Source organism: Electrophorus electricus, chromosome 8 (genome assembly GCF_041902795.1).
Source record: "Electrophorus electricus isolate QZ-2024a chromosome 8, ASM4190279v1, whole genome shotgun sequence".
Classification (NCBI taxonomy): domain Eukaryota; kingdom Metazoa; phylum Chordata; class Actinopteri; order Gymnotiformes; family Gymnotidae; genus Electrophorus; species Electrophorus electricus.
In genome coordinates, this window is record NC_137504.1 from 25223894 (window position 1) to 25368072 (window position 144179).

Below are 144179 nucleotides of genomic sequence, written 5' to 3' on the forward strand. Positions count from 1 at the left end.
TCCCTTTAACGGCTGTACCCCTGGCTGTGAAGCAACCTGTCTCTGCATGGAGTATTTCCCAAGCACGTGATTTCAGATTACCCCCAAGAGAATCATGAGTAGGTTAAAAAAATTAACAAATAAAAAAAACCTCTAAGTCCATGTGAAACGAATGACAGAGTGATCCGCTGCGCTTTCATCCAGCATGTTAATGACGCCCCGCTGTCTGTTCCTCCGTAATGAAAGCAGTGCAGGACCCTGACTGCAACTTGCCACCTGATTGATTTGTTGTCAGCCTAAGCACAACACAGCCACAAATTAATGCGCTGGCTGCGCAAAGGAGAGCCGTAACACAAGGCAGAGCGCAAATCAAAACGAGAGAGAACGCGACAACAGGTCTCTTACTGGCAACTTGTAGACAGAATATAGGGTCGTGACTGTGAAAATGTGCAGTAGTACACATTAGATACGACGTTTTTTTAAAAATAAATATTATGTAGTTCTAAATTAAAGAAAAGAAAGGAAACAAACATACATTTCAACCTAATTTTAACATATCGTTGCTCAATTTACCATATCATGGTAAAACAACATTAAATTTGAGAAAGTTGGACTTTATAGGAGGAGAAAAAACGGTCTTAACTGCCAGTGGACCCACGATATTTTATTCCGAATAACAGTGGACCAATTGGTCCGTGCGTCAGGTAATGTTCTTCGCAGAAATGTTTCAAGTGATAAAAAAAGTAAACATAAAAAGAGACGCTTTCATATGAAAACTCTGAAAGAAATTTCAGGCATATAGCACAACACCTTCCAGTCATTGCATAATGCAGACAGATGCAGTAGGACCGAAAAAAAGATACCATGTCCAGGAATTGTTCTTCATTTGTGCTGGTTCCGGCTCCCTCGCGACCCCGAATTAGATTAAGTGGGTTAAAAGATGAATGAATGAATGAATGAATGAATGAATAAATGAATGAATAATAATAATAATAATAATAATCATCATCATCATCATCATCATCATCACCATCATCATCACCATCATCACTGTTGTCTTAAAACGGAGTTTATTTTAAAAGATGTAGAATTATGTATATTTACATATTTAATATTCCCTGAACGCATTCTTTTTAACACTTAAAGAAGACAAAATAATAGACAAAATTTAGGAATATTCAGGAACATATTTATTATATTTTTATATTATATTTATATAAACTTATTTTAGGGTATTTATTTACAACATTTCTGTAGCATTTTATAGCAATGTAGTTTCGATTTCAGAACTGATTCTTTTCTTGCTGTATCACGGTATTTCTGGATATTTGTAACCTATTTTTATTTTCGCACTTTGTTCAGACTAGCTAAGTATACTTTTCTTAGCAGACAACTACGTACAAATCTAAGTCTCTCTGGATAAGACTTTCTGCTAAGTGCCGTCAATCTAGGCTAAATGCAAATTTACGAATTACACGTATTATGTTTCTAGTTACCTTAAAATCGGTGGGTCAGAGAGAAAGGAGAAACAGTTAGACTACATTGACCCTCTCGTCACACCCAGCTAAGATTACGCCATATTCAAATGGAACGCTAACGAGCGCGCGCCAGGCAGTCGCCTTCACGAGTGCCCCCAGACCTTTCGCGCGCGCAGCCTCTCTCCTTCATTCTCAAACAGACGTGCGTGGGCTGCTGCATCCGGGCCTGAGCCTCATAACATACTCGGTGATTTATTACCAGTCTCGGCCGCACAGCAGGTCAAAAAACCCAATCAGCAGCAGAAACCCCATAGAGACTTGCTTGAGGTTTAGTTTTATGAAACAATATAGCTGTTTACTTGTAAAAGGAAGCAATGCTACAAAATGAACGAAGAAGTACTAATATTCAGGAGGCATGTGAACGGGCGCGGTACTACGCACTTATTGAGGGTATTTCCTTTATGCTGAATCCCCTTTTCACAGACACACACACACACACACACACACACACACACACACACACACACACACACAACCTTGGTATGTGGCAGTGATGAGAAATAGCCTCTCTCTACTGGGCAATAATTGAAAAGTGTGGCGGCTGGTGGGACCATCTGCGACCGGGTGCAGTGCGGGTCTATATAGGCCAGACAGGCGGCCCGAGGGAGCTGTTAACCTCATATACACAAGAGGCCCGGAGGGACCACTGCTCAGCGATAGGAAGCCTAATGAGATAGTTGGTGATTATTTCACCTTCGGAGAATAAACCAGCGCGATTATGACTCTTAATGACGCAATGTTTTTTGGAACGGTTCAGTTGTTCCTGCAGCATTAGCAGCAAGGAGGTAATTACAGACATTCAGAGCAAAGCCCGCTGTCACACTCGAGATACGATGGCAGATAAATTCATAGATAGCTACGTGATAAGCTATTACCAAAATACGAAAATAAGACTAAAATCAACAACAACACCTTGTAGAGGCCTTTATAGTTAACTAAAGGCTACATTAAACGATTAAGGAGTTTACGTCAAATAGTCTCCCAATGTAAAGACGTGTGCACAGAGGGACATACGAGGTAAAGTGCATCCTCCAATGAAAAAAACTCCAGCTGCACCATATATAAAAACGGCATAGTGAGCTTGGGCAGTATTGCATTTCACATTGGCTATTATCCCTGGATTAAAGGAAGACACGTTTAAGCACACGTTTGGAGATCTACCATGATATGATTGAGATATGTTTTTCCCGCATTATTTAGTGTCACTGTAATTCGTACCTAATTTATTTGGTGTTCGCCGGTCGTAATATAACTAAACCGTACAGTGACGACTGTCAGAGCATTTATTTATTTACTCTTAGGCCTAACTGAAATGTACATCTTAACTTTCTTCTTGACGCCTTCCTTTCAGTGACAAGGCAGCCCAATTTTGACTTTACCGGTATATAGTTCATCTGCTTTCCTCTCCACACAGAAAACGCCACAGCGCGCCAGAGGATCTGATTCATTAACGGCTCATGTTAATTGATTGTTTATTCATCGCAGCGTCCGGGTAATCCTCTGCATCCCCCCTGAACCAGTCGTTAAGTGCCCACAAGTCGGCCTGTCTTCTCCAGCCCACCCAGATCCCCTTCAGCCTCCTTTAGGGCTGCTCCATTAGGTTTGAATTGTGGCCGTGACGTGTAGGACCCGTGGGACGTGTTATCGTCAGGCCTGATTTACTCCAGCCATCTGACACCAAGCATGCACAGGCAACCGGTGGAAAGAGTTGTTGCGTCCTTCCGAAAAAAGACGCCGCATTTAGCCTGTGTCTTTAATATGCGATAGTAAAAAATAAAAAAAAAATTTAATATGAGATAGTAAAAAAAAAAAGGTATGCAGGATGATCGTCGTTGTTGAGACAAGTACATTTAGTTGAATATGATTTAACTGAGAGCTTCCACAAGGAACTAATTTTCGTAATAGCACTTAACAATTACTTAGCATTTGAAATTGTTAGATTATGATGATGATGATGATAATAATAATAATATCCTAGTATTACAATATTAGTATTATTAGAATAAAATATGGTCAGAAAATTAGAATTATTCATGTTTGTCCATGTTCATTTTTTAAACCGATATCATGGGTATGCGAATATTTCTCAAGGAACGGAAACAAACATTCTCTGTAATGCACTGCGTGTTTGCAATAAAAATAAAAAACCAGTGCTGCCTTACTTTTCAAATGCTACACACAGTCTTAGTTAAAGCCTACCGGAGTTATTGAAGGATCAGCCCACTGTTAATTATAAAGCGCCTGTCCATCAGCAGTGATGTCAAACACTGCATACGCTCCGAGTTCTTTATTAGCGGAACAACAAAGCCTTGTTTTCCTGATGAGAAACCAGGCCAGTTGAAACACACCACAAGCCCCAGACAGATTGATCAGAAAGCACTGTCTGATTGTACACACCCATAAAAAACTAAAACGAATGAATTAATATTGCATAAAGAAAGAAGAACATTTGCTCTAAGGGAAAGGGCCACCTACATCATGTGAGGCCCAGGAGTGTCCAGGTTAATCTGAAAGAGTGGGTAGGATAATCTTTCCTGTTTACCATCAGACAGTTCACTCAGCGGGCAAGTGGAGTTGAACTCTGTGCTTTGTCTACATGGCTTATTCACAGCACTCAATGTGGAGAAAGATGAGGAGGAAGACCAGATTAGAGATTCCTGTTTGTGGGCCTTACAAGGGTGAACTGGACTCGCTGTGATAAATCCGCCACAGCCACACATTGAAAAAGGCCGGTAAGGTGACCACACTTGGGATCTACACAGATTAGACTTTTTTTTGTCAGTGCTCTCTTGCTGACTTTCCCATGTGCCAAATTACACAAATACCTGGATGTTATTTCTAGATGTTGCTGCATGCTAAGCCTGGCCCTGTTGTTTAGGTTATTAGCAGTATTTGGGAAGGTGGAAAAGTGTCCTAGTCCAGCACCTGGGAAGGAAGCTGCTTCTCACTGAACAAACAGTGACTATCCATGAGGAATAATTCCATTTGATAGTAACTAATGTTCACACATCAGTGGTAAATACACCTGAAATAGGACCCTCTCAGAGTCTCTCCTAGTTGTTCCAGACCCTATATTTCTATACAAAACCTACCTTTGATTTTTCCCCATAAGCACAGTGACATATTGAAAATCTTGGTCATTGCAGTGTGTCAAGCAAAAGAGATTCATTACTATTGCTATGATATTTTTAGGTCCATACATTTATAGAAAACGTATCTAGCTTTCTATCTGCCTATTTAAATCAAATTTATAAAATGCCTATTTAAATTGATTTAAATTTAAATAAAATTAAAATAATAAAAAAACAAAAACTTTATATATTTATTAATTTCAAATCTACACTTTTTACTAATTTATAACATAAAAAATATCTTGTTTTGTTCTTTCTATATATTAGAAATTGGCTGATATTGGTTAGAATAAATCAGTGCTTTTAAACTTGTGTATAAGAAACTTAAGAGACATTAGATGTAAACTGATTACCATGACAACTGCAAATATTCACTGCTACCTAGATGAAACCTTTACACACACACACACACACACACACACACACACACACACACACACACACACACACACACACACACACACACACACAGAAACTATTTAATCTCTTTAATTGAACTTGAGTTTGAATAAGTAAACAAATGAGGAAATTCACAAGAGGCATCTCATCCAGGCCATGCTAATGGATTGAACATTTCTCCCCCACTGTGGCATCTGAGCAAACATAGCGCGCTTATCTCTGAATCGACATGTTGCATTGCCATCTGCATCAAATTTCTGCACTAAACAGGCACTGAACTCTTGATGATATGGCCTTGGTGACGTGCCAGACCAGAGAATTGTTGATTCAGCCAAACCTTTTAATTGCTCCCGTTCCATTATCAGTGCCATTATATAACATCAATCTGATTAATCTTAGAAAATAAGAAATAAACAAAAATAAAAAGACCAGCCAAACCCACCCTTCACCAACACGGAATAAGAGAAACCTGGCAGGATATCACATTCTGTCTGCCACTCTGTCTTTAGGCCATTCATAACAAATCGAAAGAAAATGAAGATAACAGAATTCTGCAGCTTTTTAGCAAACAGAAAATGTGAAAAGCAAATGACGATAATATCAAGATCCAAACCAAAAAAGCAGCAGAGCTGAGTTTCACTGACAAATTTATTAAAGACCTGTATCACTTATTCATCATCATCAGAGAGAATAAATAAGACATAAAACATCTTTCACATAAACAAACACTTATGGGACCCTAGGGCCAGATCACCTAGGCACCTAAGTGAAACGACCAAGATACATCTGAAAACACACAAATGCATAGAAGTATAGTCCTATTGAGTAACAAGAGTCAACAACTACAACTTGTCTATCCCTGTTTTGAAATGTACAAAGTCCTTGTTCATGATGTCCAAGGAGGTGTATAAAAATAAATACTCCACAACGCTGAGCTGCGATATGCTGGATTGAAACATTTGGCAACGACCAGATACTTTGACCAAAATGGGTGATGGTACGTACAATTAGACACCAAGAAGAGACATGAAAGGTGAAGATTTGTGAAAGTCCAGTTTCAAAAGAGTCTGCTTTACGTGAGTCAGACAGCTACGTCATGGTAATTGGGCTATGCCTCGATATGAATGTATACAGTATTCTCTTCTATGCACCAAACAAGTTCTAAAGATGCCATCTAATGAAAATGACGCGATACACGTTTTATTTCAGGCATCTTGGCAACTTGGAAATAGTGTTCATTGTTTTTGTTTGTTTATCTTGTCTTTTTAGGCTCTGGGTAATCCACAATGAGTGATCTCTACATCATTGCTTTAGTTATGACAGACCTATCATATTATCTGAAAAGACAGACATAAACCCAGTCCAGTCTTTAGGATGTAAAAATCATTCTTGACATTATCGCATTTTTGTTAAACCACACCAAATGGAGAGGATTGCTCAGTCTGAGCCTTAGGTGCATCCACAAGTCTAAAACTCCTTTGCTTCATTCCATGCAGACGACAATAAAAATGAGTTTGACTTTACATTGAAGCGACGATTCCCCCAGCAGTCATGCTTGGAAGCTGACTGCTTTCCTCGTGTGCCTCAGCAGCCAAATCAGCACTCCGTTGTTCCTGGGCAGTCCTGTTCCACAGTCATCAAAACTGGTTATGGTCAACTTCTTCCAGCCAGGACGCTGGACTGGCAGGGAAGTCTGGGTAGCCACCGCTGCTTCCTGTCGACAGGTCTGAACTGGGGCCATTTCCTCCACCCACCATCCGCACACCGGGACCCATTCCAGGGGCTCCGCCCTGACTCACCACCGACAGACCAGAATCAGGGTAGACTAGGCCAGAGATGAGGGGTTGCTGCCTGGGCACGGCCTGAAGCGAGCCAGGGGACTGGGGAAGGCCGTAGGGGCTGCTGGCCCGGAGGTCGTGGTACTGCTCTTGTGAAGGCAACATGGCGCTGTGCTCCAGTGGAAAGGGAGGGTGAGCTCCTCCCTGCCTGCCCAGTGCTGGGGAGCTCTCACTCAGGCTGCTGTAGAGGCCATTAGAGTGGCCTAGATCAGACATGGGTGGCTCATCTGCTCAGACAAGATTAGAGAGAAGGACAATTAGTTGTATAATTAACAGACTCCTCTGTTGGCTTGTACATGCTTTGTACATGTGTACAAAGCCAAATAAACAATTAATGAAGCAAAGCTTTTGTTTTTAGTTAATGAGTCCTTGCAAGACTTCTGCGTACTCATGTTTTTGAATGTTTGCATAAACATAATTATTAATTACTTAATATTCTCACATATTCTGTTCAAAACTTAATAGTATAATTTCAAATTTGGTCAGTTAATAATGTGAACATAATCTGAAATGTAATGTGTGCCATAGACTGAAAGGACACAGACCAGTCTATATTCAAGCCTGACATCAGTATAAAGACGTAGAGGGGCTCAAGCACGCTGTGCCATTTTCAGCCTTTGGTGATTCATTAGCGATCCCATACCAGTAAAAGACACCTCAGCGTCGCTGTCCACGCCCTCCTCTTGGATGCTGTCCTTGTCAGATTTGGAGCTCCCCCTTGATCTCTTCATGTTACGAAAGTACTGTCCCCACCTCTGTCTTCCCGCGTCCTTTTTTAGTCTTTTCTCCTTTGCTCTTCTGTTTTGGAACCAAACCTGTCATAAAAGCGCATTGTTATGCATTGTTCGTACAGGGGCAGATAAAATGTACACGTGCATTGCTACCACGTACTTTAAGTGTAGCTACCAACCCCAAAACTACAATTGTGTAATTATATTTGAATAATTTAAGTTGGCCAATTTAAAATAGGCCAATAAAATTAAATGAATTAAAAATAGATGAAGTCGGCTTTTGAAATGTTTTCATTGACCTCTTAGACCCTAAACAAAATTATAGTGCTAAAATCATGTAGCCTAATTCTACCCCCGCCTCGTACATCTCTGAATAACTATTTTCAAGTGCTAAATAGACGTCATTAACGTCAAGAATAAATTAATTTTCAAGGTCTGTCAGCGGTCTTTTAAAGCCAAGCGGTAGACTGAGGCAGTGTTAAGAATATAACGCGGAAGCTCCTGTGCCCCTGTAAAGATTTATCGAGGTTGTAATTAACTTCCAGACAGCTACAAGTTGTCCTTAACCCTAGGAGCAGACGGGTTAAACACAACAGTTCCGTTTGCACTACGCTTAATGATTAGTAGAATTCCAGTGATCGGACATTACATAGACAGACAATTCATACAAGCAGTCGTCCGCTTTAAAAATCTGTAATATGAAGGCGATCTTTAAAAAGGGTCTTATCAACGTTTAATTAACGTTTACATTAAACCTGCTTCTTACTGCCTAAGGCAAGTTAAGGCTTGTTGCTTACGCAAAGGTTTCGCAATTACATGCAGGGCGATATAACAACTTTTCACCTCAAGTCTCTTAAGTGAGTAATGGACAGTAGAAGCACTTCCACTTCAGGCCTAAGTGTCCTTGCAAAATACATAAAATAATATATATGACCGCGGTCTGCTTTGCTCTTGGACAATATGCAAGATTCCCTTTTAGAATTCTTAACGAGCTTATTCTCAGATCTTCGCGCTGCACTGAGCTCCATTTACTCGTAAATTAGAGTAATCTACCTGTAGTCATGTCCCCAACCCTTCCCTCGGGTTTTCACCCTAGCGCTCTTACTTTTGCTACTTTCTTGTTCGGTAGGCCTGCCTTCTTACGGTCAGTTCAAAACGATAAAGAATACAGTGAAGATAAGACAGTTCACGAACCTGTACCACTCTCATGTCAAGGCCGGTTTCTGAAGATAGCTGCTCCCGTACGTGACGAGCTGGTTTGGGTGAATTATTGTAGGCGTTTTTCAAGGTCTCCAGCTGTTTGGCGGTAATGGTTGTGCGTGGTCTTTTAGCCGTGGAATCAGCCTCTGCATTAAAAGTACGCATAATGTTTATTCAAACTCGGCCTTTTCATATTGATTCATTTTGTTCGACCATTTAAAATCAGGAAAATATTTTTGCTTTCGTACATCTGCCATACAATCCAGTATTAAGAAACAACCAGATATAGGCATATACGAAGGAGTTACCCTACCATCGCTTTTCTTTTCAAATGCAGTTTTAACAAGAAATGCATTCTATGTGGAATACAAGCTTCGCTGTAGGTTATGGACTAAAGCTCTTAAAATGCAAAACATTTCCTCTGGGTGTTTTGTTTCTGTAGACTACTTTCAGATAGATTATCCCCGTGCCGAATTTGTTGGAGTTTGGCGCAGACTGCTCCAAGAATTGCAGCACGCATAGAATCAGCTAAATGCTGATTCATTAATCTGGTCCTGCAGTCACTATATATCAAGTAAGTTCTGGTCTACAAGCCTCATCGTTTTCCGAAACACCATTTGTACTGGTCTTAGAAGTGCGTATTTATTGCGTTGGCGGTTATCGATTCGGAGGCTGGCAGTGTGCAATTAGCTCAGGTGGGTCAAATGTTTATAGATGACCTCATGACCGGGAAGATGAAGTTCACAGTTAAAAGCGGCCAATCTATACGGGGTCATTGAATTAAAGAAGTAAAACAATTAAACGCCTTGGTTGGAACTCGTCTTGATGTCAAACAAAATAGACTTCAAGCGGATGACGTTATCATGACTTTTGAACGTAGGCTAATCGATGAATCTATCATTCTTTCGTTTAAGATTATAACTTTAAATGTTTTAAACTCACCTCTCTGCTTGGCAGTCTCATAGTCGACTTTACAAACAAGTCGACTGTCCTCCATCAAATAATATTCGTCGCCCGTGGCCAGCTGTCTTTTGCACACAATGCATGCGAAACAATGCAGGTGATAGACGAAATCCTGCGCCCTCCGCACCACCTGGGTCGGCGGAATACCTTGCTGGCAGGCTGCGCACTTTGTCCCGAACCTCCTTTTTGCAGAAACAAGGCCAGACTCGCGTCAGATATTCGTGCTTATACGCAAACACTACCAGAAGTGTAAGTACGACAAAAGGACTGAAAAATATGCAGATCGAATGGTAGACGGGCTTACTTGAAAAAGTCCTCTTTACAGTAGACGCTGTCGCCTCGGGTGAAGCACTTGTCCGCGAGCTGGGACTGACAGTCACTACATTTTAGACACTTGCTGTGCCAGTGACGGTCCAACACCTTCAGTATGAAGCGGTCCACTATGTGTTGACTGCAGCCCGCACAAACGGGAATATCTGAAAACGAGATAGAGAGAATTTCAAATTAGCCTGATATTAGAACAGCAACGCAACATTATCTCTTTCCCACAATTTAAACGTTGTTAAAATGAGAATTTGGGATTTATGCTCGTGATATTAGTAGCCTAAATCAAGAAACGTTCTATATTTTGTTTTTTTTTCTGGGAACGTGTAAACATTTGTGGCCTATGAACGCAAAAATGCAATCTTAGATTAAAAAGATTATATCAGAATTTATGTTTTAGTTCTTTAAATATGGCTAATTCTGTTTGGAACCTAAATCCAAGGTCCGATATAGGGCTATTTTGACATATGGGCTTTTAAACATTTAAATAGCAAAACAAAATTTACTCTTCGCATGAGCTAATCCTGGTAAATCTACAGTCTAATTGGGATACATTTGCGTAGGCTGAGATCATTTTCAAATGTTCATCTTGAGTTTAATAGCGCTGACTACCCCGATAAAACAAAACATTCCTTATCGTGACAAAAAAACATTAAATGGCAATGAAAAGAATAAAAGATCGAAAGTGTGATAATACAAAAGATGGCTTTGGAATTACTGAAATGAATCCATTAGCATGAAGAAATGTACTAACTTAAAACAGGTAGCGAATTATGTCACTGCTTATTTCTGCACATCTTGTAGTACATACGTAGCAGTAGCAGTAGTAGTAGTAGTAGATGTAGTAGTAGCAGCAGCATAAATAAACAAACAGTAACATCACATAGGCTATCGTTTGGTCTATCTTTCAATGGCTTGAGTGCATAAATGCAGCTCTTTTATCTGATGATATTTTATGTCACACTGTCTGACTTTTAGAAACGCTATTCCAAACGCGAGAGATTGAATCGGAGAGAAAGTTAGTACCACGCTTGAGTGACTTCTGATCAATTGGTGATATACACGAAAATCAACAAAACCTACTCAGTGGACGCGTACAACTCTTTCCTTTCTGATGTTGGACACGACACAATCCAAATACAAAACATCAAAATGCGTTAAAAATGACACATTTGCACAAACACATAACAAAACAACAACAAAGGATAAACACAACAAAACGAGCAACGCAGAAACGTATATGCCCTGCTACAAGCACAGTGTAGGCTTTTAATTGGATAAAAGAATAGGCTCACTGGTGACAGTCAAATGTGACAATGAAGCGCATCTATTTACTCCGTACCCATTACAATACAGTGTGCCTGTTGTTAACACGTGTATCTTGTTGTTGTGGTCCCAGTTTCTAATTGAGTGGTGTCAGCTGGGCTCACGTTTAGGAAATAACGGAGCAAGCTCGTCTTTCTTTAGCCCTATCACTCATACGACAGTGCAAGCAAACAAACAAACAAAAAACAACCAACCAACCAACCAACCAAACAAATCTTGCAGAATTTTAATGATGCCTCATAATATTGAACATAGTCTTACATGAGGCCCAAAAACAAACAAATCGGATCTTGCTTATGCTGCCATGCACAAGTCAGTTGTACCTGTATGTAATCACGCGATTGTGGGAGAATCATGCGCGACTACTGACATTGCTTATCTGTTGCTGTCATTATTTAAAAAGTGGGGACACGTCACATTTCCTCTAACGAAAGACTCGCATTTCTTCTGTTCATTTGTAGGATTTCAATGCAAAATTAATGCGTCGGTCCTTTCTGGCACCCAAATCAGCAAGCAAGACGCGTCATGAACAGGTGCACAAATAGTTATTAATTATTCAGTGGCCCAAGAAGGCTTCTGAGCAACAGCCGACCATAATACAGATGACAGAACTCGGCATTGCTCATGTAAATCGCTGGATATAAAGGCAGGACACTAGAATAACACATAGCAACCATGTCAAGTAAATCAAGTACATTCAAAGCCTGTTATGTTCGCAGAAGAACTTGCGTATTGTTTTATAATAATAATAAAGAAAATAAGACTCCACGAATTTAAATTCGGGGATAGCAATTGCAATTGCATTCGGCTAAGCAATTGCAACCATATAACTTCACTCCACAGGCCCAGCTATTTTCCATCTCAGAAGAGAAACGGGTTCCAAAAAGACAAAAGTTGATTTTTACGTTGCCAAAGAAAAGACATATGTTTTCCGTAGATCTACTGCCTTTAGCCTTAAATCCTTCCAAGTACAGATTCAGTCGTAATCCAAAACAGCGGCACGGAAAGCATCACAGAGATGAAATCTGAGAGGGTAAACCAGCAGAGAAAGCAACCCTGCGAAGACGCGATTACATATGCTGGGCTATTCATTTAATAACCTCACAGATATATTTTACAATTGGCCTATGGGGGAGAGCACATTAATCAGCTGAAATAAACATATTCCAATAGACATATTCAAATAGCCTAATTCTTATATACCTTTTTCTAAAAATGTGAAATGTTAAAAAATGATCTTGTTTATGCTCTGCAAAGCATTAAAGTAGACATGCCAACAATATTTAAAGACATAATGCTGAAACTTACAAATTCATCTTTGAGTTATAGTAGCCAAAATTAAACTAATATATAAAAAATAAAACGAAATACAATAGGAAAAGTAAATTCCATTCATTCCAAGGCGCTTCACTGTATACCTCTGCGTAATTCCTCGCTCTGAGTCAGCAAAGCAAATAGCATCTCTGTGTTGTTTGGTGGGTCTTTTGGCGAATTCCGTTCGTTATTCTGATCCATTTTTCATTATTCTCTGGAATGGATGGTGAAAACACCTTAATGTATTACTGCCCTGGTGCTATAGGATGCGCACATGTTGAAAGTGTGACCGTCAAGACCGAGGGAGTAGAATTCCGCTCTCACTCTGTTCAGTCACTACACCTTGTGGAGAGTGCTGCGCAATAGATTACGCCGCCCAGTTACCCTGGCGACTACATGGTTAAAACAGAACGGGACAGATTAACATCACCTAGATACAACCAGGAAAGGATCACTGCAGCAGGAAGTTCATTTATTTATTTAAAGGCGATCAGGACGATTTTCTTTGGAGCATACGTAGACATATTATGACCGAAACATTATAAATACTGTTTTCTTTTTCCTTCTTACTGATAACAAGAAAGCAAGGTATTTTGTTGTTGTTTTAGGCTGTAGCCTGTTGAATAAAATGTTTCTTTGCGAAAAAGAAGAAATATAGTTAGATAGATTATATAGTGAATTATCAACATTTATTGGTTAATACACACAATATGCTGTTTTAATGCAGCTATTCTACTATATAACCACGATTCACTTATACTTATTAAATCTTAAAAACTGAAGTAACCTTAATGCCAAACCGTGCCTACTTCAGTAAACGCGCGAGTATGTCTAAATGACTACTGGAATTTAATGTAGGCATAATAACAACAAAAGTATCATATTATTATTTAAAAAACGTGATCTCACCTGATTTCTTTAAACGGCATGGGGTTTTGTCTTTTGCTTTTTACATTTTTATTTTGATAGAAAATAATTAGAAAATGTAGAAACTTTATTTTGAGTTTACACAATAAGAAATGTTAAGGTAACAGTAACAATTCATAATATTAACTCGGTTTTAATGGTTTCAAATGGTATGCATATTTTAGAACACATTATTTTGTACACCCTCATGTTTTATATTCTAAGTTATTGTATATATAGTTTATCTTAAACAGATGTCTTTTCCCCGCTTTAAAAATTCTTCACTTATCTTCCAGTGTCTCTCTGTTTTATAGAGTTGATTTGGTGCTGCCAAAATGCAAATAAAGAATATTATAAATTAGACTTATATTTGCAAACAAAAACCAAAATATAAACAATATTTAAATTGTCGAATTCATACTAATGCCTCATAGCAATGCCTCAGCGATCTGAGAGTAGAATAAATTGCGTACATAGAGGCTATAGTCTCCCCCGCTCTCTCTCTCTCTCTCTCTCTCTCTCTCTCTCTCTCTCGCTCTCTCTCTCACACACACACAAACACACACACTGTACATAAACACTCATGCACAGATAATTTCATGTCTCGACGAAGACTTGACTGAGACGACTGTTTGCTTTGGAGAAGAATGAGCAGTGTTATAAAATGCTGATCGAGTCAACACCGGGATGAATTTTATTGACACTGATCTGTCGTGCAAAAGAGCGCCCGGGGGAAATCAGACTTAGTGCCATTGCTGGCCGTGTGCATGATGAATTCAAAATCAATGCCCTATTTGCCTGTATTTCCAGAGTTTATGAAACGTATTTTGGCGGTAGGTGTGGAATGCCTCAGTGTTTGCCTCTTACTTTCAACTTTATAATTTTTATGTTCTATTGACCGCTCACTTTGGAAGGGCGACAGTAATGGTGCGCTCATGCGTGATACTTATGACCCTGGTGAGGACAGCCATGGGAACAATGCGATACAGGATGTAAGACTTTCTGTATACATAAAATAGAATTTTATGTTTTTTGAGTTTATAGTAATGAAATATTAATTTTCTTCTGTATGTCCACCGTGTCACCTCTGACGTAGGCCCAACATCGTATGTTTTCATCTTATTGTCGTGTTTAATTCCTCAAGAGCTCACGTAGCGTGTAGGGCCATAGGCCTATACCTTAAGACATAGTATTATTACTTCGCAATCAGCCTTCATGGACAATTTTGTAAAACAAACAAGGCATTCTATATTTGATAGTGGTTGGCCAAAGTGCTGGCTTCGTGCTGGCTTCGTGCGCCCTCTCTGCCGGTTAGCGACAGGTGCTGCACCTGTCCACGGCAACTCGATACCCGAGGAGCGGTCTCAGTCACCAAAAAAGCGGGGCTACGTGGAACCGACTCTGGTGCGGACATACGGCCCCCTCTGCTTCTGCTGGTGCGACAACCAAAAACGCCCTTGCGCTCTCATGACAACCATGAGCGATGGTGTGAAATGACAGCACGCGCTTAACATCTGTTCCACGCGCTAACAATGTCGCTCATTACATATTCATAACGTATTCCACGAGCACACTGAGAGGAAATAATGTAGAATAGAATCTCCGTGTAGCTAAATTGAAAAAACAAAAAAACATTTTTATCTTGTTGTGCTTTAACATTTCGTTTTTTCCTTCTTGTTGTTACCTACCGCCAGCAAAGTGGTTTAGAATAACTGCACGTCATTCGTTTTAAAATAACTGCAGCTGATAAACGATTACTCAAATGTAGTTATTCGTACAGTATTTGAATTTTCTGTAGCAGGAACTGACAAAATAAACCTGCAAAATAAAAGCAGGAATTCCAACTTATGAGTAACTTGTATATTACACCGCCGGGCACAGCGTGTTATACGGTATGACAGCCTAACCGTTTTTACGAATTCTTCCGATGCACTCACGCGATGCTTTTAATGTTATCCTACCGCATTTGAGTTATAATTTGTTGTCATTTCTACTAATTAACCTATTGGATACTGTGTAATACAATATCTGTTTACTAATATATTTAACACTGAAAACCATTTTACGAAAGAAAGAAAGAAAACTGCACCCTTACCTTGACCCGAGCTGTATCTGGAGTAATTTCCTGAATTTTGACAACTCGATCCTGGATGTTCAAGCAACATTCTGGCCGAATCGCACGTCACCTCAAATCATGCACTACTCAGAGCTGTTTAGGGCTATACGTATAACAAAATACACGCCAATTTATAGCGCGCACACCATATACCTTTTCGATGTACAAGTACAAAAATCCAATTCCGGGAACAGGCTAAAGCAATTTGAGGGAGCTCCAAGCAACCTGCCCTCGGCGCTTGCGGTATGCTGAAAGTTTTCAAATGCGATGACTTGTTTGTTTGCTTGTGCCAGTGGCAAGGTGCTGAGGGAGGAGAAATTTCAGGCTATTAGTCAGCTGATCTCCAACCGCGACTCTTTTGCATAACAAATGTAAAATAGTGGAACTTGCGCGTTGCGCACGTTAGAAGGCTGTGCTCTGTCCACGGTCCTGAAAGGCAGTTTGTAGACACGGGGGGTCGGAGGCGTGTGCACACGCCCCTTCCCACCACCCGCCTCGCGTCATGAGCCCACACGTGTCCTTCATTCCTCGTGTAGGCTGTTGATAGTGTAACATTTGCTCTGTCCTGCGTTTGCTCTATTCAGTGTTGGTTGGTTTAGGCAATAAGAGTAAAACTGACCAACCGGGATGAAACGTTTCAGTCTGTCAACAGAATAAAACCAACCAAGTGTTGAATAGTAGTAGCGTTGTTGATTAGAATAAGTAGGCCTAAACGGGGAAAAAATATATATAATTTATGATTCACTTGTAATATCTATCTATCTATCTATCTATCTATCTATCTATCTATCTATCTATCTATCTATCTATCTATCTATCTATCTATCTATCTATCTATCTATCTATCTATCTATCTATCTATCCGTCCTTCCGTATATCTATTTTTTGTTTTCATTTCTGCTAATTACTGTTTCGCGTAATCTCACGTCGTCAAGTCACTCTGATGTCTGTATTTAGATAACAGGGAGATCTGCGGTAGTCATGTATTATAACCAGCAGTGCAAGCGCCCAAGACTCTTAAGGGATCTTAGTCGAGGGTAGTAGTTGGCTTCTAGACGACTATACGGGAGTTTTTTTATTCGCTCTCTCTCTATCATCTTCCTGCTACCTGGGTTCACAGTATTTTGATACTGTTATATAATTTATAATAAAAACATGATTTGTGCATTAAAACAATTATTAATAGTTTTCTAAGTCTAGCATATTATTACTATTCACACAGTATTACCATTTTTATTTACTCTACTACTCATTCTTAGAAATACATGCAACAACATCCTCTTCCTCATCACTGATAAACTTTTATCATGCAAAGCAAAAGCACACCTACTTATTCACAATCTTTACAGTCCTTAACATCTACCCAGCAATTTAAATGATTTCTCTCCCTTTCTCTCTCTTCTTTTTGTGCTCTCAAATACATGTTCTCACTCCTTCTCTCACTTTTCTCCCACTCCCTCTTTCTCTCTCCAAACTCTCTTTCTCTTGTTTCCATTTTCTCTACCTCTTTCTGCATCTCCCTCTCTTTCTCCATCATCCTCTCTCCCCCTTCTTCCCATCTCTCTCTCTCTCTCTCTCTCTCTCTCTCTCTCTCTCTCTCTCTCTGATCCTGTGGCTCTCTCCGTTCTGTGTCCCTCATTTTAGAAGATTGCTGAAGTGTTAATGCACCTGGGCCCCACTCCACCAAGCCATCTCAATCAGGCCTTAATGGCCCTCCACAAAGCCAGAGGCATTTAGACCTTGCATCCAAAGCCCCTGTGTGCCAGAGACCAGCTCTACAGCCATGCAGCCCTACAGCCAAGTGCATGCACAGAGCACACAGCACAACAGCACACATCTTCACACAGCCAAGAGACCCTTCATACTTACTTCTTTTGTTCAGAGGGCCCAGCAGATCAAACCACGGCATTATCCTGAGATAGAGTTTCCACCTTTTTTAAATGATTGTGCATTTACGGCCTATGAATATTAATGCCTGAGAATACAATTTTTCCTTTTTCTCTATCTTTTTTTTTTTGGCCAAGGGGTAGGGGTGGGGTTGGTGGGGGGAGCCGGAGGGGGGATTGGAAGAAATGGAGATGCTTCGAAGGATGCCTTGATGCTTTTAGTCGCTGCTTTCCTAAAGGCATGTGATCATAGTTTTATGTTCATGTATTCCAGAGCAAGAGCATGTTTATGTGAATCATAAACAATAAAAACTGTAATGATTTGCATAAAGCTGGCAGTACACTTTTAGAGACACTAAGTAAGCAAGACCCTAACACTGCACTTCTCTCTCCTTCTCTCTCTCTCTCTCTCTCTCTCTCTCTCTCTATCTCTCTCTCTATCTCTCTCGCTCTGCTTTACCACTGCTATCACCACTGATTCTCTGTCCTAAAAAAGCCAAGAACCAAAAATGGAAAGTGATGCATTCTGCATTTTATATCACTGAAGCAGAGCATCACTAAATACATCATAACCCTATCAAATATATGACTCCTTCAGATTATGCTTTGCCAGGTTTGGTATTACCATTTTGCAGGTGCCCACTAGACATTTTCCACAAATCAGTTTAACAATCTGTAATGATGACCTGTAACCACTGAAAAGCCAGTATGAAATATGGTTTTTATTTTCTCACCCCACTGATGTGCAACATATCTTTGCACAGTTAAAACATTAGGCCCGTCAGTACACCCAAATGTCACATCATTGCACTGGGGATCAGATTTACAGGCCAGTGGAGCCTGATGCACAACTCCATGAACAAGCTGGAGTGATACCGGCAGTGTCACAGGGAAGCATCACGAGTGGTTTCTGTGTGTGCAGTAGTCAAAACATGTAAAACATATGAGATGGCTGTCATTAAATGATTTTGGAACACACATATAAGTGAACACTACGCTGTTACTCACCTCCAAGTAACTGCATGAATTTCGATCCATTGGTTACACGTTATTGCTCTGTAATCAAAAAGATGGGTCACAATATAAGAGCACTAGCCTACCATCCTTGAGTCATAGTTTCCCAATAGGGATAGAAAAAATATTCAGTAAGACCATCACCTTCTAATAGTGTCCATTTTGGCAGTGGAAGATGCTCCCATGTGCTGATCTGAGAGAGTTTTACAACTGCCTTATAATGGTTAGGATTTGCATATCAGGGAAGGGGAATAATTCCAAGTGTAAAAGACCAAAATCCTGTACAGCCAAGATGAACATCCGTAAAAGGAGGCTCTGCCACTGTCATATCCTGTGGGGAATGCTGGATGACCTTACGGGTTATTTTCTCACTCTGGTGGCGCACCGGGTTTGATGGCAGATCCATCCCTGTCTGTTTGCCCACTCTGCCCCCTTGGTGCTGGTGGGCAGAGCCCAGAACTGCCAGATCAGCAGTTTCGCCCTGCAGTGGGAGCACTTTAGAATCACTTCTCACATCGCTGTCTTTATAAAGTATTAAATTAATTTTGAACAGCTCCATTAGGTTTATCAACACTCTGGAGGCTTACGCCCTTAACACGAATGAGCACTCAAAGGTGACCAAGTGCAGAGAGTTAGTAAAGTTAATTGTGAAAAAGCACAGCGGGATGACGATAGGGATCAGTGGACCGTCCCGATAGCCCTCACACACGGCGGTCTGCTAACACATCCTGCCAGAACAGCAACGGTATTCAATGTGCAGTTAGAAACCTGCCACTTTAGACATGCTAAAACACAATGTTATTGAAATGGTTTGCATTTGCATGGCATAGTAAAATTTTATATACTGTATATCAACTCACATTCATGGTACTGAAATGTAGTTTGAATGTGCTCTGCCCATCAAGCTGGAACATGCAGTCAGTTTCAGCTGTAAATGAGAAGCGGAGAGTGCAGGAGTTTCACCCAGCTGGCCCAGTACTAACAAGCTCTCCTAAATGACAATAATCAGATGCTGTGGAGAACGGTTATGAAAGAAACCACATCAGAACAAAACAGGACTAACAATTTTTATAAATCGAACATGGTCATCGACCCAGCCCTATTTATAATATGTCTGATCCGAGTGCACTTTTAGAGGATACTGTGCTGAACATGGGAAAGGGGTCATTCACATGCATATGAAAACCATCTACCCAGGAATCATGCTGAAGCCCACCGTAGTCAGCAGTATCCTCGCCGGAGCCTTGTGTTCATCCCAGAGAATACAGGACTCTTCAGAGAAGTGGGGAAGTCTGATGGAGCGCCCCCCCCCAACCACAGACACAAACACACACACTAGGCCTTCATTGTGTGACTGTCACAATCAATCACGGTGCTGAATGGGCTGCCCTGTGCTGGGAAGGAGGGCAGCAATCACACGCCTCATCAGGCACGCGTGTTTGCCCCACGCAGGAGGGGCAGTGTTCCTGCTGCTGCCACCAGCCACCGTCCCACTGTTGCACTGCTGCACGCGAGCCGGAGTCCAGTCTTACCGGATTTAACTGAGCCAGAAAGGGCAGTACAAACTGACAAGCACCATATGATTGCGGTAGGATAGAGTTATGTTTTGTTTTTTTCTGATCACAAATACAGCGAATAATGGCTAGGCTATGGAGAGATAATGAAATGACATGGTGCCATGACCACTGGACAATAACAACAGTAACAGCAAGAGCAACAACACCAACATCCGTGCCTTTTTACGTCACCTTCATAGTCCGGGTTTTCAAACCTGCCCAGTTTGTGAAGCCCAGCCTGCTTGCGGTCAAGGCTAGCCTTTTAGCGCTAGCTGATCATTAGCCCGCACCGACTCAGAGCGTGAGCCCGGCTGCCCAGCCAAGGCTTTCATTGTTCTAGCCCAGAGGCTCCATCTGGCAGTTTTTACTGGCCAGCGATGGCTTCCTCAGCAGGTGGCAAAACTGTCCAAAACTGCCCCCTATAACCCTAACCCTGCAAACCCCCCTTCACCACAACAGGCAAACTTACTCTCAGCATCCAACTGCCTCCACAAGCCCACCGCGCCTGCTGGGGGTCAGCGTGCCAGATCCGCCCTGGACGGGTGACACCATTGCGCCCCTTTGTGTTGCACTGTTGAAGTCTCACGGTGAGCTGGTGCCCAAGTGTATCTGCCCAAATAAACGCTGTTGAGGGGCAAGCATGACTGTGGAAGCAAACAGTGATTACAGCCTGTCTGTACTTACAGGCGACTACTGTAACAGCACTGCCGGCTTCTCCATCCTGAATCCAAACTAACATCATGTTAAACATTTAAATATGATGTTGAACAATTCATTCAGAGAGAGAGAGTGAGAGAGAGAGAGAGAGAGAGAGAGAGAGAGAGAGATTGAAGCATTAAGACAATGGGATGTTATAGTATTCATTTAACACATGTCCTCTGCAGATAGTTGCTAATGTTCCTCTAAAACATGCCTGTGTGCAGCAGTGGGATCCCCAGCTGTGGCCTCGTGCCTGGAGTAAGTGTGCTTTGGTTCAGAGGGTGACGCTGCGTCTCAAAGAGCATCAGCCTCGGAATATTGACATGCTAATGATGTGCAGCTATTGTGACAAAAGGACAAACGCCTCCACTGGACAGGGCCACAATGGCCCTTAGCCGGGGCCTTGACACTTTTACAGCCCAACATGTGTCGCTTGTTTCAGCTTCAGACAATGGGCACCGACAACTGTTCCTCCCTTGTGGAATCTCAACACTCACTGGGCCTGTTTGGTTTTTTTTGTTGTTCTTATTTTTTTTTTTTTTTGGCAGGGCCTCTGTGTGTCACAGCACTTCTGGTGACCTCAAGGGCCCCTACTTTAGTATGGCTGCTTTGTTATGCTTTGTTTTTCAAAAGTGGCATGCTGGACCTTAAACACAACAAACAACTTGCCCCAAGACAGACGCAGAGAGAGGGGTCAAAGTTCAAACCACTTAAGTGAGGATAACCCTCAGCCAGCCGTGGTTTCAGGGAAGCCGACATGTCCGAGACACCGTCTGACTCCTAGGTGGTCCCTGCTCTCCCTGCAGACAAAGAGCAAAGCACTTGAGGCCTGAACCTTTTGGATCATATCTAAGCTGCTACATGCTGCTAAATATTGGCATGCTGGTTTGTAATATTCTGAAAATCAAAATGGATGAAAGTTTCTTTAAAAAACAAAGGCATGAAAAATGTATGAATGAATTATTATAAACTGTAATGAATTAAGGCCACACAAAATAACTCAGAGCTGGAGAGAAATGCTGACAGTTCAAGAATGAAAGTCAAACTTCATTATACCACACTGCTGTTTCCTATTTGATGTTTTATGTGGAAACACATCATATATTTGATTATTTGTATTCTAGAATCTGCTCAGAAAAATTTAAATTAAACAAGTCACTGATAACAAAATGGTTAAAGAAGCATATCCACACAGAACTTTATATTATATGTTATTTATAGTATATGGATTGTGAACTTTTAGTAGGATTTGCCCATTTTTAAACATCTCTATTAGAAATTTTGCTAAGGATGATATTCACATTTTCATGAGAGCCCATTATCTTTGATGTCTATGTTGTGTCCTTTCCAGAGAATCATTTGAATCAGTACATAGCACAGCAAACTCCTCTAATGATGGATGTAATGACTCGGCTGTGAAATTAATGTATTTATTATTTGTAATTTATCCACATATTAATCACACTTGGTGTCAGTGTGCCTCGGACAAATGGGCTGTCATGAAGACCAAAGAGGTCAGGTGTTTAAAAGCTTGCATTTATCATGGTGTCATTATTACATGTCATTACTGCTGAGGTAGTCTTGATTAGAAAACAATTCATTGAGCTTTCTGCAAATCATACAGGTGTAAGCGCAACTTGCCATCACGGAGATGACATTTGTCATCCCCCCCTGCCCTCGTGACCACCACTCCCTCAGATTGTTTTCATCATGGAGTTATAACCATTATCCTTTCAGCGCCTTTGGAAGACCTTAGAATTAGGAGGGGAAGAAGCTGAGTAAGTCAAGACAGTCGAAGAAAAATGAGTAGTCCTGTGTTTTGAGGGGTGGGATTGTTGGAAGGGTCGGTCTGTGTCAGGTGGGGGTATGTGGTGGTGTTATTGTTCTCTCTCTTTCTTTCCCTCCAGTGCTGGCAGGATTTAGAAATTATGGATAACGGAGAGCTCGCATGACTCCTGGCCCATAATCCTCCAGGCTAAGACTTATGACCTACTTTCTTGGAGGAGCTGAACCCAGCAGCTGAACCAAGCAGCCCCTCACTGGGGTATATCAGCTCCTGCGTAGCCTGCAGAAGGGGGTTAGGGATCGAGGGGTGGTGAGGAGGCAGAGGGGCCAGACAAAAAGAGGACAGACTCCTATTCACCAGGGGCCTCTTCCAGCCAAAATGGAAGAGGACAAAGCCATGACTCAGCTCTCTGCATGTGCATTCTAGCATAAGAGTCTTTGAGGTGCCAAGACCATGTGGCTTTCCTTATATATTTATATGATGGCAGTGTGTCTGGATTGCCCATCTGGATGTACCAGTAACGACATTACAAGAATGGCAGTATATAAGCTTCGATTTTGTCTTTGCTGTATGGATTCAGCAAAATTTCTGTTCTTGTTCTTGTGACTTGAGCTCTCTAGTTGTTTATTAAACCAGTACAGAAACGAAGCTTAAGATGGCTGAACTGTAGGAGGCGGTTTCACCCGCTAGCTCTGCTCCACACAGAGGGAGGATCCCCAATTTATTTTTTATTACCAAACTGCATTAAGCGCAGATCATCCACTCCTACCAGTAGAGAAACTCTTGCCACTCCCCCTTCACTATCTTGGCCTTCCTCCTCAGCATTAGCTCATCTTACTGGGATGTGTTTTTCCCCTTTCCATCGTGGCAGAGATGACCTCCTTGAGCGAGGTGCACTCCTGCATCACTCTTTTTCCTAGTCCAAGGCAGACTTTAAGTGTTGGGGGCTAAAATCCCAAACTGGTGAGGAGCGACTGGGTTCCCTTAATCCTTTTAGCCCTTGACTCCAGACTGTGCTCAATTCACCTCGAACCAAAGTAGGCCAAGGACCAAGAGGGAAGTGGGGGGTGTTAACACGTAGTGAAGCTTCTTGATCTCATGACACAATGACGCAGCATTCTCACAAAACAAAACAAACATAGAACAAAGATCTAACCATGTATCATAACTATGTGTCATCAGTCATATGTGTCTCTAGAAGTCCCCACTTGTGCTGGTTTGTTTTCCTTTTTTTCTGACAATCTTTGAAAGGTTAGTGTTTGGTGCACTGGTGAAGGTCCTTGGAGAGCAGCACTGCTTCAACATTCTGAGGGCCAAGTTGTCATTGGTCTCAATCTAGATGCACTCTAGACCCAATATGAAACCAACACTGTCACCAGCTATGACACCAACTGTGTTACATATCATGACACCAAATATAACACCAGCTATGACACCAACTGTGTTACATATCATGACACCAAATATAACACCAGCTATGACACCAACTGTGTTACATATCATGACACCAAATATAACACCAGCTATGACACCAACTGTGTTACATATCATGACACCAAATATAACACCAGCTATGACACCAACTGTGTTACATATCATGACACCAAATATAACACCAACTGTGACACCAACTGTGTTACATATCATGACACCAAATATAACACCAGCTATGACACCAACTGTGTTACATATCATGACACCAAATATAACACCAGCTATGACACCAACTGTGTTACATATCATGACACCAAATATAACACCAGCTGTGACACCAACTGTATTACATATCATGACACCAAATATAACACCAACTGTGACACCAACTGTGTTACATATCATGACACCAAATATAACACCAACTGTGACACCAACTGTGTTACATATCATGACACCAAATATAACACCAGCTATGACACCAACTGTGTTACATATCATGACACCAAATATAACACCAACTGTGACACCAACTGTGTTACATATCATGACACCAAATATAACACCAACTGTGACACCAACTGTGTTACATATCATGACACCAAATATAACACCAGCTATGACACCAACTGTGTTACATATCATGACACCAAATATAACACCAGCTGTGACACCAACTGTGTTACATATCATGACACCAAATATAACACCAACTGTGACACCAACTGTGTTACATATCATGACACCAAATATAACACCAACTGTGACACCAACTGTGTTACATATCATGACACCAAATATAACACCAGCTATGACACCAACTGTGTTACATATCATGACACCAAATATAACACCAGCTGTGACACCAACTGTGTTACATATCATGACACCAAATATAACACCAACTGTGACACCAACTGTGTTACATATCATGACACCAAATATAACACCAACTGTGACACCAACTGTGTTACATATCATGACACCAAATATAACACCAACTGTGACACCAACCAAACTCCAGCATGTGTCTTCAGTGTGAGGACCTCTTCACATCCACAGCCTTTTGCCCTCTCAGTGCTTCTGAGAGAAAGGCGGTTTGCTGTTTGGGTCGGGTAGACAGGCAATGGGTTCGACATGGCCAGTGTCGTTAGAGCTCCATCTGCTGAAACCTGAGTGTGTGGGGAGGGCTACTTCGGCAACTGTGGATGGCTACCCTGGCAACGTGGGTAACCCAATCCAGCAGAGCTCCCTCAAGCATCTGCTCTCTGCTAACTTTGCAGCACTCACAAAGTAACGCAAGAGCACCTGCACGTACAGCGCAACATGTGCAACTGTAACTTAAAGTTCAGATAAGCGTTCATTCCATAAGCATTCTAGACTTTTAGTATAGATAAATGACTTTTTCCATTAGAGTGATTTTCACAGTTGTGCGGTTAGAGTGACGTGAATAACAAATGCAGTTTCATTAAGCACATTAATAATACTGGTCATGTTCTGTTATTTGCGCTTAACCCCCCCCCCCCCCCCCCCCCAAAAAAAAAGAAGAAAAAAAAGAACAGGGCATTAGATTAGATTTTTAATTAAGTATCAGTTAGATAACTCAGCATACTCTGGGGAAAGACAATTGATCTTTCATTGTGAGGGAAATGACCTTGCCTACATGAACAAGCACCTGTGCAGTCCAACAGAACACTGCCCCCTGCTGGCAGCTACAGTACATTGTACAGTGATATTGAAGTTTCCAAAGCTGGTAAAATAATGGTATTTTCCCACTTCTGCCAATCCCTTACTTTAAGGCAGCATTCAATTCTTTATTCTAAAACAATCAACCATCAAAATACTTTAGAGCTTGGGATCAAATGATTGTGACCCTGAGTTTGCTATTACCTTGATTTGTCCCTCAGGAACATAAAGAATCACCCTCAAGTTATGATTTTCACAAGAAATGTCCCTAATGTCCTAATGTTTTCTTCTGATGCTCAATTGCTCTCCAGTAATCAGAAACAACAAAAACGACAGGGATGACAAACAATGACACTAGGCTTTAGTAAACTGAAAACATGCTGTTATCTTAAGATGCAAATCAAAATGCCATTCTACAGGGATAGCGCATCAGGTGGGCCCTCATCTCTGGGCTTGTTCTAAACTAAGAGCTGCTCTTGCCATCTTAATGGAGAAAGGAAAAGAGAACAACAGGAATTATATCACAACCAAAACACGCAGAAAAAAGGCAGAGCATCCACGAGACTATGCAGCTTGGCAGGTTAAGGAGTGTGGTCTTGGCATTGTGAATCTGAGTGATGAGATTTAAGAAGTTTTAGGAGAGAACTGGAAAACTTCAACCCCTACTAGACAGCTGTATAGATACAGCTGAGAACCTTAAGTAGATACTTTAACATCAGGCCTGTGGTTGGTCATAATGGCACCACATTTTTTTGTCCCAGAGTATTTAGTGTTCATTTTAGTTTTTATCTAATGTATAACTTCTCCACTATATTTGCCCTTATTGCTTATATGTTTCACAGTGCAATTACACATGGCTGTATGATGTATTCTAAACACACTGGTGTGTGAGCTAAGTGCTTAACAAAGGGTTAACACTAAATATTGATTTATATAATTTAATTTTTTTTGTTTAAGCGACACCAGGGTTCTCTGATACCAACAATGGGTGAGAACTAAATCCACAGCCTGCATTATAAATGAGCGCTCAAACACCTTAAAAGACTTCTGTCTGCTTCCCAAGAAGGGTGTAGCATTATCTTCATCTGGTTTTGGTAACAGATGATCTAGTGCTCTGTGCTCTGTTACAGTTACCTCCAGTTGACCTTCCTCTTCTGTAACCAGAGATTAACATCTGCAGATTTTGATCCGTGTCATGTTAGGACTGCTATCGCCTAGGCCTGCACCAGCCATATTAAAACCAGACTCTGCACTGGGTAATAAATGCCCAAGGGAACTGTTGGTATCTCTGTGACTTCTCTTGCATAGTCAATTTTTTTGCGGGTGAATTTAATTTTTTTTTTTACGACTGCAAAATTTGACAGTCTAATTGGATTCTGTCTCAATTACATTGATAGAAAGTCATGATAAGTCTAAAGCTCAGTGCTATGACATAACAAAAAACCCCAGCGAGAGACACTGAAGTGCACTGCACATATGGCTGCTGATGAGGTGGCTTTTCTGTGACAGTCAACAGTCAAGAAAAAAAAGATAAATGATTACAATGATGCAATGCTAAATTCGCTCAAACAAATTACTCTATAGTAGTTATATCTCTATAGAAGCTATAAACTGTATGCTACAATATATGACCATATAAAAACATAGTGTTTTCAGTAGTTCAATAATATTGTATTAAAATAGATTTTAAAAAGAAAATGACCATCCTCAAATGTGTATTAAGTTTTTGCTTAAAAAAAAAAAACCTTTTAGAAAAGAGCACAGTTAAAAACAAGCAGCTTCTGCTTTGACTGACACCGGAGTGCTTTCAGAAATCGAGTTCTGTGTTTTTAAAGTCTAAAGCAGTGAAGTGCGAACCATTCACGCCAATCCTCAGATTCAGCCAGAGCGTTTTATGATGTCACATCAGAACATGACAGCTTATTATTGGGTCTAAGACTAAATTAAATTAAATAAGTTGCTTGGACATTTACCGATTGGCAAATTAATTTTTGACTTTTTTAAAAACTGTATCCTCTGAAACAACAACCATCTGTCTATGTTACCCTACTCCTATTGCATAGTGATCAAGGTGATTGATTTTACTGTTGTAAGACTGGCTGTCACCTTATTGGGATGCAGTTCCTTATACCCTACTGAAATCAGCATAAGAACTACAATTATTGAAAACATTATGAACAGGAATTTAAAACATTTATGAGCACAAATTTAAAACAACGAGTATGATGTTTTTGTGCTTGATATAAATGTTTAATAATGTGCTCAATTCCAAGAGCATTTCTTAGCATGTGCAATACACAGAGCATTATGTTCGGGTTACACAGTTATGTAGTATGGAATATTTTGAATAATTCTGTAAGGAGCTATGCTTTTTTGTTTTTTCTTTGCTATCTTTGAGCAATAGTATTTAAATGTGTAATAAATAACAATTACTATTGTTAAGTAATAATTACTACTTGCTATTATATAATTATTACATTGCTATGACAGTTTTATTACACTCTTATTACATAGTTATTAGACATTGTTATTACACATCATTATTACCGCTTGTTATTACACATTATTCCATGTTATTACATAATTACTGCACGTTGATATTACATTATAATACATGATTAGACATGTTATATTTAAAACATTATTACACTTTCTTATTACATTGTTGTTACAAATTGTTTAGTTATTATCTAAAACACACACACACACACACACACACATATATATACATATATATATATGTACGTATATATATATATATATATATATATATATAACAAATATACATATAAAGAAATATATCTTGACTTAGTCAAACTGATTCCTCAGATATTTAAAGATCCTTACACTCCTATAAAGGTCAGTATTGGAACTTTCTCTGAAGAGAAAAAGGACAAACCAAAGAACAATTAATTAATGATCATGGATCATTTAAAAATAATAATACCAAAAAACCCCCCCCAAAAAACCCCTCGGTAATTTGACCGTTATATTTACATGCACTTCAGTAACACAACATGTGGTAAACCACATTACTGCGACGCAGGGGAAAGCCCTCTGCTGCCTTTGCCACTGGAGCAAAATGATGACCTATCTGCGTTGGCCACAGATTTCCTACGAGGTTCTGGGCAGATATCAGTCAGGTGGGTGTTGATGGAGAGACAGAGCCTACAGGGAGGGTGTATAAATGTGTTGGTGGTGGAACTGATCGTGAAGGCTCGGCAGGCATACCCAACGTTTGAGAAGGCTGTGCAGAAGGAGTTAGCATCAGAACACCTCCTGAAGGCTTTGCTGCAGGGACTGCATGTGCAACTCCCAGCTCCAGCCAGCCTACAAGCGACTTCTGCTGAGGAAGAGAGGGATGAGGGGTGGGCAGCAGACAACCCTCAGACAACCCTCAGACAACCGTCAGACAACCCTCAGACAACCGTCAGACAACCCTCAGACAACCCTCAGACAACCCTCAGACAACCATACTACAGCCAGGAAGCCAGGCCGTCGCTGCGGACAGTAGCGTAGGCCGGTAACAGGTCGGTGCCCTCATTGACACAGGCTCGTCGGTGTTACTGCTGCAACCAGGCGTGCTCCTTCACACTACGAACAGCACATTGGATGGCAGGGAAGTGATGACCATACAACCCGAGCTCATCACCAGCAGCCGAGTCGATATGAGAGGGTAGGAAGAGGTTTCTGGTCGTGGGATGTCTAAGCGGAGGGCCCGAGTTCTGCCTCTCGGTTCAGGCAGACCACATGAGCAGCTCCCTCGTCCACATCACCGACAGGGCCAACGGAAAGCATGGGGGCACCAGCAGCAAGTCAAGAGGAGCTTTGAGTGACACAATGCATGAACTGCAGAAGCAAAGCAGGTCAGACTTTACAGAGGACCAGGAACATGGCCATGACAGCGGCAGCTTCTGTGTCATTATAGCATACACAAATCGATCCAGTGCAGCACGGCATCGACCCTGGTGATGCAACACCGATTCAGTTCTGTCCCCACAGGCCAAGAACGAGGCTGTGGAACTGGAAGTGAAAAAGACAAAAGTCTTTTGGCAGCACTAGTGTTCTTGGTGAATAAAAATGTTAATAGCTGGCTCTTCTGTGTGGACTATCAAAGGACTGTTTTGGTCCATAGGGACCGGCTACTAGCCCCATGAAAGTGCAACCTTGCAAAGCCAGAAATGCCATCGCACCAGTGGACACTGGGGGTGTCAATTTTGGACCTGCTGAGGTCTGGCACATATGACACTTGAGCTGGCCAAGTGAACAAGCCAGGGTTTCGTCTGCGGTGAAGACAGTGAGCAAACAAGGGTTTCGTCTGCAGTGAAGTCATGGTGTGAGCAGCTTGCACCTGTGCGCTTGGAGGAAGTTGTATAGGCTGTCTGGGTTTCTGGGCTGGGAGGTGTCTGACACAGACGTGGGCTGTGGCCCTATGGGTGGGAGGAGAGGAGCACGGCAAGGATTTGCAGCATGCTGCGTGCCTCTCTGCTCACCTTTATTAGTTCAGAAATGTATTGTTCTAAATGTTGTTATTATAGTGTAGTTGTGTTATAACTTGCTTTTGTTAAATCATGCCCTTTAGTTAGTGTAGTGTTAAAAAGAATGTTATACAGTCTCTGTGTTGTGGATGTCTTTTCTTTACCTCTGCATTGCCCGCATCAAGAGTCGTTTATCTCCCCTGCTTAAATTAACAGCCTGTCTTCTTGTACACTGATGCTACAATACAGTATTAAATATATCACTTTTACTACTTTTACCTAGTCTTGGATTACATAACACATTACACACAATGCCATTTTATATATATATAAAACATTTCCTACATATTTATTTAAAAAACACTCACAACCTTAATGCCTATTTGGTTTCAGTGAAATTAGAACATCTGACTAAACAACAAAAACAGAGAGAAGAAAACAAAATAAAGACAAAAAGAATAAAGAAATAAAAACACTATTAGGAATGGACTGTTTTGTTTTGGGAAAGATATGCTTTGCAGGGCTTGCATCCAAACATTTATTTGTTTTCTTTTTGATGTCCTTCTTGCTGTTTCTTAACCCCAGAGACCCTACACTCCACAGACAGCTAAGGGCTCTTGGGCTAGTAAAACAGAAAGGAACCTCACACACTAGCACAATCGCAAAAGATCTCATAGTGCCCTCGAGTGGTCAATATATTTACTGCAAATACTTACATGTCAAATGACGTTATTACTTTTTAAAAATGCCTTTTTCTGAATTAAGAAAAAATAGGTTATTTAGATTCTTATGAAAGTAAGGCTTCTTATAACAGAAGCAGCTAATAATAATAATAATAATAATAATAATAATAATAATAATAATAAAGCTAGAAAACGTGGTAAACGAGATATAAGTAATTTTATACACAGTGTTATATGAAAAATGATGAAGCACCCTAAGGCAGATTACAAAAGCTATTACAAAAGCTATTTACTTTCAATCAGGTAGGGATCGTGGTGAGGTGAAGCAGGCGCATGTTAGAACCTTCTCAAACAGCAAGGGGAGAGAAATCACTGGCACCCCATATACACACGCCAGAAAACGACGGTATGACCCCAGCTCTCACGTAAAATCATCGTGATTTCGCCAGTGAGAACCACACCTTCCAGCACCTTCATTCCACACACAAGTGCTGCGGGGAGCCTGCGGAGAAGATGAGAACCACTTGTTCTGGCACGTACAACAACTCGTGGGTTTGCTGGAGAATTCGTGTAACCAAAACACATACACAGCTAAACGGTCTACGACAAAAGAGGGCAACATGGACGTACACCTGTTTTCAGACTAAGATAAAAATTTCGCTGAATTTGATTACACACTAAATTTAAAAAGCACTTGATTGCTAACTGAAAATGTAACCATATTTAATGCCTCCCGTTAAGTTACTTAAATATATAAAATAGCTATTAAAATATAGATAAAATATATAACAAGCTAAATAATAGCTAAAATAGCTATAAAATAGATCAGATCCAAAATGGACGTTTCATTGTACTGTTCGTAAAACGGGCAAGAAAGAATTACCTACACAGCGCCCAGAAACGCCCAGAAGATTGGCTCTGTGTTCACCAACAAGGGTAACAAATCACAAGCTCATGAACATGAATGTTTTTATTATCGCCTAATTTACCATTCCGCTTTCGGTCAGTGGGCTGGACGGAATCAGAGCACCCCCTAGCGATTATATAAAAATGAAAAATAAGAGCGCGCCAAGCCTTCTCAGCCTTGTTGAGTCTGGTCGTAAAGAAATAAAGACGATACCTTCCTTCTTTACGGTTAATTTAATACAAGAAATCTGATCAAATGAACGTCTTCTAGGTCGAACACACACACACACACACACACACACACACACACACACACACACACACACACACACACACACACACACACAGACGTTTTCTTCGTGTCATGGAGAGATGGAAACATTTGTCCCTAGAAAAAGCAAAACACAAAACAAAGCAAAACACACACACAAAAAGTCAGTTTACTTTTTTCATGGGCTGCTGTAGAATTTCTTGTTATTTTACAAACGTGGGAGTGTATGTATGTCCACCAGAGGGAAGCAGAGTGTGGAAACCTTTACATATATACCGGTCATTCAGCTAAGACAGCAATAAAGCGCACGCGCGCGCGCGCGCGCGCACACACACACACACACACACACACACACACACACACACACACACACACCTCACTGTAATGATTTTAACAAATAAACAGCTAGACAGATAGACAGGTTGATTACACAGGAGAATCCCTAAGTATAATAAAAAAGTAATTTAGACAGGTAAAAAGGTATTTATGATTTGTAATGTAGGCCACAGAACATTGTTACTGACAGTTTTTTTTAAATCACTACATTTTATTAGTCATTAGTGTTGTTGAAATTAATTTCAGTATTCAGCCACCAGTATTCAGTAACATTCGAACTGTCATAACCATTTTTCTTCCACAAGAAGCAAATGTTCTATTCTGCAAATCTCAGACAAAAGCTTGTGTTGTTCCTCAGCTTTCCCAGTGGACACTGGTACGCCACAGGCTCCAACCTAACAGAACACAAATAGCAAATTCCATGAAGCGGGAAGCATACCACGCAGTATGAGATAACCACTTCAGGGCCAAACTCCACTACAGCACACATCTCTGACCAAAGAAATGCTCTGAACAGCAACACAGCAACCAGCCATGACTACTACGGCCAACTACGAGACCCGAGTGCCTTTGAGCGGTGGTGGGGGGTGATTAGCACAGTGCAACCGGCTTTACTGGGTTGCAGGACAGGGGCTGGAATAGTAACAGTTAGGACAACAGCACGTACTATGAACCTGTCCTGCGGTCCATACAGAGGAGTGGCTCTGAGAGACATTGACAGTGGGTGCAGGACACTGCACCGTGCAGGGATGATCCATAGAAGCTGCAAACTGGGACTCCAACACTGAAAACAATGAAGTTGAACCATAAGTAGAGTTAAAGTGCGGCCAAGTCAGTTACTTGAAATGATAATTATACAATTCCAGTTTAATCTTTATACAGTTCATAGTTCACAGAGTGATAGGTAGTAGCACTACATACTGTGTGCTGTCACTTTATGCTTGAGATTAAACTTTGCTCACTTTAATCTTTACCCATAACCTGCTCCTCTGGCAATGTTTAAGATAATAATATGTTTCATCAATGTTTACTGTATAATATGTAGAATATATAAAATAACAATCCATCCATCTCATTATGCACTGTCAGCCATCTATTGTCCTGCCCTCTCCAGTCCATTGTGATTGTTTAAACTGCTGTATAATGTTTTGGATAGTTTACTTCATATATGTATTGCATTTACGGTCTGTTTGCACTGTCAGCTGTTCATGTCAATGTAGTATCATATCCTGGAGAAGCTATATTTTGTTCCTCAGCAGGTCTAGTGAGAAGAAATGACAATAACGTGGACTTTGACGTGGCTTGAACAGTTTACGCTGCCGACTGCAGTGATGTCCAGCCTGTTCAGATTTCACTGTGCTCTTTCCTTCTATAATTTCCTACACAAAGAAAATGTGTTTAATGTTTAATCATCTTAAATGAATCGTGTCACTACCCACAAATACTGACACTGTCGAAAGTATTGAAACAGATTTTTAGAAATGTTTTAGCTACAAAAAAAACAAGGTATTATTTTTTTCATAATACTTTCATTAATGTTTTTTAGGAATTTCCTCTTACTGAAAACTCTGCATGTGGTTTCAAAATACATTCAAGAAGAGTACACCACAGTCATTGACCATAAGCCTCTTGATAAAAGACAGAGAAAAAGAGAAAAGAGGAACTCAGTATTGGTTGATGGAATTATCTGTCATCAAATTTCAGCCAGGGCTTCCCTAACTATCAGCAAAAAATCAGTTTTGGAAACAGAGGCAATGTGGGTAATACAAAGTCCTATATTTATAAGCAATGGTTGCATCAAACTACACTCAAAGATCAGATAATCATTTACACAGCATCTCAGAATACAAACTGTGGTCTAGAATAAAAGATTTTTGTAAACACTATAAATGAGAGGAATCCGAGTTCTCGAGTCTGTCATGAGATGACTGAGAATCATTACACTTTTTTTTTTGGCCAGAATTCAGGCTACTGGCACTGGAACAATATGAAGTCACTGGGGGTCTGGTGATAATCCTGCATGTGGCACTAGTCATGGGTTCTGTTACTCTTATCAGGCGGCTGATAATCATGTCGTTTCACACTTTCAAATGAACTCCTCACACTCGCCTCTCCCTTCTTATCTCAGGCGTGCCTCTCTACTGCTCTTATAAGTCAGTGAGACTAATTTGGTTGGCACATTTAAATGAGTGTGTAAATGGGCGACTTTGCTGGCTGATGAGGTGGGGGGTTACATAGGGCCCAGGGCAGATGGCGAGAGGGAGGGGGAGGGGCTAGTCGTGAAAGAATGGTAACATTGAGGGTGAGACACGAGGGGAGGAGAAATGAAAGGGACTCAAATGTGAAAGAGTGACTACGCACGTGGACACAGACGTATCAGACATCGTGTTCGGACTGGTGCGAAAGATTCACTGGGGAGCTTTGTGCGTGAAGTAAAAGTGTGTTCGTGTCTGTACATCTAAGAATGTAAGTGCACACAAATATTTTTGAAAATCAATGTGGACACATATTTGCCAATCCTACAGGCAGAGCAGTGCACACATATTGTACTTCCTGCTTTCTGATGTCACTCAGCAGGGAGGGGCTTTGCTTTTTATGGTCTATTTGCCAAATACCTCACTTCCTCAGTAGCTGCCATTGCAGAGAGGAGGGAGGTACTGTGTCTGAGAGTGTGTGTGCGTGTGTGTGTGTGCGTGTGTGTGTGTGAGTGTGTGTGAGAGAGAGAGTCAGAGAGAGAGAGAGAGAGAAAGAGGGATACAGATATTGGAACACACACACACTCAGAGCCCCAGTGGAAAGGGTGAAAACGTGAGCAGCTGGAAATCTCGGTGAGGGCTAGTGGAGCCCGCAGCTCTGTTGGCTTCTGACATGGAGCAGGACCTGGCGAGCAAGAGGCTCCACTCAAGGTAGGAGGAGCGCACGCTCGGGGGATGGGTGGCCCAGCGGCCGCGTGAGTGCACGCTTGGAGGCTCATGCTCTTGGGTGGGGAGGGAGGAAGCTCCAGGGCAGCGGGGTCTGCCGGCTGGAGGAAGCGCTTGAGCGGGGAGGGGAGCCCCACTCGGCTGTCTCTCCACTGCAGAGAGGCTCTGTGCCTGGCTCTCACTCCCAGACCGCTCTCGCTTCAACCGGGCTCCTGACACAGGCTGGGAGCAGCTCTTGCAGAAACTCCCACGTCTACAGCGCACAGGCGTGCTCACGGACCCGAGGGATGGGGGGTTGGGGGTGGCTGAGGTGGCACACAGCATGGAGGCTATGGCCTTGCGGTGCTGGAGTTTGTGTAAGTAACCGTTCAGCAGCTGCGTTTTCTGCCTCTGGCCGCCTCTGCCTCTCACCCTCATCGTTTCATGCTGCTGTCTGCGAGCCATTTCCTCATCAGCCTTTTGGTCTTTCCTTCCTCCTGGCAGCGGCAGATCACCAAGCTCTGAAAATAATTTGAATAAGAATTTGAATACGGAAAAATTCAGCTTTAGATACTTTATGTTTATCACATCAGTAGTGTGAGGTTTCTGAAATCACTGAGTCAGTGTTAGTGAGTGAACGCATACTACTAATTCATGCACTTCAAGACAGGACAGCTGCCTGGTTATGTCTCTTGAGTATCTGAGTCCTACGAGCAGAATGGTGCTTTCTGAGCACTGCGTGTGCATCATATAATGTAACAAACAATGTAATGCTCCATCTAAAAAAGATGTGTTCCTTCAGCCTGAGCCTTGCCTTGACTGTTTCTACTTGCTTGTTGACTGACAAGTAGGCGAATGGGGCTAACAGTGGGTTGTTTTTTTTTGGTTTGTTTGTTTTTTTTTTTGTACTGCTGTTTGTTGTCATGACACCAGGGGGCATAGTGACAACATGATTGGCACCGGCTTTGGCTGTCACTGTGATTCTGCGATGGCAGAAGGAATGCTAATGGCATGAAAGGCGCAAACCGACGCTCAGAGGGGCCTTCGAAGCCAGTCAGCACGTCGCGCACATGGGTGCAATGAACTAGCTGCTTAGCCAGGCGAAAAATGTGCCTCACATTCTCCATGTTTTCAGGGAATAGGGGCCAGTTTTGATCTAGGATTACCTGAGTCAATTTCAATCCAATAGATTTCTAACAAGCTCCAGTAGCACACTCCAGTTCCATAACTGACTGGACATGCTGAGTAAAATATTACCAAATTGGAATCTTTGACCTTTTACACCATGTCAATTAAGTTCCAGATCTGAAGAACTGAAAAACTGCTGTATGAACCTTCTAAGAGTAAATGTGCACTTTTAAAATTAAAACGGAACCAGAACTGTTAGTGATATTGTTCGTTGTGTTCAATGTACATTTGAACAAATTGCAGCTAGATAACTTATGCAGTAGCTCCAAGAGATGTGTTGGGCAGAGCTGACACCTCCTTTTATTAGGTGATTTGACAGAGTGGACTTTCACTGCGCCATGCTGCTGTGTATGTGCATGTGTGCGTGTATACATGTGTGTGATGTCAAGCCAGCATAGCACTCACCAGTGGGGTCTTTTGTCTCAACTGTGTGTGTTTGGCTTTCATCTGGAGCCTCTCTTATGCTGATATCAGAGGCGACACGCTATCCATACACATGAGCCGATGCCTTTAGCTGGTGAAAACAATGGCAGGACCAGGAGACAGCTTGTGAAAGGCCCCCCTCGAAATCTACACCATTCACGATACAATGGGTGACTTATGAAATCGACCAAACTCCGACGTATTTCGGAAAGGGAATGAAACGGTGCTGTGTGGACGATAACATGGGGGAAGCTGAGGTGAAAAAAAGTGTTTAATGTAGGGTAGAAGAAGGACTTCGGTTTGAATGACCAGAGGGGAAAAATGGTTTTCATATTTCTGTGCTGGCACATGCTGATATTGTTTTCGTTGGCCAGACAATCAGTCCATGATTCCATAATAATAATGATCATAATGAAGGCCTGAAGGGGCATTAAAAATCTCAGGACTGAAATTCTCCAATGAAAGATATCTTAGGTACTGCCGGATTTTCTGTGGTCGCTGACAGAGGGGAAAAAAGAAGAAAAAAAGAAAAAGAATTCCTAGAGTTACCCTTTGGTTTCCTTGGCAACTGGACTTGGTTGCCTCCAATTAGGTTGGGATTAATACTCTCTGACCTGAAGCCCACATTTCTGCTGCAGGATAAGTCAGCATCTTAACACACCTTGATAGATGTGAAAGGTCAGTAAAAAAGAATCACATATGCATTATACATTATACAATGCTTAAAAAGATACATATATACAATAAAACTAGCATGCACATTTCATGCTAAAATAATACATGTTCCTTAACACAACTGGTTCATAAAATATATTTATACTGAAAAATGTCTGTATGTGTCAAAGTGACAAGTGTTTGAAACAGCAGATATCTCAGATTTGTTACAGAATATAAAGGGGCAGAAATGTGTTTTATAATAATAGTAATAATCCATGTATGTAAACTTGTGATAATTGATCATTTTTACAGACCCTATGCATATGGGTTCACACAATCAATGGTTCAATATTCAAAGGTCTGTTTAAAAACCTTTCCTGTTACAACTGTATCACAAATAACCAATCGTCTGAACCTTGAAAGGATTTCTTATCTACACTTTCATGTTGACGGCTTAGCTGCCAAACAGGATGTCCTTCCTTCAGTCATTTCTGATTTGCTGTAGCTTAGCTCGCTACAGGAAATACAATAATTTCCAGTAGGCTGGTATTCTCTAGAAATCAACACTGAGGCTATATCAAGTCCACATATTTCTATAAGTTTTATTTTATAAACAGTGTTCCTACATGTTTAATACAGTATGAAGCACAGCATAGTAAAACAGTTTGACCGCAGTTTGAATTAACGTCCAGATTCAGGGAAAACGGACTCGGAGAATAGCCACTCAGTCTACAGTCACCAATATGAAATTGCCATCATGCAAAACTGTCAAAAAGGCTACAGTTTTCGCAGCTGCTATGACGATGCATTTGAGCCAGTGAAACCACAGACGTATAATTATGCTGCAATTGTCTGTGAGCTTGCCAGTTAACAGCGTGCTCTTCTCATTCGCCCATGGCAAGCCCAACCACAGGCACATCTCTGCTCTACTCGTGGGGCCAGCCAAGGAGTCAAAGCCCACAGGTTTTCTACCATTGGTTACTATATTCTTTTTGTCCCACCCCTTACTAAAATCATAGTAAAACAGCACTGTGGTCTGAACTGCCACTATTTTAAATGGATTTCTATGGAAAGAAAGGGCTTTTCAAACGTTTTGCCTTTTTAAACAAGTGAAATTGATGATAAAGTTTGAATAATGCAACCAGATATGGGATTAGCTGTGAGATTGATCTTCACAGCACGTGTGCTTAAGGCCTTTTCTCAAAGGAAATGGTGCTTTTCATATTTCAAGTGTCTGCAGTGATTAGGTACAGTGGAAGCTCTGAAATATCAGTATCTAGACCTCTATCTCCTACAAGAATGTTGGCACACTGCTTTGGAATTGAACCAGTAGGCCTGTAGTTATTGAAATGAAGTTAAAAACCAAGAACACCTGTTAGGAATCTTTTCTTGCAACATTATTCATATTTGCTGCATTTGGATCACATCTCCCCGCAGTTTCTTTCTCGCATACCATTCTAGGTTGAAACTGGGCTGATTTACAACTTGAATAGGTAATTTCTGCAACCTGCTTCTGTTTATTGTTTCATTAATTGTTGTTTGTGTTGTAGTCTCATTAAACTCATTAGAAAGTTGTATACTTGTCTCTCAAGAGGTCAGGGAACTTAAGCCTTAAGCATCTCTTCAGTTCAGTGAACCCGGTCTTGAAGTGGTCACAGAACCCTGACAGGGACAAGTTCCATTTAAATGCACTTTTATCTTACAGTCACTGTGTGGAAACCTGAATGCTTGATGCAGAGTTATCAGGTAGAAGTTCCTAGACCTTGAGAGTTGAAGTCTTCTTTTATGGGTCATGCTTTCAACCTTTGTTCACTTTTGCTACAGTGTGCTGTTTCTGCTATTTGCACAGTATTGGATTGTTTTATTTGGCTAGCACGCATCTGCTGGGGAATTCATATCCTTGGCTTTGATCTAGTCTAGACCAAGCTGCTTTACACTCAGCCAGTTCATAGTGCTCCAACCAGATGGGGTTTTATCTTCACCTGGGAGTTTACATACTGTACTGCTGTGTGATTATGTGCTGTAAATGGTAACACTGAAAGTGAAAAGTGTTGCCTTACAGCTGACCTAAAAACTTCAACAGCAACTTAAAAATCGTAGCAACATAAACACTTCACATATCTATGTATATCTACACATGTACAATGTAAGTACACACTATATACTGCCAGAGAAATTGGACGTGTGTGTGTGTGTGTGTGTGTGTGTGTGTGAAACATTTCTGGGAGTAACTGCAGTGTACTGTAGTTAAAGATGTAGAGGTAGTCAAAATAACAGTGAAAAATACATTTCTAGAGAAACGGCATTTTTAACAAAGGTCCTTCATCAACTATGCAATCAAAGTGCTCCCTGGAATCATCTTCTCTCTCTCTCTCTCTCTCTCTCTCTCTCTCTCTCTCTCTCTCTCTCTCTCTCACGCACGCACAAATGTTTGTTTTAATAAATTGTATAACATAGCATATCACGTGTGTGTATATAATGCAGTAAGCACAGTGAGACTGCTACTATGCTCTGTGTCTCTTACTGGTTGCACTTGCATTCTTGCACCATCTGTACTTACACTAAAGTAGCCATCTTGTCTGGGGTGTTTGCAGCACTCTCAGCTGATTGGCTGTCTATTCTGTAATCTTGTAGGCTACTAAATCTCTTTAACGTTAATTCTGGATTTCCCAGGTAATCTTGCTCCACACAACAAATAGCATTTGAAATTGTTCTTAAGTAAATACACAGAACATGATGCCATAAAGGTTCCATAAAGCTCGTAATGGCGGCAGCCACTGTATCACCAGCATACATGCTGTTACACACGTCACCACTTGCATGTGTTTAATGGCTAACCCACCTCAACTTGTCTCTCTGAAATGCCTACTGGACCTTGGCACTCCTAACCTAGATCACAGGCCTGAAGTGCTTCCCATGATCTCTGAAACATTAATCAGGGTCTCACCATGGACTGAATTAAGAGACAAAGGCTCAGACACAGCAGGAGGGTGGCCATCATCTCAGCAACTCACCAGGCCGCCTCACAGGTCTGTCTTGTTCAGAGATCAAACGCTATGAATGTCAGAGTTAGCGTAGCTGGTCTGTAATCTGCAGAGAAGGGGATGAAGAGGCTACTTGGGTTGAAAGAGTCAAACGCAGTGTTAACATGGGCTGAATGAAATGGTAATTGTGTTAGAAGTCAAAATGCTGCATCTGCCCGCGAGGAAGTGAACGTAAGGGACCCTGACACTGCTCTAGGAATCTGCTGTGCTGTGTCTAAGCCAACGTGGTTAAATTCAAGTGGTGATGGCCCAAAGCACTGTTGAGTGCAACATTCCCAGCGCTGATAAACCTGATTTTATTCTTGATAAACAGGATTATAATTATTTGAGGTGAATTAAGTGCGCCATAGCAGAATGAACAGCAAACTTGACAGTTCTCGGTCTCTGCAGGACTGGAGACTGACATCCCTGATCACTCCTGACGCTGGCAGTGCTGAGGAGACAATGACCATTTTTTCTTGACTTAAAAAAAGGAATAAAAGTGACTTTTTCCTGTTTTCTAATATTACCAAACACAGATGTGGTTTTCTAAGCCACAAGAGTGCTCCAGTGAGGTTCTGAGCGATTTCCTTTCTTCTATTTTCAGCCCATGTCCCCAGAGTTCCCTGCTGCACACACACTATGAAGCATGAAACACTTCCTGTAGTTTCTCATCACACCTTTAGGAAAATGCCCCCTGCCAAGCACAAATGATATGGCTTCTCTTTAAAATCGTTTATAAACCTGGCTATATGGGAATGAAAGTGATCCGTAATAGATATCTTATCATCTACAAGATTTAGACTGGAAATCAATGTATCAAAGATCAAGGGCAAAAGAAGCATCTTTTATTCAAATGTTTTGTATAGTAAAGTGAGCTGTGTCTGAAACAGGTGGGCTTTTTTAGGGCTTTTTTATGCAGTGTCTCCATGGGAGACTCAAATGCCTTTTTCCCAAATCTAAACGGGTCTCTGTCCTCCTGAACGTCTTGATTGCAGCTCCACTGCTGCTCCTGTACTGCAGGACTGTGGCTGATGCCTTCTCCAATGTCTGAGCTCTGATTGAATGAATATCTGTGAGGATTAACAGGTGCTGGATTATCCATGCATCCAGGGCTCTGCATGTCCTTCAAAGAAGAACACATGGGGGAATTAGGGCAGCTTGTGCCTCTCGCTGCCCAAGCCTTCCTGCTGGGAGAAGCTGGTGTGACACTCGTCATCTGTCCTCATGCAGAAACATGCCTCCACTGCCTCATGCATCGATTGAGACAGCAACACACGGATCTGCAGACAGAGGACAGGCTACGACACCAGCTGTTGTAATGTGGCTCGAAAGCAGTCTGTCCGAGACTCAGTAAGATGGACTGTTGGATGAACGACTGATGCAACAGATTAGATTTTTTGACTGATGTGGTCTTGCTGTTCGGTAGGTTTGCTCTGTGGTAGGTGGTCAGACAGTGTTAAATTATTATTTTTTTGCCTGACCCAGAGGAATCCCTGTTTAATAGTTTCATTAGGACTTGACCCATCATTGTGCATCCTCAATAGATGCAGGTTCTTTAGGCAACCCATCGAGCAAGGAGCAACTGTGATGTCTGCCTTGCCGATCTTAAACCCACCACAAGATATGAACCTGGATGACTCGATGTCAACTGCAGCCTGCCCCCTGAGTCGGGCTCAGATTGCTTTATGCAGGCTGGCCCATCATGGTCCTAGACCCCGGGCCACTCTGAAACCCTTGCAGATGGAGTTGGGCATTTATGTGGAAAAGACCCAGGGCAAACAGAAGAACAGGTACATGTGTGACACCTACATATGCCCGCGGTACAAAGGCTAATCAGCTGTTAAAGCTCCACAAAGCTGCAGGAACTGAACCGTGTTTATCTGAGCACTTAAGCGAGATGTGGCTTGACAGCTATTAACTACAGAATGTTGAACGTCAGGAGTTGAGTTAGGAGATCTGTTTTTTTCTTTCTTTTTTTAAATGTAAGGAACTTTTTTTAGTCTAAGTGCAGAAGTGAGTGGGGCTGTTGCGATGTCCGGGCAGAATTTTCTTGCGTGATCTCTACTGTCAATTCCTTGAAGACAACAGGAAATCCCCTGTTTTAAACTTCTTATAACTGGCAAGCGTTCAGGCTATATTAAGGCTTTACAGTCATTATGTTTTGTATTTAAAAAATGAAAGAAAAACAGTGAATGCGGTTAAGAATTGCTGTCTATGTACTCTCAATGAATGCTGTTTGACTTATGGTGTTTGTCCTCCCTAAATGCTATATTTTTCTCTGTGATTTTATTTTTCCATGAAAATAAAAAATCAAAACTGACCTCAGATATTTATGAGCTTCCTGATGGAATGGACTAAACTGACTTAAGGCATAAGACTTCAGCATAACACTTCAGAAGCTTTACCACCAAAACCATAGCACAGCTGCATGTTTTGTCTTCATGTCTGAGTTTTGCCATAGCGGTCTAGTTTTTTAAACACTGTAAATTGCTGATGTGGATATAAATGTCTGGTTAAGATTATTAGACAACCCCCCACCTCAAGTGGTTTCACTCTTGATAACAGTGTTATCAAGCCAGCATGATATATTTCTTCAGAGAACAGATATTTTTGTCTGTTCACTAGTAGCCATTCCTAACAGCACAGGTTAAAAATAATGATGGTTAGGGTGGTTGCCTATGTCCAAATCTTACTTCTGAATGCCAACAGTTGTTGGATAGCGTCTACTTCTGGAGTAGTTCCCAAAATCCTTGAGCCTTTCCACATATTGATGTTAAAGTGAATTTCTGTCCCTCTCTTGGTCTCCTCAGAATGGAGGCATCTTGCCTGGAACTGGCTCTAGAAGGCGAGAGGTTGTGCAAAGCAGGAGACTTCAAGGGAGGGACAGCATTCTTCGAGGCTGCAGTCCAGGTTGGGACAGAAGACCTGAAGACTCTTAGTGCCATCTACAGCCAGTTGGGGAATTCATACTTCTACCTTAAGGAGTACGGCAAAGCTCTGGAGTACCATAGACACGATCTCACGCTGGCCAGGTACGTGGGGCCAATATGACATTATACACTGGAAATGATATACTTGGTACTAACGAACAGCTTCAAGGCTAGAGAAATTAATTATTATTCAACGTATCAGCAGCTGCAGAAAGTGTCATGGTCACCACAAGGACCTGCATTTAGAGTCCGTGTTAGAAGAAACATGGATAAATTTCTTCATCGGATGTTTACTAATAGCGTGTGTGGCTATATGTTGGAGATCAGCCATGGACTGATCCCATTTGAAATCCACTGTGTTTTTGGACAAATATCTAGTGGGCTAGTAAACTAATTCAATGCAGCTTACCAATGTACTACAGTAGGATATGGATCTACTGCATGCACATGGTGATCCAGAGAAAAACAGATGACCGTGTCTTTGTTGTCTGGCTGCAGGACAATAGGGGACAGGATAGGGGAGGGAAAAGCGAGTGGGAACCTGGGCAACACTCTCAAAGTGCTGGGACGCTATGATGAGGCAATTGTTTGCTGCCAGAGGCATCTGGACATCTCCCAGGAGCAAGGAGACAAGGTAGGAAGACCTCAGGGTTGGTTCACCCTCACTCTAAACCGGGGATGCACAAATATGTTGGCCAGCAATCGGTATCAGCCAATCAAATGAAGCATCTGCACATATCAGTCAACAATTTCGGTGAATCACTTCTCTAAACATCGGTCCTGTGATGGGACCTGGCCCAGCCAATAAGGATGCTAAAGTCCCAGATTGCATTCCTCTTCCTGCCATCTACCTCCCCAAGGTGACCCCACAGACGACCTGCTGAGAACTGGTGGGGTTCTTCCCTTCACTCAGGGGTGTTATCACACAATCAACATGAGAATGTCAGCACATTAGCAGGTGGCAAAGCCCTCTGTAAATTCAATCACCATACTCAATAAAATTCTCAGAAGACAGCAAAATGGCCATGGAAGAAAACTTACCATAGTAGTCTGTCACTGTGTATTATGACATAGCAAGCTAATATGCTACACAGTGCCTACAGCCCTGTTCTAAAACTGTTATTACAGCATTCCAGTTTTTGGCTGAACTGAAACTAGAGCAACACACAAGTTCCACCAGCAATTCATAATAATCTCAAATAGACCCAAATGTACACAGGTGCTATAATCACGTGTATATATATCCACTTCCTCTGTGTTAGGTCGGAGAGGCGAGGGCGCTGTACAACATTGGCAACGTTTTCCATGCCAAGGGTAAGCAACAGCTCTGGGGCTGCCCACAGGAGCCGGGAGACCTGCCAGCTGATGTCCGAGACACTCTGCAGAGAGCTACAGCTTTCTATGAGTGAGTGGCCAAATACAACTCCAGATCCACAGTGATGGTCTTATTGTTTACTCCTGTGCTATGTTAGTCACTAAATGCTAAGGGTACATTGTGTACATTGTTTACGCACTGTAGCCTCACTGGGTTGTACATGTTGAAACACATTTGTCAGAGGTTTCAAGGCTTCCACACAGGTAGCAGTGTGTATTATGGAAGAAAAACTGACCACAAACAATTGGCAATGCAGGAGTTTCCACCAAGGTGGTGTTTGATGTGAAAGCACTACCAAGAGAAAACAGGGCCTCAAACAATATGGGCTCTGTGGGAACGCTGACCTGTGTTATCAGAAGTAAACATGTCAATGACAAATGCTGAAGCCCCACAAAAACACAGACAAGATGTATTCGGGTTATAGGTTAAAATAAGGTTATAGGTTATTTTAATTTTTAAAAAATTATATATTCCTATGTGCTAATGTCTCAAAGTTCTACATACGACATCGAAGATTTAATATAGGATATATTCACTGCATTGAAATTCTGTATTCACTGCAGTAAATTGTTTAGCTCCATTCCTGTGGACTTCAGTGCCTGGCACAGTTTGAAGTTTTCCTCACCTGAACACACCCGAACCAGCTCCAAATAAGGGGCTTGACTCTTAGCCATGTGTGCTGGAGGAAAGGAGAACCTGAAACTGTGCAGGGCGGAGGTACCCATATACATATAGCATACATTGCCATATACTGTAAGTGGCCTTGGACTCAGTAAACTATGAGTGATTATCTCCCCTACTCTGTATTTTAGAATGAACCTCTCACTGGTTAAGGAATTAGGGGACCGGGCAGCCCAGGGCCGGGCTTTTGGTAACCTTGGCAATACCCACTACCTGCTGGGTAATTTCATTGAGGCCATCACGTTCCACAGGGAGGTAAGACCCTGACTACCTCACATCACATCACCCACCCAGATCATTTTATTTACATTTACAGCATTTAGCTGACGCTTTTGTCCAAAGCAACTTACAATTATGACTGAGTACAACTTGAGGAATTGAGGGTTAAGGGTCTTGCTCAGCAGCCAAACAGGCAACTTGGCAGTGGTGGGGCTTGAACGAGCAAATTACAAGTCAAGTACCTTAACCACTGAGCTACCACTACCAATTTGATGTTGTTGCCATGGTAATAAACACCACAAATGTATCTTAAAATCTCATATAATACATCATATTTGTAAACTATTCTTATATTAATAAATGCACAAAGAATAATAACTATAATCCTATTATTTAATAGTTCTATTACATAAAGAAAAATAATTTTTCTGTTAAATACACAATACTAGGATACATACGAACATTTAAACGCAGCCTTCAAACATCTATAAACGTTTGTTACATTTAAAATAATTAAGGCCCCTGTTTGACTATCACTAATGCAGGCAGTTCCTAAACAATCAGTAGAAAGAAAAGCCACCGATATTTTTTTCTTTTGCAGAGACTTTCCATTGCTAAAGAATTCGGCGACAAAGCCGCTGAGCGAAGAGCGTACAGTAACCTTGGCAACGCTCTCATTTTCCTGGGCCAGTTCCACTCGGCAACAGACTATTACAGGTAAGCCTTGACTTCACTGACATCTACAGGACTACCAAGGTATAACATGCACCGCAATTTTTCAGGTGCTTTCGGGTGCAGAATATTCGCAATTGTCCACCGGATTAAAACATGAATTGTACTAGCCAATGTGCATTTTGCTGACAACGTTGTGGGAAGAGAAATATGTTCCTAACATTTTGTTCCAACATATATGTGTTAGATATGTTCAAACGATATGTTCTAACATTTCATGAAAAACAGTAGCAATAGGTCGTTTTTTGAAGGATACTAAAATATGCTTCTGATCTTCACTGGCATCTCTTTACACTTCATGTCTCGTTAGGAAGACGCTGCAGTTGTCTCGGCAGTTGAAGGACCAGGCAATGGAAGCCCAGGCGTGTTACAGTTTGGGAAACACGTACACACTACTGCAGCAGTATGACCGCGCCATCGACTACCACCTCAAACACCTGCTCATCGCCCAGGAGCTCAACGACAGGTCAGCTGCGCTTTAGCTGCTTCTCTTTCGGACGTTGAACTTTCCTTAACTTTATCGTGAGTGCAGCTCCACCAGCAACAACTCTTTAAAACGACAACGGCACCGAATTCGTTTTGGCAACAGCTGGAATTTCATTGTGTTCAGACTGACTTGCCCAGTATCCAAGGCCGTATGTTCGCGGGCTGAATATGGGCTGTTTCGCCATAGGGTTGGAGAAGGCCGTGCTTGCTGGAGTCTGGGCAACGCCTACGTCTCCTTAGGGAACCACCGCCAAGCCCTGCACTACGTCCGCAAACACCTCGATATCTCAAGAGAGGTCAGAATGGAGATTTGGGAAGTGCTTGTTTATATCAGAACTATGTAATAAGCTGATAACACAACAGTTTAGACACAACAGTTTCGCCATGTAATGATGTGTGAGTGATTGTAAAAGCTGATACCTTCGTAAAGCGTCCTTGCGTTTCAGAAAGGCGCTAAATAAATGTAAATAATAAAAAATAGTAATAATAATAATAATGCAGCAACACAAATGAATAAAAAATGAAGAGACTAAAAAAATAAATAAATAGCTGTCCTGGTAAGTATATGATGGGAGGTTAAAATAGTGATGTCAGAACATGATAGCAGTCTTCTGCGTTCTCTCTCTCTCTCTCTCTCTCTCTCTCTCTCTCTCTGTGTTTCAGATTGGGGACAGGAATGGGGAGTTAACGGCTAGAATGAATGTGGAGCAGTTGATGGAGGCTCTAGGGATGAAGGAGGGAGATCTCTCTCCATGTAGTTCAGAATTCGAGATGCAGGGTAAGAGCGAAAGAGAGGAAGAAAAAAACCACCACCCCAGCATCCCTTACTCACTTAGATACTGCCTGATGGATTGCACTGCAACTGTGCATGTGTCCACTTTAACTGTCCCACCGCTTTTCACAACTCTTCCACTCTGTTGTCACATAATCACACACACACACACACACACACACACACACACACACACACACACACACACACACACACACACACGCACCATTTCACACCCCAGCTTGCGCTGTGAGGGAGAGTCAGAGTTGGGCTGCTTGCATGCTAGCTGTTGGAGTGGTGTGCGTGCTGGGCTGCTGTGCCCGATGGCTCCCTCTCCCGCCCATACTCCTGCACTGGCCGCCTCTAAAAGGGTGGTGCTGTCCTCCCGGCCTGCTGTTCTCAGCTCCCCAGGGATAATTCCCTCGTGTGGAGCACGCGTGCTGGAGGACAGCACAGGGTCGAGTCTGTTTAAGAGAGGCAACATCAAAGCGGGCTCGTTATGGACGCTAATGGCTGGCTCTCTTTTCGCATTTAATGCATTTTTTGTACTTTGACCAGTAATTGTTAATAATTGCCACTGATTATAAAGCAGGAAGAATTATACAGGCGTTAGATAATGACCCTGTGCTGTTGATCTTGTCGATGACTGGAAGAGAATTGATGTTGTCAGCAGAGGTCAGTTCTGTACTGTCGATGCATAACAGGTTCATTCTCATCAGGAGAGTGATTAGATATTAAACAATTTTAGCATAATTACCTTTTATGTATAATTAGATATAAAACGTGGTAGGTGAAAAGGGGAAAAAAAGTGAATCCATTAGTAAGAGCATGCTATATTCGGTCTTGTAGAAAAAACACACAGCAGATCATGTTGTTAAAGCTCATGGATCTGGTTTTCCAACTGAAGGGACGAAGTGGGGTGTGTGTTTTTTGTTTTTTTTGTTTTGTTTTTGTTTGTTTTTGTTTTTTTAAAAAAACAGGCTCGTGAGAAGGTGGAAAATTCCATGTCACTGCAGCCTGCTAAAATTCCTCCTGGCTGCCTGGTTTGTTTAGACAGAAGTGCTTTGGTTGGTCTGAGTTGAGCATAGGCTGGCTTCGTGCTGCCCTGTTTTAGCCCTGTGCTCCAGGTGGGTGACCTCAGAACAGTCTTCCTTTTGCCCAGGAGGAAACAGTGAGTCAGAAAACACACACACACACACACACACACACACACACACACACACACACACACACACACACACACACACACACACACACACACACACACACACACACACACACATACATACATACACACACACACAGAGACAGAGCGAGCATGTCTGAAAGGCTGTTTCTTTGAAACTGGAAGGGTGTGTGAGGAAGCAGTACTGCTGGGTATTTTACATACTCCCTGTCAGAGTTATCAGGAGCCTTGGAGAGATGGGATTAATTCAAATCTGTGTTTAATAGGCTATGTGATGGCACCTTGAAAGCGATTGTGCTATCTGCAGTCTAAAGGTCCAGTTGCAACCTTAGCTCTCCCCTTCAATGCAAACCGCAGCACAAAAATGACATTTTTATGTTTTTAAGTTTTTCGTTTGGGTCAGAGGTGACTGCATGGTGGCTGGCTCCTTCAGCTGGCATCTGACCATGTGAAAGCCTCTTTTACTTGCATTCTACTTCAGGACCTGCTGCTTGGCTACTCTGAAAGAAAAATGATTTTCTTGAGGTCAGCAGGTCAGTTTAAGGACCAGGTACACGTGAAAGGTGCTTACTGAAGGCATATAATAATTTGGAATATGACCTGTTTTGTGTTTTGCAGTAGAGGGCTATTTCTTATATTTTTGAGAAACCTGTGTGGATTTCAGAGTGTTGTACACATGAAGTGACTAATTCAATAATACAACACACATCGTTGATATGGTCACATAGGGTGTTGACAGCTCTAAAAGATTTAAACATGAGATCTGCAATCCCTTGAATAATATTCTACACTTCTTTCTCCTCCCCACACTGTAAAATTACAGCTGTCTGAAAGCTCCATTGTAGTTGCCTTCCAAAATTTGGATTAGAAAATGTTTTTTAGATTTGTCATTCAGTAAGGCAGTAGAAGAGTGTACCGCAGTTATAGATTCTAAAAACCCAGTGTGTTCTAGTTGGATCGGCCACTAGGCCACTAGCTACTCCTTTTAGGCCTGTGCTGTTTCTCTGCCGATGGATGAAAATCGGACAAAACCAAAACTGACTGGATGTGAAGTGCTAAGGGTCTTTTGTTCCCCCCCAGGTGCCAGGCCAAAGTTCACAAAGAGGAACAGCATGGACAGCGTTGACCTTTGGAAGTACAGTTCTGAAAAGGTATTAGCTTTTGAAGCGTTTGTTTTTAGCCACTGCCACATTGGTGGTTTTATGTGTGAACTGTGAACTACGCATCACGAAGCTACAAGGCTTTCAAAAGGAGCACATCAACAGGAGGTGTAGCAAGCTTCTCTTCAGTACTCTAAAATCTCAGGAAGGCATATAATTATTTGGAATATGACCTGTTTTGTGTTTTGCAGTAGAGGGCTATTTCTTATATTTTTGAGAAACCTGTGTGGATTTCAGAGTGTTGTACACATGAAGTGACTAATTCAATAATACAAAACACATCGCTGATATGGTCACATAGGCTGTTGACACGTTACTGCTTTTCGTCCAGTTAAACGTAAACATTCCAGTAAAGATTAGTACTTACTGATGCAGCTTTTTAACGTCATCAACATAAGCAAGAGTTTCAAGTGTTCACTATGTATTTAAGTGCGGAATGAACATTAACCTGCTGTTTTGTAACTTAGAATGGAAACGGACATGACGTGAACAGCATGTCCAGGGGGTCTAAGAACCAGCTGTCTCAGTCAAGCAGGAGAAAGACCTATGCAGAAAGCCAGTCATCAGATGACAGGCAGTGGTTGGACTCACCTGTGGACACAGATGACATCACAGTGCAAGTCCCGCCCCCGGTAAGCACCTCAGTGACCCTGTTAATACATGAAGCTATATGATTTTGCTCAGTAAAACTACCTCTGCTAAGTACTTTGAATTTGATCATTCGGCTGGGAATCTACAGCACAGTATTTGATGATGCTGGTGCTATAAGTGGACTAAAACAACTTTTGAACCACTTCCATTCCAGAATATATTTAGCTTGGTAAGGTTTGCTGTCAAAGTTTTACTGTTTTTTCTGAGGAAACACTAGCTTGGTTCTCAGACTGTGCTGTATGAAATTCATAATTCAGCATTACACAGGACATACCATTTATGTACTATAGTTCATCCAGACATGTAGGCTACTAATGGCTTCAGCAGACTTAGACATGGCATTAAAAACACTCTTTTTTTTTTGCTGAGGAGGATAATATAGTCTGAAAGGTTTGTCTCTCTTTAAGCTGTTAATTGAATCTTGCAGCTTTGTGCGAGTATAAAAGCACTCCTCTGAAAGACTGAGCTGGAGGCAATATGCTCGCTCCATGTGTGGCCAGGGAATGCAATCAATACCCTGAAGCTGCGGGAGTTGCCTAATGGATCTGGCAGGATCACATATGATCGGGAAGCCGTCTCCCCATCATCTGACACGGCCTCGCGGGCCCGTACGTTTATCCTTGGCCTTTGGGCAGGTGCTGATGCCCACACTTGCTGGCTACGTTTGAAATGTGGATGACTTCATTAGCACCGGCACAAGAGGACGCCAAACTGGCCGTGTCCTCTTCGACACCATAGATTAGTAATGTGAACAGAGGCTACAGAAAATAGGTTCTTCTCTCCTCTGTGGTTCTTATCTTGGGAGTCTCACAGGAAGGTACCACTGGCCTCATTCTGGTGCATAAAAGCAGGTATTGACAGAGAGGTCATGTGAGCGGCATAGATATTTTTAGAACGTCATTTGACATGGCCAGGAAAATGGAGCCACCTAAGTCTCTCTTTGTATCCTTTGACCTGCCTTTATGCATGCAAACACACACACTCTCTCTCTCACACACACACACACACACACACACACACACACACACACACACACACACACACACACACATACATACACACACACACAAACACTCACACACACACACACACACACACACACACACACACTCACACTCACACACACACTCACACACTCACACACACACACACACTGATCATCAAGGGAGAGCTACAAACTATGTGTCTATTGTTTTTGTCCAGTTCGTTGTTTAGGTGTGTGTGCATGTCTGTATATACGTGTATGCACAGACTGAAGGCTCTAAGATTGGGGTCGAGGTTTCTATAGCAACTGTGATGTAATGTAGACAAGGACCGCCCATTCTCTCTCTCTCTCTCTCTCTCTCTCTCTCTCTCTCTCTCTCTCTCTCTCTCTCTCTCTCTCTCTTCCACCCTCGTTCTCACCCATCACATAATTGAATAATGAAACCAAATGCATTGGCAGTTGTAAGAGCTAGGCAGAGTAAGTGATGTAAGAAAGAGTGGGGGGAGAGAGAGAGAGGTAATACATAGTAAAGGTGGGGGAAAAGCCAATCACACGGATATCGGCGGACACAGATTAAGAGCTCAGGACAACTGGCTGGCATAGAGTGGTGGGTAAATATAATTTAAAAAGAAAACTTTATCTCTTAGATTTAAATTTATATGGACATTGGGTGAGTTTTTACAGCCACTATGATTTATCTGTAGTTGAATTATTTTCATTTTCAAATGCAGGAAGCTTATGTGCAGATAGTGTGGTTTGTAATGGATGGTTGTGAAGGTGGTGATTAGTGATGGAATCCTCTACTTCCCCTGCCCCCTTCTCCTGCCCCCTTCTCCTGCCCCCTTCTCCTGCCCCCTTCCCCTGCCCCCTTCCCCTGCTTCCATCCCCATCTCTCTTATTCCCTCCGTCTCTATCTCTGTCGCCATTTACAGTGTGACCTTGGACAGTGAGACCCCCCTTTTTATAATGAGCTGTTTTCCCACAGTAGCACAAAGATGGCCTGCAGGAGCGAGGGAAACAGGGAGAGAAAAAGAGGGAGAAAAGAGAGCAAGAGAGGAAGAAGGAAACAAAGGAAGAGACCTTAGGTGTGAAGGGCAGAAGTTGGCTTTGGTCAGTAGTTTAGCTGGATGCGCTTTGGTCAGTAGTTTAGCTGGATGTGCTTTGGTCAGTAGCTTGGTTGTGCTGTTATCAGCTTTATACAGACAAAGTATTGCTGTATGTTTCCTATAAAAAGGCAGTTCTGTTTTCAGAGGGGCTTTTGATGAATAGCCACTGTACCAAAATGCAGTTGACAATACTGACTACTTCAGAATATCTATGGTTAAGAGCCTCTGTCTACCACAGGGAGCTTGCTGATCGACTTGTATGTGCTCGAAAGTCATCAGAAGCAAGAAGCGGTTTATTTAAAAAATCTCTCATGAGATGCTGATAACAGGGAGCATACAATGTGCTTATCGGGGCAGTGAGAACAGTCCGTGATGGGTTGTGTCAGTGCCATGTGCAAGGGGAAAAGGTCGAGGCTATGTGTGAGAAGAACAGCTCGGGCCGGGCTCTGTCGATACTGCATGTGAGGAGAACAGCTCCGTCTGGGCTCTGCCAATGGCGCAAGTGAGGGGAACAGCTCGGGCCGGCCTCTATCAGTGCCGAGTTTTAGGGGAACAGCACAGGTGGGGCTTTATTGGAGCCGTGTGTGAGGGGAACAACTCAGGCGGGGCTCCGTCGGTGCCGTGTGTTACACAGGGCTCTGTTGGTGCTGGGTGTTACGGGAACAGCTCCACAGGGCTCTGTTGGTGCTGGGTGTTACGGGAACAGCTCTACAGGGCTCTGTTGGTGCTGGGTGTTACGGGAACAGTTCCACGGGGCTCCGTCAGTGCCGTGTGTTATGGGAACAGCTCCACAGGGCTCTGTTGGTGCTGGGTGTTACGGGAACAGCTCCACAGGGCTCTGTTGGTGCAGGGTGTTACGGGAACAGTTCCACAGGGCTCCGTCAGTGCCGTGTGTTATGGGAACAGCTCCGCAGGGCTCCATCGGTGCCGTGTGTTACGGGAACAGCTCCACGGGGCTCCGTTGGTGCCGTGTGTTGTGGGAACAGCTCAGGTGGGGCGTTATTGGAGGCATGTGTGAGGGGAACAGCTCAGGTGGGGCTGTCGATGCCGCATGAGGGCAGCAGCTTGTCTGCTAATTTCAGCGCAGTGGGTTCTATTGATTTTTTTTTTTTTTTTTTTTTTTTTTTTTTTTGGTGCCACTCTGACTTTGATATCCTCGGTTTCCTATCAGCCCACCCTCTGGCACCCTGATTGAAAAGATTGTGTTGCTCTCACAGAATGGAAGGTCTATCAGCAAAGCAGCTCCATGACCCAACACAATGGCCCCCGCAGAGACACAGAGAACTCGGGGTGTTTAGGCAACCCGCCGTACACTTCGAGAAGCCTTTGTGTTACTGTTTGTCTTCCGTTTGCTGAAAGAGTGTCAGCTGTGTTTCAAAGTGTCTTGCCTTTCTTTTGATGTGATTGCAAATGGAATGGCGTTGATGGTACTGGGTACACACAGATTAATAATCCCACTGAATGATGGACCGGAGGATCAATCGCTATCATTACAGATAAATACAGCTATTCATTCCACCTCCCTTATGATAGAGGGAAACCCGTGCTAGTGACACCTCACCACTGATATGGTAGCCTCTGCCTTTCAGCTCTGTTTGCTCGTGTGTGTGTGTGTGTGTGTGTGTCTACATACTCACATGAGCTACAGCAGCTGACCACACAAAGGTCACAGTGATACATTGGTGGAACACAGGTGTGTCTGGGGTCTTGGCAGCAGCTCACCTGCAGTCAGGGGCAATGAAGAGGTGCAGCAGGACCTGCTCTCAGGCTCGGCGAGATGACATGAGCTGCACACAGGCTTTGTTAGATGTTTAGAAGAACTTATTTTTGTGCCTGCCATTACTACTTCTAGGATGGGAACGCAAGCGGTATCCGTGTTTTACTTTACACTGCAAATAGTAATCTATAATTAGCCTCACAGACTTCAAGGATTTAAAGGATTTGGGCACATCTGTGCGCTCATGGGCCCGTGTAAGAATGTTTGCGTTGCAGGCTCTTTTGGAAACTAAACCTGCGCGTTTGTTTGTCGACTTCGCCCCCCTCCCCACCCGCTGTGTGCAGAAGCTGGGTCGTGACCCCTCAGATGAGGACTGCTTCTTTGACCTACTCAGCAAGTTTCAGAGCAGTCGCATGGATGACCAGCGGTGCCACCTGGATGAAGGTGCCAGTGGGCAGGAAGGGCATGGAGCCGCCGGAGACCCCGCCCTCAGCGACATGCTCAGCGGTCAGTCTGCCACACACAAGGCTGTCAATTAAAATCATTATCAAATCAATGTAAATAATTAATGACTATAAAATTGCTGGGGTGAATTTGAATTCATTCAAATATAATGTAAATCTTTTCTTGAGATATTCTGACAGATTAGCACTGGTAAAAAGATATCACTACCATTGCTAAAGCTGCTAGTTCATTAGCCACACCAGCTCTACAGATGAACCTTTCGGGTTGCTCTCCTGTTTCGCTCAGTTGTGTACTCAGGAGTTCACTCACCGAAGGAAGCTTGTACTGTATATTCCACTATAGTTCCATGTTTTATGTGGCCTCATTTATGAATGACCTGATTCATAAATGATCTCAGTTTATTCCAGTATTCATAAGTATTTGCATGAACACTATTTAAACTGAACAGTATTTACAAGCGCATTTATAGTATAAATATGCATCAAAAACACCTATCTGACCCAGGGCCTTTGGTCAAAACCAGGCCATTCATGAAACAAGCCAGTGAAGGTTGACACGGCACACACACGGTACAGAACTCTTGTACAGTCCGTCAACTGGTGAACTGCAGTAATGGTGCCAGCAGTGGTGAACTACAATCCACAATTTTATATCTTCCAGTTAACTGTAACATATGTATGTAAACATACGGCGGCCTTCCTAATGAAGTCTTTGCTCAGCCGTGAACGCTGCACTAAGGCTCCGCGTGTGTGGTGTGTGCAGATGCCAGCCTCCTCACATCTCCCCAAACAGAGGAGTTGTTTGATCTGATCGCGAGCTCTCAGAGCAGACGACTGGATGACCAGCGGGTCAGCGTCAGCAACCTGCCGGGCCTCAGGATCACCCAGAATAATCTGGGCCACCTCTGCGCCGAACCCGACCTGCAGGAGCCCGGCGACGACTTCTTCAACATGCTGATCAGGTGCCAGGTGAGGGCTCTGATGAGCTGAACACGCTGCTTCTGGGCTTTTAGTTGCACTTCAGGGACCCAGGGTTTCACAGTTGAGTGGGCTGGGCCTGGGACACTATTTAAAATGCATCTCCCAAAACTGAGGGACAGTGATTACGCTCCAAGTTATGTCATTTTGTTAATTTTAAGGAATTCTTTTGACTGTCTATTATCTTACATTACTTTGCGATAAATAACATCTCCAGTACCTCCAGCGTGCTGAAAACGTCTGTTTGTGTCCCCGATCTGGGTGCAGTCCTCCCGGATAGACGACCAGCGTTGCTCTCCGCCTGAGGGGAGTCCGCGGGCCCCCACCGTGCCGGACGAGGACTTCTTCAGCCTGATCCAGAGGGTGCAGGCCAAGCGCATGGACGAGCAGAGAGTGCAGCTGCCCTCAGACAGCCAGGACCAAGCCGAGCAGCAGGCCGAGGTGGAGCCCGCCGCCAGAGACAGCAGCTAGACGCACAGCCCCAGAAGGACGAGAGAGAGAGAGAGAGAGAGAGAGAGAGAGAGAGAGAGAGAGAGAGAGAGAGAGAGAGAGAGAGAGAGAGAGAGAGAGAGAGAGAGAGAGAGAGAGAGAGAGAGAGAGAGAGAGAGAAGGGTAATGCTGCCAGTGCTGGGGCAGAGATGTTCACAGCTATGAAAGGATTTCTGGATCAGCCGGCCCTACCCCCTTAAGTTGAGAAGAACTGTGTAAGCTGTAAAGCATGCTTCATCAAGGGAAGCACATAGCCAACTATGAGCGTGCGATCGTGCTAAAAATGACAATGAAAACATCTCTGCTTTCAGAGTGTCACTACGCAACTGGGTACAGTATTTTTAAAATTTATCTGCCACAAATGACCAGCAGTGACTGCTCGTACGTTACGACTGCTCATGCTATGCGAGTTTATAGGCGGGCAGTTCATCGTGCACTCAAGCGAGTCAGCGTTGTAGTGAGGACTAGCTAACTCCACATTTGTGAAGGGTCACAAGCCTCTCCGAGACACATCAAAGGTGAGGTTCCACATGTCTGATTAGGGGGAGCCACCGGACTCTTGCACTCGTCTTGAACACTGTCTTAATCCACGTCATGGAGTTTGATTGTAGTGTTCAGCATTAGGCTTTTGAGACCTCCGCGAGTGTATGTGAACGACGCTGGCGAAGGTGCGGTGGGATCTGGATAACAGTGTTATTATGGATCCGGTGGCGTGTTCAGTTTCTGTTACGTAGCTACCTACCAATTCTGTTAGCTTTTACTGAAAACGGCAGTTCCAGCGCTGCGTTGTTTATTGTACAGGGCATTGTTTGCCTGATGTCAGGACAGTTTTCTTCTCCCCACATTCTTCCTTTGTCTTTTCTTTAAACATCATATTCGTGTCAAGTTTAAGATATATATTTATTGCAGTGGCTGAGAAAAGAGTAACATAGTAATTACTGTGAAGAATCAATTGACAGTTTCAAGAAAGACATTAATTATGAGACATAAGAGCACATAAATATCATAAGCATGCTAATTTTATAGAAGCCGCCGAAAGACGGCCTCCACTTTAAATGCATCAGTGTTGTTTCTAAAGTGATTACTTTCATAGAAATGTTAAATACACTGGCGCAGGTGAGCAGTATTGATGTGTGTACCTATAGAAAGAAAATCTGCACATATGAATCTGTACAAAAGTGGAAAAAGTAAGAGCAAGTAGTGTATGTGCTATCTGATCCATGATCAGTATTGTGCTTTAGCCTATTGTAAGTTTATATCAAGGGGCACTGTGATAGTGCAGTGCCACCTGGTGGTTATGAGTGTCAACGTAAGCTGCCGTTTTTTATGGCGTCAATTGTGGAGCCAGGAAGAGATATTTCAGTGCTCCAAAACTGACTTATAAGCGCTTTACAATTCTATAAATGTAGACAGCCGCTGTATTAATGTAGTGATTCTTTTGGGTTGTTTTTGTAGGCCTATTCTGATTTTCTTTTCATGAAATGCTGTTAGTGCCTAGTGTCAGTATGGACAGTCATCTCTTAGCTGCCCTAACGGCCCGTAACAGGAAAATGACGAGACATCATACGTTAGTTTTGCATAATTGCATAACTTTAAAGAATCAGTAACCAAAGTATAACGGTATGGCAGTACAAATATGAGGCACATTGGGATGAGATGGGTACAGAATACAAAATAAGAGTCTCCTTATTGTGCTTTTCGACTGGCTCAAATACAAAATGTAATTATTTCTAACTCAAACCTTTCAGGTATGAATGATTTCACTAACCAATTTTACTAATTGATGCTGTAACTTGATCTGGTATGCTTTTAAGGAACACTGCCATAAATGTTCCCTTTTTGTATTTATTTTCATGTTTGTTGACCTGCAGGTCCACATGCTTTTAATAAAATGCTGATGAAAACACCATCAGCCATGTGTCCAGTTCTTACGCCAGGTGAAATCACAAAAGCTGTTTAGTATAAAATTATTCTGGAGTATAATACCTTAATACAATCTTCAGTCCAGCATGATACATTGAAATAATTATGATAATTAGACTTTAGACCCTCCCCTTCCCCTGAATGGGAACTTAGACCATGCACTCCTGGCCTGTTGGTATGGCTCAGAGCCGTGCTGTGCTGATGTGTTGAAGTCACACTGAACGTGAGATCTGGGCAAGAGTTCAGGGGATTAGTGCAACGTGTCTCGGTGTATATCTGAATTTACCCCGCTGTAGAGGGAAGGAGTTCCAGCCCCATGTCCAGCACACATGCAGACGCTCCTGGATCAATGCTCACTTTATCATCAGACTTAAATTGGAGTATTTATTTTTTGTTGTTTGTTGTGTTTTAAAAATCCCTGTTATCTGCTACTTGAATAGTCTGCAATTTTATGTTAAAACAAAGCTTAAGCCTTTTTTTTTTTTGTTTCATTTGACATATTTCTGAGAAAGTCCTGATAGTAGAATAATGTATAGTGGGACAAAATTACACATTGTAACCCCACCTGTGCACGATTAATTGTGTTATAATTTAACCGTGTTTGGAAGGCTCTGGTTCAACCTATGATTCCTTTTCTTTATTTTTGCCATAATGAGACAGATTCACAAATACATTTAAAATAAACCAGAAATGAAAATAAAAAAGGCCAAAAGAGAAACTGGTGGAACGCTGGAACTTTGACCCTCTTACAAGTGAAGGATTGCATGTTTATATCACCTGGAACAGACACTCGTCTCTGTTGCAGTACCTGCTGCTACTTTACATGTACAGCATTTGGCAGTTGCGCTTGACCAGAGCATCTTACAGAAGTACTTACATATCCTCACGTCACGATAGGTCAGTGTTAAGAATACCACCAAGGCAAAGTCCTGGCCAGAGTGGAAAGAAGGCAGTAAACAAGTAGAGGAAAAATATAAATAAATAAACTGCATGTTTAAGTCCTTGGTGACTCCATGAAGATGTGAGACTTCAGTCTTTATTTGAAGACAGACAGTGGAAGTTCATTCCACAATGAGTGCCTGGACAGAGAATTTCAACACTTGTGTCTTGAGGGATGGTGGTTCGAGGTCGAGCAGTACTAGAGACTTGAAGGCAGTGTGGTGTAGAATGGAGCTTGATTAGTGCCTTTAGGTATGTGGGAGCAGGCCCAGTTATGGTGTTGTAGGTGAGAATCAATGTTTTAAATCTGATACGAGTAGCTACATAGAGCCAGTGGAGGAAACGCAGCAGAGGGAGACATGGGAGAACTTTGGGAGGTTGAAAACAAGCCGTGCAGCTGCATTCTGCATGAGTTGCAGGGGTCTGATCGCACAAGAGGAAGGCTTGCCTGGACCAAATTGCAGAAGTCCAGTCTGACTGAACAAGCAACTGAATGGCTTCCTCTTTTAGCTGCCTTGTAGACTGTAGAAAGGCTAGCGGCTGCTCTGAACTGCGTTGCAGGCTGTAAAGAGGCAAGCGGGTGGACTGGTCTACCTTGCAGGCTTGAAAGAGGAAAATGGCTGCTCTGGTCTGCCTTGCAGGGTTTAGAGAGGCTAGTGGCTGATCTGGTCTGGTCTGCCTTGCAGGGTTTAGAGAGGCTACCAGCTGGTCTGCAATAACTGATAATCCTCCATGAAACAAATGTGCTCTATACGGCTGGAATCTAATATATCTCGCATCTGTCCACTTCCTTTCCACAACTTCCTCTGCTTCCTCCTCCTGTCAGCTCAGCCTGTGTCTCGGATGCACACATTACAGTGCCATGTTCACACTCTCTTATTTACATGTTTTTCTCTCTCTCTCTCTCGCTCTCCCTCCCTCCCTCCCTCCCTTCGGCCGCTGAGCTCCTCTGCCTTTACTAATCGTAACGGATTCCTTCACCCCCTCCCATTCTCCTCCTCTTCCTCCTCCTCCTGCTTCCCAGCATGCATCGCGAGAGGCTGAGCCATCAGAGCTCTATATAAAGGCATGTGGGGGAGAGGGAGGGGTGCCGTGCAGCAGGGTCACTCAGACCGAGAGGATCCGGGACAGGGAGACAGGACAGCCATTCACTGGACAGCCATTCCCAGCCAGACGCTACAGTTCCAGCTACTCTGAGAGACACAGAGAGGTCAGTACTGGGGACGCCAGGACAGATGACATTAGCTCTGGCTGGAAATTTGACTGGGCTCATCTAGTGTAGCATGAAAGAGTTGGGGGGGCTGGCTCAAAGCCATAGGTCTATTTTAGGATGTGAGTTCTTGCAGGGCAGTTGGTTTGGTTGGTCAATAACTGGGCAGAAAGTGAATGGGAGACACACAGAAGCAGGCTGAGAGAAGCTCCTGCATCCTGTAGAGTGCGTGAGAACAGGGGACACAGAGACAGACGCACCATGCTCTGTTGTGACAGCTTTGGTTTGCAGTGTCACGTGGACATGCGTGCTGAATGAAAGACTAGTGTGCACGAGAAGGGATGAATAGGAAAGGGAGCAGGAACCCATTCGATGCAGCTAACATTTTTATCACCCATTCTGTGTGGACAGCGCGGGGGCACTGTGGCCATGGAAACATCTTGTGTAATTCCTCGCGTTTCACACACCCGTGCTTTGGGGGTTAGGGGTGTGTTACTGGTCCTCCAGAGACCCCTCCGGTTGAGCTGTGAGCACATGAACGCAGTCCATGAGCTGCTCGGAGCTGAGCTCTGAAAACACACGGCTCCGTGTTGCCCACTCTCCTCTGCTGACGTCAGACGGAGCTCTCCCGCTTCCTTAAAGAGCACACCGCCTCTTTGGAAGGGGGAGAGGACACCATTGCCATGGCAACAGATTACCACCACATGCACAGCTGTTCACGTGGCATCCTGCACGCTCGGCTGCTACCACCGGTGCAGGATGAAGAGGTGGGAAGCAGGTGCTCCCCTCCACTCCCCTGGTGACGATGGTATCTGAGAATAGTTGCAGGAGAAGGGAAGCTTTTTTTAGCCAGACTACATGACTGATGGTGCAGCAGAGGCCAGGGGGGTGGGGGGAGGGATATCGCCTTTTCCACAGTCCTCTGACATTTGCGGACTAGGCTTTGGATGCGTTCACATGCACACTGACCACTGCCAGGTTTATTCTCCATTGATGTTCTGGTGGCCAAATGCTATCGGTCGTTTATGAGCGCAGAGCCGTTCAGCTTCCGCAGCGGAAGAGCAGTGTCTGAACTGAACTGGTATCAGCTCGGCAGCAGCCATGCCGTGCCACGGCTGCCGCCAAATGCCATCTGACCATGACTCACAAGAGGCACGGCCTACGATACGCAGTCTTAAGACAATATTTACCCCTGTTGTGTAATACTACTGGGCGCAGTGGGAAACTGAATCTGTAAGAGGCAGGGTCAGAGACCTCATTAAGTGCTGACAGAGTTGAAGTCAGATTTAGAAGCTCTTTTAATAGAAAACATTAGAGATTCTGCTGTGGCTGTGCTCATGTTGCAGGGTCCTGAAGATCAACAGGCTGAAGAGCATGCATGCAAGACCGGCATGTTTCAGCAAAAAAAATGCTGTGACATCTGACCAGAGACTTTCAAATAAAATACAAACACTATATGGATTACCTCTGTGCATCTGTACTGATAAGACACATAAACTCACAGAAATGCTGATCAATGATTACACATCATACAGCTGAAACATTCCTGGCACATCGATAAGCAAAATGTGTTTGGAGCAAAGAATAAAGACCATGAAATCTTCCGTAATTTGGCCAACTTTCTCCTGTCCGGGTATGTAAGTGCTTAGCAACCCTGGACACTTCACGCTGGGTGGTGGCTCCAGGCCCCATAGCAGGACTGCCTGTTGTGCCAAAGAGGCCGACAGGGGAGCCACCATACTTGGCCAGACGGGATGTCCCAAAGCAGGTGTTGCTGATTCAGGCATTTGGGTGACATTTATGAAGCACAGAGAATGACCCCACAGGCGCATTAACCTGCCATGGCGATGAGAAGAGGGAGAAGTGAGAATTGCAAATGCATATTTCCCCCGATCGAGATATTTACAGTGATCGGAGTGCAGGTTGTCAGTAGGAATCCTAACTTTACCCTTTGCAGAATGGGTAGCTATTCATGTGAGGGTGTCTTTTTTGTCACAGAAACAATCCAAGAATTCCCCATGAACCCTTTCAGGCCCATTGGTGCGGTTAGAATAGAGGGTAAAAAAACCTGGCTTATTCTAAATCCAATACACACTCTTCTATACACACCCACCCTTTAACTTAAGACAAGTGGCCTTGGTTGTATGGACAATGGAAAAGTGCAGATACAGTCTAGAAGAATGGCTGCCACTGTACAAACACAATTGCAGCCAGGGAACCTGGTAAGGTTCCAGTGAGAGGATTTGCCAGTGGCCAAGCTTTTACAAACACATGCATACATGTGCATGCACACGACTTCTTAATACTGAGTTAAACTGTGCCTAAGATAGAGAAAGAGCATTTCCAGAAAGTTACTTCACATGAGTTTCTCTCTCTCTCTCTCACACTCACACAAAACCACACTATATGTGAACCCTGGCAGCAACACCAGAACCCTCGACTTTAACAGCTATTCCAAATTCTCGAAAGCTTTATTATAGAAGTGTTATAGGAAATTCATTGCGCTGTGAAAAGACCAGGAGCTTACGTCTTTTCTACTTGATAACCAGTGCTGATATGCTATAGCTTGCTAGCTCATTGTTCATAACTGGTTTAACCTCTTGGGTCAGCAGTCACGCCTCTCGACCTCAACGTTTGCATAAACTCTAAGATATGAACAGTGCACCTTCGTGCCTGTCACATGACGAAGCTTTCATGTAAGACAGAAGCGACGGGATCTGTTTACGCTTGCCATCTTGACGCACCCATCAACTTTGCCAAGAACAGGAGCAGGGGTAAAAAAATACAGGAAGCCATAACATTTTACATTCTGAAGACTGGAGCGGATTTCATTTATGCGGTAAATGTTAACAAACTGGCTAACTAATTATTTATTTTGTGCGAATTTGCTGGTCTCGCCTAACGCCAGGGGTTCTGTGAGAGAGAATAACTAATTTATTTATTTATTTATTGGGGGGGGTTCTTTAGTTCTTGGTATGAACTGGTTTCGTTGTTTCATTAAGTGCTCAAACCAGAATACATATAACCAGACCAGAGTCAGCGTCTGCGATACAAAAATAAATAAAACAATATTGTAATATTTTTCATCGAACCTTCAAATGTCGCGATGATCAAATACAGGTATTTCTGCTCCAAACTTGAAGCATTAGCTCTGAGGCGAAACAATGGGGCTGCGTTTGGAAGCTTTTAAAGGCTTCGCTTCTTTCTCAGACTGCAGACAGCGCTTCTAAGCATTGCGTGTGAATGTGTGAGGTTCCTGCACCGCGGCTAGTGCTCGCTGAGCGGAAAGCGCGTGGGGAGGCGTGGCGCGGCGTGGAACTAGGCTGCCTCGTATTTGGCAGAACTGTCAACTGCAAAGGGCCGGTTTGGTACAATGCATAAGAAAACACAAGTAAAATGTAAAAAAACCCCAAATACAAACAAACGAAAACATGGAAGACGTCAGAATTATAGATTTTTTAAAGCTGTGTCAGAGGTAAAATCTATTTTCAACGGTACAGTCTGTCACGGATCCACGATCGCATTCATTGCCTAATGTTTTGACTCCAACTATTGTTTTCTCAGGAAAATCCGTAACGTAACAGATCATCATGGCAGGTAACAACACATTTTCTATTCGAATGGCATAATAAATTACCACTGGATTACTGCATGTCACTTAATTACAACTTGCATGAAAATTGATCATTTACTTGGCATTATTGATTTACTGAGATGTGTGTGAGAAATCGCTCAACGTATTGTGAGAAATCGCTCTTTTAAAAAATTTTCTCGCTTAGTTTTTACATCAATGAACAACATGAATTCAGAATTATACCCAGCAGATTTCTATTTTATGTTCTCTGGTGACCTCATGTGGTCAAACAGCATATTACAACAATAAAAACCTGAAATAACGTTACCACGCTAAGAAATATTTTTAAATCATTTTTACAGGTAGCTAAAGTAATTAGATAACTTGATTAGTTAGTTAATTCGACAACTTCGTCTAAATTATATTTCGACTATTTATTTATATGCATAATCAAACCTTTACAAACACACTAAATAATTATTCTTTTAAAATGCAATGGTATGTATTATTAAAATTTGTGACCTGAAATTTAAATATAAAAATAAATATGAGAAGGCTAACAGCGGGAGAGAACGGCTCGCCTGCTCCAGACGCCTTGCTTTTGTTCCGAGCTCTTATAAATTGGTATGCTAAGTTTGAGCCATCCGGAGGTGGTTAGCAACTGTTCCCATAACAACGTCTCACGCGCGTAGAAATTTAATAAAAGTTCCAAAGTGAAGGTGCGCTAGCCAGCTACTGATTTCTTCAAGGATATGGGTGTGTGTTTAACAAGGGTCCACTCAAGAAATCCTAACGGTAAACTCAGAATTCACATATAGACAGAAAATGTCACAATAAAACAGCACCAGAGTTCTAAAGTGTGAAAGGTTTTGCTACATTGATAGATAGGTATAACAAGTCTAAAACGTAGCTAGCTAACAATACATTTTATGAAGAAGGCAGGTTTTTTTTTTTTTTTTGTCAACCATAACTCCGCCCACCAAAAATGTAACAAAAACTGCTGATCTCTTTCAGATAAGATTAAAGACGCCAAGATCATCTTTGTTGTGGGTGAGTTTTAAAGAAGCTAACGTGCTATATTTGCAGTAACTTTTTCACTGGCTATTTTGGTAGAACTGATGGAAATTTGGTGGAAAGTTAGTGATCTTATCTAACCCAACTTTGCATTATTCATGGTCTAGTCAGATCTACAAGCTATTTGTCCCACTCCAGTAATTGTTTGAAATTGAACTCTGTAGGAAAAGCAATACTGTTAGCCAAAAACCTCAATGAACAAATACTACAGGTATCCTATGGTAACAATTAACGTTACCATAATGTCCATAATGTCCCCCTTCAGGTGGTCCCGGCTCTGGTAAAGGTACCCAGTGTGAGAAGTTGGTAGCCAAGTATGGCTTCACACACCTGTCTTCAGGAGACCTGCTCCGTGCCGAAGTGGCCTCTGGCTCAAAGAGAGGGAAGCAGCTCCAGGCCATCATGCAGAAGGGCGAGCTGGTGCCTTTGGTGAGAGATGTCCTCTGTGCTCTGGTTTCGTGCCTCCAAGGCCTTCAAGATGATTGAAAGAATTTCCTGCATTGTCCCCTTACACGGATCACCAAGAATAATACCCTTGAATACTCTGATGATATAGCTATCTTAACAGTGGTTTTCCTGTTTTAACACAACTGTCAGCTGATATCTTGGGTGTTGGCGATATCTCCTTCCAGGACACTGTTCTGGACATGATCAAGGATGCAATGATTGCCAAGGTCAACGTCTCGAAGGGCTTCCTCATTGATGGTTACCCCCGTGAGGTCAAGCAGGGCGAGGAGTTTGAGAAGAAGGTGTGTGTGTGTGTGTGTGTGTTGGACCTGAGGGGGATTACCTCATATGTTCCATCTTTTAGTTTGACACAGTCTTATCTTTGCTGGTCCCATCTTCAATATACATATATATGATGCATACCCATTTATTATACTCAACTTATATGATGAAACATTCTTTGAGATGAACCCCTCTTTATGATGTACCCCTTTATGATGAACCCATCTTAGAGATTAATCCCTTTATGATGCATCCCATTTAAAACACCCCCCTCTTAACGTGACGTCTCCCTTTATGATGTACCCCTCTTTATGGTAAAGCCTTCTTTAAGGTAACCGCCCCGACTTTTATGACTTTTTGTTAGGCTCTCAGTGAACTTGTTTATACCATATATTCCTATATTAGTATGCTTATACCTACTGTGGACAAAGAAATGCCCCGTACAAACAATGTTCAGTTCTACATGGGTGTGAATTGATACAGCCAATATTCCATTAGAAAAGCAACAGCTGTTGCCCTGACGCCTGCTGTGTTGTTTAGATCGGAGCCCCCGCCCTGCTTCTCTACATTGACGCCAAGGCTGAGACCATGGTGAAGAGACTGCTCAAGCGCGGTGAGACCAGCGGCCGCACCGACGACAACGAGGAGACCATCAAGAAGCGCCTGGACCTGTACTACAAGGCCACGGAGCCAGTCATCGCCTTCTACGAAGGCCGTGGCATCGTCAGGAAGGTGAGCTAGCAGTCTGGATGCCCAGACTCCAGCTGTAGTAGTTAGGTGTTCATTTCAAGGCAGGTTTACCCTGCTGGTCCTGCTGAACCACACTGCAGAGATTAGTTCTAACCTTACACACATGAATCAGTTTAACCAAGGCTATAAGTGGCATCTAAATATGAGAGCCATATGTGTTGGAACTAAACTCTGCAGAGCTGTACATTTGTAGGACTAAAATTGGGTGTTAAGGTGTGCTATTTGGTAACTACTGTAAACTATTTTGGTAACTACTGTAAATTTATTCCGAAAATACGTTGAAACTAATATGACAGCTATGTACAAGACTGTAAGGGGTTGTAATAACTAGCTGGCCACATTGACCTCAATGACTCTGATGTAAATACCTGTTTTATATAACATTAATTAACTACTAAGAGATTAGAAAGTCTTGGGCCATTGTGTGGATTGACTGTCTGGACATGAATACCCCTGCCTGGAGTGATTTGGTGGTTTTTTGTTTTGTTTTTTTTTCTCCTTCAGATTGACTCTGAACCTCCTGCAGATGATGTATTCGTGCAAGTCTCTCAGGCTATTGACAGCCTCAAGTAAAGAGAACATGACTGGACTGATTTTTGTTTGGCTCTTCATTTCCATCTTAAACACCTGAAGGCAACGGCCAAAAACAGCAGCAACAATAACAAATCCTTCACAAAACAAAAACAACAACGAAAAAAAAACCCCAACCCTGCAGCCACATGCACTGCCTGACAAGGTTTAACTTATTTAATATTTAATGCTCTTGCCACTGGAAGCAGCATGGCCAGACTCACCTCCAAGTGCGATTTATATTCCCTGCACTTTGCTGTGGTTTCTACCTCATGTAGAGTCGTCAGGAGCCTCTGTTATGTTTCGCCTTCTGCTGTGTGGTTTGTTCCTGACAGGTGAGACCGTATGTTCACACCGTGTCCATAGTCATTTATTGTCAATCCACCCTTTTACTTAAACATATCTCTGCTCTAAATCTGCTAGTCTCAGAACCACATACCCTAAAACCATTTTTTTTTTTTACATTCCTATAAATACAGTATTCACATCAAACATGTATTACATCTGTGGTGGCATGGTCTGTGAAAGGTGATGTTGCACTATGCGGCCATTACAGTGTAGGTGTTGATCCGCGAAACCTTTTGTGTGGAAGCGAGGAAATTTGGATATCCGCATTTTGCATTGTGTGGAATAAAACACGGACATCGTACAGTTTTAGCTGGCCTCTGGAAGAAGTAGATTAATCTTTATTGGGGAAATGCATGAATGATGAGCCCCAGGAGCTTACACTGTAAGTACCTGAAATAGTGATGTCATAATGAGAAAATGGTTTCACAATTCCTGGGTTATTGGATGTAATACATCTACATAAAATGCATGTGCAAGCTATATGATGATGACCTAATTGTGTAGTTGGTTAATGTTTAAGAGGAGATAAATGTGTTCTGCTTCTTCCATGAAGCTGTGGCATGTATGAAAGAGTCACTGAAAAATTTATAGCTTTGAAAATGGACAATAAACTTATTTGTAGATTCTTAGTAAAGTAGAGAGTAGAGAATGAACTGTGGAATAAAACTCTTTACTGCACTCTAGTGGAGGGAAGGGTTCAAGACATGATGTTTGACACCAGGGAGGTAAAAAACAAAACAAAAAGGACTCCCTCCCCATTCCTAACAGAATCCAGAACATCAGTGACATTCCAGGTTGTTGGACTAAACAATGTAGTCAGGCTTTCTTTTCCTTTTTGATACCTCCTAGTGCTGTTTACCAGATAGATGAAACAGATAGAAAGGAACAACAACCTCAAAACCCCCCATAACATCAAAGTCACATAGGCGTTGAATTTACAAGGTTCCGTCATCGTGCAGTCAAACAGCAGATGCTACTCAGAAGCATCCAAAGACCAGGATGCAAGTGTTTACTACCGAACTTCAAAATGCTGTCTCGGAGGATGTGAAGCCAGACACGAGCAACAGCAGAGCTCGCGTGTTATTGGAAAGGCCCTCTTGAACTCATCACAGGTCTGCAGCCTTCCTGTGCCCTGCACTCCATTCCGGCGCTTCCTCCTGGGATGAAAAACACTTTCCAACAGGTATCCGGATTATCCTCCAAGGAGCCGTGACCTGTCTGAAGCCAACCTGCTCTGGGGAAAGGGAAGACGGAGTCGTTCTGCAAAGCAGATCAGATTGAGTCCTTCTGACTTGATTTGAAAAAGTTAGACGTAAGTACTCCGAAGGTCTTGCAGCAGCACGCTAGAGCACGCTAGAGTTATGTGTGGAATGTGACAACACCAGTAATATCCTACCTGGCAGAAGGGTTTCAAGCAAAGAGCAGAGTGGGGAGTTAGGGGCATAACAATAAACTAGGTCTTAAAACAGGGAAAAAATCTTTACATAAGGGAACAGTATGTAGACAGTGCAAAATGTGTAATTGAGAAGATGGGCTTCTTGGAACTCACTCAGTCCATTATGTTCAAGAGGAATGTAATATTGCGCATCATGATTTAACTGAGAGCAGATTCAAAAGACAACACATGGCAATACATTGTCATCATTTGGACAAATGCAGTGGCATGCGTGAGTCAAGCCACATTTCTGAACACTACAGAATTTTCTGCTCATGCACATAAGTAGTCAGAATTGCACTTAAGTTTTGGTCAGAGGTCCTTCATCAGCTGTGCAAGCAAAGTGCTTCTGAAGTCCTACAAAGCAATTTTGATTCCTCTTATGTAAGCTGAAATTTATATAAAAAAAAATCACTTTCGGAAATAGTTTGCTCTGCTAAAAATAACTTATTTTTCCTTTAATTCTGAAGGTGTTCCACAAAATTACCAGCAAGCCTTCTCTATGTTTTTTTCCAGTGTAAAGCTGAAATACAATAGACAACTCCTGTAGTAATACACGAGGATGTATCCTTTCATGCCAGGTATTTTAGAGGCTGTATTAATAAATTTACATGTAGCACATCTATAGTGGTGGCAGGCTACAGTACCACAGTTACTATTCAACTGATAATTTATCTCACTCTTGACAAGCATGTCCTTGATGTTTTTGTCTTGTCTATAGGACATTAGTGGACGAACAGTCTCTGCATCATCCTGGAGAATTCTGAAGTGTTTAAATATTAACATTACCCACTGATTTACTTGTAAAGGAAATGTTGTTGTCTTAACTGTAAATTGTTTATGGGTCAGTGCATCTGTTCTCTGAACAGGTAAAACACAAAAGGAAATCTACAGTTATGAAAATATCCACACATTTCCACACTTTTCTGGAGGAAGGCTTAATTCTCATTGCAAATGCACTTAAATCTTAACAGTTGTGAGGAGATTGAGTTTTGCAGGCCTGAGAATGTGACGAGTTTGTATTTCAAATGATTTAAACCAAAATTTTAACTGAAATTTTCGAAGCAGTCATCCTCCTACAAACTCATCTACATCTTATATTCCTGGATCCTTTCTGACAGTTAAAGCCTCTGCAGGAAAAATGTGCAGCACAGAGGCAGTGGGTCCACGTCTAACACCAAGCCAAATACCTCCTCCATACAAGCGCGTCTCTTTTGCTCGCGCTCTTGAGAGGCCCCGTGGAGAGCCATAAGGAAATACAGTGAGCAGGCGCGCGGGCACTTTGCCTTTGTTTGATGTGCTGATGGCATGGAACCAAACGGAGCCATGCAAGAGACCGCGTCAGCACACGAAGATAGACCGCGACCACCAACACCGTCAGTGGATCGCTTCCTGTTATTGAACCTTACTGACTTTACACTTTACCGCGCGCCAACGGGAAACTTCACGCTATCGTTTGTCTCTGTGCGTGTGTGTGTGTGTGTAAAACCAATAAAACATGCAGTACACGAGCATTTTGAAAAAAAATTCGGAAAATAATCATTTCAGGCTACTTAGTCGAATTTAATTGCTTTACACCATGATTAACATAGAGCTGACAGAGAGCCAGACACACTCGTGACCACCGTGTAGTTTAGTGTCATGCAAAAGACAGACCACATGCCTACGGGACAGACACCATTAGAGACGTAATAAATTATAACAATTAGCGTACGGAATAAACCAGTATACGTTTGCCATTTGACAGATATCGCGAAAAGCATGAATATAACCCACATTATTTATATGTCACAGAAAAGACGAAGACAGTGAATTTCAATGGTATGTAGTCTATTTTTATTTCCAATGTCTCATACAGGGAACAAGTCTGCGCCCGGCTTTGAACTCGGCCTGCCGTCGTTCCGCGCCTCCCAAACAGGCAGGAGTGACGTGAAACGGCGACGCGAACGTCGGCTCCAGGTGGGAGGACCGCGAGCGCTGGGCCACAGTCATCCGCGCGGAGGTGCGGCCAGTTCAGTACGTGAGGAAGTTTTCTCAACTGACCACTGAAGTACGGTGAACGGAACTCTGTCCTACAAAGTGAGTTTTCGTTTAATGGTTTTTGGTAAAGTTACCCTGAGCTTTTAACTGCCGTGTGCGTTGCAAATTAGCTAGCCGTTGTCATTATCTGATACAATGTTAATTTATCTTAACCGGTATTTTAATAAGGTTACATATTTAAACTCATGAAGTATAAATGGTACTTAATTTACTGGATATTAACGTATGTTTTTAGCATGTTGGTGCGGACTGGGTATCTTTATTTTTTAATGTATTTATTTTTCCCTAAATAGTCGCTTTTCATTTCAGTTTTGTTTGTGGAAATGTAATGTGCAGCAAGAAATGTGATATTATGTCTCAGTTTGCAAAGTTGGCTATGTTATTCCTTATTACTTGAACATATATTAAATTGAACATATTAGAAGCGCATTCCGGTCGCACAATTGTGGAAAATGTAGTCAGGGCATCGCAATATCGCAAGTGTGCTGGGAAAGACTCAGCCTCCCTTTCTGACTGTGACAGACAGTTTACAATAGGTTTTTTTGCCCTGCATGAATCAATGGCTAATATCAGTCAAAGTTCTTATCTGACTTTCGCTTTGAGATATTATTTAAAGAGAGCGACGCCGTGCCGCTTCCGCATGAGCAGCCAGAAGTTATTGTCCAGGAAATAAGCCCTGACGTTTCAATACCGGCGAACCAAACGCTCTTAAAACCTGGACAAATCGAGCTTTTTAGCACAAAGATTAAAATAACCGAAAGCAGCATAACAAAGATTGAATTTCGCTCCATTACCGCTTGACGTCAGGTTTAACTGCGTCTACAAAAGGGGGAAAATATGAATATAAGATTTACAATGATTTAAATATATGCTAAAACCTGTACGTTATACCCAACGTACAAGATTTGTCTTAACCTACAAACCCCCCACCGACATTCTGCGCATCCTGTCTAAACTCTTTCCTAAACCAGCTTTGTTGGTAAACATTCGCCATGGACTTGGGTCCAGACTTTTGGCATGTAGCGTTAGTAGCCCACTCCACATAGACGTCTAGCAAACAACTTTCAGAGTTCAATACTCTCAACTAGTCTTTTGTAAGAAGAGGCAACTGCCATCGTCATCCGTTCAAACGAGACCCTGGAGATTTTCCCGCTAACGCCCGCCTCCTTTTCAACACTGCCAGGAAGTGTCAAGGCTCGATTGCCGTGATTAACCCCTGAAATAGACCACAGCCACACACATTGAGGACTGTCCATCTGCTGCGCGGGGAACCCACTCTGCACGGAGAGAACAGACATCTTCATCTTCACTGCAGACAGATAGGCTTGAGAGATGGAGAGCGTCGGTGCGCTTTTGGCTTTACTGATGTGCCTCAGCACTGCAGCCTCAGGTAACGCCACAACCGCTTGTCATTTGTGTTTCAAGTGCTCTCGGCAATGTTTCACCTGGAGAATAATAATATAACATGCTGGGAGTTTAATAATCAACGTTTTGTTGTTATTTTTGGTAAACATCTTTTTTTTTTTCTTGGCATATGATAAGAATTTGCGGTATGGCAAGATTAAAACTTTTAAATATTACAGCTAATATTTCATTATCTTACTGTAGGGTACTTTGTGTCTGAATGACTTTTGACTTACTGTTGCTGTTTTCGTTTATTGCAGACTGAAAAGTATATACATAAATAAGATTTGTGCATGAGGGTGAACAACTACTTAATCGCGTTTCCTTGACATATTTCATAACAAGAATGGTGGTGGGTGGTTGTGGGTTTATAACAGCTGTTTGGATTTTTCAAACTGTGTTAGTAACAGTTCTTGCACTAGGAGACTTTGTTGAGCCATGCAGGAGCAGGATTTGGTTTATTCTGTCGCAGTTTGGTGATTTGCCCTGTTACATCTGGTAAATAACTGAGCTGAATGAGTTGATCTGGTGGGTTTGAGAAGGGACGACACCAAACCGTGCTGAGGTGCAACCCTCCAGGACTGGTGCTGGTCACCTCAGCAGGGAGTCCAGTGAAGCTCTGAGTGGGATCAGAGGCGAGCTGCATGTGTAACGGTGATGCTTTTGTTTGCAGGCAGCATTGTTCAGCATTATCAGCTGTAAAGTTCTTAGAGACTCTGCATGTCAAAAGTTTGGGGACAACTTTTATAAAGGATGCTGTTTTCTTGGGTTCTTTGAGGTCAGTTTGCATAACATTAACCTGTTAAAGACAAATGTTTATTATGAAACCATGTACGTATTTGGGACAAAAAGATAAAAACAGCCATTTCCCACATGCATTCCTAAGAGATGCGCAATGATGTATGAGTGCTTTTGGAAAAAATAAAAATGTCAAATTATTATTCAGCTCCTCACAGAAAGACACTTAATGAACAAGAACCCAAGTGTTGCCAAATATACCCAAAAGTCCTAGTAAATAGCTGTTTTATGTTAACAAAACACTTACAGACATTTTTTGTTCTTGAAAATCAAACATAACACAGAACATTAACAAAAGGTAGGATGTCCCCAAATATTTGAAGGGCAGGGTATACAAAGAGCATGAGGAGGAAAGAGTTTTGGTGAGAAATGTGAACATTTGTTCAAAAATGTCACCCTGCAGGCATTTCTCTGATAGTCTAGAAGTTTCCTTGCAGCAGTTTTCACTGTTGAGAGGAGAGATTCTCCCCTACTGCCCCAGTGAGTTTTCTTAAAGAAATAAATGACTGACACATTTTACACACACACACACACACACACACACACACACACACACACACACACACACACATATACATATATATATATTAGAGAGTGGGACATTCTGGTTTGTTATGATCACTTATCCTGTAGTTACTCCCACATCTGTTATTTGTTAAGCAATCTTTTGTTATCTAAAAAGGGTTCAAGGAGTGTAAAACATGCAGGTTGTGCATGGTGTGACCGATTTTGACTTGCAGTACATTCAATTCCTATAAATTTGGTTGACAATTAACTGGCTTAGGTGTACTGGGAGAAAACAAGATGTTGCCAGTGGATCAAAGCCTTGAACAAGAGTATCAGATATTCAGTGTCATTAAAGAATATTAGATATTCAGTGTCATTACAGAATATTAGATATTGGGTGACATTAAAGAATCAGCCGTCTTTTGTAAACTCCATTATTATTCCTTGGGACACTATTAATTTTGAGCATTTGATGTATGGTTAATTAGATTTTTGTGTGAGATTTGTTCTTATTGCAAATGTAACATAAGGAAATTCAGTTCAATATGAGGAAACCAATGTTGTTATTAATACCTCTCCATATCTGAAAGAACCCTCTGTTCTTTCAGCAGTGGGCGTGCACTGGGTGTATTTATGTCAAATTCTTGACTATGGGCCAAATTATAAATTGTTTTTCGTATAGGTAAAAAGTGATTTAGAAACAGCTGTACAACCTATAGTGAAGCACATATAGTATTTGCATGCTGCCTGAGGAAAGGGCTGTGGGGATGAATGGGGCTTGATAGGAGTTGAATATGCAGGGCTGTGGAGGGATGATCTCAGTGGTTGAGGAGGAGTCATTCACAGAGGTTAATGGTAAAAGCTGGCTTCCAAAACATAACCCTTACATTCACAGAGCCGATGTTTAAAAGAGTAAAAAGTGCATTATTTGTTTCTCTGGTCAGTTGGGTAAAAGATGATACTTTTACAGCTTGGACATGGAGTCATAGTGGACAACAGAGTTGGCTTTTAAAAAATACTGATGCAGATATTCAGCATGAGACCTCATGATGAAAATGATCAAGCCTTTATACAGACAGTCTGAAAGGGTTATGAATGTATTCCTGTTTAGTTACGCGGTTACGCGGTGTGGGGGTGAGAGGGAGACTCCTGGGGCGGAAGGGTTGGTTTGCATTAGCAACCCCCTTCAGTTCCCTGAGTGAAGCCCATGCCCACACACTCATGGCCCAACACACAGCTGCCAACTCCAGAACTCTGGCTACGCAATCATTTAGATGAAAAATATGATTGGGAACACGGCACAGAAGAGTCACGCAATGTTCACACGTGTTTAACTCACCTAGAGGGGGGTGCAAGAATGCGTGCACATAACAAAGAGTGTCTAGGAGACAAAGTGGGAGAGATGGAGAGAAAATGTGCGTAGGTGAGAGCACAGTGACAGACAAAGTGTGCGCATGTGAGAGAGATGTAGGAATCTGTGGTGGTGAAGCTATAGCCTTTGGAGGCCTACAGCTCACCCTGCAGGTGACATACATGGATGGGCATGTCCAGGGAGAGAAAGGAGAAAGAGCCGTTGTGTAACGGCTCTACGGAACAGTATAGCCACTGCACAGAGACAGAAAACAAAGTGCCAGGGAGACGGGAGAACGGGAGCACGAGAGGCGGAGAAACGACGGCCATCTCCTCAGATGTGCAAAAAAAAAAGAAAAGCAAAGAAACAAGTCAGTCAGTGGGAGAGCGGAAAATTCCCTGTGTGTTAAATATGGCGTGTTCAGGATAAATAAAGCACTTCCGTGCACTGGAATGAGGCCGGCCAGCCGTGGCCCCGGCCCCGCGCCCCGGCAGACAGAGTGGCAGGGAGACCCAGTGACGCGACCGCGTGTCGCTCCTGGAGACCGATTTCTATCTCGCAATTGCAACTAACAACCCCCCCCCCCGCTCCTCACACACCCCCTCCTCCTCCTCACTCACACACACACTTTACACCCTCCTCCCTCTGACTTGACTGCCGTTCTTTGTTTTCCCCTCATCCTTTCTGGTTTTGGTGCAGACCATCTGAATCTGTTAGTGCTTGAGCTTTTTTTCATTCGTCACTGGCAGACAGAAGTGGTAGAGGTTGGTATTTGTCTTTATATAAATAAGAAAGGTGGTGGAGAATGCACTTCTTTTTGTTCATGTGGTGCACAGTGGAAATTTCCCACGAGTGTAATTTCCCCTGACATAACATGTTAACAAGACAATCATTTTAATTAGGCCTGTTGTTGTAGGCACCGTGCCTTAAACTGGTTCAGCTCTAAAATTTTCCCATTGAACTCACATTAGCATAGAACATCTGGCAGGTTTTTATTCTGGGTGTTGGGAGAAAGCTATTTTCGCAATAATCTCACCTCGTGACCCGATGCAGTACCAGCCCCTTATAACTCTTCATTAAACCCAGTGAGCCAAGAGGACGAAACAGACACTGAAGTGGCGTCAGCCGCTACAGCATCATAGGCCGAATTAGACGGGACCATTTCATTTGTCTCTTGGAAAAATTACAGCCAATTCCCTCCTCATTAAAAAGATGATCATCTCATCGTCCCATCATCTCAAACCAAACGCACAACTTTTCAAGTTAAAGCAACAAATAAACTACAAAGGGCAACACCCGGCTACGGTGGCACAGGCTGGGCTCTGTGCTGTGGGAGGCAAACATGCTCTCACTCACGCCTTTACCTCTACCCCTTCCCCCTGGAACGGGGGCACTGTCCCTGGGGTGGGAGCTCCAGACCCCCTTCCCGCTTGCCTCCCAGGCTAGCCAGTGGTGGCGCGAGCCCTGAATGCCTCATTAGAGGCTGGCCAAGATAACTCTGCGCTGCTGTCACCAGCCTGCCAGTACCAGCCATGCCAGTGGCGGCCGTCTGCCCTGATAAGTGTTGGCGTGAGGTTGCTCTTATCAGAGACAGACTGAGCTCACTCACTACCCTGTGCCCCTTATCTACAGCCACATCAGTGGATGTGTACTGTAGCTTTAAGAACAAAGGCAGTTGATTCACTTTATGTATTTATTTATTTTTGCCTTCTGAGAGGAGACATTGACGTAGCTCTGTTAAATTGAATTCCAGGCTTGACATGCAAGGGGACAAGCTTCTGTAGTCGTTCCAATGGCCGTGTTCAGCTACTTGTAAATTTTTTGTGCCATTCTAAACCACTTTGTTTTCTAAAAATCAGATTCTTGAGGATTCTTGAAATTTAATTTAATAATGTCCAGTTCTGTTTAAAACATGTCTTACTGAAGAACTGAGAAATGTTAACTTGATTAAATTTGATTGAAGGCCCTAATTTTCACTGTGGTTTCTACTGAAACTTGCCTGAAAGCCTTCAAGTGCTGGCCAGCAGACCCTTATCCACCGGAGAAAAAATTATGTTAAAAAGCACGTAGACTTATTAACCTTTCTGTAGAAAGACCACAGCTTTACCATGCCAAACAGTCGAAAGAATTTATACATTCGCCACTAGTCTTTTGCATTATTTTCTACTAAAATCATTATGGTACGCACGCACATAAATCTTCCTTTAAGTCAGAGAGATCAGCAATCGCTTTAGGAGCACTGGGCTAAGGCAGTCGTAATCCATGTTGATTCCATGGGAAACATGTAGTGTAAAGGTACATCAAATGTGAATGATTGGGATTACCCACTGGGACTGGGTCGCCTCCACCTGCCTGGCAGGACAGGCTAACAGCCTCTGCTAAATGAATCTTTCCTCTGTGAGCCGTGTGCTAATTAACGCAGGGAGGATAGATGGGTTCCCCAAGCCACACTCTAGCACTGGCTCATCATTTGCTAATTCATTTGTAAATACTTCGTGTTTCACTCATGCTGCTATCTCACGGGTTTTGGCTCATCTGTAGTTATTTTAAAAGGTGCACAGAATGCTGGAAGAACATGTGCAGGAATAGGAACGAGGGAGAGTGTGTTTTTGGAATTGTGATTGTTTGCATTACTGTTACAGATTTGGACACCTTTATGATTAGTGCAGAATTACAGTTAATTGTAGCCTGATGCTGAAACAGAAGGAAGGAGAGTGAGAGAGCAAGAGAGAGAGAGAGAATAAAAAGGATGAGGAAAAGGTTGCTTTGTGTATTTGTATAGGATAAGACACTTTATAATGGGTTTCAGATCCCACTGGAAAAATAAATAAAAACCATCTAAAAAAAAAAAACCCCAGCTGGCTCTGCTTTTCCTAGTGTACATGCAGATGGTGAACATATTAGACTGGATAAAAAGCCAAAGTCAGTTTAGCAAGGCCTTGATGGCCACATGTATACAGGTAGCTACAGCCAAAATAAAAAACATCTGCCCATTTGAGAGGTGTGTGTGTGTGTGTGTGTGTGTGTGTGTGCATGTGTGCTGCTGAACGGCAGTTTCTTGCCTATACATTTAGTTCACTGTTAATTTATGATGTGATGAGATGGCCAGCACTCAGCTGTCAGAAGCTTAAACAGATCCCCACAAACCCGGGCCATCTTTACCTGCCCTGCTCCAGCTGCCTGGACACACCATCCTTCACAGGGGTGTTGTGACGAATGCTGACGTGATCAGTTTTTAATCTCAGATGTTATGCAGATTTTGGCACAACACAGACGGTCCAGTGGGGATTTCTGATCAGGCAGGAGCAGGGGCAGCCGCTGGGGTTAGAGGCCAGGGGACAGCATGGGCCTCTGCACGACACTGATAAGAACTTGTTTGTCTTCCTGTGGATGGTTAGGCCTGGGTCGGCGGCCACGGAAGCACTGGGACAATAGGTGTGTGTAGCTGAGGCCGGCCTCGTATTGTTGACTCCCTCTTTCCCTGACCCCTCCTCCCTCCTTTCACCCTCCCATCTCCCCCACCCTCAGCCTACAAACACTTTCATCACCCCCCCCCCCCCACCCACCCCCCTGTTACCCTGACCCCTTCCTAAATTTATGACAGAGTCCTTGATGATTATCAAAAGATAAAGAATAATGTGTTAGGTGGTGCTTTTGTGTAGCACTTCTGAATAACGTTCTTGAGTTGCAGTTGATATCAGTAGGGTCATGGCTCAGTGTCTGGTGTGTGGAACGCCTTGCTTGTGATTAGGTGCTTGAAAATGTGAGCAATGTACTTTCTGAAATTCAAGGGATATGCTTTCAGTCGTTTAATGATGGTGTGCATAACTAATAAGACTTATCATAAATAAAGCCGAGCACTGCATGTAGTACATAACCTAGTACATAAGCTACAAAAGATAATTAATGTACTTAAAACTAATTAGGCAACTTTGCCATATGCATCAGTAGTCTCTGCTGAGAGAAACTGATCATGAGAAGGGAAGCGTATGTGCTTCCTAAAATTCATTTTTGCAAAAGATTTGCATGTGAAAGTTCAATATGAATATGAGCAAAACAATTGCTCAAAATCTGCCATTGTCAGCACATTGACATTAGATTGCTCTTTCCATACATTGGACACATCCATTTGGCCCAAAAACTGCCCAAATTCTGAACGATCTGAATGGAATGCTGTGAATCTGTGCGATTCCAGTGACAAGTGTGGTTTTATCAGTGACTTGGATAAAGCGTTATTCATGAAGAGGAAACAATAGCTTGTGGTCACTCCATTTAAGGAGAGACCTGCAGCCTCTGAATTTCTGGAGACTCAATAAAGGAAGTCACTGTTTCCAGGAAGGGGTCTTTTGTTGCCAGCTCAGGACACTTTCTTGAAAACATTACCTTGTATCTGGAAGTTCTTTGAGCTTCATTCAGAGGTTATTGGTCCCTTCATATGCTAACTTGTAGCCCCTGCGATAAACTTTCAAAACAAAAAGTTGACACTTCTGCTTTAGTCTGCTGAGTATGTGATTGCACAGCAGTTTTTTAATCTGCAGCGCAATAACAAACATGTTAAGCATTCCACTCTGTCCAGTGAGTGCGGTACTACTAATACTGTATCGTTCTTAAAGTCTAATCAGGAAGTGCAAGTGCATAATGGCATTCTTAGGAACTCTGAGCACACTAACAGAGGGAGCATGACTATCTGTATGACCTACAGGGTGTCTGGGATCTAGCGATGTTTTTCAAAAGCCTAAATGAAATCTGTTCCTAACAGGTGATTTTTATCCTGCTTTGGTTAATGACAAAGAGAGTAGCTTTAAAATTTTGCAGAAACCAGACCTGAGCCATGTATGCATAATGTCATTTCTCAAGTTCAATGCGATGCACAATGGGATGGTATTTACTATACTGTATCCCAGTGCTCAGTGTAAGTGTAAGTGTACTTATTCAGCATTTAGCAATACCATGACTCACTGACTTTGTACACCCATTTGGCAGCAGTAGAGACTCCCTTATGAGTGTGTATTTTGGCTCAGATGAAGGTCTGGGGGTCAAACAGGAAAATGAGACACACTCACGCACACGCACCTACAGTCTTAAGAAAAAAGAAAAAAAAAAGACAGAGAAAATGCCACATGAAGCCTCCATGGATTGTGCGTGATGTGTAATTTAGGTATGAGATGTGTTTGTGTGTGTGTGATGGCGACAGCTATCATATTATTTCACTCCAGAGAAATAGGAAGCGCTTCCACCACCCCCCACGGCCTACAAGACCAAACGGAATCTCTCCTTGTCAAGCAGCTCTTTGCATGGGAAAGAATCGTTGGAGCTGCTGATAAACTAGATAGAGTGAGGCTAGTGGGTCTTAATACCTCATTTAACATGGAACCATTTAACAAGACTGTTTAGTGACATCGGCATTTCCGGGTCAGGTTCACCAGTCAGTGTGAGTGCTGTGTAGCTCTTCAGTGACTGATCCATGTGACAGAGCACAGCTCATCTTGAAATCCCCAAGCGATGGAGATTAAGACTCATGGGCCAGTGCAGTCACAGGCTGTTGCCCCATACGGGGAGGTAGGGTGGTGAATCAGAGGGCTGCTTCAGCCACTGCTGTTTAGGCTGCAGTTTAGCATAGTTTGCATAAGGAACATGGAAAGTGGGCTCCGTAAGGGACAGAGAATGGTGTGCTACCTTCAGAGTGCATGAGTGTGTAATGACAGGGCTGGTGCCAGGGCCACCGCCATCAGCAGCAGTCTTCTAAACATAGTGTTTCCTGTTGTCTGCACAAACATGGCTACTTCCTGTTGGCTCATCCTTCTCTCGCTGGTCTTGGGAACCTGGGGAAAAAAGATTTAATGCTTAGTTCACCCAAGACTGGTGAAAAGACAGCGTCACATTGAGACAAGGAACTGGAAACGGCAAGCTTCATTTTCTTACCTACTTCTTTCTTTTTAATAAGGAAATCTTTTAGAGAAAATGAAGTATTACAGCCACAGAGAGAGGTATAGAGAAATTACCACAGAGCGTCACAGCCACAGAGCCATGGAGAAATTACCATAGAGCATCACAGTGAGGAGAATTATGCCTATTTATAGGCATAACAAAACACAAATAGGCAAATCAAGTCCCAGGAGACAGGCTGTCTAAGGCATCAGGCTGGAGCCAGTCAACAGTACATCCAGGCCAAGTCATTAGAACAATGATGCCGCCTGCCTGCTGGTGCCACGGGTTACGGATAACTAGCCAATCATGTCCTCGATCTTTCAACCAGCCAGCGTCCCGCCAGGGCAGGAACCAAGCCTGCTGCTGATTGGCTAGGAAGTGACACCTGACCCGTCTCTTCCTGAGGAAGGACGTGGTTTACTTCTTGGGGAATATTTAATGGCCACTGGCAGGATAGTTTGCTTGATCAACAAAATAAATTCACAATATACAGAAAATACGTTTGTTTGATGACTAATGGTTTTAAAACAATGTGAGGCACATAGCTCTCAACATTCTATATTTATTGGACTGACATTTTCTTGAATTCACTAAATGAGCACACATCATAATTGTCAAAGAAAAGAAAGAGAGAGGGTATGTTTTTAGAAGCGTTTATGATATACTGCTCTCAGTGTGTCACCCTTGACCTGTTTACTTCAGAGGAGGTCTTCAATACTGCTTTATAAGACAGTACCCCCACCCCTGACCATTGTGAAAGTGCTGAATGCTATGCTGTTTAACCTTTTTAAAGGCTTCTATATTCACTGTATATATCCAGTAGCTGGTGAGATGTGATTAATGTGAAATCCATCATGTCTCTTCAGATCCCCAGTTGGTCTGTGACATGAAAGGCATTTATCAGGAAGAGAAGGAGAGGATCCAAGTACACGACATATCAGAAGGCTGCTGGACCAGCTTCCTCACAGAGGATGGGCAGGAGGTGCACATCCTGAACCTGCAGTTCAGCTTATACGTAAGTCGACTTGTCTGTGCACCAGGCTGCAGCTACTGCTACCTTTGCTGTTTTTTTTCCCCTCCACATCTGGCTCCATTCACCAGCTTCATGGAGCCCCTCGTCAGCTGACCTGCGTGCATCCATAAAAGAGAGAAAACGCAGCACAGCGACAGCTCCAGGGCTCCTGCCGTAGTGCATGCCCCAGTGCATTCTACAGCTGCTAGCCCTTTAAACGGAAGCATGGTCTACTGCATTGCCTAGGCCTCCACCACAGCTGTAGAGCAGAACAGATTTTCAGCACATGTGAAGTCGATACACATTTCTTACCATATTTAATATGTTTATTGACCTCTATATGAATCTTATGTAGTGTTAATTATTAGAGATGCTGTCTACATGATTTCATAAGGGAAATTCTAGCTTTTTTTGCAAGATTATTTGTTTTTCTCAGTACATCTGGCAAATATTAGCAACAGTATATCAAGGTTTGTTCTTTTGACCTCCATCACTATAGGATAACTTACAGGAAAAGGTTTCTGGGCAGAAACCTTGTTTTGCATATCTGCAATGCTTAATCACGATTTGCCATGAAATCTTCAAACCCATACCCCCATTCCAAGTTTCTAAACAAACCCTGTGAGCTCTAGAGGGGACAACTTTGTTTTCTCAGAGCATGCAGGACATGATACCAGATTGATACCAGATGACTGGTAGTGTGGCCTCTCTTGGTTAGCCTAATGCAAACGGCGCCTGCCCCAGACGTAACGGAGAGCAAAATGGCTCACTGAAGTAACCCAGCTTACTATGGGAGTGTGGGAAAGAAACCAGACCTTTCTGGTTGGGGGATCCGTAGCACACTCTTAAGTTGAACAGATAATGTGGAGCATGCGTTCATAACTTAAGGCCTGAGGACCCACCCTCTCTGTACTACTTTGTATCAGGAGTTCTACCAGGATTTCCCTGTCCAACACATCTGATCCAGCTCAGCAGGAAGTATTTTTGCAACCCCCTCATGAAACGAAGATGTGATAGACCTGGGGAAACCTGAAGAACTGCCAATGGCCAGACAAACTTTCTACTGGACAAGTCAGTTCAGGTGTAAAAAAAAAACAAAACAGGGGTGAGAACAGGCATGAAAAAAAAAAATCTTGTGACTAACTTGCACTCCATGTGAGTTATGCATGGAGTGACAATCACAGCGACTGCCTGCACTACCAGAGTTTACTGCTTCTCTCCCTCTCTACCTGCAAAGTGGTGTGAGACACTGGCATAGACTGAACTTGAGCAGAGAAACACAGTTGAACACTGGCTTGGCATCTCTCTACAGCCAGCACTAGTGTGTGAGCAGGGAGACAATGTCTACACAGGGAAGAAAGAGACCAGAACTGCATGCATTGCATCCTGAAATCGCATTAAAACAAACAGCTTGCCAGCAGGCCCTGTGCACCAGGTCGCAAACAAGACAAACCCTGGAGAAAATCAAAAGAATTTGGCTCGTGAAGTTGAAGCCCTGGGCAACTCTAGAGAGTGTGAATGTCCTGATCCCAAGCGACCCTGACTGGGCTTGCGGATGGCTAAAAAAGGGTCATGGCATTTGAAACACACCACTCTGGGCCCTGGATTGCCCGAGTTCTCATGGAGAAAAGAGAGAGAGGGACAAAAAACTAGTTTTTCTGGTAGTTCTGTTTGCATGGAAAAGAATGGAATGGTCCTTTCCCAGATCTGCTTGGGATATAGTTTCATGGTCAACTGTGCATCTTCCTCAGAGAGAACTGTTTTAGTTTTGCACTTTATAACTTTTTAAAGCCGTGTCTTCAGAACAGTCACCTGATCCCACAGCATGGTCCTAAAATATCACCATTATGATCTTTCCAAAACAAACACAAACAAAAGCTGATGTACGTGTACAGTACAGAGGAGGAATTAAGAACAATGTTTTGAGCTGAGAGCGAGATCTAGAGAGCGAGATCTAGAGAGCGAGATCTAGAGAGCGAGAGAGCGAGAGAGAGAGAGAGAAAGAGAGAGAGAGCGAGCGAGCGTGAGACTGAGGAAAAACTCAAGTGCTGCTTGTCTACGCAGTTTGGTTGCTATGGAGTAGGGAGGAAGAGGCGAGTCTGCGCGATGCTGAAGGGCGGGGCTCGTAGCCTTCATTGATGTCACTCTCTGGCAGCCCGCGTACCCTGTTGGCAAGGAGCCTAGTCTGGAACGGTGGAGCCGGGCCGGCTTAGGGAGAGAACCAAAGAATAACGGGAAACCGTTAGGCATCAGCAAAACCTTGAAAAAAAAAGTGCACTCGAAAAAAATGCACAAAAGGAAAACAATTGTATCTTGAAAGCCCAGGAGCAAAAATAGCACGGGCGAACGCTCAAGCACTCGAACGCACATTGTTTGGGCTGCGCTGCGCGAGTCGGAGAGGACTGTGGGTGGGCGGGGCCAGGTAGGCTGCGCTGTTTTCTGTAAACAACAAGAAGTCACTGGTGCCACTTTTCATTCCTGTTCAGTCATTTCCACCCACTTGAGATTTTCCTATTAAATACAGAATGAAACATCGACTGATTGACTGATTACTTATTAACTACTGATCTAGACAGCTATGGCACCTCAAGAATTATTTTTAAATAGTTGTATCTCCACAAAGTTGTATCTTCCCATAGTCTAAATACGGGGAGTAGAAATATTACTAGATTTTAGTCTTATGTGAGAAATTGGCACGCATGGCATCTTAGACTATTTTAGCTTTTCATAGTTGAAATCTTCCTATCCAGCCCACATTAAAATGTCTTATATTCCAATATACAACTTCTAATTAATAGCATTTTAAACGGATGCACAGCTCAGTGGTTCTGCTGAATCAGTGCTCTGTGTCTCTTTAAGGGCAGGGCAGTTCAGGAAAGACGCTGTCGTATCTGAGCTGCACGGCGTAATTGACGCTTGTCTCGTATTACTGCGAGCGATATTTCTTACAAATGACGCCTCAGTAACAATGCGCACGGACCGCCTTGTCTCGTGGCAGTTCTGGGAAAAAATGCTTTGTGATCAAATGGGAAAATTAAAAGCTGGCTGTAAGAAGTATGCATTCTTTTATTTTTATTTATTTTTTAAATATTTTGGGCTTTGTACTTGTGGACATATCTGACAACTTGCCTCCTGCGAGACTAATTAAATGTAAGCCAGCCTCGAGCTCGGAGATAACGGTGAGCGCTCACAGAACGACTCGTCTGAAATAAAAATATGGGCCATCATAACGAAGGACCTTTGGGATGCATGATATAAAACCGAACGGCTGTCATGTACAGGCGAGGACTGTCATTTGGTTTGTGCATTTCCAATGTTGCTGTTTTATGTTCACTGAATGCCGTAAAATGGCCTAAATTTTCATCACGTGCTTGGCCTTATGCGTTAGCTGTTTGACCGTGAGCCTTTGCGCAGACACGGGCCCAACGGTCCTCTTTCTTTGAGCGATCACATACCACCGAATGAAGTTTCGCGGATATATACATGTGCATATGCAGTTATGTTAGCGCAATCATCAGATCATCCCTTCTCTAAAACTACAGGTGTCGGCGAAAATACATACCCCGGAAAAAAAAGTGAACGTGGATAGCGCCAACTGACAAAGTTCGAGTGGTGCACGACCAGAAGCGCCACAGTTGCGTCAGTTTTGGCGCGCGTACCATCACCCCACTGAAGACGCATGAAGTATAAGCCTGTATTATGCGTCCCTAATAACACACTGCTGGCCACCGGTGCTGCCTGATTGTCCTTGCGTGTGAGGTAAGCGTGTAAGTGCACAGTGGACAATGCATGTCGGACTACACAGCGCACTGGGGATGTCCACGGATCAGGTTTATTAGCACAGAAGTGGGGCTGCACGCGGCGGGACACTCGCCGAATCCCTGTTCTCAGTGGGAGGCTGGAGCTCCGCTGACAGCCCGCGCCATCGCAGCAGGTCTGCGTTCCGGCGTGCGCTGGGAGCAGCCAATTTAATAAGACGCTTCGCAGAAAGAACGTGCTGCCTGTTGCACGGGCCCTCGTACCCTCGTAAGAGGGCCACGACTGAGGACAGATACGAGGATTAAGAGCCCAAAAGACCAGTTGTGTCTCTTAATTAGATTTTTAGAGCTGGGTAAGAGTATTAGGGTAAAATGCTCATATTCATGATGAAAATTGGAGCAGCAGAAGAAAGGGATATAGCTACTGGGGCGGGGCACCCAGTACACCCATATACACTTATTTATATTTTATTTATTGTTATAGTCTCTAAGTCTTTACCTAACTACCTAACTAACAAGGTAACTACCACTACTTAGCTAATATTTATGTATACATTTTTCTTTTATATATATATATATATATATATATATATACACACACACACACAGTTTTAAATCAGCTTTCAGCACACTTGAGGCATTCCATTTATATACATGCCATGTAATTTCATTATACATTATACTGAATGCATATTTCATGCAAATTCCATTTGATATTACTTTAATTTTACCTCTAGTGAGAGTAATTTGTTCGGTACCCTGGGCTGAGAATTATTTGCTGGGGTTCCATGCAAATCCTACCCTGGCCGGGACTTGAAAGATTACGGCAGACTCTTCCAGGTGGGAGTGTTTACACTGTGGTAAGAAGAGATTAAAAGTGGATTTGGCAGGATGAAGACAACCCCACCCCCCCACCACTGGCACAGAGGCGGAGAGCCCTTGGTCTGATCCAGCCCAGATGGACACACTGGTACTGGTACAAGCTAACGTTTCAGCCGCCTTCGTAATGTGAGCATGCCATGGTTTGCTTATAACTGTAGTGCCTGTGTTTTTAGAAAAGTGATACGATAGTTCCATTATGACTTGCAGAGGAGCATTAAATCATTTCATGGTGTAGAGTATATGGTGCTTTTAAGAGACCTTGGGCAGATACAGGGTTGAGGTTCACTGGATCAAAAGAGGCCCAAGTTCCCTCTTTGAGAGACCCAAGAGCCCTGGGAGTTAGAAGTAGAGAATTATAAGGTGTAAACTCCCCATCCTCTCATCTCATTTCATCTCCTCCCATCTCATCTCATCCTACCTTCTCCTGGTGCTTTGGAGGGACCTAGAGTGAACAGATGCTGTGCTTATTCTTCCGTGAAACATTCCAAGCTCTGGCTCTCCTGTCCTGATGAAGTCATGTTATATAAGAGAGTGCGGCATGCTCGGCTCTTGTCAATCGATTCGCTGCAGGGGTGCTGCGCAAAGCCCCTCTCGCTTTCGTCGTCAGATGAAGGCTCTTGAAGAAATTGAGCTGTTAGATTGGATTGCTGGACGTGGAGTGGTGCGCCGTGTCATGGTCCCAACAGTCTGCGTTTCGTTGCAGGCAGCGGGGGTTGCTCCTCCCCGAGGCCGCCCGCTTGGCATGGGATGGGCACAGCGGCATCCGAGGGGCATTATAGCCTGAGCCGGCACCCATGTCTCCCCTGTGTGCTGTCACACTCTCTGAACACAGTGGGTGGGGTGGAAGGGGTGTTACTCAGTCCCATAAAGAAAGCTGTTTGGGAGCTTTTCCACTGTTCCAAGAGTGCTCGTGCTGGAATATGGCTGTTTGTCGGTGTTGGCAGACTACAGAAAAATGCAAGGACTTCCACCTGTGATCTTTGACATGGTTCTCCCCTAGAGTTTATGTGCTGCACAGTATTGACAAGAAACCATGCTGTGATTGTGTACTTGTATGTTGCAACATGTGACTTTGGAAACATATTGGCCAACATGGCATCATTAAAGTTTGGCCTGGGTTGTTGTTATGAGTTTCCCAACATGCCTTCATTATAACATATATGCCAAATGCCTCTAAGGTCAGCATTCTGCTGATAACATTTGTAAAATTCTCTTGCTCTCACACTCACACTCTCTCTCTCACACACACGCACACACACACACACACACACACACACATACAGAGTGCTCATTTGCCTATTATGGGATTTTGCAATACCAGTACTGGGTCCAAATTTGCAGTAATGATCAGTAAATTACACATTTTTGCTGCCTGAGGTGCTGCTCTAATGATTTAACTTGCTTGGACCTTAGCTGGGGAGAAGGATAGCATGAGTTTTCCATGTTGTGTTATCTTCATTTATCTATTGCTCTGAGTCCTGTGAATCCCACCAGTTCCCTGTTCCAGTGGCTAATCCACAATTTGTCCAGCTCAACTGATGTGACCAATGACACCAGAGGGCACATGATGATGATGATGATGATGACAGTCGAAGGTCATAGTGATAATTGGGAAGCTAGCATGGATGATGATGTCGTTAGATGCCTTGTGATTTGCCATCCTGGGGTGGGGGGCTCTACGAACAGGATATTTGAGCTGTTGAAATTACTCATTTGTAGCATAGCATATCACCTTTAGTGTTGCCCTTCCTTAGTTTTAAATTGCTCTTACATTAAGCATAAGCAGGATGATACCAGTTTCAGCATAGCCCCACTGCTAATTTGGACAGCGTAAAGAAGTCCTGCTTATGAATTCATGTTTGACGCAGTCATATTTTAGCCACACAGAGACATCAGTACACCCCACATACAAGTCCCATGTAGTCTCAGAGTAACAGCTTGTCATCTAAGTCCACATAGTAGGAAGGGGATGTGAATGGCGGCCATGGGATTTGACTCGGTCCATTTACTGTTTACATCACCGTCTCACATTAGCATGGTCTAATAGGACACTCTCTGTGAGGCCCAGAGTGGAGCTGAACGGCTGGGGCCTGAGCAGTTGGGCCTGCATCTGGGCCTGGAGCAGTGCGAGCGTCTAGGCCTGGGGCGGTGCGAGCATATGGGCCTGGTGTGGTGCGAACGTCTGGGCCTGCAATGGCTGGGGCCGGAATGGAGCAATGGTTGAGCCTGGATAAGCTGGACCCAGAGCAGAGTGGACTGGGCGCAGAACTCTCACTGCACGCTTCGCTGAGCCTGGGTGCCTGCCCGTCTTGCCCAGAAGAACAACAATGGTGGAGTCGCAGGAAGCCCGTGACTGTTGATATGATAGCGGATTTTCTTTTGCTTCCCAATAGCAAGAAAAGCGCCTTTGGAAATTCCTGCCACCTGGCCTAAAAGTACAACTGGCACTGCGGTTGATGGCCAGGCCCAATAGATGTTATTCGTACCACAACAGCTCATCTATCATTTGGTTACAGAGTAACACATTAGGTTCCATCATCATTATCGTGTGTGTGTTTCTCAAAATGTATAAAGTACCAAAGAAAACCATTCATGAGCATCTGCTAATAATCTATAAGGATGTGGCAATGTTGCCTCTGTCATATAATGTTGCCTCTTTTTATTCCAGCACTTAGGCTAAAGAGAATACTCGCTCACCTTGTTCTCTTGTTTAATTACAGACAGAATACCCAATACTGACGGTGACTGCTGCTGTTCCTTCTACCTTCATCATCACCAGCACAACAATGAATAACTTCAAATCCATCTACCTACGCGCCTCGGGCAACTCTACTTTCTATGTATGTAGCAAACAACGTCCCTCACAAAAATAAGGGAAAGGGAAAATACACACACACACACACACACACACACACACACACACACACACTGTCTCATAATGTTGTTACACTGATTGTAAGCAGGAACAGTGTGTCTATCCAGATCTACCCTGCTTTACCACCAAACCCCTTTTGAGAAGAAAGCCATATATCCCAACTGCAGCGTGAAGCAGATGGGCTCTCATCGATGCAGGCGGGTATGGCTTTAAGCCCTGAGGAAATATGAGGCCAAACATATTCAAATCATGCAGTTGCATTTCCATTACATTTATTTGGCCATGGCCTTGTCCAGAGCACCTTACAGAAGTGCTTTGTGAACTCTCCCCATGTCCGCATGCAAACGTAAATAGGCCAGAGTCAAGAATGATGCAGAATATAGACATAGCAAGATAGAAAAGAGAAAACCAGCCTAATATCCTACTATCAGCAACAAGAAGCCCAGTGTGTGTAAGTGGGTTGTGAAAGGGTACAGTACCAATTTGCATTAAGGAATGGTAAGATTTTAACTGGTAGACATTTAACAGAAATATCATATTCAGTTGAATAATGGATGCATGCACTAAATACATATGTTCAACAATTAGCTGTATTAGTATTCTACTAATATATATATCACTAAATGTTCATATTTATAAATATATGTATTTAGTTCATGTGTTTCTGCTCATATTTCTGCTCTCCATGCTGTTTAGCTTTCATGACACTCAGAATATTTTACCTTTCATTCTACCTTTCCACCATGTACAGAATGGCAGTTGGCCCAAAGGCATTCTTTATATTCCTGTTATGTGTTATCCAACATAGGAACATATATTTAGAACAGCCATTTGTTAAGGCTGTGGGAGGCTGGAGACAGTCCTGAGAGTGGAGATGGCGCAGACACTCTAAACAGTGCCAGGAGCAAAGCCAGGCTTCAATGTCTGCTGAGTAGGGCTGCTGGATTTGTTCGTTACTTTATTTGGATGCAGGATCAGGTCTTTGAAGGTCTCTTTAGTGTTGTCTGTCCTTTATAAGCTGAGCTGGGAGAGGCCAGGCTGGGTAAACGCTAAACCGTGCCACATGGTGTTGACGTATTTCATTGCAATAGCTGTTTGGAGTGGTCGACTTAAGGCACCCAGGAACACTGTACTAACTCCTTTATTCTCACATCCAAATTAGACATCCATCTCAGGCAGTCTTAGCCTTTCATCATTGGTGTTTCCAAGCTCTTCAAACGAGGGCATCCCAGGATACACCATGCACAGGATGTTCTGTGAGCTATATGGGAGGGATGTTCCCTGACCCCTGTCTTAATCAGGGCTTGCTCTGCTCTCTCAGCATCCCCCCAGATAGCTCAGTAGAGGATCATAACAACCCCCCCCAACCCCCCAAAGGGCGATAACAGTGGTTGACCCCCCCCCACCACCCTGGTTAGCGTCTGTCAGGTCTAGGTCATGTCGTGCAGTAAGCCAGCACTGGCTAGCATCTTTACACAGAGTCACACAGCGGGGTAGGAAGTCTTATCGGAATAGTCTTGGGATTGGGTCACTTTGGATCAGACCACTTCCTCTCATTTGCAGTGATTTGCCTTTTTTCTTTGCCACGGGACCCTGTGGCCCACAGAGAGAAATGCCTGTCAAACTGGCTCCTCTGTTCTTCAGCCCCCACCTCTAACCCCCACACCTAACCCCTGCCCTCACCCCTGCATGCCCACACCCTGCTTTTTGTTTCATCGTGATTTGTTTCACGCGCGTCTACACTATTTCCCGTCTTTCTTTTTTGGTCAGAGCACATCAGTCAGAAGTCTCCAATCTTGGCAGCTATACCTTACAGATCTTGTGGAGGTGTAAAAGTGTATTACCTTTAGCTACATTACTGGAATACAGAAAAAGCAGAAACTAGGGATAATTGATGAAGGCTGAGTCATAGCCTAACATTAGGGTCGTGATGTATTATTAGTAAGTGATGTTTTAGAAAACACAGAGTCTTCACCAAACATTTTTCTTCTCATCAGCTGAAATGACAGCGAATGATAACACACATGGCATGTCTTAAGGGTCCCATCAAAATTGTTAGTAATTCCTTAGTCATTGCCCCTAACAGAGTTTCATGCAAAAGTTGGTTTGCCAACATTGTCATTTTATGATTTTTTGTCATTTTGTTCTTTGTACCCTTATGTAATTAACCACTATTTTGACTTTGATAAGGTAATGCTTGCTTGACTTGCGGTAAATTCTTTATCAGTCAGCAGTTTTACTTTTTTACTGTCCGTGTTGTTCATGGAAAGGAAGGAAAAATGCCAGCACCATAGCCATATACATATTACCACAATAAACATTTAAGATCAGAGAGAGAGAGAGAGAGAGAGAGAGAGAGAGAGAGACAGAGACAGAGAGAGAGAGACAGAGACAGACCCATCAGACACTCCCTGTCTATAAGAAATTAGCAACAAGATCCCCACATTCCCTAAACATTCCCAGACACCACAAAACAATGTGTATAATTGCCATAATATTGTCACACACCATTCCACAAATTATCCATGCATTAGTAAACTAATATACAGACATCCATATCCACTTGTACAGTTCATTTTATTTGCTCAACTTCACTTTTTGTCCTTTTTGTCTTTTTTTCTCATTATTTTATCACAATTGAATGACTACATTATACTTACACTTTCTATTATTTTATGTATTTATTTATTAATGTGAGTGTTATAAATTGTACAGCTTTGGCAAGATTCTACCTGTCATGCCAATAAAGCAAATTTAAACTGAACTGAGCTGAGACAGATTCAATTTTGAAGTGAAGTTCTGATTCCCCTTTTGTAATTTATCTTGGTAATTTTTCATTACATTACACTTAACCTTTGTATTCTCAATTGATACTCACTTCAGTTTAATTGTTTACTAGTCTCTTTATTTATTTGTATGTTTTTCTTGTTCCATGGGCAGTGGTAGCTCAGTGGTTGAGGTACTTGACTAGTAATCAGAAGGTTGCCAGTTCAAGCTCCACTGCTGCCAAGGTGCCACTGTTAGGCCCTTGAGCAAGACCCTTAACCAGCATTTGCTCTAAAACATTTTATTGTAAGTTGCTTTGGATAAATGTGTCAGCTAAATGCTGAACATGTATTTGTTTCATTTCATTTGTTTCATTCACATTTTATTTTATTTATTAATTGTATTTTCAATAACAAATTGTACAGTTGTGGCAACAGATTTTAACTGTCATGTCAGTAAAGAGAATTTGAATTGAATTGAACTGAGGGAGCGAGGGTTCAATGCACTGAGCAAATATGAAGCAAAAGTCTGTAAATGAGATCTTGACTCCTCTTTGAAACTTTTGTCAGTAAACATCAATGCTCCTTATGGGAAGCAAAGAGGAAGTCTGGTCATTATTATGCCCTTAAACCATGAACTAGGCTCATTGCATTCACATTTATGGCATTTAGCTGACGCTTTTATCCAAAGCGACTTACAATTATGAATGAGTACAACTTGAGCAATTAAGGGTCTAGCTCAGGGGCCCAACACTGGCAACTTGGCAGTGGTGGGGCTTGAACCAGCAACCTTCCGATTACAAGTCAAGTACTGTAGGCTCATGAACGTATAGTCAGAGCAATGTTGAAAGAACAGCCCTGTCTATCCGAGTCACTTGTTCAAATTTATCATTTAAATATCATGCAATTGTCTAGTTCAGTTGGATTTGTGACTAGCTTAGATCCTTTTCTTGTAACCTTTTTTCTTGTAACTATTATGGAGTACATTAAGGGCCTTACCATCTGATTTTCAGGTGACCACTGCAATAGATGCAAAGATATTGTTCATGACAATGCCCAATAAACAGCAACATTTGAACGCTCCAGCCAAACAGGGCAGCGAGCTTCTTGACTGGGCAGTTGAAAGGTTTGGAGGGGTTACATCATTCACTGCACTACAAGATCCACTCTCCATCACCTTTAGCGAAATAAGAGGTACAGCTATTCATCTCCCACTCCATCTCACATTTTCAGCTTATCGCATTTAACTAATCTCAATAAAGAGTGAGCTTGTAAAAACTGCCAAAACCAAGCCTTCCCCCTCTGCCCTCACACAGGGATGATGCAGCTGTCGGCATGCCAGCTCAGATGGGAAGCACCGAGTCAGAAGGGCTTGCTCCAAGTGAAGTCCGAAAAGCATTCTGTTAAATCTTGCCTAATTGGCAATTCCCCAGAAGAGGTATACATCATCAATATTCCTGATCATGTCAGAATCAGGTGAGTCCCTTGTTTAGAAGACTGAAGTCACCTCATGATCTTTGGGCTTTCGGAATAGATTTACTATTCCCTTTCAGAGGGAAAGGTGCTGAGTGTTTTCATAGCTACAATGAATGGGCTTGTTTCTCAGGAATGTTTCAGTGGATGTAGGCCTTTCAGAGTTGAAACTGGTCTTGAGGGGTCCCGTGGGAACCTACTGGAGAATCAAAGCTCAAAAAGTTAATTTTCTGGTGAGCAATTTTTCTGTAAATTGAAATATGCTTATCTTTATATTATGACCACAGCAGTATATTTTTAATTTGTTTTTTATTTATGCTACTTTCCTTAATATGATTTAATACCCAGTTGCATTTATATTTCAAACACAGTCTTTAAATTGCAGAAGTTTTTGTTTCCAAGCTTAGTATATGATGGAAGAGAATTAATATTCATACATGACCTGACCTCAAGGTTCAATATTTTACATGGATTTCTGTGTCCTGTATATATTGTTTCTACAGCTTTTAATCTAGATAATGAATTTGCTGAAGTTCTGATCGTTTTACCCATTGCATCCAAGTTGTGCTACTTTCCTCTTCAGACCAACAACCCTATACAGCTGAATGATATGTTCATTCCACAAATGAAGAACATCTCTGACAATGCCAAGGAAATCAAGGAGTTGGCACTGGACTATTACAAGGTTAAAGGCATCACCTACACAGAGATTCACCTCAACAGCCCAACAATTAGGCTTGAGATCAAGTCAAAAGGGCACACATCAGGTAATAACGCCATCCATTTTGTTCCCTTTTCAAATGCATTAGGATTAAAAACTAAATTATGTTGAGAGATTTTTTTTTTTTTGGGATGCTGTTCCTTACTGAATTTGCTGCATGGAACACTACAGCCAATCAAAATAGTTTAGAGAGTAAGTTTTTTTTTAAATAATTTGAAACTGATCTTTTTCCTTTTGTGCTACTCCAATTGAGTCCTCTGTAATGGATAAATATAATTGATATTGATTATATATATTGATTGTATATTGATTATAATATTAGACTCACTCAGTATTTAGTTTTTTCCCTGATCACTCCATGTCCATCTGTGGTCTGAGACTGGTTTCTTGAAAGTGAATGTAGTGATGCACAGGGATTCTTTTTTACTCCTGTCACTTTAATTAGAAAGTGTGGAAATGGTATGCTGCCCATATGTACTGGGAGAGTAAAGCAAACCATTACTTTGCTGCATACAGTCCTAAATTGTTTTGTATTAAAGGTAAAAAGAGGAACATGAGGTAAAGGTGTGCAATATTACCTTGGGTTTATCTATATGTTTGGGTTTCGAGTTAAGGGGAGACCGGTGTTTATCTATATGACTGTGTTTCTAGTTACAGAGAGACATATGTTTATGTATGTGACTGTATTTGTAGTTACGGAGAGACCTGTAGACAGCATAACCACTCCTCCACTTTACATCGATATGCAGCTGTATGCCTCTCCGGACTACATGTCACCGATGGATCCTAGCACCAAAGTACAGACTAACAGGATGATATATGCCGAGGTAAGTCTTTCTCCAGGACTGGGCATCTTAAAGTAACACTCCATTCAAGTTAAACCTCAAAAACAAATTTTGTTAAATCTTTAAACCTTCAGAGCAGTTTAAAAGGGTTTTAAACTTTAAATGTTTTTTGGTCAAATGTTTGGTTTTAAGAGGATTAAAAAAGACCTGTCTTAGATGCCTTCACTTGTACAGGGCATACATTCAAGACTGCAAAAGGCTTTAAAAGAACAGAATGCTTATAAATCTAATTTAGCCGGTTTGATTCTACCACTCTGCTCAGATGAATGTCATTCTGCATGTCAGCACTTTCCCCTGCAACTGAGCATGTGAACTCGGAGAGGAGTTGCAGGAAAGCCAAAACGAATGTTGTGATTAGTGCATATAGTTTGGCACTGTGCTGTCCTACCACACCAAATTAAAACAAATGCGAAATTCTGGACATCGACTCCCTTACAAAGATTCGGTATCTAGTTGAACATGGCAAACTGTAAAACCAAGTATTTGATAAATAAACACTCTGACTCATTGGTGAACTTCTCTGAATGCCAAATAAACATTTTGAGTAGGTTTGATGCTGGAGTATTCCAATGATGGCTAATCTTCCCATGAATCCATGTTTAAATTAAAACCCAGACAAATAAAACACTTTAAAATAGATTTTAATTCTGACATTTCGCATGTGAATACTGTGGTAGTACACCAGGCCAGAGGGGATTTTCCTGTCTTTGCACTGAAACATCTGAAATGTGTGATGTAAAAAGGAAACATTTTACAATTTTACAAATTAAGGATATTTCTTCACCTGTAGCCTAAGGTTCAATATGTTTTATGTAATAGTAGTCTATAGGCCAAACGGTGATCAATATTTGAATAGGCCAAGACTTATAAGCCAGAGTGTTGGATGTTTGCTGGCAAAGGCCAGTAAGCAAATTGTATCTACCCATCGTATTTGCATGTGAGAAGCATGTTGGTGAAAGTTTTACTGATACCTGTGGCAGGTCTCCAACATGGTCCACGGGAGCCTGAACTTAAATCTCAAAGTGGCTGGCTGTGTGGTGCGCTCCAGAAACAGGCAGTCAGAGGAGAGGATGCTGTCCTACAAGCAGGAGTCATGCGCCTACAGAGCCTGCTACAACAGCGTCAGGTTCAGCTTCTCCTTGGAGACGATCAAGGAGCGGGACGCGGGCACCTGGGAACTGGAGTGTGGCATTACCTTCTGCCCTATGCCAGAGGGACCCTATGTGAGTTGCCTTTATTGCCATATGAAGTTAATCAATTACAGCATGGGTGGTGAGATCCAAGCTAGAATTGGAGCTAAAGATTGGATATCTAATGCCAAACAGTTTGTGAAGTCATGCTTCTGATGGAACGAATGAAGTAGAATGCTGTGTGTTGAAATTTGCTCCAGCATTTGAAATCAGAAATCTGATAAATGATGAACAAATATAGGTTTTATGTGGCTACTTTTGTAAATTTAATGATAAGAAATGTTTTCTATGCTGGGGATGGCGATGGGGTGGGGGGACCAAGCATAAGTTACTTTTTCCCTGTTGTCTGTGTTTGGTTACCATGGCTCTAGCCACCAATGCTTTCAACCAAAAAAGAGAGTGACCTAGCTCTTCTTAGAACAGGATTCTCAAGCAACTATTTTGCTCTGAATTTCCAAATGACCCAAGGGTGCCATGGGAGTGAATTTACGAATGCACACATCGTTAGCAATACAGTAGTCATTAATTAGTTGTTATGCACTGCAGTGGTACAATAAAGGAAAGATTAGGACTAATCACCTCTGCATTTTGCCCAGATTTAGCTAAATAAAGAGACCTTCACCCATTCAGATCACACATCTCCATAAAAGTAATACATCTGTGTCTAATTATTCATTCATTCATTGTTTCATTAATTTTTAAATTTTTTCCACAGAATTGTACTGCACCTCAGCCAGTAAAGAGGAAAGTACAGGTCATCCAGTCGCATGGACCAGTACCAAGTGAGCATTTTAGGATTATTCTAAGTGTTATGGACCAAGTCCCATCATAATTACAGTTGGGAATTCAATACTAAAAGATTCAGAAAATGTGTACATGAATACATGACAGACTGTCAACATTCCTGGTAAAGTTATATTGTTGTTGTTTTTTTACAGCATGCTATTTCCTGTGGTATTTAAGTTGTGCATGTCATTGCCAACCTGCAACTTTCCTATATCTACCGTGGTTTCTGTTCAAAGTCTATGACTGAGGTCCTTTTCTTTAGAAACATCCTCCGTGATGCTCCAGATATATGAACTTTGACCCTGCCATGGAACAACCTTCTTTAAAAACACAAAGCATAAGATAGATAGAGAATAAGGAAAACATAGAACACCCACAAAAAAGTATTCAACATTACTCAGTCAGACCCAGACAACAGGATGACAGCTCATTGTCTCAAACCTCAATCGTCTCCCCTCTGCAAGCTGAAAAAGGTCTGGTATGTCTCGCACTGACGTGGTCTCTTCTGCCTGTTACGTTGCTGACGTTAACAGTCGTCATGGAGATGAGATCAGGATACTAAAGCGGAAGTGTGATTGGGATGGGGGTGGAGGATTTGGGGGCATGGTTCATAGGAAAGCCTGCTAGCTGACCCTATGGCCACAATCAGAAATAACGAGCCTGAGGGGAATTATTGCGTCCAAGGTCTGGTGTGTGCGGCTGTCCAAACACGGGGCCTGTCTGCTATTGTCCGCCACACACAATAAAGGGAAGGTGTTGCTCTTCAAAGGGGAAGAGAGTCACTCAGCAGACGACTCAGGAGCGAGTCATGCATTCCTCACCTCTAGCCAGGAGGGAAGCCCATTATATTTCACTTTGCACCATTACAAAAACAGAAAAGAGGTAGCTGACACAAGGGTTGTGTTTGTGTGTTCAACTATGTGCAACCCCCCCCCCCCCCCCCCCAAAAAAAAAAAAACATCCACAGGATATTTTTTTTCCTGCTTCACTGTCAGTTTGAAACAGTTTTAAGTGCTGGTGTGGTTTCACCACTTGGTCAGTGTGTTGGTCAGGACAGGACTCCATTTCTGGCGTTTTGGTTTCCTGTTCTCTGCTGCCCTCAGTCCTATCTGCCACCCACTGGTCTTGGGACTGGCAGAGGTGAGCAAGAGCTGCCGCAAGCGTTGGGCAATCGCAGTTGAACTCACTGCAGCCTGGGCGTGCTCCTCACTCCCAAGTGACTCTACCGTATCACAAACAACACTGGAACACTAAGAAGCGCCTCTCTTTGCTTGGACGTGCTCTTGTGGACAGGGATGTGTTGGGCAGGATGCAACTCGCCCCAGGCCTGTCCTTCCTGTTTGTAGGTGCTGCTGGGACTCGGAGTTCATCTCCCCTCGGCCACCTGCTTGCTGGTTTCCTGCTTCTGTTTGCTCAGCTTCAGATTCGACTTGGTCTGTGGCATGAAACCGAAGTCTCGTAAAAACCCGCTGGGAACCGTTCCCTTTCGACATGTCGGACATGTCTTCTTTAAACACGCGCATCCTCTATTCGTCTTAAAGGCAAAAAAGCATTGGCCAGAGTAACACCATAGGACAGATGCTACACTACACCAAGGGGTGGGGGGGTGGGGAGGGGGTTGGGGTCACTACAAACAGCATCATCTGCCTTCTTCCTTCCTTTGTCCTTTGCAAGTGCAGAAAGGAAGGGTAATCGGTCAAAAGAATACACATGGCATTCTGGGAGCAGAGCAGGCCCATAGTCCTTGCAGTGCAGGTGTTAACTAGAAATTTATGACAGCCTTGCACTTATAACAAAAGTGGGATCATTTTGATGCCTGGACGTTTTGTGAGCTGGGCATGGTGGGCTCACAGTGCCAAACATCTGTGACCTCAAGCTTAAAGTGACATTATGAGAGAGACCTTCATAACATCAGCAGTGTATCAGAGGCCTGTGAATGACGCTTGGATGGGAAACACCAGGGAAGCTGAGAACTCTGGAAATAATTTCTAAATTATTTATATATTCTTTCTTTCCTACAGCCAAGGATTCCAGAAACCTTCTGGCATAATTCAAGAATATTGTTATTGTTTATTGTACCTTTACACAGTTCAATCAGCCACACAGCTATAACTGGGAGAGAGAGAGTAGCTCCGGGTTTAATATTTTAAACATCTCGTAAATGAAATCTTTTTCTTTACATGGATCACTGAGCATTACGAATCTGAGAATAAATCTACCAAAAATATCTGTGGAATCCTTTTCTACACACAGTTAAATTGAGTGAACCCAGACTCAAAGAGCTCAGAAACCATCACAAGTACTGAGACATCACCATTACACTTTGGTTAACATGTATAGGAAATAGTATATAAAATGGGCAGAAACATTGCTTAAATAATCGGTTTTAGCAGTGAAGTTTAACAGTGACGTTATTTGCTGGTCTTGTAAATTATGGATCTGCCAATGCTGTGATGTAATAAACCATTTTCATTTGAGCGTTAAAAAATTCAATTCTGCATTTCAGATCCCTGCTTTGAGTTTAGCCTGTCGTCCGTGTTGGGCATCGCCTTCGGAGGGTTCCTCATCGGCGTGCTTCTTGTTAGTGCCCTCTGGTTCATCAAAATCCGAACAGGTGACTGCCCTGCCTCCAGCTTTGCATGTTATTTTCAGTGGATACTAGTCAAACATGTTTAACGGTAGCACATGTGTGCTGGAAGCCATGCTTGGCGGAGTGTTTGAGCAGGCCCCATCTCTGCTCCTCTAGCTTATGAGGGAAGATGCCAAAAGGGCGGCGAGACTGACCCTAACAAGCCTCGAGATGATTTGCCACTAGAAATAAGATGAAACAGTTAAGTAAGACTTAACTTAAAAGTAACACACTTAAATGATGGCCTATTCTAAACTTTTTTTCTTCAAAAGATGAATGTGTAGAAGCAAACTGGTCACTGGTTTTCTTGACTTTGGACTGAACAGTAACTTTTGCTCCCTCATAAAAGGACTAGAAGTAGCAGCTGCTCTGTGCAGTGTAGTTCAGAATTGCATAATTGTTGGTCCGTGCTGAGACTCATTCATTGCTGGTAGGACCAGAGAAAGAAAAGGGAGATGTGTAGGTGTGTCGTGTCCGTGATGGAAGATCAGATGCTCTAACTGGGGTGCTATGTTTTGATGTTTCAGGCTACCCTCCTGCTCTGGGTCTGGCCTCCACACGTAGCTTCTTCTCAGGTAAAAAAAAAAAAAAAGACTGCACCAGGCACAGGACAGGTCAAGCCATGACCAAAGCAGACACACAAAACACGCACGCACACACACACACGCACGCACACACACAGGCGTTTGCAGCCTAAGGAGAGCTCAGAGTCTGTAGTCTTCTTTTCTGTTTCGGCCTTTAGAAACTCTCAGCTTTAAGACCTTTTAACATCAAACAATATGTGTATTTGTGGAGTGTGGACTTTATAACTTTTTATAACATTTTCTCCCCTTCTTCTTTCTGTTATATTCTCTCTCCGTATTTTTTTCTCTCTCTCTCTCTCGTTTTCTCCCTTTGCCATTCTTTCTGTCTCTCTCGCCGTTGGTCTTTTCTCTCTCCCTCATTCAGGATGTCCATGCACGCTGACCAAGCGCCAGCCTGTGCCCATTAACTCCTCTCCCTCTGAGAACAGCAGTGCAAATGGCAGCATGGGCAGCACCCAGAGCACACCCACCAGCAGCATGGCATGAGCTGCTAGGCCCTGCCCCCAGGGCCCCCCCCCACTCCATCCAGAGACATCTGCTCCCTGTCCACCAACACCACACCATAGGAGCCCGCTGCTTCACCTTAGGGCTGTGCTGGGAGGGGGTGGGGGGCATTATGGGGTCAGGGGTTATTCTGAACCAGGACTTTTAACTCTCCACCTCTCCAGCCACCCAGCGACAGGAAGTCAGCAGGAAAAAAGAAGACGAAGATGAAGAGAAAAAAAACCCAACAAAAACCTTGGTTACCCAAGACAGGAAAAGCAAAGCATATCCCCTAAGAACTAACAGGAAATTCACTGCATTCTTTTCAACAGATTGTGCCTCTTGCATGGAGGCCCAGTAAAGTTTCATGGAAAAAAACACAAAAGCAAACAAACAAACAAACCCCCCCCCCCCCCCCCAAAACAAAATACATTTAATGGAGATGTCTTAGGGGACAAACCACTCTGCCCTCTGTCACCACCAATTACAGCAACAAGAAAAAGAAGAAGGAAAACAAAGCCAAGACATCTGAGGATGCACACACGGGGAGCAGTCTGCTCAGTTCAGCACTTCTTTTCATGTAGCCAAAAGTGTGGGTAAAAACCAAGTGAAACCACCCCTCCATTGCTATAACTGTCTGGTTTGCTTCGATTTGAGCAACTGACAGATGATATTCACTTTTTACCATTAGAAAGGCTGCCTCCCAGACACAGGGGAAACTTTGGGAAAAGGCTACCTCTTAATTTATGTAGGCTGTTATGTGTTGAAACAGTAGCTTAATTAGTTATTCATTTTATTACTGATTTCTGTGAGTTGTATCAAATTTTGCTACAGAAATGGTGTCACTGTAATATACAGTACAGTCCAAAGGTCTGAATCCATTACCATGAACTGATTTAATACCAAATTTCACACAGTTCACCCTAATTGTATATATACGTTTTGGTATTTTTTGGAAATCCTCAGTAAGTGGACTGTGACATCTGGACCTTGCTGTATGTATTATTGTAAATGACTTTAAAGTTTGACTCTAGCACAGTACCAAAGAAATATTATGGGCTAAGGTTTATGGAACCAAAATCAATATGTTTAACTGATTTGAATTTTTGTACAAAATGGACCAAAAAACATTTGAATGTAGACAGGACTTATTTTTAAGTGATCCTGGTCATTGTCATATGTTTCAGTTATTATTGCCATAATAATCCTCTGGTTATTGTCACAGTGTTAAACAAAAATTTGTCTTACAGTATAAGTCCCATATTGAGCAATTAAATAGGATCTCACCCAAGCAGTATGAATATGTGGGGAATGTGGATTTGAGTTTAAATGTATGTTTTGCTGTTTTACTTTGTACTTGATCACAGCTTTATGGATACTGTGTACTAAGAGTCTGTAAATGAGATCAGGTAAATTAAGACATGTAACCAAACGCCAAACATTTCCAAACCCAGCATCCTCAATCTAAACCATGTATCTTAGGTTACAGTATTTTTTTTTTATTTTCTGATGTATTTGAAGTACACTTTATGTTTGATGTGGATATGATTGTGTGTGTGTGTGGGTGGAGGAGATGGTTATTATGATTTCTGAACAAAGACTGAAGAAAAGAAAATGCCACTTGAGCATTTGTGCAATACTTGAGGTGTTCCTCTTAATTATGGTCACTAAGTCTGATGTGTCTGTCCTGTGTTTTGTATTAGCTTTTTTTCAGCTCATATTTTGTATTGTATATTCTCTCGTGCCACATGAGCATATAATGTTTAGTCACCAGTGTTACAGAGTTACAAACATTTAACTACAAAAAGCAATAAATCTCAATATATATAGTTTATTTAGCGATGGTGATTCCCCAAGACAGACTTACCAAATACATTTTTAGTTAATGCCTAAATATAAATATCCTAAATGTCTCTGCTGTGAGTTTGGATCTTCTCAAAGAATGCATATGTTCTTAAAGCTTTTAATAATTAAACAAATCAACAAAACACCTCTGGTGTCGTTTTTCTTTTTAAGGAATCCAATACTAAAATGAGACCCAGCTATAAAACAATTGGTATCCAAAGTATTCCAAGTTATGTCCTAGAGACAGATGAGTCTCCATGTATTGCAAAAAACATTTTTATTCACTTTCAATACAGTGCACTGAAGTTTTGATTTATTTGCAATGCTTGATAAACATGAAGAAAAAACCCACAATGAACTACAAAACAGGTGCCAAAATGATTACTGACACTCCCAAGAATTTCTTCAAATGCAATCCCCATAACAATGAAATGGGGAAGGCCAAATCATTAAGGAGCTTCATGAAACAAAAAATATGTCACCTCGAATATCTTAGAAAAATACCAAAGTCCATTGTCATACCGCTGAACAGAGAGTTAATTTTCCAGGAAGAACACGAGCCCATCCTTGTCCTACACAATCATAAGGGCGCTGAGGTTAACAGAGGAGTCCACATCTCTCCAAACACCATTAAATGCCACCTCCATGCCAACTGGCTGTGAGGAAGGTCTGTCAGATGAAAACCTCTCCTGTTTCCCTCTGTGCTTCTTCACATAGGAGGCGTCAGTTATGTAAAGCTGAAGGTTGAGCATCTTCATAAGCGTGAGTGCTGACTGTTCCTACTGAGGCACTAATAGGTTCTATACTATAAAACTGCATATTGTCACGCAGTGTACCGTGTCTCAGAATTAGGGAAAAATTCAGTACAACAGTCTCAAAATCAGTACAATCCATACAATCGAACTTATTCAAATCACTATTAACTGCATAAACTGTTGTCACAATTTCTCATTTCTTACTAAACTTTTCTAATGAAAAATTTCCAAAACACATTTTTATAGACAATTGGAAAACCCAAAATTTCAAGACAGACAGCTTGGTACAAATAATGAAAACATTTATTAAAACAAAATCCTGTTGCAAGAGAAACCAAATGCATTGGCAGTAAATAAAAGCACGTAGTTTGCTGGAAGACAGCAAAGCTAAATAAGAGCAAAGAAAGCGGTTTTACACATTCTGGAATAGAGGGACTAAGGGAGAGTGTGTGCTAGACCAAGAAACCCAGCCTGATTGAGTGAAATGGGAAAGAAAGGCGTTAATTGCATATCCCAAATGGAGAAAGAGAGTTTGATAAGAAGTGATTTTTAACACTTTGTTTGCCATTTACGTGATGACCTTGTTAGTTCAAGGTGTTGTATGTGGCTCTTGGAGATATACTGTGTGACCAGTGATGCTGCCACCTATTGGAGATGCATGAGTATCTACACACACCCCCAATTTCTGTGTCAATGTGACCTTCAAGCAGAGCCCTTCAGTTTATTGAAAAAACATATTGTCAGCTTGAAGGCATCTGGCTTGTGTTTACAATCAGGAGAGGAGGCGGTGTGACCTTGACTATCTCATGCAGTATGTGACAGTTCTGCAGGAAGCTTTGTAGGCGGATGCTAGACTCATCTAAACTAAATAAATAAATAAACTTCGAAGGCCTGTCACCTAATCTGCCCATTATCACCGCAAAACCGTCCCAACTAAAGCTTAAGATTTCCTCCGGAGGCAAAAAGACAGAAACCAGAGACCCCATTACAGCTGTGAGTGACAGCACTCTTCCATCACACACAGATAGGTCCTGGAATGGGACTGGGTATGAAGGGTTAGGGTTAGGAAGAATGGGTGTAGTGGAATGAATGGGTGTATCACTTGTGCTTTTCATATCTAATCATATGACTAGTTCAGTACAGGGGCGGAAGGCGGAAGAGGCGGAGGCCGGTTTACCAATCCGGAGCGACGGCGTGCAGTTAATAGCCATTTGGACAACAGGACAGAAGATACAGAATACTGGGATCATGAATGCTAGTATTCGTGCAGCGTTTCCAAAGTACCTCCTTTAACCTCAAGAGCAGCATTCTGTGCTTTTGATGTCAGTAAAGCCACTGAAATTGAATAAAGCAGTCATATCACTCTCAGAATGCTGTGAAATTATTCATGGGTTTTGAATAGTCTTTTAAAAGGCATTTCTAGTGGGACCTTTTAAATTTGGAGGCCCTTATCAGTTACTTCAATTTATTTTGGTTTTACAATGCAGTGTTGCAACGTGTCATCACAGATATCAAGGTGCAGGTGCCTAATGAGCCAGGGTGACATGGTGAAAAGAGATACTCTACAAGCACATGACACGAGGATGAAACTCTTGAGATATGGTGACACTCAACAGGATGTTTTTCCTGACAGCACAGGATAGCAGAATTATAGTCATAGCTGCAGGTTACAAAAGTAGCTATAAAACAGAGGCACATGGATCATACAGAGAAAACATCCATTAGAAATGTCAGTCACTAGTGTTAGGAAGTTAGGAGTCCATACAGTGTGAGTCTTTATGTGTGCTCTTCCTAGGCCCAGTTTCTTGCCCTGGTGCTATAGGGGCTTTCCTTTGCAAATGATTACTGCTGCCCCCCTGTGGTGAATGAATAAACTGCAGTTTTCTGTTTGAGGGGTCCAAGGAATTGGTCAAATCAAAACACTGTAATGTAATTTATAATGTGACTGTAACTGGTGTTAAATATAATGAACAATACATTAGTATAGAACCTTTTGTTATGATATCACACACACTGAACAGATTTTTAGTCCTACTGAACCGTTATGAAAAGAGCTGTTTTACTTGGAAACTGCCTATGCAGTATCTAATTACTAGTAACTATTCAGTACATTTTTCCCGTTAATGTGTGTAATGGAACAAAAAGCCTGAGTAGTTTGCAAATAACTCTTAAAAATATTACTGCATTCATTTTTCACATGAATTCTTGGAACGTTTAAGTCAATACATAGAGCTGATTATTATTTTATGCCATATCACATAGCTATCCATCAGTAATCCAAACAACTGCACATTTATGACTTAACACAATCAATGATTAATCACCCATTACTGACATCACTGATACGGGCTCCTTTGCCTTAATTTATTTTGAGTGAAAAAGGAATCTTAATATACAAATATATAAAAGGGCTGCAATGTCAGTCTCAGCCTTGGAGCCTCATCACGCTCCTGAGAAAGCAGCCAAAAATAACATATCACTGGTAAAAACCCCAGCTGTTCTCCCCAGCATGGCTGCAGCTTCCAGAATGCTGCTGTTCACACTATATATGCTTAGCGTTTCATTCACTTCACTTTTCTCCAAAGTAGTCAAAAGTGGGTTTGGTACATGCAGATGTTTGCATGTGTGTGTGTGTGTGTGTGTGTGTGTGTGTGTGTGTGTGTGTGTGTGTGTGTGTGTGTGTGTGTGTGCCCACAGGAAGACTCGAGAGATATCCTCAAACAAGTTCTCGTGAGAAAGTACTTGATGCCTGCGTCTCTGTTCCCCGGTGAGACAAACACAAACACTCACGCACAGACACAGACACAGACACAGACACAGACACACACACACACACACACCACTGGTGCAGCAGGGCAACATTAGCCGCCTTCACGTTGGGGGGTGGGGTGGGGGGTGGGGGGGCACATACCACCGGCCTCACCCTGACTCTGTTAGGACAGAAACCCTCCTGCTTCAGCCGTCCTGGTAAGAAGAGAGAAAGGGAGTTACGCCGGCGGTGGCAACCTTGGCAAAGCAGCTCCATTTCAGTGTAAATCATGTCTTTTCTTCATGCACACAATACTGAGCTGACTGCTGCCAGCAGTAGCTGATGGACTGTGGTGCAGGTGTAAATGTCTTTGTCTGAACCAGGTAGCTGAGGGCTGTGTTTAAATGACACCACCGTCCTTGGGCCCGCCGAAACAAGCAGCAGCCGAACCATTAGCTAATGTCGCTGTTGATGGACAATCGCTAAACGCAAAGTGTCCCCGGAGCAAGCTACACAGCAAGAAGATATTTTCCCGGAGTTGTTCATCAGTGGAGATGTGTGAGATCAGCGATGTTTAACGATCTTACCTCGTATACAGATTGCAAATGAAGTTGGAAGGGAGTGTGAAATAACGTTGCAAAAGAACTCAGCGTGGTAGATCTAGTCCAAGCTAACTGTCCTCCTATTCTCTCTCTCTCTCTCTCTCTCTCTCTCTCTCTCTCTCTCTCTCTCTCTCTCTCTCTCTCTCTCCTTTGTTTCATCTAAACTTTTACCCAAATATTTCAAACGACTAAATAACACAGCAGATATAATATCAAGTATGTATCAGTGGAATCCATTGGATACTCGCTTCTTCTTCCTGTCCGTTCTATAAAAGTTTAACTCCTTATATTCCAGTCACCTGTGGGCCAAGACTAATTTGTCACTCCTGTAATTAAGTGTCTTTCATATCAGTGTTAATACACTGAATTATTCACAGTAGTTACTTAGTAATATGCCTCAGAATGAATCATTAAGGAATATGCCTTAAGCTTAAGAGGTAAAAATAACTAAATAAGTAACACTGCAGATAAAATGTCATGTATATCAACGACATCCACTGCCACTATGCTTCCCTAAATCATTGTTTTTATTATTAACTTTTCATAATTGAACTGAGGAACTGTGTCTTGCATCAAAGACAAGTTTGAGAGGAAAACACATCCAGGTTAACAAATACTCTATACCTACCTAATGTATGCCTACAATACCTACATAGCTGCTGTGCCTAATAGGCTGCTGACAGCCTGTACCCTGAGTAGTCTACGTCTATTAATCTGTTTGACATATGACCAAAGGGCAGATTTATATATTTCTACTGTAAAAGCACTTAAAAGCAAACTGTAATTAATGCAAACACTTTTCATTACAGCATAAACTGGTTATATATATATATATATATATATATATATATATATATATATATATATATATATATATATATATATATATATATATATATATATATATAAGTTGCCAAAGCAAACATTGCACATCTATGCAGAGAATAAGACTTGTATTGGAAAAGGTGTATTGGAAAAGGCTATATATTATATATATTAGGTAGAGTAGGTGTAGCTAATCAACTGTCAACTCTGTTATAGGTGCACCGACAGCTCAGAGAAGTCCTTGGTCACCCACATTTGATCCAAGTGCATGGCAATTTTTGGAGCATTCCTGCTAATCAATCACACTGCAGAGCTTTATATACATATGCAGTGTAAGCTGGTCTGAGCTTGTCCGAAAAGCACTACTTTCTTAGCATCCCTGTAACTGAGCGAGCCATGCATATGTATGCCACTGGGACATCAACCTCCGACATGAGGACATTAAAAGAATGTGGCATTGTGCAGAAAATCTGTGGGTACGGTTCCCGCTTCCAGCTATTGCAACACTGCCATGTTTCGTAACACAGTAGACAGGCTGCAAGACACAGACAGACAGGTTGACACACACACGCATGTAAACAACTACAACAAAAAATAAAATTAAAAGCTAACGGTAAAATACAGGTACAGATACTTCTGCCTTACGTCCATCTTGGCTAACAGTTCCTCATTTTCTTACAAGAAATGATATTCCCACAAACGCAATGAGCAGGTCTATGACCCTGTTTCAGTAATCTTTTCAGCATGCCTTGTTGACTTCTATGAATGATATGAATGAGGGCAAGTTAAAGACAGTAATAAGTTTGTTTACTGAATCATCAAATAATGCCAAAAGGGCAGTACTATAAGTTCATCCTTCAATTTATAAAATAATAAATAAAAAAAACTAAAAAAAGAGATCTTACATGAATTTAGAATAATGACACAAAAACTACCCAGTGATGATGAATTAAATTCAGGATTCATTTAATCTAAAAGTGAAACTCAATAATTATTTTCCATTACTAGATCATCTTTTCAATCATTCATTTCTTTCAGTTATTAGATTATCATTTGGTGAGAATGTTGCCTTATTAAATTCTGCTAAGATTTGAATATTTAGCCTATGAAGGTTACTTTGTTCCGTCTTGTCTGGAAGGCATTGCACGGTAATTGCTCTGGCTCCTGCTGTACGCATCTTCATACTGAGACCCTGTGTAAGTAAGATGCTAAGCTTTGGAGGGAATATTGGTTCACAGCGAGCAGAAAGTTCAAAGTAGTGTGGCTGAAGCAAGAGGTGAATGAATAACTACATTCATTCTATATTATATAGGGTTCTGAAACTATACTGGTTTTTCAGAATGGAATTACGGAATAACTGGCTTGTGAGAAGGACCACGGTTGAAACTCCCACATTCTTCTGCCATATTTAAACTTTTTCCTCCATGATTACATTTTGCACCCCTTATACCCATCTCCTCCCTGCCTCCTGTCTTTCTCACATTTCTCTCTCTCTGTCTGTCCTTGGGAAGCACTGCCAGCTTCTCCCAGAGTGCCCAGAACTCAAGCCCAAAGCTCACTTGATTGCTGCTACAATCACACAATCACCTCTGTTCCACAAACTCTTCAAGGTGAGGCCGGCCTTTGTAAAGAGCTGTTTAACTACAATAACATACCAGGTCTACTTTCTCACTTTCCACCTCTATGGACATGATGGCACACAAGTCTAAGAACAAACATGTAATACCATGAAAACATACAATCTACAGCACCAATCTGGACTCAAGTTTTGGAGCTGAACTCCACACAAGGCACACAACACTACCCACAAGCCCCTAGTTCATTCCAGATCACCTGATTATTAATCTAGTCTAGTTACTTCTCTGGTGTTTCCCTATATAAACCCTGCTTATTCAGTCTATCACTACGAAGTCTCATCTGCTTGTCTTATGTTACTGAGCATTTGTATTCATTGGTTGCTATTCTGGTTATTGGACTGTTTTACCTGTATTTTGGATTTGCTCTTTCCTAAACCCTGTTGGATCTGGTTGCTCTTTGTCTATTATTTGGATTATACCCTTGCCTGTGTTTCAGCATCTTTGGATTGCCCCTATTCATTATTAAACTCTGATTACCTGCATTCAACTCTGTCTCATTTAGACAAACCTGACAGTCGCACTTCCACTGGTGCCCATAGATCAGCTGCAGGGTTGTCAGCCGGGTACCACCAATCATCAACTTTTCTCTCATTTAACCCCAGAACGTCTCCTGGTGGCGGATCATTGGCAGAGACGTGTCTCCCTCCCACCCCATGCAACTGGATCCCGTGTTGGGTGTTAATTACTTAATGTGGCTGCCATTAGCTTAAAATGCCTTTAAGACTTGGAAAAACACACATTCACTTAGGTATGTGCAAACATTAGACTGGAACTGTATATCCTAAGAAAAAAACCTAACAAATTACCCTACCTAGCTGCTTTCTAACTGTCCGAGACTCCTAAATAGAGAAAGTCAAGTGCTAATGGAACATTCTGATAGAAGAAACCCAGAGCCAAGTGGACAGCCATGCACAAGATTTGCTACTAGAGCAACATAAGGTGTTCATTGGTCTGCTACATTTGACAACATGTTGACTGGAATATACAGATCATGTCTGCATAAATCTTTCAACTGGGACCTCGACGACAATGAGAATAAAACAACCAATTTATTTTAGCCCTTCGTGAGACAGGCCTGATTGACTTGCATGGGTTAGCTGGGGAGAAAAGGAACACATTTCTATTAGTCTGTCATCTAACACTCAGGTAATACTCTCAATGCCTCATGCCTCCAGAAATCACGCAAATGTTACATATACTTTGCTTGCACCATTTGCTTGTGAATCTTTACAGTCACACAAAGACCAACTTTCTACATTTCTGCAAACTTCGCATTGCATGAAGCTGGGAGGACTGGCCCAAAAATATAAAGCTCTACATAAACAAGGAAACAGCAAGGCTTTGCTAGTTTCATGAGACGATGTGATCAGACTTCTGAGGACGACCCTTAATTTTCAGCGCAACGTCAAGAATATCTAATCATCGACTCAGTCTGATCACCAGTAAATTAGTGTGCTACACCGGAAATGAGTGGTAATTACAGTGGGTTATATAATAATCTCCTCAATAACCTAGTTATGACACCTGTACAACCTGATTTGCTGTGGCGTAATGAAACGCATACTGTGGTTCCAAAGGTTTGCTAATATCTGCTCATGTTATGCTTGCACCTTGTGTACAAGGACCTGCCTTGCATTTAGGTCCAACTCTTGGTGCTGCCTTAAGATTTTACGGTTTAGTCTCTGTGCTTAGCACAAAATGTACCACACCATCTAATTTATATCCCACTTTACACAACCTTTTTCATGCACATGGGTAAAAATGGAGAACCTCTTTTGGACACATCTTATGACATAGGACATTGCATTTTGAGTCATGAAAATAGGACCCAGTAAGTTCACATCTTTCCTTTTCTGGATACAGGCCAGCGCAGGGTTATATTCAAAGAACAGGTGCAGACTGTGCCAAGCAGATACTCCCGTATATCTCGTATATATACTCCCGTATGTCTCTTCTGCTCAGTCTTGAGTGGGGACATGTTTATGCTCTGCGGAGGACGAGGCAGTACAAAGCGCAGGCCCCTGCTACACTCGAACCCTCACCCCACAGTTGTGCTGGTCAGGACTGGGTTCTGTGATGGTAATAAAAAACACTCGCTTTCACCAGATAAGTGCCACTTCCTGTCTGTTGCATCTGCAGAGGCTTTAAGTGTTGACTGAGCAGTGCACTGCTGCTTAGGCGGGTGCATCCTGCTCTCTGGAAATCAGGCATAGCATTAAAGGGTCCGTTATACACAGGCAGATTATTCCAAGAAGGGTTTTCTCCATTTATTTCTTCTTCTTCTTTTTTTGGCAAGAGAGGAAAAGTGTTCCCTTCAATCAATGAGTCATTATTCTTAGCTGAGTCCCGGCCTGCCTACTGCTGGCGCTCTCTCTGTTTCTCTCAGTCTCTCTCGCTCTGTCTTTCTCTCCTTGTAGTTGTGTAAATTTCCCACTGCTTCAGAGATGCATCTGAAAATAAAAGACATTCAAGTTCATGTTTTCTCTGAGTAAGGGATATATATTTCATATGCCCCTTGGCCAAAGACTATAATGAAACAGGGGATTCAGGCTTTTAGCTCAGCTGACAGTTATTCAAAGAGCTCCATGCATGGCCTAAATACACACATGGCATTTGAGCACAATACTTCTAACATTTGAAGTTCAATCTACTCTGTCTCATCTGAATAATTCCTAAGGTTTTCATCCTGAATATAAGTTTCATCCAGAATATGGCTGAACTGAAACCCTCTGGACTAACTTCAATAATAAATCCAGGAATTTTCGAGGTTGTTGGACACCAACAAATGTAAGTAGAGTGAAAAACATGATTGATTTAACAAGCCCCTTTCCCTCTGCAGCTGTAAACATGGGAATACCAAGGCGAAACATAAATGCAAATTAGCAGGAGTAGCTTTAGGTAAACCTTGGGTTGTCTGTGAAGACAACTTGCATCCCTTGCAGAATGCTAAGTAGAGGCAGCTTCCCCAGAAACAAGCTGCCTTCTATTCAATTTCAATGGCGGTAATTAGAATGAATGAGGGACTAGCTTCACATCGGGTGATCGGGGGGCTCGAGCCGTCATCGGCAGGAGAGAGAGACATGGATGGAGCGATAAAGTTTAGTATGAGGCCCTGAAATCCAGTTTCATGCAGCACTGAAACCTGTGGTTGAAGAGGCTGCCATAATGAATTTTGGTACAGAGGATATGATAATAAGCATAGCAAATGAAATGTTTTTTTTTTTTTTTATTGCTATATTTTATTAGGAACCTTGGAAGCTGAAGGTGGATAGGGGCTGCACCTCAGGCATCCTGTGACTGAGCTACAGCGTGGAGCCCCGCGGGCTTGCTTCCTTTCCACCCTGCACGAAATTGTTGGGGAATTCATGTTAGGAATAAATCTGATTAGGCCATGTCATCCAGTCTCACTGCATTTTGCGGTACTGATCTGGAATATGCCCTACACAACATGTAAATAGCCTGCCAGCCAGAAGAGCAAAAACTGCACCGCGCAACAGAAACGAAATCACGGCTGAGCTGAGTTAGACTGAATTAAATGAACACTGAAATGCACCACATTTAAATATATTCTTAAGAGAATATACACTTCTGGTCATTTTACTATGTGCTCTGTCAGACTATATTATGTAAAAAAATGTAATTACAGCACTTACTAAATAAACTGATTTATTAAAGAAATTCCTCACATTAGCACATATTGACTCCATGAATATTGCGAGTTTTATTGCTAAAATGATATTTATATACAAACTGTAACTAAAACAAACAACCTGAAAATGAAACTGTTGCAATGGACAGCAATCAAGCGAGGACACCTTCGAGAACCAGATCTACAGCTTGATATTTCTGTTAATTAACGCCCCCTTGTGGTCCTTAGAAATAAATTTCAGACCCAAATGGCCATTGAGCATTGCTTGGGCAGACATCTGAGGTAAATTTAAGAGCTATAGCAACAATAAGAACAACAACAACAAAAAAAAACATTTGTTGAAGAAGGATGCAATTAATTTTGTACTAAGTTAATTGAGAAGCCCCCCACCTCAATCCCCCAAATCCCCCAAACACAGTCTTTTGCATAGAGGGTGTTTAAGTGTTTAAAAGGCTCATTAGTTAAAATCCTCACTGGTATCCAGAGGCAGTGTGCTAAAATAGAATGAACGGCCACGATTATGCCACCACGCCGTGTAAATAGGAAAGTACTTTGTTTTCCACCATATAATGATATAAACTCTCCCTTATTAATCATGCAGAGAACTGACACAAAGTGCGAGGGAGGCAGAGACAGGTAGAAGGTAATGGAGCTTTATACAACACACACGGCACTAAACCTTAGGGATTATAACCGTAACTACGATATATTCAGTGGTCACTTTATTAGCGACACCTAATCTCTCTCACAACAGGTCCATGCACCATTAATGGTGGATATTGCATGTAGTGCACACATATCAGGCACAGCTGGTGTTGTCAAAAGGTAGAGAATTGAATCTACTGAAGTAGATTCAATTCTACGTAAACTTGTAAAGCTCATGTCTGACATTGCCCTTTTGCATGAATTACCTGTTTTTTTTTTCCCGTTGGCCAGTGTTAGCTGGACATTTGTGATTCATATTTACAAATGTTTCTGTAAATATTGCTAATGCTGACATTTCTAATTACAGAGTACAAAAAGGTGCATTACCACTTATTCTTTACCTTTTGAGTCTTGAGTTGTAGAGTGAAGGAGTCTAATATGTTGTTTTTTGTAAGTAAACAAAGATGCATTGTGGGGATCTACTTTAATTTAAAATGATATAATAACAACTAATTGATCAGCTATGATCTGAAAAACTCTCATGGCATGCAGTGACTCCATGATTTCTACTCATGCCAAGAAAGTGTGCTGCTTCTCATTATGTATGAACGCCCAAGGAGAGTTTGATGGAACAGATGTGTGCAACCCTGCTATAATCCTCCTTAAGCACTTGGTGTCCACATGGCCTTCAGTCAAAGTCGCCAGCACTGAGGAAATGGGTCACACGGCAGAGCGTTTAAACATGCCCATGTCTCCGTTATTGACTTTGTGTCAGACTGTCTTTTTGTTTTAGAGGACAGGCTGCGATCACACCGGGCAGGTTGGGGTGGGGGGTGGTGTGTGGTGTGGTGTTGAGGGTTGGAGGGTGGGAGGTAACAAGGGAAAGGTCATTGTGAACAAGGTTCAGCTTCTGAATGCACACAAGGACAATATCAAAGTCACTTCCAGCTTCTTACACCCTCTTGCTCTTCTGTTTGTGATCCTTTGTGATCCTTAAAGGGGGGGCTCTCAGAAAGCAGACAGGCAGAGCAGGAGCTTTGTGGAGATGTGTGGCGGACCAAGATGCAGTGACACTGCATTTTTATGGAATCTTCAGATTGTTATGGACTTGCGACCACACACCGTGGAAAAACGAAGTAAACAGTGCAGGGTTCACTGTTGGGTCTAAGCTGAGTTTATATCAGTGGGATGACTGTTAGCCCTTTTTGCATCATGTGTGCTTCAATATAGTTCTTAAATTAGCAGCTGGGCTGCATGACTGAGTTATTTGTGCACTGAGTCATTTCTCAGGTAGTGAAGATTTCAGAAGAGCCCCATGGAAGCTTGCAGTGCTTGTGTGCAGCTCCTCCTCACATCTGAAATGTCAATGAACATCCCTGTAACTCACACAGAGTTGAGCTCTTTGAGCACTGATCTATTGTGTAACATGGTTGCTGTCCAACGATGATGTCGTAATATGTGTTGCTGTTTCATGAGTTTATTGCTCCTCTTACTTCACACTGCAAAAAAAGACTGGAAGGCAGCTTAAAGTCTTTATTTAAAAAACAAAACAAAACAAAACAAGCTAAAACAAAACAAACCAAAACAAAAAACAAAAAAACAAATGTGCAAGTGTATCTTTATCAGATGATGTCGAGATATTTATCCAGTACGTTCCTGACAAGGGCATACTGACAGTTTTGTGCAAAGGGTACCAAGCCCTCTTACACAATTAGGCCTGGAACGCTATGAGTCCTTTGGCTTGGCTGCTGGGAAGCGTGGGCTAAGCACCATGGCTGGCAGTTTACCGCTGCTCGGCTCCGGTGGGACTGCCCCACCAGCCCATTAGGTGTGAAGTGGAGTCATGTTTTCCACGAGGCTCACTCCATACATCCATCTTGTGAGACTTTAACAGTGCACCTTGCCGAGAGTCCCGAAGTCTCATGATCCCCCAATCCCTGATACTACAGCCAATCGCAAGGCATGTCACAACCAAGACGATCCGCCATCTTTTAAGCTTGACAGCGACTCCTGGCTTTCTCACCCTATGGGGGTGCGGGTACCGGTAGAGAGGGCGCCGTGCGATTCCTGTATTGTCAGTGTGAAACTTCATTTGGCGCAGATGCAATCAGGCGAAGCCGCTAGAGCCATTCAGAGGGCAAGAGGCTTCACAGATGTATCTGGGTGAGAATTTGCTGTGCTGCACCTTTTTTTTTCTTGGTTGGCTGACACTAATGACCTGGAATGGAATCTATTTTTAGTGCATGCGTATCCGCCATCCACCTCCACAATCCCGGTCCGGGTTGATGCTTTGTGGGTGCGGGAGCGGTATTAATGTAAATGTATGATGTAAATCTCTCGTCTCTCTCTCACACCTCACTGCAGCCAGACTTAACTGCACCTGGGCAGCCAGAGAGACTCTTCCGTTAACTTGCTCTTGACTGTTTTTTGGCGGGTCCCCCTGTGTTGGGCGTGTGTCTGCTTCATTAGTCATCAGAGTCTGTGCAGGTACTCTGTGCAGGGGCAGTTTCAGAGGGCGTTGCTTATTCATCACAGACTGCGTTCCACCAGGTTTCTGGGGCTGGATGTAGTACCCGATTTCCCTTCTGTTCCTCATCATGGAGCGCAGGCTGACGTTGTCTGATTAGCCTGACACAAAAGCGCGATAAAGCTAGCACTAAAGACGGCATGGAGCGGGGAGGTTCTTTTCGCTGGCGAGCCCCTCCCCTCTCGACTCTGCCCCATTCCCTGCGAGAAATGGGCTTGGAGTAAATAGGATCTAGTCCTGCGGGTGGTGGAGGAAGTAAAGTTGCTGTAGAGTTGCTCATTAGGAATGCATCCAGTACACATAATGCCAGAGCAGAAAACTTGTGAAGCACAGGCGGGACGTCTCCAGCCCTGCACTAATGGTTCCTAATGGGTCCTGCTTTAGTCTGCCAGGGACTCTGGTCCCCGTATGTCCGCTGCGCAAGCGGAGGGGATGAGGCGAAACAGGGCTCTGAGTTACTGGGGACACAATAAGAAACTCTGGCTGTTTGCATATCTGCAAAGCTGTTACTGTTCATATCCCACTTAGCTGATCTGGATGCCTGACTCACACACATGCAGACACCCACACACCCACACAATGGTTTGAGACACAGTATTCAATGACATATGTTTCAGCATCCAAAATTTAGCTTGTTTTTAGATGAAACAGAGTTTTCATCTCTCTCTCTATCTGTAAACAGCCAATATGTTAGCATATAATATTTAGAAATGACAGTGATGTATGCATTTCTGTAGACACAAAGAAGTTTTTTTTATCACTTTCATTCCGAAAAAAGCTGTACTTCAAAGAGTAATCTCTTGCGATGTTATAGAACTTATTATTGTAAAATATTTAATAGAATTATGCTTTTTGTAAATGTTGTACAAGAAAGTTTCTAATTGTAACTGTCTTACGTATAGTCGTGAGGTGGTGAGGCTGGAAAAGCTAACTGGGCTGAGGACAACAAACAGCACTAAATCCAAGGATGCACTCACCACTGATTGCACAGATGAGATTACAATCTGGAAAGCTCGCTTAAGTGTGATGGAGTGTGCAGTTGCCTTTCTCCTTCTGTGAGCATGCACGTTTGTTTGCGTGTGTGTGTGTGTGTGTGTGTGTGTGTGTGTGTGGCTCTGCGTCCAGTCATCTACGCCACCGTCTCACGCGACTCTCTGCAATCTGCCTTCAAATGAGTGTCAACTCAGCACGTCTGTCCATAATTGAGAGGTTGTAAAAAAAAAAAAAAAAAAAGCCATCCTTCCTCAAGAGCTGCCTGGGAGAAACCACAGCACAGTGGAAACTGGAGGGACAATGAAGCAGACAGAACCGTAAGTCCCGATTACCTCAAAGGCCGCTGACTGCACTGCGCCGCCCTCTGAACGCTCCAAACGAGGCGAGCGCTTTCCGTTGAAAGCCGCTCCTCAGCATTATTGATTTGTTCGCTCCGTGCAAAACTGAATTGCCTTCGATCCAATTTGCTTTCCCACACAGCCGAGAAGTGGGGGGCGGGGCCGGATTTGCATGCAGTCCTCGGCGGTGGGGCGGGGCCAGGTGGCCACAGAGGAGCACCGCATGGAGCTTCTCAGAACAAAAAGTGTCAGTGACAGGCAGAGAGTCGCTGCCTGGTGACGTAATCACATCCGCAGGAAAAACAAACAGCCAAACAACCACCACCCACCTCCCCACCCAAAAAACAGTTCTGAGAATGAAAGATGGATTTGAAGAATAGGAACTGAGTCCACAAAGTTTGTGAGTGGCTGCATGATGTGCTGTTCACTTGGGAAGTGAACTTTGCTCCTGTGGCCTTTCCAGTATGTTGCCAAGACTTGGACAGATGTGGCACTCCACTGGAGCGCAATGCTGTATGGAGGATCAGTCAGTTGGATGGCCTTTAGTCACTGCTATGATTGGTTGATCATATCCAAAAATATCTATTAAAGCTGTAATTGTAATAGTATAATTGTATATATATATATATATATATATATATATATATATATATATATATATATATATATATATATAAACCAAGTTTTAATAAATCTTTCAAGTCCCACACATTTTTTCCCTTTAGGCAGCAAGGCATTAAAAAATTGTTAGAGATTTGTACATTTTAACATCAGAGTTAAAACTGGAGTGACTGGACTTAGCTATCTAATTAATAAACATGTCAGTGGGCAAAATTTAGTGACATTCAAGTCTGGAACAAACACCCGGTCATAATCAGTCTGTCTTCCTGTCTGCAGTGCATCTGTCTAATGACTGATCATTTTCAGCAGCGCATTTCAAACTGTGTCATAATCTCAAACTTCTTTATCAGAAGCCTGAACGGAGACAAATGGCTCGGTGGAACTTTCCCCTTCCCTCCCGACCGGTCCAGCTGTGGAGTTGAGCTCCACACCGCCTCCTCCTTCCAGATGTTACCAACCGAGGTTCCTCGCTTGTCACGTGGCTCCGATGCAGCTCATCCTAACGATTCGCTGGGAACACATGACTGCTACTCGATAGTGACCAGCTGTTCAGAGTCCCTGCGGGTTGGGGGGGGCTCATTAGTGATCACCTGGAGGGGGAGAAGCCTGACTCCAGATCCCTCGACCTTTACCTCTCGAGGGGAAAGTCAATGATCCGCCAGAGCGCACAGCCTGCCATGTCCCTCGGGCTCTCCCTGCCTGCTTCAAACGGGTCAGGGCGGATGTGCCCAGGGCCCCCTCCCTCCGGTACCTGCATCGATATCATCACGGGCTAGCTTGCAGGGAGCGTGGGTTTGTACCCTCGCTGACATGCCCTCGCTCCGGCCAGCAAGGCCACAGCAGGAAGGAGAGGTGATGGAGGAAAGGGCCCGCAGAGCGTTGATTAGTCCAGTTTCTACCGTGAATCAGATCCATTTGTTCTAGTGAGGAAAAAAAATACAACAGGAGACCCTGAGGAAATGGACTTTATGTAATCCTGGAAATAAATTGAAATCGTGCTCTGAAACACAGGCATCTGCGATCGTAATCAAAATAGCTACACCGAGCTGGTGGGAGGTGGCGACATGTACAATATGTTCTGTTGCAGGCACTATTCTCAGCACTAAAAGATCACACTTGTCGTGAGAAAGTACTACATCTCCAGGTCATAGAAAACACCAGCCTCATCAGCACTGCCATGTGTCAGGGACCTGTGAACTGGTGGGTCACTCTGCCTAGCCAGTCATAAGTCTCCTCAGCTAACTGCAAGTGCATCAAAGCCTGGGAGAAGTGAGTACCCTTAATCGCATGTGAGTAGCTTTCGTCTTCACCTCTTGAAGTGTTTTAGGGAGATCGCGCGGAGAGAGCTAACACTGCTTTATTCATTTAAACACTGTCGGGCTTTGAGCATTGCGTCAAGCTGCCGACTTCAGTCAGTGGGAGCGTTCGCCAAAAATAAACCATGGGAGCGGTCTCAGTGGAAGAGAGGGGGGGTCTGCTAGCATCATTGCACAATTTGGAGAGACGTGGTAACTAGACAGAAATCCATATGGCCTTGTCCGAAAAGCTAATGTGCTCATCTACCAGACTATCCTGCACTTGAATAAGCTAGTTTAAAATGATGGACAGCATAGTAATGTGCCAGATGTTTCAAAGGTGAAAAGGTTTAAAACCAGCTCATTTTAAAACAGAAACAAACAAAATTAATTGAAAAACATCAACAATAAATAAAAACAGCTCAGTTCTCATCTTGAAAAAAAAGTTTGTAGTTTAAGAAATATTTTTTTGTAGCACCTTAAACTAGGCATTAACACAATGAAAACATAAAGGCTGCTGATATTAGCAGCAGACGTGATCACATCATGACATTTGCAGAAGAACAAGAGTGGATTGTGAAAACAGAGATCTAGATGAATGTAAACCTTCACTCTATTGCCACACATCCCGCCGACAGGCAGCTAAAGGAGCAGCTAAATGATGAAGCCTTTTAGTCAAATTGAATTTAGGTCCAATCGCGATGGGACGCGCCACAATCTAAACCTCAGAGGATGTCAATGGATACAGACAGCCTACGTCCGGCGAGCTGACTATAATGGAACAGCCATTTAAGACGGATTACATCATTCCCCCCTACGGATCTGAGTGCAGTCTTATTGGAATGGATGGAAGGCTTGTCTGAGGCACATAAAATAGGAGGCATATGTGAGTCTGAATGGCTTGCTGGAACATGTGATAATTGATATCCACACATAACGAGGTGCTAAATATGTCCAGGAATGGGAGCAGTTGAATGGTCTGTTTACTTGATAACATGCTCCGAAGGAAAGTACCATCGGGTTTTGCTCTCAGCAAGGAAATGCACCTGCGTTCCTCGTGACCTGTCGCATTTGTAAATGGCTTTAGATGTGCCAAAGGCAGATCTGCTACTAGAGCGGTTTGTGGAAATGCTTTTATCTTTGAGTGAGTGAGGCTCTCATTGTCATTCCGGAGCCGACTCTGAGACGCATTCAAAGGCATCCACAAGCTGCAGAGTCCACCAAGGAATACAGCCGCATCCATTAAAAGCAGATTAGGTGAATTTTGCATGCCTCAGATGGCACCTTTCAGCAGGCTTGAACTGACATTGAACTGCCATTTTGGAGCGGTCGCACAGAGTATTTACTGGTAATGTTTAGCATGTTAGCTGTAGCATTTCAATGCTCCCTGTTTTTCTATTTTTTTTGTCAGTTCCCTTCGCTCCCCAACTAAATCACCTTAGTAGAGTTTTGAGAATTTTTGAGTCAAGAGAGAAGGTGAGTGAGAGAGAGAGAGAGAGAGAGAGAGAGAGAGAGAGAGAGAGAGAGAGAGTGAGTCACTGTGAGTTCTTGGATATGTTTCCGTATTTGGTGAATGTTTCAGTGGACTAATAGAAAAATGAAGGCCAAGGCTTGGAAGAATTAAAAGGAGGGCAGAAAGGGATTTGCTGCACACGGCCGAGTTTTCTGCTGAGAGGTTAGCGGGCATGTTCAAGGCCACCATGGCTCTTGTGTGGACCTTGCCAGACACAAGGGGAAACCACTCGGGCAAGTCTTAAGACTCCTCTGATGTGTAATGCATTCTGCAGACTTGCAACAGCTACACACCATTCTCTGCCCATCAGAAACAACTCAGCCGTGTTTGGACTTGCATTAGTAAAGAAATATTGTAATGATACAATTTAATGACTGCGGTTAGTTATAGCTTTAGCTTTGCATTTGAGGGCCTCGCTAATTAAATGTGGACTACATCGCGCTGTTCAGACAACTCAATGGCACCTGTGCAAGAGCAACTGATGTCTCCATTAGAAACATATCAGTCATTAGTCTCCATTAGAAACACGTCAGCTCAAGAGAGGACACAAACATTTAGGATTTCTGGGATAAGCCATACAGGGGTTCCACCATATGCTGCCTGCTTTCGTGTGCTCATGAAACTACAAAAGGTGTTTAGCAATGTATTTATATTTCATGAGACCAGATATGGGTTATGCATGAAAAATGTGCTTGTTGAAAAAGGAAAGGCACAAAAAGTATGTTAAGCAAGGTGGTATCTGAAAGTGCCTGTTATGCTGAATTATAGAGAACTACTTTGCTAGAAACAGTATTCTAATTAAAATCCAACATGTACAATTACCATTGAGGGTTGAGGAACTAGTCCACCAGGATCATGGCAAATGTAAATATGCTCAAAGGAGAAAAAAGACCAATTCAGAAATGATCAAAGCCCTGCTCTGTATAGGCTGAATCCAGGAGAGTATGAGAGTGGTACAGCCAATTAGAAAACACATACCTGAATTAAAGGAGGATGAAAAGATGCTTGTCAAACATCTGTTGACTTGTACATCCCTTATCACAAACAAAACTCCAATGTTGCACTTAAAAAATGTGCTTTGAAAAAATAAAGAAAAAAAATACAAATTAAAAAATGCCTAAAATTGATCAACAGCCTTCAACTGTGTTTAGATTTCTCTGTAGAACTAATACTGCTATCATGGTTTGTCTACATGTAACGATAAACAAATAATCCTGTGTATGTAAAGAGTCAGCCACAGGTATATTCAAAGCAATAAGATGCACTTCAATTTAATTTGCCGGCTCACTTGACCGAAGAGATCAAAGTCATCACGCTATGTCCAGGGCCATAGTTACATCTGCACATGCGCACTGAGTCGATGACAGACTTCCTCGGAAAAAACGGAATGATCTTGATGGATCAATGCCCCACACCAAATTAGGGGATTAAAGTGAGGGAGATGGATGCTCTTCTCCGGGTCTAGGGTGGAGCTGCCCACAGAGGCACTAGCCTGATATTGGCGGGTGGAGAGGGGAGGGGTGGAGGAGGGAGAGTGGGTGTAGGGTAAGAGCCGAACACCTGCCAGATCTCGGGATGAAGCCTGACTTATGCCCTCATATTTTACAGGCCCTTGATGAGCCTCCAAGAACAGCCATTAATCAAAGTCTGCCAAGGCGGAGGAAGGAGCCAGAGACAGAGGAGAGTCCTCCATTCATCTCCCTCCTCCCCCTCCATACCCACCCCCCTTGGGGCAAAAGCTGTTGCATATAGTGCACGTTGTGGTGGATTAGGGTCGCCAGCAGGGCCGATATGTCAGGGTGCGACATGTGCGCGGTAGGCATCAGATTTGTGTCCCTCTCAGAGTGAGCGCCCGGCGGCGGTCTCCTAGACGTTGCGGTCTCTGCCGCCTCTCCATTGGCTGGATGGTGATGTGTGCTGTTCTGAGTGAACAATGTCTTGCATGGAGCTCAAAGCTGCCTGTGGAGGCAGCCCATGTGGAAAAAAATTATGCACATTTTTGAGCATAAGCCACAATGGATGGCAATTAAAGTAGCTCTCTTATGTCAAGAGGAATTATATGTGTTCCTGCTATAGAATTTTTGCTCTGCTTGTTCCATGGAACATGTCAAAGATGCTGGCTGAGTTCTTTAAATGAGGAAAAGTGATTACATTTAGGAACATGCCCTCGCTGAAGTTTTTTTTTAACATGCTCTTTGGGTAAAGATATTGATGCATCTAGAGTCTAGATCATGTACCATATCAAATGTTTGAGGCATGCATTCTGCGGCTGTTTTATTAGAAACATCTTATCTTATAGGTACACTTTATCAGTGCACAGCCAGGGACAAACATTTACTGATTGCAATGCACAATTTGTGTTAGTTATCGTGGATATTTTGCTGGATATTTTCAGATAGCGGATGACTTTCGACCCAGCGGTGACACTGACGTGCACAAGCACCAGCAACTCTGCTGTGACTGATAAAAGTAGCAGAACGAGCCCATGGCAATACCACGCCAGCGTTATTGTTGCGTTAAAATTATCCCCAACCCAAATCGGTAGTTCTACAGTCAGTCTTGCTATGAGCACAATGGCAAACTGTGCATGGTGAAAGATGGGCTACATTCTGTAACTGTACAACTACAAATTGCACATGTATAATAGGTGTACCTAACAAATGGGTCAGCGAGTGCTGGAACATGGTGGGAGTTTCTAATGCTGTGGCTGGCGAGTGGAACTTTATCTTATTGACGGCTGCAGCACAGTACAGAGAAAGCAGGTACTTCTATCGAAGATTTAAGCATTGCATTCAAAGCGAGCCCCTGTTCGGGCAAAGTATTGAACTAGCTTACTGTGGTTTAACCTCAGCATCGACAGAACCTGTCCTCTCCTGCCCCGTATGTACTTGGAACGCGATCCGAGGCTGAAGCGCTAAGCCACGGGATTTTGCATATTGCCAGCGGCTCCTTCCAGGACACACCAGAAGGCAAATTGTCTGAGAGCAACTATTTCCATCTGCCTCTTTACAGCATTCCACCTACGGCTGCCTGAAAAGGAACTTCCCGGCTTGTGATGCGCATCTTTCAGATGTCTACTTTTTTTTCTTTTTTAAATTTTTTTTTTACCCCGCCTCCCACATTTCTACAGTTACAGTTTCTTTCTCACCTCTCCACCCACTTTCCTTCTCTTTCGCTCCCTCGCCTTCTTACACTTCCTGCCTGACGCTCTCTTTGCGTTCCTGCACAAAGAAGCTTTCATCAAACCGCAATCCTCTCTCTCACTCCCTCCTTGACAATCTGTCAGCCTGACCCCCCGCGGTGTAATCTCTTCTCTAGCCAAAATTTCACAAGGACCCTCTCTCTCTCTCTCTCTCCCTCTCTCTCTCTCTCTCTCTCCCTCTCTCTTCCGCCTTTCTCCTACCCCACCCCCCATCATGAGTTCATCCATCCATTCTCTACTGCCTCTCAACACTGATTCCCTTAGTATCAGATGAACTGATGTTTCAAGGCCCTGAGGATGTCATAAAGTTAAAACACGGCACCGTAACAGTGATTGAACTGTCTTTAAAAGTAGTCCACCATAGACCAGTGCAGGGCAAGCACTTAATGTTCTCTCTTCGAGAATCCGGTGCATGCGACAGCTGGTAATGTGGGAATATCTTTGAACAGGTCCAGCCCGTCCTGGGGACATTAGGAAGCATTTATAACATGCACCAGTCCTTTCCCAAAATACTAACTGAAATAATGGAATATATATAGAGTCATATAGTACTCTCAAAATGATCTCTAATGGCCTGGCACATTTAACTGCCAGAGAAGAAAGTCCAAATCTAGTGTAATGAAAAGAGTCCTTGGTGGTTCTGTCACAGTGTCAAATTAAGTGGCATGTGATTCATGTGTCAGGAGCATTCTGTTAAATTAATAACTTCAGTCATCATCTAAGTTGGAACGATCAGTCTTTTAACACCCAGTTGTTTGCTCAATTCAAGCAAGAACTCCACTAAAGTAATGTTCACACCCATTTATAACCATTAAATTCAAACACACTGTCTTTAGATTGGCAATTATAAAACAACAGATGGATATTTAGGAGAAAACATTTGCAGAAGCAGTGACATGTAGCGAATTGCTGCAATGGGCAGCTCTTGAGAACAAAGACATAGCACAGCTTATCATACTTAAGCCAAACTACCCCTGGACAATGTTCTCGAAATCAGGAAAGCTGTTTTTTCCTGCAGAAAAATACTCCAGGTGCACTAACGTTAAGCCTTAAGGACCCCCTCATGCAGAAACTAATCTAATTCTGTACACTGCAGGATTATGACCTGCAAACACCAGGCAATTGAGCTACGTGAGGCGGATCCGTGGCGGACCGTGGTGCGTTCATCCACGTCATGTCTGAGCTGGCTGACTTCCAAACAGTGGTGGATTTGTGCAGTCCATGCTCAAAAGTGATTACTGCATTGTCCTCTGCAGCTCATTAGGGGCCTTACAGTGTGTTATTAAAGAGATTTGGAGCCTCCCTTTTAAATGGTGAAGGCTCCTTTTTTCATTATTTAATGATGTATCAGGGGACTTGAAGAACAATTACTGCACAGGCAGACTAGACCCCCCCTCTAAGCACCCCACCCCCCCCCCTCTTTTTTGAAGGCTTAGTCTTAAGATAAATATTCATGGGGCTTTGAAGAAATCCAAGATGTTCCACAAATTATTTGTTCTTCTTGAATAAAGAGCATGATGACCTGATGGCATTATTTTGAGGACTTATCTCTGGAGAGTCACACTGTAATGAAACATGTAAGAAGGACTATATTCTCCAGAAAAATAGGGCGAATAAAACAAGGAGAGGGAATGAGACTTGGCTGTTTAGAGATACTTAAATCGAGCCTAAAAATTCAAGCAGCTCAACTCCTACCCTCTCCCAAACCCCTCCTCATTCACGCTTCATGCATCCCTGCTAATTAAACTGAACACTCGTACCGCCAGTTGAGCCCTGGGGCCTCTGAGCTGACACTGGAGTAAAGGCAAGGTGGCGTACCTGCAGTGCCACGCCCCCTCACAGCAGTGAACTCACTTTCTCTCGGTTTACATCAGCAGCAGCGGAGCTCTGCCATTCACTCTTTCATGATGCAGCAATGTGAGTCATTAATGTGAGACCTTGCATGAGGAATATGAACTTGCATAATGTCCCTAGAAAATAGAAACCCAGGGCCCAGGCAAATAAGGGTGAGACAGGCACTCCGTCCTGTCTCCCTGCTCCGTTCGAAGCAGGACAAAAGAGAAAAACAGGCGGAGACAAAATACCTCGGATAGATTTGGACAGAGGGAGCGTCTTGTCAAAGCAGAAGGAAAGTGTCACCTTACACCGGAAGAGTGGAGACAAACCAGAGCCGGGTTTCTCTTCAGGCTTTCGCGGTGTCAAGGTTCAAAGAGAGGCAGCAAAGTTATGCATACTCTTATTACAGGGATATGAGAGCACTTGAAAAATATTGATATATGTTTTAATAAAGACCCTTCACTTGCAGTTCTGTGAAACCTTGTCCTCCTGTAGCACTTTTTAGTCTCTGCAGGGGGTTATTAAGGATCTTGTTGCTCAGCAGATTAAATATTTCTCACTCTATGGCAGGTGTTTTGCTTAAATCTTAAGCCTATATGGCACATGCATTAAGAGAACTCTTTTCAGATGTCTTAAAACCTCAGAGAAATTTCTAACTTTGACAGGAGCCAATACACATCACTGTATACAACAATTGCAGTTTGAAAACCTGGAGTTTGTCTTACTGACATTTTGCAATTAAGGAAACTATCAATAACTTTGCAGGTGGGAGGCCAACATTCTGTCCATTGTACACCAAACCCAATAGGATAATCTCTTTGGTAGTTCGAAATTCCATTGTGAATTTCATTTTAAGTAACATATTCCACCTGTCCATTTATCTGTTACATGTATTTATTATTTATTATTATTACAGAGGACCAGGATTTAATAGGATCTCAAAACTATGAAAAGTTTGGATTGGGGAAGGTTACCAGCAGGGGTTTTACAAGTTTAGATTCCCCCCCCCCCCCCCATAAATTATTCAACATTTCTAGACCTTTATATAATTTATCCTTTAAATTAAGTAAGACTATTTTGCCTTTCCACAGCCACAAACTATTAATATAAAAAAGAAGACAAACTTGCAAACTGCGTTCAGTTTCCAGTCTTACTGTTACATTCCTTCGCCATCGCAAAAGCTGAGCTTCATGCGCTCCTTTTAGGAGCATGTTGCCCTTCCTGTTTGTTTCCTGTAGCTAAAGCTGCAGAGCAGTAAGCCATTAAAGGCTGATTAATGTAAACCACCGCGCCGATCTGGGGCCTCACGTCTCAGCAGGTGGAAACTTGGGATCGTCTAGACCTCCACACCAAAGGGATTCCCACCACCACTCCCCGACCTCGGTGATAATTTCACTTTCTATTTTTTTTCGCCCCGACTCACCAAACTTTAAGCGCAGTGCAGAGGCCTCTGAGTCTTTTTTGATCTGTTTGACTAAAGGACCGTGTTAGAATAGCAAGTCTCCATTAAAGGCTTTTTACATAGCTGCTGATCCTTAATTTGCTCTCCCCGCCTCTGGGCTGATCTCTCTGTGGTTCCTCCACCAACTCCCGTTACTGCTGTAACTGACAGAGAGATAATGAGTGAGCGTTGCCACTGGGAGCAAGGCAATCGTTTCAAGCAGCTTCTGTCAGTCTGAAGTTAGTGTTTATGCCATTGAGATGCTTGTGCTTTTTCTTTTTCCTACAATGAAACGAGATGCCTAATTAACAAAACCTTTGTCCAGCACCTTCCCAGCCAAAACATGGTCTGATTCTGTTTGAGCTACGAGAGCCCATCAAGTGTGCCATAGCAGGCAGGGCTGTAGTGTGCTGCCCATCGTAGTAGTAAGGGCTACTATTTGCCCTAACTATTACGATGGGCAGCACAGTACAGTGGCAGTGTGCTGAATATCTGCCTCAGTTGTGTGAGGAAACAGAACACAATGAAAATAAGGTCTCTAGAACACCGAACTGAAAACCGGGATGTGTACCTCTTCACATAGCCATTCACATTCAGTTTAAAACGGAGATGCTTTTTTACCCAGAATAAACAATTTAACTCAGTATTCCTTTTAAGATCAATCGTGATTTCTCTACCCCTGGTGATTTTGTGTCAGACATTTAACGTTATGCTAATCACTTTAAAAAACAGCCGAGTTTTCTGACAGTGATGTATGTGTTGTCACAGACTGCAGTGCCAAGCACGTTTCAGAGCAATAATACAATATCTACACGAGGCAGTAACATAAGAGAACTGCAAACACTGAGCAACAAATGCTCCCAGATGGTCCTTCACCACTACCCTCCCAGCCACGCATCCAGCCATCTGCTTGTGGGAGTCGCGATCACAGAGTCTACGGCGGCTGCACGCTCCCCTCCCCTCCCCCCCAATCCTCCCTGACGCAACACACCCTGCGTGTGCACCCCCCCCCCCCTTGCCTCAAAACAATTGCCTTCGCTGCCTTGGCTGAAGCAACTTTCGGAATCAATTCTGCGCCGTGTGATGTGTCTGCGGCCAAGTCCCAAGCGTTTTATTTTTGCGTTGACTCTGATCACGGGCCGGTGTTTAGCAATCTGGCGATGCAACTGCACAGTCGGGGAGAAGCTGCAAAATGTTTGGCGTTAATGAGTACTGTGAAAACAAGCGCTAGGCTATGCACGAATGATGGACGTTCATTCTCTGATAAAAATTCATTTCAATTCGCCTCAGAGCCGGAGCTGACCTTACATCAAAAATAAATTTGAATTTCAAATAGACTTTAAGTTGATTAAAGTCACATATATTTAATACCAATTTATGATTTCTTCACACGTGCGATTTGGCTTCAGTGATGACGAAAACCTTGGAGTCTGTAGTTCTTAACAGAGCAACATTGTTCCCATAGCACCATGTAATTTCAAAATGTTGAGGAATTCCCAACAGGAAAGACGGAGAAGAACCACTCTGAATCCCTCTGCACATCAGCATTCAATAGGGCATACGACACACTGTCTCCGCATAATGCAACACAGCGAGAATCCGATAAAGCGTCAGAGGTCCAGAGACTCTCGGTGTGGATAAATTAGCCCTGTGGAACAGACCCAGTAGCTAGGTCACGTGCCCCAATGAAGGCGACCTCCTGTTGTGATCACTCAGAGCTTGATAGCAAAAGCCATTGGAAGCGCATCTCAATCTAAACTGTTGAGTTTATTCACTTTGCATTGAATATATTGCCAGAATGCATTAATTGGATGGCTGTTTGACTGTGTAATAGGTTTTGCTACAAATGAACAACAAAAACCCCCCCAATGATCAGATTGCATGACCTTTGACCTTGATTTATTAAATTTTATAATACCTACATTAGCTTTAATTGCCACCATAACAGTGTGTGTAACATTTATTTATTTATACACATTTATACATTCACACAAGATACATAGTTGGAGGCTTTCAGCAGAAATAGCAGTTTGGGCATATTTAATTTTTCTGTCTTTACTAGTTTTAGCTGAGCAATGACACTATATTTACTCCCATATAAAACCCAGTTCAATTGGTTTTATATGAATAATGTATATTTTGTACCATCCTAGTTCCATTTTTCACGAATGTGAACCACAGCTGGCGACTACTGCGAGTATTAAGCTTAAATGAACACCCTCCCCTGCCGTTAGAACTAACAGGACAGATGAACACAACCATAGGAGGTGCACATTAGAACACAGCTACAAGGCTTGGGCATGAGGCTCCGGCTTCACACAGGTAGCATGTTTGAAAACCACGCCAAGCCATGTCACACACATGTAGAAGTGTCTATGCAAACAGCAGCCATAGATGGGGATTAAAAACATGCAAACAAACAAACAAATAAACAAAGACAACAGAAGAGCAATCCTGAAAGGAGAGCACAGCACTGCTGCCTTTAGTGCTAAAAAAAGGGCCGGAAACTTCCATCGTCACCAACTCGTAAGCAAAGTTTGAAAGAACAGAGGGCGACAGGAGAGCAGGTTCAGTGGACACTTCCCTCTTAAGAGGATAAGGCTTTGGAAAGGTGAGTTTTGCACTGGAGACAGCAATTATCAATCTCACTTGAAGTAGTTCTGAGGGTTCCCCCTATGCTCTTAGACAAGCACTATGCACTCTTTTTTTTCTCTCCACTGAAGTCCATTTGAACCATCTTCATTTCATCTCCCCTCCTCTTTGACAGAGCTCCCTTCTGCTGCGTTTCCAGTCGATCTGTCATTATGAAAACAGGGGCTGAGGGTCCGCCGTAATGCTGAGGTAGCCGGACACGGATCACGCGCTGCTGCAGCAGTTTGAGGTTGTTTGACTTCCCACATGGTCTCTTGTGTGGAGCCTTAAACAAGCCCCAGAAACACATTTTCATAATTGCAGCCCTCTCGAAAAGTAGCCCATTAAAAATTCTGTCGAGCTCCTCTGCTTGCTGACAGACCTGCTGTTGCATTTGTTATTTTTTGCATATCACCATATTTGAAGTTGCATCTGTGCCCTGGCACATAATTGTTATTTGTGGCCCATTGTTTTATTCGTATAAGAATAAAACGGTTCTGCAAATGAGAGGTCATTTATTTATTTAATTTATTTAATTTATTTAAACTGCAGTATATTTACTTCAAACTTTGCTTTTCACTGGCTCTCAATATGGTATTAGAATTTGCATGATCTAGCAGTAACAACTTTTGACAACTGTGGTATAATAAAGCTATGTTGCTGAAAGAATCAAGCTAGAGTGCCACAACCTTTACACACACACACACACACACACACACACACACACACACACACACACACACACACACACACACACACACACACACACACACACACACACACACACACACACACACACAAGGTCAGTGTCGGTTAACACCTGGTGATCTTGATGGAGGAGCTTGTTGAAGACAAAGACATATATCAGGTGGTGTTAACCACAGGGTAGGGCATAAGCTCTGACAATCAATACTACCTGGCTACTATAACTGTAGAATAAGATTGCAGGATACCATTGTCATAGTTTTGGATATCAGGACAATTCAAATTCTGTGTTCAACATCAGACTGCATGCTCAAAGTGAGGTTTTCTTTCACACAGACACCCCCTGCAGAAGTTGAGGGTTCCGTCCGGGACTGAAATGGTGAGAGGGCAGAGCTGAATGAAGCATGAAGAGTCATAATGAACCCTTGATAGGTTTAAAGCCAGGAAGCCCCTCCACCTCACACTCTTATTTAACTAGCACAGAAATCATTTGCAGCCAGCTGGAAATGATGGGTGGGAGGGGAACTTATCCGGCCTCAGTGGGGAATCCTGGTGACTGGTGAGTAATGAGGACCCAATATACTCCGTTTGGGTCCTGCTGCAAATGAATCATGCTCTTCCGCTGTCTCTGCCTCACTCCCCTACCCTCTCCTCCCAATCCTCCCTTTCCCCTTCTCTCCTCTTTAACTTCCCTCTCTTCTTCTCTCCTGTCCACTTCTACACATTTCTCTTCTCTGACCTCTCCTGCCCATTCTTCACCCCAGTCCTCCCCCGTCACTCTTGCATGCTGCTGCGCAGGTCCAGGGCGGTCGGTCACCCGTACCTCCTGTCCTGTTATAACCGGCCCACTGGTGTCCAGCAGCATCGATTCTACCTGAGAGCAGCTCGACGGCACCTCATCCGTGGCCGTTGCCCGGGTTCGGCAGTGCGTCCGGAGGCTGGGGCATACGCGCTCGTGGACAGAATAGGCTGAAGTGCAGCAGCGGTGGAAAACTGTATTGACTGTAGAGTGCGGGCGTACTGCACTCTAGTGAGGGAGTGAGAGATGTGGACAGAATGGGCAGCGTATTGACAGCTCCAGAGCTCCAGAGGCCAACCCCTTGCTGTGCAGAATGCTTACTAGCTGGAGCTGGTCTTGTTCGTATGCCTCTTGCCTACCCTTAAGAAAGCAATTAAAGTAAACAGCATTGTAATTAAATACAGGGCAATCCTGGCAGTTACTAGGCTTGGATCTATATTTACTGAATGCCATGATATTTGTCAAACATCGGGGTATGAATGACATATTAAGTGATGCTTGCAATAACAGGAAGTGGAAAGCTAAAAATTAACACAAGAGCTATTATTTTGTATCCTAAATTTCAAACACCCAGTTTACAAAAGGCCGTTACCCAAAATCAGTTTTACTAGAGAATTCACCTGCCCTGGCACCTGTGTTCCTGCAGTAAACTTTCACCCATAAATTGATTAGTGACGGTCCGTAAGGCAGAGGTCTATATAGATTCATCAGCATAAAGTAAGACGAAGCATGTGGTCGCAGGCTTTTCCAGAAACAGGAGAGTATCAGATATGTGTCAGGCATACCACATCAAACACTTGGGTTAACTCCCCGAAAGAAAGCACACCTGTAAAAACGCCCCTAAATTAAAATATATAGGATATATGGGAGATAAGCATGCATACACACGCACACACACACACACACACACACACAAATGAGGATTTTTTAGACAGTCTCCTTTGGAATAGTGTCCTGTTGGTACGCTGGGTCTCTGGGGGGAATTAAGGTTTTCCCCAAGCTCCTGTCCCAGTCTGGCTCACTAGGACATGGCAGCACAGTAGAGAGGGGGGATTCGTTCTGAGACACTGCCCTGTTCCTGTTGTTCTTTTCTGCTGATTCAGTGCTGGTGGAGACCCTTCATCCTCAGTGATGCTGCTGATTTATACACTCCTGGGGGACGGAGACCATCCAACAGCCAGGAAGAGATGAATGAATAGCAGCTCACGTGAGGAGCTGGAAGTACTGGAAACTGAAGGAGCCTTCAGGTTATACTGGGGCTACTGTGCCGCCAGTTCTCCCAGAGGACTCCTCGTTTCTCTTTATATATAGAGGCGATATGTGAACCTTTACGGGTAAACATTGCAACAGGCCTCCTTGAAGCAATTTTTCAAAAGATAGAGAGAGGATAGTGATGAAAAAGGTTTGATTCAAGACCTGCAGGAATGACATGCTTTTGATTTCGTATCCTTGAGACCGGTTCTCCTTGATATGAGGCTATTCAAATACATATTGACATGAGGTTTAGCATGCACTACAGTAGGGAACAGCCCAACAAAGGTAAGCACCAATTAAAAAAAGATGAAACAGTATTGATTGAGAAAATGGAAGAGAAAAATAGATATTTGCTGTCCATGGATAGAACACTTACACCAGTTTCATTAGAAACAGGTCATTCAACACAGTCATGACCTTGATGGTAGTTTATTTTGCTAGTGTATCAGGCATTGCTGGCATTTTTACTTATGTATCATCAGTGTCAAAAATATCCAGCTAAGAGCCGTTCCGTGGTTACACACGGGGCGCAAACGAAGCGTTAGACGGTAGCTATTAGACAACCCATGCCTGGCAACAGAAGGACTGTGTGCTCCAACAGTACACGTACAAAGTATTGTGCAAGAATAGATGTTTATAACAAAGTGGGTGGAGTGTGTCCATGTGTAATATTAGCTTTGCTGCAGTACTTCTTGCAGTCCCATGCAGCTTCACACACACAGCCAATTCACAATGAGCCTTCACAAATAAACAAACAAATGAGGAAAACAAAAAAACAAAAAAACAAAAACGTACCAAGGTTCCATAATTACCGAAACACATGAAACACTGAGATCTCACCACGAGAGCCTCACTCTCTTACGGCACTGGAGGAAGATCATTATTATGACTTCTGAAATTGCCATCAGAGCCCTCTTTACCACAAAGAGACTAATTACAGCCAAGATTCCCTTTCAATTATGTGCTGTATGCATGATACTGACACTAGCAAGCTGTGATTATATATATGAGATGATCCAAAAGCAACAGATGATGGCAATTTGAGGATGGAAACTCCCAGACATGAGTAACAAGTATATGAATTTGAGCTTTACTAAAAATAAAATTGGGATTTGTACCCATCAGATTTAAAAAACTGTAACTTAATGTGCTTATGGATAAGTATGTCCTTACTCACATAACAGTAGATTGCCATGTTGGAAGACTGAGTGAAAGATTTTATAATAAATTCAGTATTTAAAACATAGTTCTCAGGCGTGCATGTTTGAATTCAATTCCCAGACTGTCAGTTCTAAACACGCAATGATAAGACACAAAAAACCCGAACAGCACAGAGTAAATTAATGGCATACATTAAAATATTAGCAGATATGTGCTATTGCTGTCACAGTCAGCAATATCTCATGACTGCAAATGAGCAAAATCGCACACAAAAAGAAGCACTTAAGATGAAACGTCACAATCAGTAAAGTAAAGATCAGGACTGGAAAGATTTTCTGTATATCTTTTTTGTTTTTTCTTCTTCTTTTTACTATTCTAAGAGACTATTTCATGTTGGCACACTAGATAATACCTAGGAAGTGAGAGATTAAAGTTGACCAGTAACAGTAATAAAATATTATTTTTCAAATATGACATTCAGTGCTATGGTACCACTCCTTTGAGGTTGTTTAATTGAAGCCCCACCACTTAGCAGGGACTGAAGACTTGTGAAGTCGAGTTACATGCTAAACTTTCATAGATTCCTTTACCCTGGGCAGGCCACTCATTCTCTTTTTCCACTCTGCTTTTCATTGCTTTCATTTTCCCTCTGAAACATTTCCACTCCTTTCAGGTACACCAAGGCATAAGGTGCTCTTAATATGGTACATAATTTTCAGACTCACGTAACAGCTGTGCAGCCTACATGAACACCGTTGCTAAGGGACAACTTCAGACCAGTTTCAAGGTCTTTAAAAGGTCTGTACAATAAATTGCAGAATCCGGTTTGGATCTTTCTAAACAACTAAGTTTGAACTAAAAGCAGAACTCTTTTATCACCTGTTCAAGTTAATATTTGGTGCCCACACCATAAATACTGTCTTAACATGCATAGCCCTATGATGGATTAGCTTTGATCTTAAACACTGATTAAACGCTACATACTAGTCCAATGTTAACATGAAAATATGCATAGCACGCACATTTTAGTGTTAAGCCTCCTGCACCTTCAGCACATGGTCTGGCACAACTGATTGCCCTCTAACTGGGCCCTGTGACACCAGAACCACGAATAGTGAAGAGGCTGTTCTTCAGTCAGAGTGCATTATGTAATCTCCTTTTAATTTGTTCCCTTCTCTACCAAGTGATGTGAGTGGTGGTGAAGCCCAGTGCCTAAACACTCTTAACTCTCTCCTGAGGACAGAACTGCAGTGAAGAACACAGAGAACCTTCCCTTGGAGATTAAAGTGAAAGTCTCTTCCACTTGACTGATTAATCACCTAGCTTTATCTCCCCACTAATCCGGACTGATGTCCATTGTCCTCCAGCAGTGGATCTGATAGCATCAGGGCAAAGAGTTGAGCGCAGATGGTCTGCACGATCAGCTCCTCTATACGATAATGAATAACTCTACTCTGATTGATTGATGTGGTCTGATGATAACTTAGGTGACCGCTGTTTGAAATAGACTTTTCTAGTCTGTGTTCTATATGATTTCATTTATTTCCCGTCAGTGAAACCCTAAGCTTAATAACCATTATACCAAAGAACTTCAAAGGTCTGTGTCTAAAACGGTGTTTATCATTTGTAGTACACAACTTTACAGAGTTTTTATAGGTTTAATAGAAAAGGGACCTCAGTAAAAAAATAGTCAGACTATTAAATTACTTCACAGGAAAACCACATGCAAGTGCATAATGATTTTGGGCCAAATGAAAAAAGACACTGTGCGTGCCACTAGAGCAAGCACCTGTCGCGAGAACGTTAATTGCTACCAGCGGCATGATTAACTGCAGGAAATGACCAAATTGGTGTTAATACAGATAGTTAGAGACAGCATGGGCAAAGCCATAATCAGATAATCTCACAGATAATATCAAGGTTAAACACAAAGACCACATGGAAGATACTAGAAAACAGAAACACCAGAAAAACAAAGAACATGGCTAAGATTTGTCTGTACAATTAGTACCTCAGGGCATGCATATGTCTAGATTAAGAATACACAAGTGGACATCATGAATGGAAAGAGACAACACTGGAAGGTTCTGTGACCGCCTGCACCCACCCCAAGCAAACAAACAAACAAACAAACAAAAAATTCAAATGCTAGTCTGATCAAAATTCAAATGCCAGTCTGGTTTCATCATTTCTGCTTGTCTGTGACTACGGGATTATGATTCACTTGTATGCTTTGCATGGCGCAAGAAGCTGACTTGGAGAGCAAGCAATCCCAAGGCCAAATCAGACAATAGTGTACATCAGTTACTTAGCAACCCAGTCCTACTAAAGTTAATTCATTAGGTTTCTGTTTCAGTGGCCAGTACTCAGACTGATGGATGTAGATATTTATTTCCCTGCAGCATTGAAATAGATCATTACTGAAGGTTTTGCAATGCACTATGAACATTAATTTTATCTACTTGTATTGACTAAGAACTGAATCAGAGCCTATAATATGTAGGCTACTAAATGGACCTTTTTAGTAATTATCTAGTTGTGTTTTTCTGGCATACATACAAATCTATGCATTTAATGCATGTACAAAATGCACAATGTCATTTTTGTGATTTTCCCTTTTCCTAGCTCCACACATGGACCCCGGTTAAAAACAAAACAAAAACATGTACGTTTATAATCAACAATTCTATCGAATCCTTCTGCTGCAAAAGAAGGAAACCAACATAAAAAATAGGCTCTCGAATACACTATATGGACAAAAGTATTGGGACATGCTTGTTAATAATTGAATTCAGATGCTTTCTTCAGTCTCATTGCCACAGGTGTAGAAAATCGAGCTCCTAGCCAGGCAGTTTTGTTGCCTTCACAAACATTAGTGAAAGAATGGGTGGTTCTACAGAGCTTGCCGAGTTCAAGCGTGGTACTGTAAAAGGATGCCACCACTGCAACAAGTCCTTCCCTCCTAGATATTCTGTGACCGACTGTGATATTACTGAAAAATGGAAGCATTTAGGATCCACAGCAAGTCACCCACGAAGTGGCAGACCACATAAAGTTACAGAGCGGGGTCACCGAGTGCTGAGACGTATAGTGTGTAAAAGTCTCCAATGCTCTGCTGACTCAATAACTGCAGAGTTCCAAACCTCCTCTGCCATTAACATCAGCACAAAAACTGTGTGCTGGGAGCTTCATGGGTTTCCATGGCTGAGCAGCTGTATGCAAGCCTTACATCACCAAGCACAAGGCCAAGCGCTGGATGGAGTAAAGCATGTTGTCACTGGACTCTGGATCAGTGGAAATGTGCTCTGTATAGTTACGGATCACGCTTCTCTATCTGGCAGTCTGATGGAGGGGTCTGGGTTTGGAGAATGCCAGGAGAATGTTACCTGCCTGACTGCTTTGTGTCTACTGTAAAGTTTGGTGTAGGAGGGACAGTGCTATGGGGTTATTTTTCAGGGGTTGACTTGTTTTAGTTCCAGTGAAGGGACATTTTGATGCTTCAGCATACCAAGACATCTTGGACAATTGTATGCTTCCAACTTTGTGGGAACAGTTTGGGGAAGGCCCTTTTCTGCTCCAGCATGCCTGTGCCCCATTGCACAAAGCAAGGTCAATAAAGGTACAGTAGGGTTTGGTGTGGAATAACTTGACAGGTCCACTCAGAGCCCTGGCTTCAACCCCAATGAAAACCTTTGGGATGAATTAGAATGGAGACTGCAAACCAGACCCTCACATCCAACATCAACATCCGTGTCTGACCTCAGAAATGTTCTTCTGGATGAATGGGAAATAATTCCCACAGACACACTCAAAAATCTTGTTGAAAACCTTCCTTGAAGAGAGGAGGCTGTTATAACTGCAAAAGGGAGAACAGCTCCATATTAATGTATATGGATTTAGAACGGGATATCATAAAAGCTCCTGTATCAAAACTGATCATTATAGTTATCATACATGATGTTTTAATAATTACTACTTAAAGTTGAACTTTCCTCTTACTTTAACATTAAATAATCCACTCAGGTTAATACAGTGTTTCAGTAATTAAACAGTTCCATGTTTTAATGCAACAAATAATGTTGCTTGTGTTATTGAAATTATCTCAGCACAGGCTAACAACACTAACATACATTATGATTCTGCATTATGTTTGAGAAACATGGCACCTAACAACTAACAGATTTGAAAGGGCAAAATCAATATATTATTTGTAGGAGTGAGAGATCACACACAAAGATATGTACCAAACACACACACACACACACACACACACACACACACACACACACACACACACACACACACACACACACACACACACACGTTTGCCTAATGAATAAGGACACAGCGTGATTTTGTGGACAGATTACTCATTATTGTTATATCTTGTAGCATTTGGTCTAATGAGAACACAGAAAAAATGTCTGAGACAAAGATTAAAGTGCAGAAGGTAGTAAAAGCTAGATAGGAAGGAAGACTCCTTCTACTTCTGTCTTTACAGTAGGTACATGGATCTTGAACTGTACCTCGCTTTGCGTAAAAAAGGATCACACTAGCAGAGAGGCTGCAGGGTACGAGCCAATTAAAATGCAGCTACTTGAGTTAATTCACACCCCTGTGCACCCAACTGACAATGATCTTTCACTAGTATGAAAAACATTCTCTGCGCAGGAGGAACATGGATGACCATGACACCACGGAATGTTTTTTTTTTTAAACCAATTTAACCCTATTTTAAAAGACTCATGGAACACTGATCCTCCCTGTGCTTTATTGACAAATTAATTTTGAAGTAATGTAAATATTGTTAAAGTTCCAAAACACACCATTCACTTCCCCAGTCCGTACTGTCTATATATTAAATCCAAGCTGTAAAAACAGCCTGTTCTGAAATGACCGTTTCTCTGATGTCACAAGAACAAACTTATTTAAAAATATCTGACTAAGTCTTTTTGAATGAGGCACAATGCAGTGAGGGCAGCCAATCAGAACAGAGATGATTTATGTTATATCCAACTTAAAGGCACAGTAACTTAAATAGACTAAAGAGATGTTGGGAAATGGTCACAAAAATGAATTATGATTGCTTTTGGCGCATAAAGCCACACAAACATCAAGAATAAATTCAAATGAAAAATGTAGGATATAGGCTCTTTAATAATTCATACTGAATGTTCCTTTGTAATGAAGTGTGATGCACCAAATGGTATGGGATAATGTGCAGGTGGGGCATAATCTTATTTCTGCAGCACTTCTAACAGCCAAGTGATGAACACTGAATCCCTCGCTGACCCCACATTCGGCTCTCAATGGGCCACGGGTACTGAAAACATTCTGCTAAACAAGACACTTTTTTACAGGGCACTTTTACAGCTTGCCTCCTCTTTCAGGACACTGAAAGGAATTGCATGCTCAACCCCAAATTTCACTGATTTGCAAAAATACTTAGTTTGTGCATTTATGAAGTGCTACAGATTAAAATAAACATGTTTAGTGTAATTGATTTTGGAAGACATTAAGGGAATTACTTAACAATAGGTCAGCAAGACCTAGTAAGAAGGAAATAAAAGTCAAGGGAATAAATGCAGTGGTAATAAGCACCAGACACTGTTCTGCTACAGTTACATGGCAGGAGCCAATCAGAATCCAGGTCATTCAATAACCTGCAAAAGGAGTAGATACAGAGGTCTTTGTGTAATTACAGAGGTCCAGAACTAAGGCTAGGCTTCAACCAGATACGTCACCAACCCAACAGCCAGCAACACCACATGGCTGAGAAATATTTTTGTTTTCTGTCTTTTAACTGATGGCTAAAGCATTGTCTGTTATGGAAGCCCTAAAGGGTAAAATTTTAAAGTGTGTTCTGGAGTTCTTCCTCAATTTTTCTTTCCTCCTTTAATTTTTTTTTGTTACTCTTCAGGGGTAGCTAGAATACAAAAAAGTTTTTCTATATAGGGAGAATCTTTACAAAAAATGGTTACGTTACCCTTCAGGGCTTCCATAGTCTACCCTGCAAAAAGAGTATGAAAAGACATCAGAAAAAAGCACTTCTTAGGGATGCTAATGATAAGCTTGACTTTGCTCAAGAGAAAGGTGGTGTTTGCTGTACAATGTATGAGCAAGCACCCAGTTAACTTCACCACCCACATCACTCAGGTAGCACTACTTAAGGCTGCCCTAATCTAGAAGGTGTAGGAATTAAATTTGGTTTTCAGATACACATCAGTTAAACCTTTTTGTTGCTGCTATGATGAATTAACACAGGAGTTTTTTTGATCTTCCTGAAGTCCTATAACAGTTTCCATGTATGTAGAATGTTACATTTATAATGCTGACTTTTCTATGCGTATGTGTGCATGTGTGTGAAGTACCCAGGTCTAAGCAAGTTAACAATGCAGCCTCACTAACCCAGCTAGCAAGCACCTCAGTGGTGCTCTAACATGAAAGCACTAAACGTATTCCCCAAGTTGAAAAACAATGAAACGTTCGCCTTCTGCACTGAAGAAAATGTAGCATGTGTCAGGACTCGGCACAGAGTACATTTTCACAGTGTAAATCTGTGAAGACGACATCTGAAGGAAAGTTGATTTTGATCCAATTTTAGGCCTTGGATAAGAGAGGCAGAAAGAAAATAATTTTGGCTCAGCTCTGCTTATTGGCCTAGTGTATTCCACGCACAGTCTCAGGGTCTGCTGTCATAAACCCTTTTCAGATAATTGAATCCAGGCCATAACTGACCTATGTATTGCCATTTACTTTGTATTTTACTCCAAAATTGGTCCTTCAACTTCTTGAGTATTCTGGGATTGAATTTTCAATTGAAAAACATAGAATCTTTCACCTATGGATTTTGCCATCTAAAACTCTGTTTTTAAGGCTGAATATAAGGTAATATTTAGTTTTGTTGGCCACCATAAATATTTCAAAATGGCATGAACAGAATGGTCCAGTTTGAGGTCCTGTAACATCAACCTGAAGAGATGTCTTTGACATAAATGACTGATTTCATAGCCAGGCATCCATGTTCAAAATAATTCTATGCAGTCTTGAAATGTCCCTGCCTCTCACTTATGGGAGTGTCAGAGCAGACAGATCAAAATGTTCCACGCATGAGAATGTTTTCAATATTGTTACCAATATAGGAATATCTCTGTGTCCAATCTGCTGCTAAACATGGCTTTCACCATCCAGCAAAGCAAAGTAAAAAGAAGAAAACTATTCAGTAATTCAGAAGAGAAGCGGCACAATTTCAATCAGTGCTGTTTTTTTTTTCTTGCGTGTCACATGCATTTTGTCAAGTACAAATCAGGATTTATGTATATTAAAACTCTGCTATAACTATATTGTAGTGAATAGTATCAGCAGAAATCTCAACATGCCTTTCAAAAGATTTTATTAAACCTCAGGTTAAATTAAATTAGGAGATTATGAATGTCTTTACAGCACAACCAGAATTCACCATGTACCATCTATGACAGGTTCAAATACATTCTTCCCTTGTGTATATAAATCGTCTGCTGTCATTTTTATCAGTGACAGATTCAGGTCTCAGAGCTGCCAGTGAATTTCAGGCAAGCTACCGGCCTGCTGATTGGCCTTTGTGCATCTCCTTTCCCAGTGAAGACTCACTCTGTTTTCATAAAAAACCTATTAAATTACTCAGCTCTGTTATCTTTATGATAAGCTACTGCTCTTTGAAAGGTACTGCTCTGAAGCAGGGGTTCATCGTATAATAAGTGGCATTTTTGTCTGATTAATCCACAGAGCTTGAATTGTGTAGCTGGCCTTCAAATATGACTACGCATCTGGGGGGAAGCATGCAGGAATTCAGATGGAAGCTTTAATCTGTGCTCACAGTAAAAGCATTGTTCCTCTTGCAGTTTCTCTCTTGGAGACAAATTAATTTCACTATTTGCTTTGTGGCAAGGTTTGCAGTCAGTGAAAGTGCTCTGTAAAGGTCTATTAAATGTCATCCTGAGGGAAAAGCATTGGTGGATTCCCACCCATGGCTTAAAGGTCTAGGAGTAAGAGCCCGGGGAGCAAGCCCAGTGCCCGGCTAGCTCTGCAGGAGCAGCCGTGCCATGTACATGCCACCCTACAATACCAAAAAAGCCACAAATACAGGCGCCAACATAATGCTGCACAGGATCTAAGACATGCAGGGAAGATCTAAATCAATGACATCTAAAGGTTGCTGATAATATATTGTGAAAATTATGTAATTGAAACAATTTATAGGTAAACAACCTGTATTTAATGGCTGGTGGGAAAAAGAAGAGCAAAAAAAGATTACAGCCCTGCTTTAGCTGAATCTGGTATAACATGTACCAACGTATCTTCATAATCCTTCTCTTTTCGAAAAAGAGAGCTTAACAACTAAAAGGACTAAAAGAAAATTACACCAAACAGACATATCTCAGGATCGTAATATACATGTGAGCCACAGTTTGTGACAATGTTTTAATACTTTTCTCAAGTGCCAGTCTATGGAGCCTCAGCACTCAATTTATGCATTTTCTCGGTTTCATCACACCAGATACAACTTGTTAATTAATTACCACATTGAAAAAGGTGTTATAATATTAAACTATGCAGTGCTGTGAGGCGTAAGGTTACAGTTTTACAGGAAAGAGCATGACAGGTATGCCAAGCAAACTGAATGGACACCATTAGTGCAGGATAACATTGGCTTGGAGCCCGGCAACACGTCCACTCATGGAAATTACACCGTGAAAAGGCTTTCCATCCAAGCTTTGGTGTGCTGTGAGAATAACCCCGGCACCATCCCAGATCCTTGGTTCATGACTCTGTTTGAACCTCAGGCAACAACCCATATGTAAACCTAACCTAACAAACAACAGCATCGTGACAGAATGTGACCGGTGCTTGTGTGGACCAGTGGGCTTTGAGTCAGCAGGAAGGCTAAGAGACTCCAATGGTAGAGGATTAAAAAAAGCCCAGCAGATTCCTTTACTAAACAATCAGTCTGGTTCTATGGGCAACTCCCATGTAAATTCTACTCAATTTTGTTTGATTACCACTTTTTAAAATAGTCATTGTCACAAAGCAGATTTACAGAAAAAGTGGGCTAGGCTGTGGCAAAAAAACAAAACAAAAATCCTTGCGATGAGCAAGCCTTGATATTTGCTAGAGGAATTGTGATATGGTATGAAATTTACAAAAGGTAGGATTAAATAGGGCCCTCAAATCATACAGAGGAGAGATCCATGAGATTAGCCAGTGGCCAGAGTTAAAAGCCTGTCAAAAGACACGGCAGACCACATGTGTTCTAGGGTGTCAGAAATCTCCATAAGATGGCTCGCATGTGTTGTTCTTGATACGGATGTTATACTTTATGTGAAGGAGCAAAAGACAGTGCTAGCCAGCAGCAGCTGTCAGGACTGGTTCAGCTTCACACAGAATCGCAGAAAAAAAGAGCCACGATGGCGAAAACATTTGCGAAAAGCCCAGACGCCATGCCATTATGTGCAATTATGGCCAGCGTGTCTGAAATAAGCTGACCGGATAATCCTCTCCTGAAAAGCCTCTGCTGATTAGTCAACATGCCCACCAGAGTCGTGCACACCATAGCCAGCACGAAGCCTTGCGGGGTGGGGGTAGAAACCCTGAATGTGGCCACCAGCTCCAAGGACCCCAAGCTACGTGAGTGAAATGAAAGCATCGTGGGAGACAAGGGGATAAAAAGCAGCAATTGGCTGGAGTTCTCACACAGCCGTCACTGCCGAAAAGGGGAGGATAGCACATTCATCCACCTAGCTCTGGCCTTCATAACTACAGCGTTGTTCAGTTCATTTGAACTGAAAAAGATAACAACCACCAACAAACACTTGTGAAGTTACAGGAAAGCTGTTTTGCATCTGCAACTATAGCTTGCCGTTCAATAAGCTTATTTTTCAGTGCCGAATATTTTGATAATACAAATCAACA

General features: G+C 42.5%; 4 protein-coding genes and 2 long non-coding RNA genes across 13 annotated transcripts; 3 read left to right on the forward strand and 3 right to left on the reverse strand.

Annotated features, from left to right (window-relative positions):
• Positions 1-5677: 5677 nt before the first annotated feature.
• lhx3 (LIM homeobox 3) lies at positions 5678-16152 on the reverse strand. 2 transcript variants are annotated; one of them, XM_027025950.2, is made up of 6 exons: positions 15745-16152; positions 10084-10255; positions 9759-9961; positions 8811-8962; positions 7529-7700; positions 5678-7112 (listed from the first exon to the last, which is right to left on the reverse strand). In XM_027025950.2, the coding sequence occupies exons 1-6, from the start codon at positions 15812-15814 to the stop codon at positions 6685-6687; spliced, it is 1197 nt and encodes a 398-aa protein (XP_026881751.2). In that variant the 5' UTR covers positions 15815-16152; the 3' UTR covers positions 5678-6684. The 2 variants fall into 2 exon arrangements, with proteins under 2 accessions (XP_026881751.2, XP_026881743.2); XM_027025942.3 differs by lacking the exon at positions 15745-16152 and adding an exon at positions 12848-13054.
• An 11915-nt stretch (positions 16153-28067) lies between these two features.
• On the reverse strand, positions 28068-32149 carry LOC113587448 (uncharacterized). 2 transcript variants are annotated; one of them, XR_014124744.1, is made up of 3 exons: positions 31871-32149; positions 31281-31489; positions 28068-30542 (listed from the first exon to the last, which is right to left on the reverse strand). It is a non-coding gene; the product is annotated as an uncharacterized LOC113587448 (long non-coding RNA). The 2 variants fall into 2 exon arrangements; XR_014124745.1 differs by having other exon boundaries at positions 28068-28704; positions 29058-31489.
• Positions 32150-34808: 2659 nt separating this feature from the next.
• Positions 34809-58532, forward strand: gpsm1b (G protein signaling modulator 1b). Of its 3 annotated transcripts, none has more exons than XM_035527603.2 (14): positions 34809-34966; positions 43505-43726; positions 44123-44258; positions 44887-45029; positions 45812-45935; positions 46501-46616; positions 46942-47097; positions 47305-47413; positions 47781-47895; positions 50156-50226; positions 50703-50867; positions 55039-55201; positions 55922-56127; positions 56404-58532. In XM_035527603.2, exons 2-14 carry the CDS (start codon positions 43506-43508, stop codon positions 56605-56607), a joined length of 1929 nt encoding a protein of 642 aa, XP_035383496.1. In that variant the 5' UTR covers positions 34809-34966; position 43505; the 3' UTR covers positions 56608-58532. The 3 variants fall into 3 exon arrangements, with proteins under 3 accessions (XP_035383496.1, XP_035383495.1, XP_081575836.1); XM_035527602.2 differs by lacking the exon at positions 34809-34966 and adding an exon at positions 35116-35406; XM_081719710.1 differs by lacking the exon at positions 34809-34966 and adding an exon at positions 42256-42484.
• A 2014-nt stretch (positions 58533-60546) lies between these two features.
• On the forward strand, positions 60547-67413 carry ak1 (adenylate kinase 1). Of its 2 annotated transcripts, none has more exons than XM_027026006.3 (7): positions 60547-60697; positions 64262-64294; positions 65286-65321; positions 65611-65774; positions 65978-66094; positions 66615-66806; positions 67329-67413. In XM_027026006.3, exons 2-7 carry the CDS (start codon positions 64288-64290, stop codon positions 67395-67397), a joined length of 585 nt encoding a protein of 194 aa, XP_026881807.2. In that variant the 5' UTR covers positions 60547-60697; positions 64262-64287; the 3' UTR covers positions 67398-67413. The 2 variants fall into 2 exon arrangements, with proteins under 2 accessions (XP_026881807.2, XP_026881816.2); XM_027026015.3 differs by lacking the exon at positions 60547-60697 and adding an exon at positions 63397-63536.
• Positions 67414-71035: 3622 nt separating this feature from the next.
• Positions 71036-103198, forward strand: eng (endoglin). Of its 3 annotated transcripts, XR_003411720.3 has the most exons (15): positions 71036-71256; positions 72401-72607; positions 82072-82220; positions 89578-89697; positions 93511-93691; positions 93814-93973; positions 94104-94203; positions 94554-94737; positions 95385-95518; positions 96517-96759; positions 97442-97508; positions 100019-100126; positions 100259-100342; positions 100669-100716; positions 101090-101181. XR_003411720.3 is itself a non-coding variant. In XM_027025838.3 (14 exons), the coding sequence occupies exons 2-14, from the start codon at positions 72550-72552 to the stop codon at positions 101209-101211; spliced, it is 1674 nt and encodes a 557-aa protein (XP_026881639.2). In that variant the 5' UTR covers positions 71037-71256; positions 72401-72549; the 3' UTR covers positions 101212-103198. The 3 variants fall into 3 exon arrangements, 2 of the variants coding, with proteins under 2 accessions (XP_081575837.1, XP_026881639.2); XM_027025838.3 differs by lacking the exon at positions 100259-100342 and having other exon boundaries at positions 71037-71256; positions 101090-103198; XM_081719711.1 differs by lacking the exons at positions 72401-72607; positions 100259-100342 and having other exon boundaries at positions 101090-103198.
• An 895-nt stretch (positions 103199-104093) lies between these two features.
• Positions 104094-107627, reverse strand: LOC145658899 (uncharacterized). Its single transcript, XR_014124739.1, has 2 exons — positions 107145-107627; positions 104094-106772 (listed from the first exon to the last, which is right to left on the reverse strand). It is a non-coding gene; the product is annotated as an uncharacterized LOC145658899 (long non-coding RNA).
• Positions 107628-144179: the final 36552 nt, after the last annotated feature.

What these genes read in the sequence shown, in the direction of transcription:
- gpsm1b (XM_081719710.1), top strand. Translation starts at nt 42,282, where the DNA reads ATGTCTGCCTTGCCGATCTTAAACCCACCACAAGATATGAACCTGGAT. An exon ending in CCCAGGAGCAAGGAGACAAG is followed by an intron (nt 44,259 to 44,886) that starts GTAGGAAGACCT and finishes CCTCTGTGTTAG; the next exon opens with GTCGGAGAGGCGAGGGCGCT. An exon ending in TCGGCAACAGACTATTACAG is followed by an intron (nt 46,617 to 46,941) that starts GTAAGCCTTGAC and finishes ATGTCTCGTTAG; the next exon opens with GAAGACGCTGCAGTTGTCTC.
- eng (XM_027025838.3), top strand. Translation starts at nt 72,550, where the DNA reads ATGGAGAGCGTCGGTGCGCTTTTGGCTTTACTGATGTGCCTCAGCACT. An exon ending in CCTGATCATGTCAGAATCAG is followed by an intron (nt 93,974 to 94,103) that starts GTGAGTCCCTTG and finishes CTTGTTTCTCAG; the next exon opens with GAATGTTTCAGTGGATGTAG. An exon ending in GTCAAAAGGGCACACATCAG is followed by an intron (nt 94,738 to 95,384) that starts GTAATAACGCCA and finishes CTGTATTTGTAG; the next exon opens with TTACGGAGAGACCTGTAGAC.
- ak1 (XM_027026006.3), top strand. An exon ending in CAAGATCATCTTTGTTGTGG is followed by an intron (nt 65,322 to 65,610) that starts GTGAGTTTTAAA and finishes GTCCCCCTTCAG; the next exon opens with GTGGTCCCGGCTCTGGTAAA. An exon ending in AGGGCGAGCTGGTGCCTTTG is followed by an intron (nt 65,775 to 65,977) that starts GTGAGAGATGTC and finishes ATCTCCTTCCAG; the next exon opens with GACACTGTTCTGGACATGAT.
- lhx3 (XM_027025942.3), bottom strand. Translation starts at nt 12,944, where the DNA reads ATGGATCAGAATAACGAACGGAATTCGCCAAAAGACCCACCAAACAAC. An exon ending in TGAGACTGCCAAGCAGAGAG is followed by an intron (nt 8,963 to 9,758) that starts GTGAGTTTAAAA and finishes CTTTTAATGCAG; the next exon opens with AGGCTGATTCCACGGCTAAA. An exon ending in CGCTGAGGTGTCTTTTACTG is followed by an intron (nt 7,113 to 7,528) that starts GTATGGGATCGC and finishes TTGTCTGAGCAG; the next exon opens with ATGAGCCACCCATGTCTGAT.